Genomic DNA, 131848 nt, shown 5'->3' with positions numbered 1-131848 from the left:
CATATTCTGAAGAAACTTTTTCAACTATAAAGAACCTTTTGTGCAATGGAGTGTAGAGTGTAGCAAAATCTTTAAAGTAGGTGATATCTATAAAGTATATCTATACTGGCGAGATTCTTAAATACACATTCAGTGAACATATTACTATCCCGTTGTAGGTTACGTGACAATGAACATATTCAATTCATACATTATAGAATCTACTTTTTTTTTTTACTGGTTGTGAAGTACTGTACCTACTCCGAAGTATTGTTTTTAGACATAGCCCAACATTTCTCAATCCATTGACTAAGCATTTCCGTTTGAGTACTTGCGGAAAGCATGTTTCTAGCATTTAATTTTAATGCATATTACAGGCATGTAATATGCATTACAATTAAAATTGAATGCAAATGTACATTCATTCATTTAGCTGTTCATTCATTCTATCCAAAATTACTGTTAAAAATATGACAAAACAATTATATATTATTTAAATGGTAGTATTTATACATAATTCATACTGTACATTATTACATGTTTCTTGTACAGTCTTTATGCTAATTTTAGTTTGCAAAATCAGTGTTAATGGGAACCTACTGAGAATGAGAATAATGAGAACTAAAAGACAAACACAACGATAATGAAAATTTGATAGGGAAAAATGTACTTAATTTTCAGGAAAATAATGTTCCTAAAATTAGACCATCTATGCAAACTATATCATATTTTATTTGTTTTATTTAGGGGTTTATTTATGTTATTTTTCCAGTCTAGCAGGTTCACATTAATTTTTCATATATATATATATATATATTTATTTCTCTTTGTCTCTTTGGGACAAATCTGGTCATCCTCACTGGGGCTCTCCTCAAGGTTAGCATCAATGAAAGAAAAAGGCTCTATTTTCTCCTCTTTTAGCTTCCCTCAATCCAATCAAATTTTAACTATCTTAAGCTCTCTGCCTGCAAAGGTCACTCTCCACAGCTGCCGGAGAATAGCGATGAAGAGGAGGTGGCTCTCCGCATGCAGCTCGTTCCAGCCGCACATTTTCTCTCCTGTGTACGAGCAGCACGACTTTTCGACGCAGGCTGATAGCTGGCCAGTCCCTTACACTGATCTCTTATCAGTGGGTGGCAGGAGATTTCTACATTGCTGATGTTCTGAGACCTCTGGCACAGAGGCATCAGGATATTCAGCACGTCTCTTACCTATATCTCTACATCTGAGCCGTGCTTTTATCCTCTGGCCTCTCTGTGATGTGTTGCGATCTGATAGATGCAGATGGAGGGTGAACAGAGATTCCTCTTATACAAGCACAGCTAATGTGCTTCAGCCTCCACAGTCCTTCTGGAGCAGTAATGAGCCTCTCCTCATCCTTTCCTTTGCCGCCAGCTTCTCCTTGCACGCATTCTACATCTTCTCTTGCTTTCTGTTCACTCAATTTCTCAGTCCCCTGCCTCTACCTTTCAGTGTGACATTGATTCTAATAAGGCTGAACGTGTCGTCATTGCACAGAGAAAATTAATGAATTAAACAGACATTCAGATTAATGAGAGAAAAAGAGATGGAGTGAGGGAAGTCCTCTGCATTTTCAGTGAGGATGAAAACAGTGAGGATGGTCAGCGTTTTGGGGTATTAGGTAGGACCATCTCTGATATGTAGGATGTACAAAATGCAACGTTTTAAAAAGATATACACGTATGTAATTAAAAAATAAAGAAAAAAAAACTTTTATAATAATTTTGTTTTTATTAAATTTTTAAGAATAGGCACATGCGCAAGAGCATTTCAGGTTTGTTGGTGGGACGTCACAGGTGTGCAGGATGCCACCGGAATTGTAAGGTTTAACTAATAAAAAAAGTACAGAAATAAAGTTTTTTTAAATAATTTTTTTTAAGAATGGGATGAAGCCTGTATGAGAGAGTTTCAGGTTTGTTGTCAGGATGCTCTCAAAAATGCAACTTTTAATATAAAATATTTTATATATCTAACATATATTCATAATTTTTTCATGAATTGTTAAAAGTGGACTGAAGTCTGTGTTTGAGAGTTTCGGGTTAGTTAGTGGGACATCACTGACTTGCAGGATGTCTTCAAAAATGCATTGTTTTAAAAAAAAAGGTTTGAAACAAAAATGTTTTAATGTATTGTAAATTTTTCCCTTTTTTCATGTAATTTTAAAAATGGGCAAAGGCGTGTGTTAGTTGGCAAGATGACAATGGTGTGCAGTACGTCCCCGAAATGTAACATTTCATATAAGATATGCATATATGTCACTAAAAAATATATATTTTAAAGACATTTTTTAAAGATTTCTTTTTTTCATAAGTTTTTTTAGGCCTGTGTGAGACTTTCAGGTTATTTGGCAAGATGCCACTGGTATGCAGGATGCTCCCGAAAAAATAAACGTTTAATATAAGATACATACATGTCACTAAAAGCAATTCTTTTTCTCATGATTGCATTTTCTTTCTTTTTTAAATCTTAAAATAAAATTGTATTCATTTTTTTTTCCCAAAGGTCAAAATATTGGCAGTTCAAGTACAAATCTCAACTAAAAAAAATTAAAAAATAAATCCTTTTTGTTGAGCCTTGAATTGTGTGTGATCTCAGACACAACATAGAACTTTTTGTCAAACATCACCTCCCAGAACCATAAACTCTGGATTCACCATCAAAAATAGAAGAGCTTTCACTGCTGTTTCACACAGTTGTGTGAGGCCTATATACAGTATATTCCTGACACTGAAGAGCAATGCATATTTATATTCAGAGCTACTATTGCTGCTGTGGAAGGTCTCAACCCACCTGTCAAAATGAAGTAGACGTGCTATTCCACAAGTCATTTCCATTCTTGATTCTCAGTAGTCAAACTGAGCACAAAAACACGTATGTTCGCTCATTTGCGTGCGCAGACTGGTGTTCAACCCGAAGTCTTCTTTATTGTCTATTCCCTTCTCTATGGAGGAGAGAAATTATTTCTCTGACTTCGGGCCATCTGAAGTGATTATCAATAAAGCAAACATTGACTGAGCTGAACAGAGGAAGGAAGATGGAGCTTGAATTAGCAGCGCCGCAGTAAACTCAGTGGACGGGACTCCTGACAGGGACAGTGTCAGATTATTATCTCTGAGACGGAAAGGCCCAGCTGCTTGTCTGACTCGCCCCTCTTCTGTTTGATTTTTCATCGAGTGGCGTCGCTTTGTCATTTTCATTTAATGTAGGCTTCAGCACGAAGGGCACACCACCTTTTCTGAGTGGCAGTATCAAGCCACCCAAGTGTGTTATGCAAATTTCACACAGACCAATTTAAACACATCATATTAGAAAGTTAATTATGACTCTACCATAGTAGCCATAGTTTTTTCTGAATTACCATTGGTATTAAAGGGGTAGTTCACCGAAAAACGAAAATGCTGTCATCATTTAATCATCATGTCGTTCCAAACCCATAAGACGTCAGTTAATCTTTGAAACATAAATTAAGATGTTAAACCTAAAAGAGCTATTTGTCCCTCCATTAAAACTCCAGGTAAGCAAAACTTAAGATCCCAAAATTATAGAGGTGTCATAAATCGAATCCATATAAATTGAGCTGTTTAAGCCAAGGCTTGCAAAGAGATACAAGTGCTTTATTTGATGAACAGATTTAATTTAAGCTTTTATTTACATCTAAACAATCTAAAAAAAAAAAATATTAGTTTCTGTGTTTACCATGTGTATGTAAATGTACATTGTATTTCAAAGACTAAGCAAAGTCTTGTTTGGAACGAGAGTAAATGATGACATAACTTTCATTTTTGGGTGAACTATCCCTTTAATAAAATATATCTATGGTAACTTGATATTAACTTCTAATGGCATAATGTCAGGATCTTGGACCTGTTTTTGTTGTGTTTTGCTCCCCATGTGTTCTGTGACCCAGTTTCTCCCTCATGTTAATTGTTAATTTGATCCCAGGTGTGTCTCCTTAGGTCCCTCGTTATCCTGTGTTTATAAGCCCCAGTCCTTTCAGTTAGTTTTGTCGGTCGTTGAATTGTCTTCCCTGTCCGTGATGTGTTTCCTGTGCCTCCCATGCTCCTAGTTGGATTAAAGATTCTCGTGTTTGTGAATTCCTCGTCTCCTGGTCTCCGTGTCTCCGTGCTCCCGGGCAGAGTTGTAACAGAACGACCGACCAAAAACAGATACCTCTACTTTTACCTTCCGTTTTGTTTTCCGTCTTACCCAGTGTTTTTCTTTCCGTTGTGACCCATGGATCCCTATGTCTGGCCCGAATTCCTCCTCCTCCTGCTGGAGCAGGGGGACCGATCTCTCGAGGACCATACAAGACTGTTCCTCATGTTAGCTAACGCCACCAGCTACCCGGACGACGTGCTCTGCTCTTTCTATTATGGAAGCCTGAACACCGCGTGCAGAGCGCTGTCGTCCGAAGATGGTCCTCGAGAGGATTTCGCCGCTTTTGTGGAGTGGATTCTGGTGAGAAACGGATCGCCTCTCACAGTCTCCTCAGAGGATGATCTCGCCAGAACCACTCCAGACCCAGAGCCCAGCCCACCATCTCCCCACGGTGCGGAGCACCAGCCCGAGCCCACCGATGACGGAGAGCCATTTCCCGCCGCGATCTGCGAGCCAGCACGAAGCCGAGCGACTGAGCGGATGATCGTCCCGGAAGTAGAGCCCAACCCGTCAGACCAGGTGCGAGAGCCGGCGTCAGTGTTCATCACGAGGGAGCAAGCCGTGGACGGTGTGAGCGCGGAGTGGAGCTCCGCCCCCTGCACCGCGGCTGAGGGTGAGCTGAGGAGAAATCTGGGACTGCTGGACAGAGAGGGGGCGTCCGACTTTCCCGTGCCGGCTCCCTCCAGCCCTCCTGAGTTCCCGCTGGTTCCGCCCAGCCGTCCTGAAGTCCCGCTGGTTCCGCCCAGCCGTCCTGAAGTCCCGCTGGTTCCGTCCAGCCCTCCTGAGTTCCCGCTGGTTCCGTCCAGCCCTCCTGAGTTCCCGCTGGTTCCGTCCAGCCCTCCTGAGTTCCCGCTGGTCCCGCCCAGCTCTCCTGAGTTCCCGCTGGTCCCGCCCAGCTCTCCTGCGTCCCCGCTGGTCCCGCCCAGCTCTCCTGCGTCTCCACTGGTCCCGTCCAGCTCAGCTCTTCCCGAGCGCCCCCAAGTGTCCGCGCTTCCAGAGCGCCCTCCAGTGCCGGCTCCACGCACGTGCCCTCCAGTGCCGGCTCCACGCACGTGCCCTCCAGTGCCTGCTCCTCGAAGATCCCCACCCTCCCACCCACTCCTGCCTCCTCCACCGCTGTCGTCTGGCAGCCCCCCCGCTCGCCCTCAGCCCTCTATCGGTACGGTGCGAGCCCCGTGGGTCTGCCATCCTCCAGCGTTGCCGGGGCTGGAGTATCCCTTACCTCCGCCTCCAGCCTCCGAGGCCCGGACTCTGCCTCGGTCCGTAGACCCAGTGGCTCCACCTCGGCTCCTAGCTCCCTCGCCTCCACCGTCACTCCTCGATCCACCAGCTCCACCGGGCTCCCTCGTCCCTCCGGTTCCGCCTTGGTCGGGCGTCGACCCGCCATCGCCTCTGGACTCCTCTCCTCTGGCTGCGCCTCGTCGCTCCGTCCCACCGGCTCCGTTGGGCTCCTTCCTCCCTCCAGCTCCACCTTGGTCCTCAGTCAGATCTCCGGGTCTCCGCCTCCACCTCGGTCACCAGAGCCCTCGGCTCCACCCTGTCCCCCCGGATCCTCGGCATCCCCCTGGCTCGTTGGCTCTCCGTCTCCGCCTCGGGCTCCTCCACCACCTGCTCCGCCGCCGTTGGTCGGCCCCCTGGAGTCGGCGGCCATCCCTCCTCCATGGCTCCTCCCTCCGTCGGCTCCACCTTGGGCCATTTTCACGGCTGTGGCCTGGGTCCAGCTGAGCGCCTCCTGCTCCGGGTCCCTCCTGTCTCTTCCCTGGCTCCTCCCTCCTTCGTCACCGCCTTGGCCTCTGTCTGCCGGCCCCCTCCCGGGTATCCGCCCTCCTCCTGAGCCGCCTCCCAAGTTCCCACCCGCCCCTCCCCTTTGGATGTTTCTATGGTGCGAGGACGCACCTTCCGGGAGGGGGGCGATATGTCAGGATCTTGGACCTGTTTTTGTTGTGTTTTGCTCCCCATGTGTTCTGTGACCCAGTTTCTCCCTCATGTTAATTGTTAATTTGATCCCAGGTGTGTCTCCTTAGGTCCCTCGTTATCCTGTGTTTATAGGCCCCAGTCCTTTCAGTTAGTTTTGTCGGTCGTTGAATTGTCTTCCCTGTCCGTGATGTGTTTCCTGTGCCTCCCATGCTCCTAGTTGGATTAAAGATTCTCGTGTTTGTGAATTCCTCGTCTCCTGGTCTCCGTGTCTCCGTGCTCCCGGGCAGAGTTGTAACACATAATGCAGGTCTGTGGAGGCGAAACATGAGGCAGGGTAAAATAAATGGTGCTTTTGGAAATTTCTTTCTCTTAAATGAGCCTTTTTGTTCTCTGTTGAGATGTTTTCTGAGATAGTAAGTGTCCATTGAATGCACACTTCAGAGACTTGCCAGAACAGAAGTATCTGGGTCTCTTGCTGTATTTCTTTTATTTGACGATGCTGAGTTATTTATTTAGAGAATTTTTGAAACCGTTAATATATATACATATATATATATTTAGAGTCTAGGCTTCCCTTATACCCATAAGCTACAATCAACCATAAATACACATTTTAAAGCATTTTCAGTAACACTTTATTTTAAGGACCACTTCTCACTATTAACAAGTTGCTTATTAGCATGCATATTACTGGAATAATGACTGTTATGAAGCACATGTTAATGCCTTATACTGCATGACCATATTTTATATCCCTTAATCCTACCCAATACCTAAACTTAACAACTACCTTACTAACTATTAATAATAAGATGCAAATTAAGAGTTTATTGAGGTAAAACTCCAAATTAATCATGAATATGTGTTCCCTATTTTAAAGTGTTACCACATTTATTTCTTTATTTTTTTTACATGGACGTGTTGATTTCTGGAATATCCGAAATATTAATGACTAACTGCTTATAGTGCATTTTTACACTGTATAAGTAACTGAAAACCAATAGGTTTTTGCTTGATGCTACATCCACACCACTAGATGTCAACATAAGACGACTGCCATATTATCCAACACAAGAGAAAATATGACTTAAACGCACCTTAAAAAGTTTCAGCCTGGTGATTAAAAAACTGCGTATAGTTTTCATGAGCTTGTGAACAACAAACACAATATCCCAAACAAATTTGTGTAAACAGCTTTTTAACCTATACACAGTATATTAGCAGTCTTTAAAAAAGCTTGAATGCTTGAAGCAGGACTCCACTTTTGATGGTGAGCAGGACTGTGTGTGCAAATCAAGTTGGATGAAAATAAACGCTTCTGACAGGGACAACAATGAAAATATAAACTGACAGCTTTTCTGTCAGCAACTCCAGAATATGTAATGATTACAGCAATTGCAATAATGAACTGTAGCTTTATTCAGCACCTCGTACAGTGCTCTTGCTGTCAGATGATTAGCCGCCTTCAAAGCGGCCTTGGCCTTCAAGCTGACATTTCCCTTCATATATTTAATCAGAAGTGAACGTATATGTCATAGATACACCGAAAAGCCATTTTTTTCAGAGTTCAAAAAAGCTCAGAATATTTCTTTTGCCTCAGAGTACTAGATCCATCCCAATTTACCTCCATCTTGCATCAAACCCAGTAATTTAGCTCAGGATGAATGCTGGCATGATTGGCTCTCTATCAGAAAGAATCAGACACAGTAGCTTTTTAGGAGAGCAGAGACACTCCCTGTAAATCTTTAAAAAGAGAGACTTTGTGGCTTGACTGTCTTAGTGGAGCTGGGCTACCTCTGATCTTGAAAGAAGAATTTAAACTACCCACAGTCCTCTCTTTGATTTTCATTTTACATGCGCTAAGTCTTGTAATCAGAGAGATCTGGGCTATAATCACCAGTACGGCAGAACAAGACGGACAGCATTTGCAGTAAAACAGGCCATAAATCAATCCAAATTTGTGAATTTCTTTCGCTTGTCACGACTCACAGCTCAACAGCATGTTGATGTCACTTCCACTGATCGTGTTAATTGTAACGTCAGCTACAAAAGTGCAACACGTACCGCTAGGCTTTAATAAAAACTACAATTCATAACGTTAACCCTCTACTGCAGATTGTTTCCCTGAGGCAAGAAAATAATTTCTTGACATTCTGGTGTGTTAACAGAGAACTTAAATCTTGCAGAAAGAAGCTCTGTGTTTTAACTATAGAAAAGTGAAGGATTTTTGGCACTAATTACTGCAAATGTAGGGTTCTAAATATTGTGTATGCAACTGAGTGCTGCACCAGCCACTAACTGCTCGAGTAGTACATGATAAAAGAGCAAGCTGAAAATGTAATTTGTAGGATTATTCCTGTGAGGCCCTTAAGAGACACTGGCCTACATGACTACAGTAATGCATCGTTATTACCAGGCAGCAGTGAGCGGTAGATTGAATGAGAAATCTAATTTTACTCAACTTTGTTTGGGAAAAGAGTACATATCTACATGAATTTAGCTGGATTAGTGTGAAATATAGTGGGAAGGGCTCATATTACTGACTGTACTGAACTTATTGTTATTGTTGTTGATATTTATGGCTAGGTATTTGAAATTGCTTCAGCACTTAACCTGTCCATATCATTCATGATCAAAGCACAAATGGAATCTCAAATAATGTGGTGTTCGTTTCTGGACGTAATGTTCACCTGACAATCTAATAAATGGACTTGACCCATCTAGGGGCCAAAACATCACAAGGGCTTTTCACACTGTAATTGTCATCGCTTTTAACACATTTCGCATTTGTAATTTAGAAGTGAAGTTCTCACCTGGGGTTATGAAATGATTTTCAGGTGTTAACCCTGCATTTCAGAGCCAAACCTGTACAGTGTAAAAATATGTGGTGTTAGCATGCCACCGCTAAATGTTTTGCAGCAGACACCCAATCGCATGCCTCATATGGCCATGTTCACACTGGAGCAGAATACTGGTGTCAGTCCTGTATTTGAGTCTTTAATACGAATATGGTCACACACAGTACGGTTATTTACGGGCGTGACAACCGCATTCTCAGAAAACACGCACTGTGTGAACAGAACAGGACTGGATAATTAATGTTAGTCATTTGTCACATCATACAGTGCGACAGAGCTTCTCTGTTGCACAAATGCATGTCTACCGTGCGTTGCGTGTTTTCATGAGTGGTTTCGATAACCATGCAGGAAAAGTGCAATGTGAAGAAAGATCACAAGTTCCCATTCAGTCGGTCACGTTCGACGTACCTTTGTTCCCTTTTCTTTCAACAGCCAGTGGTACCCAAATTTTCAGTAAAAGAGCAGTTTCTATCATCTCCAGGTCCTAAGAGAGCTCGGAGAGTAGTGGGAGGAGCAACACCTCTCCACTCTCTTCCACCTCTTCTATCGCCAGCGGACAGCAGCGCACAGTTCGAGATGGGTACCCAAGCCCCTTCTGCACCCCCTGTCTGATCGTGGAACCAGGTAAGTGTTGCACAGCACACACAGACCCCGCTACGGGCCGCCTCCAAAAGAGAGCCCCCCGAGCCGCGTCCCTGCGTTCCACCTCGCTGCCCCACTGCGGGTACGCCTACGGTCCCCTCGGCCCCGCTTGTGTGGTCTCTGCGAGCCTGGTTAGCGCTCCCCAATCCATCTCGCTGGCTCATTCGGACTATCAGGCTCGGCTATGCGATTCAGTTTGCCCGGCGTCCCCCCAAGTTCAGAGGTGTCCACTTCACTTCAGTGAAAGCTGTCGATTCCCACGTATCGCGTGCGGAGATCGTAGTCCTACTGGCGAAGGACACGATAGAGCCGGTCCCTCCAGCTGATATGAGGTCAGGGTTTTACAGCCCTTACTTCATTGTACCCAAGAATAGCAGTGGGTTGCGACCAATCTTGGACCTGCGAGTTCTGAATTGGAGCCTTCACAAGCTACCGTTCAGAATGCTCACGCAGAAATGCATTTTCGAGTGCATCCGTCCCCGAGATTGGTTCGCAGCGATCGACCTGAAGGACGCGTACTTTCATGTCTCGATTCTTCCTTGACACAGGCCGTTTCTGCGCTTTGCGTTCGAGGGTCGAGCATATAAGCACAAGGTCCTGCCCTTCGGGCTAGCCCTGTCTCCCCGCGTCTTCACGAAAGTCGTGGAGGGAGCCCTTGTTCCCATGAGAGAACAGGGCGTTCGCATCCTCAACTATCTCGACGACCGACTCATTCTTGCTCAGTCTCGGGAGCAATTAAGCAAACACAGGGATTTGGTGCTCAGTCACCTCAGCCAGTTGGGCCTTCAGGTCAACTGGGAAAAGAGCAAACTCGCCCCAGTGCAGAGGATCTCTTTTTTCGGTATGGAGTTGGAATCGGTCGAGCAGTCAGCACGCCTCACAGAGGAACGTGCTCAGTCGGTGTTGAACTGCCTGAATATATTCAGGGGCGGGACAGCTGTCCCACTGAAACTTTTTCAGAGGCTCCTGGGGCATATGGCAGCCGCAGCGGCAGTAACTCCGCTCGGTTTGCTTCATATGAGACCGCTTCAGCACTGGCTTCACAGCCGAGTCCTGAGATGGGCGTGGCAATGCGACACGTACCGAGTGGCAATCACTCCGGAATGCCGCCAAACCTTCAGCCCGTGGTCAGACCCCTTGTTTCTTTGGGCAGGAGTGCCCCTAGAGCCGGTGTCCCGGTATGCGGTGGTCTTCACGGATGCCTCTGCCACCGGCTGGGGTGCCACGTACAACGGGCATGCAGTGTCAGAGGTGTGGAAGGGCCCCCAACTGCATTGGCACGTCAACTGCCTCGAGTGCTAGCAGTACGCCTTGCCCTGGGCCGCCTGAAAGGGCTGTTACGGGACCAAGCATGTACTGGTCCGTACGGACAATACTGCGACCGTGGCGTACATCAACCGTCAAGGGGGTCTGCTCTCCCATCGCATTGTGGCAATTCGCCCGCTATCTCATCCTTTGGAGTCAGAAGCATCTGAGGTCGCTTCGCGCCATTCATGTCCCTGGTGTGCTCAACCGTGTGGCAGACGAGCTCTCACGAGCTGCGCTGCCGGGAGAGTGGCGACTCTATCCCCAGGTGGTCCAGCTGATTTGGGGAGAGTTCGGCGAAGCTCAGGTAGACCTGTTTGCCTCGCCATAAACCTCTCACTGCCAGTTGTTCTACTCCCTGTCCAGGGGAACACTCGGTACAGATGCACTGGTGCACAGCTGGCCCCGGGGCCTTCGCAAATATGCGTTTCCCCCAATGAGCCTACTTGCACAGACCTTGTGCAAAGTCAGGGAGGACGAGGAGCAGGCCCTGCTAGTTGCGCCCTATTTGCCCATACGGACCTGGTTGCCGGAACTCACGCTCCTCGCAGCCCCTCCCTGACGAATTTCTCTGAGGAAGGATCTTCTTTCTCAGAGACAGGGCACCCTTTGGCACCCGCGGAGGTTCTAGGTGACTTACCCCCTGAGGTACTTAACATCATCGCTTCGGCACGTGCACCGTCTACGAGACGTGCTTACGCCTTGAAGTGGAACCTGTTTGTCGAGTGGTGTTCTTCTCGCCAAGAAGACCCCCGAAGATGTTCGATCGGTGTCGTGCTTTCTTTCTTGCAGCAAGGGTTGGAGCGTAGGCTGTCTCCCTCCACCCTCAAAGTTCATGCTGCCGCTATTTCCGCATGCCACGACCACATCGATGGTAAGTCTGTTGGTAAGCACGACCTGGTCGTCAGGTTCCTTAGGGGGGTGAGACGGTTAAATCCTCCTCGACCCCCCCTCCTTACCCTCTTGGGACCTTGCTCTGGTGCTTCGAGCACTCCAGATTGCTCCCTTTGAGCCTTTGCAGTCAGCAGACTTAAAGATTCTGTCTATGAAGACTTTGTTGCTGATTGCATTGGCCTCCATCAAGAGGGTAGGGGACCTGCAGGCATTTTCGGTCGACGAATCGTGCCTAGAGTTCGGGCCGGGTGAGGGCCACATGGTACTGAGACCCCGGCCTGGCTATGTGCCCAAGGTTCCTACCACTTCCTTCAGGGACCAGGTAGTGAGCCTACAATTGCTGCCCCCGGAGGATGCAGACCCAGCCCTGGATTTGCTCTGTCTGTTAGTGCTTTGCGACTGTACATAGACAGAACTCAAAGCCTCAGGACCTCAGACCAGCTCTTTGTCTGTTACAGAGGCCAGCAGAAGGGAAAGGCTGTCTCCAAGCAGAGGATGGCCCACTGGATAGTGGATGCCATCGCCTTGGCTTACCAAGCACAAGGCGTGCCCTGCCCGCTCAGGTTGCATGCCCACTCTACGAGAGGAGTGGCATCCTCCTGGGTGCTGGCTTGTGGCGCCTCGCTGAGAGATATTTGTGGAGCTGCGGGCTGGGCGACACCTAACACGTTCGCTAGATTCTATAGCCTTCGTGTCGAGCCGGTCTCCTCCCATGTTCTCACCTCAGGTCAGAGGCACGGAGAGGTCCCGGCTTAGTGTTGGCTTGCTGCGTTACATGCCCATATTACTCCAGAGAGTCCCTACAAGGCAGACCCTGTTGAGTCCTCCAATCACCCTTCGGCAGCCAGACGTGGCGGAGCATTTGGCGCCAGGCCTTTACTCCATTGTATCCTTGAGAACTAGATTTAGGCTGGGTTCCATATGTATGACCCTACGGGGATCCCATATGTGTTATTCCACAGGTTGCTCCTAAACGAAGCCCGTGTCTTTCCCTCTGGGAGAACCCACCTCTCGTCAGGTTGGAGTCACCCCAGTACTTCCATATGTAGTACAGCCCTACGGGGTTAGTCCATATATACTTCTTCACATAACTCCTTCGGGGAAGGATGTGGCTTCCGCAGCAGTCCTTTCCAGTGAAAGGGTACGCTTTCCCAGTGTTATCCAATAGTCTCACTGAATGGGTTTTGGCGAACAGCAGTGATCGGCACTCTCTGTGTTTGCCCTGTCCCACGTCCTTAAGTAAGGGGGTACAGGAGGCTTGCTACAGAGCGCTGGAAGGGGGCAGCTCCTGTGGCGCTTTGGTAGGGATTCCTATTCGTCGGTCAGTCCGAAGTACGTCGAACGTGACCAACTGAATGGGAACGTCTCGGTTGCCTAGGTAACCCTATTTCCCTGAAGGATGGAACAGAGACATACATCACGTCGCCACAGTCGCTGGCCCCCGCTGATGTTGCCGCCTTACCTGTTCGGCTCCTCAGCGAAAACCTGAAGATGCAGCGCACCTGCTGCTCATTATATATCCGCGCTGCGAGGTGAGCAGCTGCTGCATATAATTGCATGCCAATGTGCATTGGCTCATTTTAGTTACACTCGAAGCAGATTGGCCTCTCTAGCGAGAATCCTATTTATCGGTCAGTCCGACGTACTTCTCCGTTCCCTCCTTCAGGGAACAAGGGTTACCTATGTAACCGAGACGATTCTGTTAGCCTGTGGTTTAGAATGACCTAGGGTTAACTATTTCAAGTGAGAAAAGCCCTATAGACACAGTATGACAGCTTCTTACTTGGGCCAGAACACCATAGAACCGCATAACAACAACACCCTTGCAACCAGCCACAATACCCAAGTACTGCCTCTGCTATTTTTGCACAGGCAAGCAGCTTTCACATTAAGCCCGTTTCCACCGCAGGAACTTTCCCCAGGAACTAGGGACTTTGGGCAGTACTCGGTGTGTTTCCACCACAGGAACCAGGATCTAAATCAGTGGTGTCAAACTCAGTTCTTGGAGGGCCGCAGCCCTGCAGAGTTTTGTTCCAACCCTACTCCCACACACATATATGCACTTTTCAATTAAGCCTGAAGGACTTGATTAGTTGGATCAGGTATGTTTAATTAGGGTTGCATCTAAACTCTGCAGGGCTCTGGCCCTCCAGGAAAAATTTGCTCCTCATAAAGTCCCTGCTCATGAGGTAGTATTTTTTCAAAGGTCAGGAAGTTTCGGCGTGAGACTTGAGCACTGAACATGGCGAAACACGACACATTCGATAGTCCTCGCATATCTAAAACACTGAAAATTTGCAGAAATAAGATGATGCAACCTTATAACATTATTCACAACACTGGCAAGAAATTAATACATCAAAAACAAAACAATCTTCTTCTTTCTGCCCGATGGCACGAGTTCACCATAGCCATCTCACGGTCAATGTTTGCAGTAGTTGGTAACATACGTTGTCTTATATTTTAAACCTAGCATTACGAACTTTCTGAAAACACTCTAGCATCAGTGCTCATCTCTTTTCCACCGTTTTGTCAATTACCTCTTTAGTAAACGAATACATCACAAACAAAAGCACAGCTTGAATTGTAAGCAAGCAATATTTAAAGCATTTATGTGTCTATTCAGTACATTGATTTGAAAGCAAATTATTATAATGGTGACGGTATGCCAAAAGCTGTCAGAAAAAAAGAAACACAGGTAAATTTATTTATCAATATTGCCGTGTTTTGTTCTGCACCATTATGACTGGAAAAATGTTGGAAATAACTTACTAAAGGTAAGAAATAACAATATTTTTTGCAGGCTTTTGTTTTCTATTTTACAGAGCCCCACACATGAAATGAGGGGAAAATACAGCCATGAATTATGAATTTGTTCCTAGAACATATTAATTTGTTTTCCCATTTTAGTCAAAAGTGGCCATGTTGTACTGATTTGTTTCCTTGTTTTAACTTCCTAAACTAAAATGAGAAGAATTTAATAAGTTGTGGAAATTCTTACTTTGCGGCCACTATATCTTGTTAGTTAGTTCCCCTATGGTAAAAAAATAAATAAATACTGTTAGCTTTGAGTAGTTCTGCTAGTTTATTCAATTAAATATACCAAAAATATTGATGACTTATCCTGCACTTCATGGATTTTTGTCCAACCAAATGCTCTCTAGAATAAGAATGTCTCACTGCAAATCATGTGCATGACTGCGACATAACTAAATCATTGTGCTTACTAAAAAAGACACTAATCCTTTGTAATGCCTCACCCAAACATCCTGTTTCAGTAAAAACCTTTTTAAAAACCTTAAAATGCTTTAAAGTAGTTTTTGCAGAATATTTTGATATACACTAAAGATTTTTAGACAAACACAATTAGAGCTGAATATGAGCCTGCATAAATCAGTCTGTCCATAGCAGAGCCTGCACTCAGGCCATTAACACAGCGCACTCATTTCATCTTGCCTCACATCTCTCGCACACACAGACACTGATATACACTGATTGTCCTGTGGGGTGTGATGCAGACATTGCATCTGTCCCCTCATGGACATCAGAAAAAATTGCTTTAGTGAAGTCTCTAGAGCTCGTCTGCTTCTTAAGATGAAAGCTCAGAGCTCCTGAGAGGAATGGCAGACGCAATGTTGGTTTTTATCAACATCAGTGTGTGCAACACTCCCGGCTTGTTGGGTGTCATGTTATTTGAAGGTGATTATCATGCTGACCCAATTATTAAACCATATATCTTCATGAGGTCATCAAAATAAAGTTTGCATACCTGTGTATAAGCCTGTTATGTATAATAACGTGAGTAAAATTGTGTGTTTTGTTTCAAGGTGCGAATGACGAAATAACGATGTAACATACAGTACAAGCTGAAACAAAAGGTCTATAAAAGATTTTGTAAACACTCGCAATACTTGGAATATAATTATAACAGATTTGCATTGTTTGTGGGTGATGCATCCTTTACCTATATAAATTAGATGTTTGTCAAAGCCAAAAAATATGCAAAATAAGATAATTCACACCGGTACCTTGCAAAAGAATGATGTTATCACAGTAAGATTTTGCAGCTGAGCCATTTGCATTTTAATAGTGTTAAAAAACAAACATAATACCTCTGTTTCAAACCCTGCTGTCTACTGCCTACATAGGTACCTGTGGAAGCTCATAAGCGACTGATTCGAAATGCTCTACGTAGGCAGCCACACACAAAGTGCACAGATGACTGATAATTGATTCAGTAGAGTTTGATGTTAGTACAGTATGTTGCTAAGCTAACAACATGATACTCTAATAAGCAATAAAAATGCATAGCACATATAAATATTTCATAAAACCGTTCATTTGAATTCGATGAAACTGTCCATAATTTTCAATAATCAATGACTGAATTTAGAATAGAATACTTCTCTTACTATTTCTGACAGACATGGTAGAAATAGTAAGAGCCCCTGTAAAAAAGAAGTAAACTTTAGCATACTTTTAAAAAAAGAGTAGCCTACTTATTAACATAGTTTAAAAGAGTGTTCTTCAGTGCCAACTTTGTTTTACATTTAGCATGCCTTTAGTTTAATGTTCATTACAATTAAACAAAACATATTATAGCTTATATTAAATGCAATCAGTTTAACCGATACAGTGTTTTTTGACACATCGATTATAGGACTTATGACAGGCATTTATGGTAAACAAAATTATACTTTAATGTAATTTATATTGAAACTTACCATTTATTTAAATATATTTGTAATTACACATTTGTAACAATGAAGCTGAAATTTATAATAACACACTACTTTACGTGTGCTTTAGTATGTTAGTCAATACATCGAAATAAGCGTACCTCTTTAAAACATGACAAATATTATTACAATTATGTGATTTAAAATGTACTTTAAAAGTAGTTCCCTTCCAGGAACTTCGAGCTGCGTCGAAACGCATATGGGAACGCCTTCAGCGTGACCAGGCTCTGAATATGATGTGTAATCAGTCAAACAAGGGCGAGGCGTCACGGGCGGGGTGACGTCACGACCAGGAAGCATATAAGCACGTGCGGCGGAGCCGGCTTCAGCTTTTTGTCATTCAGCGAAGCGCTCTGTGTGTGTCAGTCTTATTTACTGTTGTTTGTCCTAGTTTTAAGTGGAAAGCATTCAGTATCATGCCAAAGCCAAGGGCAAGCTCAGGGGTGAAGCTTTCAGACCATGTTTTGAGTCGTGTTTGCTATATCATGAGCGAGGACACACACGATTTGCGCGTGGTCTGCCTGGGTGCGGAGCACGCAAAATCGGTCTCCGCACCCGGAGGGCTCTCTTCGAGAAGGGAGCCTTCGCGAGCTCCCCACGCGGTGCCGGTCCCGCTGCTGCCGAGGCAGAGCGGCGGCTGCACTCGTGGGGCTCGCAGGCTGATCTGGCTGGCGAGTGTGAGACGGGCATGCCCCTATCTCCTCCCGTATCAGCCAGATCTGGCGCCCCGTCTCTCGGTGTGGAAGCTGTCTCTTCCCCCGAGACGAGGGCTCAATGCTTCGTCTCTCTTCCTCTGAGGAGGTTGATGTGACAAGCGTTCACGAGGTTTCGCCGCCTCTGTCACCCCAATATGATATAACTATGAGCTTTGTAAGCTGCAGTGTTTGCACAAGCATAAAATGAATAAAGCCGGTCCCGCTTCTGCCTTTAAATCAGAAAAAAAGGCAGAGCGGCGGCTGCGCTCGCGGGGCTTGCGGAGAGAAAAAAAAAAAGAGAAAAAGGCTGATCTGGCTGGCGAGAGTCAGACGGGCATGTCCCTATCTCCTCCCGCGCCTGATCTGGCGCCCCGTCTCTCGGTTCGGAAGCGGTCTCTTCCCCCGAGACGAGGGCTTGACGCTGCGTCCTCCGAGGAGGTTGATGTGACGAGCGTTGACGAGGTTTCGCCGCCTCTCTCGCCCCAGAGAGCTACTTCTACACAGGAGCCTTCCGTTTTCCCCGATCTCCTCACAGAGGTGTCGAGATCGCGGGTGAAATCTTTTCGTCCCGGCCAGTCGTTCCCGCGGGAACTGAATGAGCGCGGGTATGCGGCGATGATGCCGCGGGTTGAACAGACGCTTGCGAGCTATCTGTCTCCCTCCACGGCATCGCCTTTGAAGGCTCCTGCTCTGCTTACAACATCTTTGGTGGGCAGAGGGTATGCACGCTCTCTAAACTCAGGTGGCTGCTGGGCGGGCGCAGCCTCCTCCACATACCAGCTCCTCGCGCAAAAGGTCCTGACGGGCGAGCCCCAGGACCGCGGAGGGCGACCCCTACTGGGGTGGAGTGGCTTGCACCGCCGCACTCGGTGACCACTTCACCTCGGTCACTTGTCTGCTGACCCTGCCGCTGTTCCAGGGCACAGCCGGTCCCAGCGAGTATATTTCTCAGGTTTGTCCGCCCGGCAGCGCGGAGCCGAGAAACTCGCCTCAGCCGCCAGATTACGCGTCTCATTCCGGTGCGCCGCATCGAGACAGCGGTCTGGCCGCTTCTCTGAACCCAGAGGTCAGTCTCGAGAGACTGATTCCCTTAGAAGATCATTGGGCAGCGAGCTGCCGAATGTGTGTCTTTGGGTCCTGCCTTGCAGGGTCTGGTTCGTTCAGAGGTCCTGACGGGTGAGCCCCAGGACTACGGAGGACGACCCCTACTGGGGTGGAGCGGCTTACACCGCGGCACACGGTGACCGTCTCCCCTCGGTGCCCTCCAGGGACTTGTCTGCTGACCCTGCCGCTGTTCCAGGGCACAGCCGGTCCCAGCGAGTATATTTCTCAGGTTTGTCCGCCCGGCAGCGCGGAGCCGAGAAACTCGCCTCAGCCGCCAGATTACGCGTCTCCTGCCGGTGCGGCGCTTCAAGACAGCGGTCTGGCTGCGCCAGAGGTCAGTCTTGAGAGACTGATTCCCTTAGTAGAGCATTTGACAGCCTGGCAGCGGCTGCCGAATGTGTCTCCTTGGGTCCTGCAGACCGTAGCGAAAAGCTATTGTATTCAGTTCGGCGGGCACCCCCGCCGTTCTGCGGGGTTGTTATGACTGCGGTCCGCCCCAGGCAGGCTCTGGTTTTGGAACAGGAAGTGGTACTATGCTGAGGAAGGAAGCCATCGAGTTGGTTCCTCCTCACGAGACCCAGTCCGGTTTCTACAGCCGGTACTTCATTGTCGTGGAGGGCTGAGGCCCATACTGGATCTGCGTCTACTGAACCGCTCAGTCAGAACGCTGAAGTTCAGTATGCTTACTATCAAGCAGGTCGTGACTCAAATCAGGTCCGAGGACTGGTTTGTCACGATAGATCTCAAAGATGCATATTTCCATGTTTCCATCCTTCCTTCTCACAGGAAGTTCCTGAGGTTCGCCTTTGGGGGCAAAGCGTACCAATATCGGGTTCTTCCCTTCGGCCTAGCACTTTCACCCCGCACTTTCACTAAGTGTGTGGATGCGGCACTGGCCCCGTTGCGGCTTCAGGGCATCCGCATACTCAATTATATCGACGATTGGTTGATCCTCGCTCAATCAGAGCGGTTGGCGATTCGGCATCGAGATGTCGTTCTCGCCCACATGAAAGAACTGGGGTTGAGACTGAACGCCAAGAAAAGTGTGCTTTCTCCGGTTCTGAGAATCACTTATCTAGGCGTGGTGTGGGATTCGACCACGATGCAGGCACGATTGTCCCCTGCTCGGATCGAGTCGATCCTTACTACAGTCAGGAGAGTGCGAGAAGGAAAGCAGTTTCAGAGACTGCTGGGGCTCATGGCAGCTGCGTCCAGCGTGATACCTTCTGGCCTGCTGTACATGAGACCCCTACAGTGGTGGCTCAAGACCAAGGGGGTCTCCCTGAGGGGAAACTCACTCCGCGCTGTCAAAGTGTCACGCCGTTGTGTCCGTGCCTTCGACATGTGGAGGAATCCTTGGTTCTTGTCCCAGGGCCCGGTGTTGGGAGCTCCATGTCGCCGCGTCTCGCTAGCGACGAACGCTTCCCTCACCGGTTGGGGTGCGGTCATGAGTGGCCACCCTGCCCGCGGTCTGTGGAGAGGTTGCCACCTGACGTGGCATATCAATCGGCTAGAGATGTTAGCGGTGTTCCGTGCACTCAAGCACTTCCTCCCAGACCTGAGAGATCACCACGTGCTGGTGCGCACCGACAGCACGGCAGTGGTCTCTTACATCAACCACCAAGGAGGTCTGCGGTCGTGCCCCTTGTATAAGCTGGCACACCAGATCCTTGTGTGGTCCCAGGGCAAGCTCCTATCACTGAGAGCTGTGCACATTCCTGGGCATCTTTATGTGGGAGCAGGCGTCCTGTCGAGACAGGGGCCGAGGCCCGGGGTATGGATCCTTCACCCTGAGGGGTGAAGCAGATGTGGAAGGTTTTTGGCCAGGCACAGGTGGACCTCTTCGCCACTCGAGAGTCAGCGCAATGTCCCCTCTGGTTCCTCCAGCTCCTCCGGGACTGGACGCTATGGTACAGACGTGGCCGAGGCTCCGTCTGTACGCCTTCCCCCCGATCGCTCTGCTCCCTGGAGTTCTGGCGAGAGTGCGCCGGGACGAGGTCAGTCTACTGTTAGTAGCACCGTTCTGGCCGGGCCGAGTATGGTTCTCGGACCTGATATCTCTCCTCGACGGCACTCCGTGGGAAGTGCCCGTCAGGAGGGACCTCCTCTCACAGGCCGGGGGCACCGAGGTGCACCCTCGCCCGGAGTGATGGAAGCTGTTGGTGTGACCCCTGAGGGGGCACAGCTCATAGCTTCCGGTCTGTCAACCGAGGTTGTCGAGACCATCCTCCAATCCAGAGCTCCCTCTACGAGGAAACTGTACGCCTTGAAGTGGAGGCTCTTCCCTTCTTGGTGCGGGGACCGCCAGCTCGACCCAGTCAACTGCCCCGTTGGTGCAGTACTGGAGTTCCTGCAGGCCCGTTTCTCTGCAGGGGTAACCCATTACACTGTTAAGGTCTACGTGGCAGCTATTTCGTCATACCACGCCCTTACCGGTGGCCAGTCAGTGGGTAGACACCCCCTGGTTACACGTTTCCTCCGCGGTGCGCTGAGGCTGAGGCCTCCGGTACGATCTCGTCCCTACGTGGGATCTGGCTGTGGTTCTGGAGGCTCTGTGCAATGCACCTTTCGAGCCCATTCAGGAGATAACTGAGAGACTCCTCACTATCAAGACCGTTTTCTTATTGGCTATCACCTCTCTGAGGAGGGTGAGTGACCTTCAGGCCATGACTACGGCCTCTATTCACTTTGCGCCCGTTTCGGCGAAAGTATTCCTCTACCCCTGCGTGGGGTATGTGCCGAAGGTCCCATCGGTCGTTCCACAGCCGGTCGTACTGCAGGCCTTCTGTCCTCCTCCCTTCGGGGAGCCAGACCAAGAGAAGCACAACCGTATGTGTCCAGTGCGAGCACTAGACGCATACATCCACAGGTCCTCCCTGTGGAGAAAGTCGGACCAGCTGCCGTGTGCTATGGTCCGCCTAAGAGGGGTCTTCCTGCTACGAAGCCCTCCTCTTAGTAGGTGGATTGTGGGTGCCATGGCTTTGGCATACGAGGCCTCTGAGCTCCCCCCGCCGGTGGGAGTCAGAGCGCACTCAACCCGAGGTGTGGCGGCCTCCAAGGCCTTCTGGGCAGGTGTTCCATGCAGGACATCTGCAACGCAGCTGGGTGGTCCACGCCCCTGACTTTCGTTAGGTTCTATGACCTCGACATCCGAGCCACTCCCGGCTCCTCTGTCCTTTCGTCCTGACACCAGGCAGGGACTTGTCAGTCTGGCGGCGTTGGTATCTCGTTCCCATATGCGTTTCGACGCAGCTCGAAGTTCCTGGAAGGGAACGTCTCAGGTTACGTATGTAACCATGGTTCCCTGAAGGGAACGAGACGCTGCGTCGCGTTGCCACACTTCCGGCATCCCTGCCAGCGCTTGCTTCATGACTTGAAGCTGAAGCCGGCTCCGCCGCACGTGCTTATATGCTTCCTGGTCGTGACGTCACCCCGCCCGTGACGCCTCGCCCTTGTTTGACTGATTACACATCATATTCAGAGCCTGGTCACGCTGAAGGCGTTCCCATATGCGTTTCGACGCAGCGTCTCGTTCCCTTCAGGGAACCATGGTTACATACATAACCTGAGACGTTTTACAAATTGACATTAGGCCTATTGCAAAGTGCACTTGTTAAAAGTGTACTTTCTAAGTACACTTACTGTAAGTGGCCCTTTGTTTACTTAATATCATATTACTGTTTTGTTTTTTTACAAAATATACTTTTTAAGATTTGAAGTACTCTAAAAAGTGCTGATTTACTATAGTTAAATGCACTTGTTTTTTATAAGAGATGAGTACACTATTCCAAACTCAGCTTAATTTGTGGAAATCTGGTCTCGCTGATATGTTTTTGGCCAAAAGAAGCCATCTTAGAAGGCAACATGGTTATGCTTACTTTGTGCTGCTGTGATCTTAAAATGCTGTCACCTCTTTAGGTTTTAAAACAAGAGCTAATACCGTATTTGATATTTGATCTATTCTGATCAGGTAGAAATCTAGATTCTACAGGTAAATAACAGGGTCTTATGAAGGGTTGCAAAAGTGTGAAGCTAATGGGGTTCACACCGCCGTAGAGTAGAGGTGTGTGTGTGTTTGCTGCTGAAGTGCTCCAGTAATAAGAGCCAAGGGGGTTCATGTGTTGCTGCTCTGAGTGAGAGGTGTGACAGCCAGGTCTCATGAATAGTGATGCTAGACAGCTGCTCATTAACAGGAAGCCTGTCAGCCAACAGACTGGAACTGCCAACACACACGCAATACATGAACCTCCACAAACAGCACACACACAATCTGTTGCCAATCCCTTCACCTCCCTAACCTGTGGCACCTCCTGAGATGGATCCAAGCTCCTTGACTCTGAACTGACCCTGGAATGAGACAGACTCAGCCTTTAGCATTGTTCTGCTCCTCAGCGATTGGCATCTACTCACCTCAGTCTAACGCAGTAAACCTCACTCTGGAAAAATGCTCTCTAAGACTCAAGTGTTCGTTTATTCATGCCCAAGCCCACACGTCTCAGAGCGTTCAAGATACCTAAGGCATGAAGAAAGAACCAAAAGGTCCTCACATGAACGGCGCTGACAAAAATGTTCTATTGTTGGTTTATTGACTGAGACATCCACTGCATAATTACAGTTCAATATGATCCCTAGGGCCTGTTTCACACCACACACATAAGTGTGCATATTTATTTTGGTGCCCATACAGTATTAACTGCTTATGTGAGTAGTGTATAAGCATAGGAGTACAATACATAAGCATAAGTATCAATGGTGAGCCTATCGTATGTTTTGTCATATGCAGCACTCTAGCTACACAAGCTGCACAAACTGCAGAAATATGGGCAATATAAAATAATGGAGTGGGACACTGACCTCAAATAATACGCACACAAACAGCACTGTCTATTCAGTAAATCTGATTGTATATATAATTGCAAATTGTATACTGTATACATATATATATATATATATATATTCTCAATAACATGAACAGTTTGATAGTATTACCATTTAAATATTTGTGATTTGTGATCATTGTTGGGAAAACAAATATCGATGTCCCACTTCTATATAACCATTTTGCAATTTTAAGTGTTATTGAAAGGAATTCTCAATATAATAACAAAGAAATCTCTTCAATTTCTGTATAGTTCTGTATTTCATTAGATGAAATCATGATGTGACCCAGCTGTTGCTTTTATGCTGCTTCTCTGTTTACATGCTGCTCATGCATGGTGTGAAACAGCACAACAGAAACAACACAAGATGAGCCACAAAGATTCATAGTGCGTAAAGATGGCTGTTTATTCTGGGGTGCCGCCCAACTCTTTTCCTTCACCCTCCCTTACTTTTTCATTTTGTACTTCTGTTAACGCTCTCTATCTCTCTGTCACACAGAGATGCTCAGAAAATGGACCTTTTCTCAGATTGATTGTAGCAAGAGTGAGCCGAACGGCCCTTTGACTGGACTTGGCCATCAAATAATACAGATATGAACGTCAGCGGAATAATTGAAGAAGGTGTTTTATATGTAGAAGACAGAGAGTGGATGAAGTGGAATTGAATCTCAAAGAAAATGAGAAGGGGGTGTGAATCTCAGGAGACAGGCGCACAAAAGCTCCGCCATGTTTGAAGAAAATAGAGGATAATTAGAGTGGTCAGTACCTTCCCTCGACTGGAACACTTCAGTCTCTCTCTCTCTCTCTCTCTCTCTCTCACACACACACACACACACACACATATGCAATCACACGCAGCAAAAAATAGCAGATTCTACACACACTGACAGGAATAAATCAGTTGGCTTTTGAAGCTCCCATGAGCGGTTTATGAAACTGTCTACAGTGAATACATATCACTCTGAGAAGAGGCAAAAAAATTTAATAAATAACTCTTTAGTGCCTTCACATCTCTCTTTGACTTTCTATTCAAGGGGACCAATTTTAGCCAATTTTGCTAAAACAGGAGAGCTCACTCACTCACATGTCTTCCCTCCCCTAGTTCAGCTGTTGTAAGGGCTAAAATGGTCTCTTCCTAGTTCCTCCATCACAATTGAGGGGTAGAGAGAGCCCCACGCTGGCACGCGGTCTGGAATGAAAGAAAACATTCTGTCTTCAGATCGCCTATTGATCCCAACACCAGTCCGCACCGGCCTGTCCACATGACAGTAACTAGTCTCCATGACAACAGCATTTCAGATGCAGATCCTTGTGGGTCCCACCTGTGAGAATAATAGCCCACCTATTTAGCAAATATGCCCACATGAGGGATTACAATTTCTGGAACAAATAAGCATACATTTTATATTTTATCTCAGAACATTTATAAATGTAAAATATTGTTCAAAATTAGTTTTTTTTTGTTTTTTTAAAGAAATTTATGTTTATGTTGCAAGTGTACAAATTAAATCGATTAAAAACTGAGATTGAAGACATTTATAATGTTATTTATTTCATATGAATGCATTCATCAAAGAATTCTGCATCAGCGTCTACATATATATTAAGCAGCACAACTATTTTCAACATTTACAATAATAAGAAGTGTTTCTTGAGCAGCAAATCAGCATATTCGAATGATTTCTGAAGGATAATGTGACACTAAAGAATGGAGTAATGATACTGAAAATTCAGCTTTGCATTACAGGAATAAATTACATTTTAAAATATTTCACAATATTACCATTCTTACTGCATTTTCCACATAAATGCAGCCTTGCTGAGCGTAAGCGTGAGACATTTATCAAAAACATTAAGAACCTTACCAGCCCCAAACTTTTGAAAGGTTAGTGTATATTTGGGCCATTAAATCAGTCAAGTAAGAAAATACACTGTTCCCAAACAAAGGCTATTTAATGATTCTTTGCAGGAAAGAACCCTTTTCGTACCAAAAAGTTTTTCACTATAGTACTTTGAACCGCTGGAGATTAGAAAACTTCTAGTTTTATATTATACACTAACAGTCAAAATTTACTCTAGGACACACTTAACTGTATGTTCCCCTTCAGGAACTCGAGCTGCGTTCGAAAACGCTTAGGGAACGCCTTCAGCGTGACCGCGCTCTGAATCATCCAATGGAAGGGCGAGGTGTCACGGGCGGGTGACGTCACGATCAGGAAGCTTTAAAAGCAAGTGTGGCGGAGCCGGCTTCAGCTTTCTGTCATTCAGCAAGCGCTCTGTGTGTCTGTCAGTCTGATACTTGTTTTGTGAGTCCTATTTAGTGTTGTTTGTCAAAAATCCTCTAAAAGCACTATGTCTAAGGCCACACGCAAGTCAAAACATAAGGGCGATCTCGGATCATGTTTCAAGCTGTGTGTTCCTCCCTGCTCTCGCTACATCACGAGCGGGGATACACACAGTTTGTGCATGGTCTGCCTGGGTGCAAGGCATGCTACGCACGCTTCGCTCCCGGAGGGCTCTCTTCGAGAAGGGAGCCTTTGCGAGTGTTCCTCACGGTGCTGGCCCCGCTGCTGCCGAGGCAGAGCGGCGGCTGCACTCGGGCTCGCAGGCTGATCTGGCAGAGAGAATGGAGACGGGCAAGTCCCTATGATATTCCTCACCTGCCAGATCTGGTGCCCTCTCCCTGGGTTCGGAAGCCCGTTCCGCGGTTTCTTCCCACCGAGGTGAGGGCTCGATGCTTCATCTCTCTTCCTCCGAGGAGGTTGATGTGTGAGCGTCGATGAGGATTGGCCTCCTCAGCCGCCCCAGTATGAGGAGCTGTTGGAGGTGGTTACTCGAGCGGTTGCCAAGCTAGACATCGACTGGCCCGCCGAGAAAAAATCTGAGCCGCAGAAAAGCAGGTTAGATGAGTGCTTTCTGCGAGCGAGGCCACCACCTCCACACCAGAGCCTACCATTTTCCCCCGATCTCCACACTAAGGTGCCGAGATTGTGGGTTAAACCGTTCTCATCCCGCCTCTTCGTCCTCGCGTCTGATTACTATGGTAATGTGGGGGGACTGAGTGAGCGTGGGTACAGAGCAATGCCACGGGTCGAACAGACGCTCGCGAGCTATCTGTCGCCCGGGGTTGAATCGTCTCTGAAGACTCCGGCTTTGCCCACCAAACCGCTACGTACTACATCTGCGTTGGTGAGCAAAGGGTATGCGGCAGCAGGTCAGGCTGGTGCGTGTCTGCACACAATGTCTGTGTTACAGGCGTACCAAGCCGAACTGCTGAAAGAGTTGGATGAGGGCGAGGAGTTCAAGGCAGATGATATTTCAGAACTCAGGAGGACCGCTGATTTAGCTCTCCGCACCCCCAAGGAGACTGCCCGTGCCATTGGGCGCTCCATGGCAGCTATGGTGGCAGCGGAGAGGCATCTGTGGCTGACACTTTCTTATATGAAAGATAAAGATCGGGTCTGCCTCATGGACGACCCGCTTACGCCTTCTAGCCTGTTCGGCGATGCCGTCAATGCAGTCATCGTGTGTTCCAGGGCGCAGCCGTCCCCAGCGAGCATTATTTTCAGTTCTTTCCTCCCGGAGACGTAGCGGAGCTGAAAAACTCGCCACCTCTTCGGAGGTCTCTGCAGCAGTTAGATCGGTCGCCCCCTGCCGGTGCGCCGCTTCAGGGCACCGATCTAGCCGCTCCTGTTACACCAGAGGTCAGTCTCTAGAGACTGATTCCCTTAGTAGATTACTTGGTAGTGTGGAAGCTACTACCAAATGTATCTCGTTGGGTCCTGCACACGGTAGAGAGAGGCTATCGTATTCAATTCGGCAATGCAGGCTTTGGTGATGGAACAAGAAGTTGAGACTTTGCTGAGGAAGGAGGCCATCGAGGTGGTCCCTCCTCATGAAAGACAGTCCGCATTTTACAGCCGGTACTTCATAGTTCCAAATAAGGATGGAGGGTTGCATTCCATTTTAGATCTGCGTCAGCTGAACCGCTCAGTCATGCGACTGAAGTTCAAGATGCTCACAATCAAACATGTCGTGTCTCAAATCAGGTCCGAGGACTGGTTTGTCACGATAGATCTAAAGGACGTGTACTTCCATGTCTCCATCCTTCCCAGTCACAGGAAGTTCCTGAGGTTCGCTTTCGGGGGCGAAGCTTACCAATATCGAGTTCTTCCCTTTGGCCTAGCACTCTCACCCTGTACTTTCACGAAGTGTGTGGATGTGGCACTGGCCCCGTTGCGGCTTCAGGGCATCCGCATACTGAATTATATCGACGATTGGTTGATCCTAGCTCAATCAGAGCAAACGGCGGCTCGACATCGAGATGCCGTTCTCGCCCATATGAAAGACCTGGGATTGAGACTAAATGCCAAGAAAAGTGTTCTTTCTCCATTACAGAGGACCACTTATCTCGGCGTGGTGTGGGATTCGACCACGATGCAGGCACACCTGTCCCCTGCTCATATAGAGTCGATCCTCACAGCAGTCAAGAGAGTGAAAGAAGGCCAGTCACTCACTGTCAAGCAGTTTCAGAGACTGCTGGGTCTGATGGCAGCTGCGTCCAACGTGATACCTTTTGGCCTGCTGTACATGAGACCCCTACAGTGGTGGCTCAAGACCAAGGGGTTCTCCCCGAGGGGAAACCCACTCCGCACTTTCAAGGTCACGTGACGATGCATACGTGCCTTAGACATGTGGAGGAAACCTTGGTTCTTGTTCCAGGGCCTGGTGTTGGGAGCTCCTAGTCGCCGTGTAACACTAGCGACGGACGCGTCCCTCACTGGTTGGGGAGCGGTCATGAGTGGCCACCCTGCCCGCGGTCTGTGGAGTGGCCGCCATCTGACATGGCATATCAATTGGCTGGAGATGCTGGCCGTGTTTCGAGCACTCAAACACTTCCTCCCAGACCTAAGAGATCACCATGTGTTGGTGCGCACCGACAGCACGGGACGAGGTCAGTCTACTACTGGTAGCGCCGTTCTGGCCGGGCCAAGTATGGTTCTCGGACCTGATTTCTCTCCTCGACGGCACTCCATGGGGGATTCCCTTCAGGGGAGATCTCCTCTCACAGGCGGGGAGCACGATCATCCACCCACGTCCGGAGCTGTGGAAGCTGTGGGTGTGGCCACTGAGGGGGCACAGCTCATAGCTTCCGGTCTCTCAACCGAGGTTGTGGAGACCATCCTCCAATCCAGAGCTCCCTCTACGAGGAAACTGTATGCCCTGAAGTGGACACTCTTCACTTCATGGTGCGGAGACCGCCAGCTCGACCCAGTTAACTGCCCGATTGGTACAGTGTTGGAGTTCCTGCAGGCCCGTTTCTCCGCAGGGTTAACCCACTCCACCATTAAAGTTAATGTGGTGGCTATTACGGCCTACCACGCTCCTGTCGGTGGTCAGTCAGTGGGTAGACACCCCCTCGTTACAAGTTTCTTCCGCGGTGCGCTGAAACTGAGGCCGCCGGTACGTTCCCGTATCCCCAAGTGGGACCGGGCTGTGGTACTAGAGGCTCTTTGCAAGGCTCCCTTCGAGCCCATCAAGGAGATATCTGACAGACTCCTCACTATTAAGACTGCCTTCCTTCTGGCTATTTCCTCTCTAAAGAGAGTTGGTGATCTTCAGGCCCTTTCAGTGGCCCCTGCCTATCTTGACTTTGCGCCCCCGGCATGGCCAAAGTTTTTCTCTACCCTTGAGCGGGGTATGTACCTAAAGTTCCTTCTGTTACACCACAGCCCATCGTACTTCAGGCCTTCTATCCTCCTCCATTCAGGGAGCCAGACCAGCTGAAGCTTAATTGTATGTTTCCAGTGCGAGCACTGGGCACGTACATCCACAGAGCTGCCCTGTGGAGAAAGGTGGACCAACTGCTTGTGTGCTATGGTCCTCCTAAGAGGGGTCTTCCTGCTACAAAGCAGACCCTCAGTAGGTGGATAGTGGATGCGATTAACACTGCCTATGAGTCCTCTCAGCTCCCCTCGCTGATGGGAGTCAGAGCTCACTCAACCCGAGGTGCGGCGGCCTCCAAGGCTTTCCTAGCAGGTGTGTCTATGCAGGACATCTGCAACACTGCTGGGTGGTCCACACCCCTCACTTTCGTGAGGTTCTACGACCTCGACATGCGAGCCGCTCCGGACTCTTCTGTTCTCTCGTCCTAGTACACACTGGGCAGGGACTTGTCAGTCTGGCGGTGTGGGTATCTCGTTCTCTAAGCGTTTTCGGACGCAGCTTGAGTTCCTGAAGGGGAACGTCTCAGGTTACGCATGTAACCATGGTTCCTCGAAGGGAATGAGACGCTGCGTCTCGAGGCCACACCTCCGGCATCCCTGCCAGTGCTTGCTTCATTACTAGAAACCGAAGCTGGTCACGCCGCACGTCACCCGCCCGTGACGCCTCGCCCTTCCATTGGACTGTTTGTACAGATGATTCAGAGCACGGTCACGCTGAAGGCGTTCCCTAAGCATTTTCGGATGCAGCGTCTCGTTCCCTTCGGGGAACCATGGTTACATGCGTAACCTGAGACGTTTCTTATAATCTTAAAAATGATTAATGATTCAATTAAAATTTTTAGTATTTTCATTTTTAGCCATAATAAATTAATTACTAACTTGAAATTCTGGCCAGATTAGAATGGCACACTATTTCTACACACTATGGTAAAGTGTTACAAGAATTTATTTTATAATGGCTGAATTGGACTAAAAGTGAAAGAAAAACATCTGTGTCAAGCATACATGTAAACTATCTTACAACCATACAGTGTAACTTCATAAAGTTTGAAAAAAAGAAATGTACAGTCCTAAAATATGAGATGTTTGGATTTGCTTACATTCATTCATTCATTCATCCACTCATTTATTCATTCATTCATTCATTGGGTCAATCCATGATTCCATCCATTTGTATTATTTTCTGATTACTTTACTATTATAAAATGAGCAAAATAAGAGTGCCAAAGAATGAGTAAATGGTCCAAATCTCTGACTAGTCCTGTATACTGTAAAAAAAAAAAATAATAGAAAAATGAAAAATGTCCTTCACAGACATTTCCTCCGACCCTGAAACACAATGCAATGCAATGCATAATTCAAAATAAGGCTAAAAGACTTGTGAAAAATCAATACGGAAAACTTATTCATATTAACACGGTACATTGGGCTGTATTTTTACAGACTTTTCTTAGAGTGCAGTTTCTACAGATCAGCAGTTCCAGGTATCCTCTTCAGAGGAACAGTGTGAAGCCCTCTTGGGTTCTCTGAAGCATCTGTACATTTTCTACCAGTTAAAACCTAAAACACCTCTCCTTTAGCATCTGGCTACAAAACTACTTTTGCAGCCTCTATTTTTTAGTGTCTGTTTATGCTTTCTCCTGATCTCAATTCAGGCATTTGACAACAGAGGGACAGCGTGTATGGAAATAGTGAAGTGAAGTGACATTCAGCCAAGTATGGTGACCCATACTCGGAATTCGTGCTCTGCATTTAACCCATCCAACGTGCACACACACAGCAGTGAACACACACACACCGTGAACATACACCCGGAGCAGTGGGCAGCCATTTTATGCTGCAGCGCCCGGGGAGCAGTTGGGGGTTCGGTGCCTTGCTCAAGGGCACCTCAGTCGTGGTATTGAGGGTGGAGAGAGCGCTGGACATTCACTCCCCCCACCTACAATTCCTGCCGGCCGGAGACTCGAACCCGCAACCTTTGGATCACGAGCCCAACTCTCTAACCATTAGGCCACGACTTCCCATATAAATAAATAAGTCCCTCTCCTTCTCCTCTAGGCCTAAATCCCTCAGTATCGATTACCCTGCAAGAGTGCAGGTAAGAGAAGATAAATATGAAGTCAGTGGCCATGAACACTCCTCTCACTCACAATCACACGGCCAGCGATATAATCATTTTCCTGCACTTTTAACCTCCCGCTGCTCTGAGCTGAGCTCGAACAACCCAAATCTTAACCTTGATTCAAGGAGAAGCACACAGGACGTCCTCCGGTTATGAGCCCTTCCTTTAACCCTAGAGTGTAAGACCCTGAGCAGAGAGCTGATCAGTAGTCACAGAACCACACAGCGTTTTATACGCAAGGTAAATAATGGCTGATAGCCCGATGCGCTGGGGGCAGTGAACCGATCCACTCACTCTTTCCCTCTTTCTCTTCCTCTCGCTGATTTCTCAAACCCGTATCTGTATCAGGAACAGCAAACTGAAAAGGCAAATTGCTTTGTCACACCCAGACATGCTTGACTACCCTGAATAATTGCACTGCAGCGCTGAAAAAGAGCTGTTTTCCTTTTATCTAATGAAGCCCTTAAAGGGAGGGGAGGTGTGGGTTGTGTACGAATATGTATTGGTGTCTATGTGAGAGCAAACGATGTAATGATTACACCCAGCTTCGTTGATCGTCCGGCTGCAGGCGAAGTTCAATAATTCCAAAGGGGATAACAGACAGCAGTGGTCTTCAGACAGCAAGCCCTAAGATTTGCTGACGCTTCATTCTACACACTGATACCTGCAGGGCTGCTGAGAGAAAGATATAAGACGATCGAGAAAGAGTGAGAGAGTGAGCGATGCCAGAGCCAAGGGTTCAATCACACCACTGTGGCTTCTTGGCCAGAGGTGACTGTTGAGTATTCACTCTTAAACACAGAGAGGAAGAAAAAGAAAAAAACAGGAGTAAGAATGACTGTAAGGGACTGCACGCAGGGCTAATGATTGCGTACAGCAGGATATAGAATTTTTACATATGATTTCCACATAAAGATGACTGTCAGAAGGGATCAAGCTGATACTTGGATGTAGATTTATATATTGTTAATTTAAATTCAAATTTATTCAATTAGTGAACTACAGGGGGAGGTGATTAATCCTTAAAAAAAAGCTGAAGTTGCGTGTGAGCAGATAAAAGGCTGGGCTTGCTCATTATTTAAATGTATGGCAGTGTTCTACAGGGCGTATCCATTCATTTTATGGTTTTGAAGTTCCATCTACTCCTAACCCTCATCTGTTTTATGATATATGGGGCATATTTGCCTTGTCAAATGTGGGACAAGTTAGGTTCACAGCCACATTATAGCCAGTGCTCACTGTGCCAAATCTTTGCCAAAACTGGCCCAAATATGTTTTAGGATAACTGGACTACATTTGTGGTATCATATAAGGGCCACTTTAAGCTCACAGCCACATTAGCCAGTGCTGTGGACTGTTTTGTGTGTGTTTTGCTCCCCATGTGTTCCCGGTGACCCAGTTTTTCCCTTATGTTGATTGTGCTAATTTGCTCCAGGTGTGGCTTGTCGTCTTCCCCAATTACCCTATGTTTAAAAGCCCCAGTCCTTCTGTGTATGCTTGTTGGTTCTAAACGTCATTCCCTTTGTTCCTGTGCCTCCTCTGCTCCATGTTGGACTATTAAAGACTCTCTTTTGAAGTACTCCTCGCTCCCTCGTTCCTTGCTCCGTGCTCCCTGGCAGAGTGTGACAGAAGAACCGACCAAAACAGTTACCTACGTCTACCCTCCGTTTTGTTTTCCGTTTTACCCAGTGTTTTTCTTTCCGTTGTGTTTCCCTTATGGATCCCTTCGTCCGGCCCGAATTCCTCCTCCTCCTGCTGGAGCAGGGGGACAGATCTCTCGAGGGCTATACAAGACTGTTCCTGATGTTAGCTAACGCCACCAGCTACCCGGACGACGTCATCCAAAGTTGGTCCTCGAGAGGATTTCGGCCCACCGATGACGGAGAGCCATTTCCCGCCGCGATCTGTGAGCCAGCGCGAAGCCGAGCGACTGAGCGGATGATCGCCCCGGAAGGTGAGCCCAACCCGTCAGACCAGGTGCGAGAGTCGGCGTCAGTGCCCATAACGAGGGAGCAAGCCGTGGACGGTGTGAGCGTGGAGTGGAGCTCCGCCCCCTGCACCGCGGCTGAGGGTGAGCTGAAGATAGATCTGGGACTGCTGGACAGAGAGGGGGCGTCCGATCCTCCAGTGCCTGCTCAAAAATGACCACCCTCCCACCCTCTCCTGCCTCCTCCACCACTGTCGTCTGGCAGCCCCCCCCGCTTGCCCTCAGTTCCCTATCGGTACGGTGCGAGCCCCGTGGGTCTGCCATCCTCCAGCGTCGCCGGGGCTGGAGTATCCCTCACCTCCGCCTCCAGCCTCCGAGGCCCGGACTCCGCCTCGGCCCGTAGACCCAGTGACTCCACCTCGGCTCCTAGCTCCCTCGCCTCCACCGTCACCCCTCGATCCACCAGCTCCACCGGGCTCCCTCGTCCCTCCGGCTCCGCCTTGGTCGGGCATCGACCCGCCATCGTCTCAGGACTCCTCTCCTCTGGCTGCGCCTCGTCGCTCTGTCCCACCGGCTCCGTTGGGCTCCTTCCTCCCTTCAGCTCCACCTGGGTCCTCAGTCGCTCCGGCTCCGCTGCGGATCTTCGGGTCTCCACCTCGGTCGCCAGAGCCCTCGGCTCCACCCTGGCCCCCCAGATCCTCGGCATCCCCCTGGCTCGAGGGCTCTCCGTCTCCGCCTAGGGCTCCTCCACCACCTGCTCCGCCGCCGTTGCTCGGCCCCCTGGAGTCAGCGGCCATCCCTCCTCCATGGCTCCTCCCTCCATCGGCTCCACCGTGGGCCATCTTCACGGCTGTGGCCTGGGTCCAGCTGTGCGCCTCCTGCTCCGGGTCCCTCCTGGCTCCTTCCTCCTCCGTCTCCTCCCTGGTCTCTGTCTGCCGGCCCCCTCCTGGGTGTCCGTCCTCCTCCTGAGCCTCCTCCTTAGTTCCCGCCCGTCCCTCCCCATTGGATGTTACTACGGTGCGAGGACGCACCTTCCGGGAGGGGGGCGATATGTCAGGCTTGTGGACTGTTTTGTGTGTGTTTTGCTCCCCATGTTTCCTGGTGACCCAGTTTTTCCCTCATGTTGATTGTGTTAATTTGCTCCAGGTGTGTCTCGTCGTCTTCCCCAATTACCCTATGTTTAAAAGCCCCAGTCCTTTTGTGTATGTTTGTCGGGTCTAAATGTCATTCCCTGTGTTCCTGTGCCTCCTCTGCTCCATGTTGGACTATTAAAGACTCTCTTTTGAAGTACTCCTCGTTCCTTGCTCCGTGCTCCCTGGCAGAGTGTGACACTGGCCCAGATACGGTTTTGGATAACCGGCCACATTTGTGGCATCATATGCGGGCCACTTTAGACTCACAGCTACATTAGCCAGTGCTCACTGTGCCATATCTTTGCCAAAACTGGCCCAGTTACAATTTAGGATAACTGGGACACATTTGTGGCATCATGTGCAGGCCACTTTAGGCTCACAACCACATCTGGGATTTAACAAATGAAATCACCCCGTAGCATTGGCTGCTGATTCGAAAAGAAACCAATCAGCTGTGCCATGTGAGTAACGATCTGATTATATCCGATTAAGTTAGAACCTATTGACCTGCACCATTAGAGTTTTATGACAGAACTTAGCATTAAAATAGTTCATCTGTTAAATATTATTAGTTAAATATTATTACAGTTTAAATCAGCTAATTTCTATTTGAATACATTTTAAAAAGTAATTAATTCTTGTGATGTCAAAGCTGAATTTTCAGCAGTCATTACTCCAGTTAAAAATTGCTTACTATTTTTGTAGAAACTGATAAAAAAAAATTCCAAGACTCTCTGATAAATGGAAAGTTCAAAAGAGCAGCATTTACTGTCACTTTTGACCAATTTAATGCATCCTTGCTGAATAAAAGGATCAAAACCTCCAGACTCTAGGCTTTTGAGCAGTACTGTATTCAGCAACTTTAACCTGCCATCTTATAATCAAAGCCATTTGTATTTATGTGCATCATTAGAAGCAAAGGCAGAACTAGAATTTTATACATGGGGTGGCCCGGGGGTGGCCAAGGCTGCTCCAGGGGGTCCAAGGAAAATAAGTGTGTAGGGCAGATTGTGGAGCACAACCTAACACTTTTTAGCTTTCTCTCAATTTTTTTGTGTAAATTCACTTGGGGTTTAGAGTATTTATTTATGTTTTCCACAAACTCTGATACAGCAGTACAGCAGAGGTAGAAGTAACCATGAGTTTATGTGGCAAAAGTGGTCTAATTTTACTCACAATACTGTGACTGCACTTTCTGCAGAGGTGGGTAGTAACGAGTTGCATTTACTTGAGTAATTTTTTTGGGTAATTAATACTTTTAGAGTATATTTAAAAATGGGCACATTTACTCTTACTCAAGTACATTTGTAGTGAAAAAACGGTACTTTTACTTCGTTACTGTGGGAGACGCTCCTCTCGTTACTTTATCTTAATGCAATTCAAGTTAAAAATCCTTCAATTTATTCCAAATGTGCCATCTACTTTTTTTCTAGGCAATGAGCGATGCCCATTCGCGAATGATTCATTCTTTTGAGTCAATTCTGTTCGAAGACTGGATCAAACCAGTTGGCAAACCAGTGAATTCAGTTTGAATGATTCGTTCAGTTCCTTGCCGTACGCGCTGAGATGTCTGAAGCGGTTCTCACTCAGTTATAAAATCAAGAGCGCTGAAGACGTGGCTTTGGATCTACAGTCAATTGAAAGCAAATCTGCAAAGGCTATGGTTTGCTAGCTATGAAGATCTTTATTAGATGTATGCTGTCGGTTCCACAGGTATTGCCTAGATTCGATTGCAGTAGCCTATACGATACCAATATGACATTTCCAGTTTGTTGTAGGCTATATGTACTTACACACAGGGGCGGACTTAGTGATTTTTGGTGGCCCTAAGCAAATTCCATGTATGGGGCCCCCACACAATAAATGTGTCCTTTTTATGCTTAACCCTTATTTTGCTTGCTTGCTCTAGTTTATAGTTTATTTGTACCTTCACAACCAGTAATTAGTCAACCTACTGCTGTTCTACAGCCAAATTAGGCAACCTTTTTTTTCAGATCACAAAATTATTACATTATTTAAAAAAAATGTAAACATTATTTAAAAATAATAATAATAAAATAAAAAATGCGTGCACTTGTCCATTTAATAAATTGTAAAAATGTCCAATCCTTTTACAAACATAAAACTATCCCATACTACTCATTCCATATTCCAAGTGTTTATGCTTAACCCTTATTTTGCTCGCTCGCTCTAGTTTATAGTTTATTTTTACCTTCACAACCAGTAATTAGTCAGCCTGCTGCTCTTCTACAGCCAAATTTGGCTACCTTATTTTTTGAGATCACAAATGAAGACATTATCAAAAAAAAAAAAGCAAAAAAAAAGCTTTTTATCTTTTTACAAACAAAAAATTATCCCAGGCAACTCATTCCATTTTCCAAGTGTTCCGAAGGCATACTGTAGGGTTTGCCGAGAAACAAATAGAAAATAAAACCTATTATTAAGGGAAAATTATTGGCTTGTTTTGATACAGAACCAGCCAAATCAAGCTGCTCTTCAAACTGACTGTTTCGAGGTATCTTGAATAGAGATTACAGTTTAGTATTGACTGTTACAGTATACATATAGTCAGGAACAACTGATCTGATGTTGTCACACTTGCCATACCATTCCATGCTGTAGTGCTAGCAACATTACAATTATGGGTTCAAATCCCAGGGAACGCACGTACTGGCTAAACATATAGTACTTTAAGTATAAATATGACTAATAAGTCAGTGACTTCATATAACATCATCTGACTTATTTCAGCACAGGCTTTGTGTGTGATACAGTCAAATGTTTGTCACAATGCAGATCGGACTAAAACAACCTCAGTGCAAATGATGAACAGTCTGCAGGAAGGAATAAAGCAGTGAGTAGTGAACAGTGTAAGATGTGCTTTTCTGCAGCTGTCAGTCATCACAAACAGTTTTAGTCTGCATGAAATAAACTTTAGTTTCACTAAACACTAAAAAGCAGCATGTTTCAATGTTCCCAAAACAATTGTATAGACAAAATCTGGAACAATATGAGGATAAGTTAATGATCCTTCAATGATCCTAATTATCCCATGAACCGATCAACCTTGTATTGATTAGAAGTTTTAGAATAGTTGAAAACCAATTTCAGTTGACAGCAGACATTTACAACTGCCTTGTAAAAGCCTAAATTAAATCAGTTCATCAAATAAGGCGATCATATCTCTTCACAAGACTCAAATTAAACCGCTCAATTCATATGGATTTGTTTTAAAACATTTTTGGAGCTTTTAAGTTTTTATTACCTGGCCCTTCAATTGAGAACTAGAAAGGTTTCATTAAAAATGTCTCACTTTGTGTTTTGAAGATTAACCAAAGTCTTACGGGTTTGGAACGACATGAGGGTAGGTTTTGGGTGAACTATCCTTTTAAGCGTATTATTTTACCTACTATCTCGTTTCTCGTCGCCTGGAGTAAAAAGTGGCACAGTTTACCCCACTCTCCCCTGCCTTTTGTGCATCCTGGTTATGTAACGCCTTTAAGTGTTCAATTCCTCCTGGACAGAGAACAGCTGACAGTGAGAGCAGAGGAATTCCTCCATCAGAGTGCAGCGCTGTCAGCCAGCAGGGGAAGTGCATCATAGTGACTGTTTAATTACTCTCCGTTTATCTCTGGGGTATAAGAAATGCAGGGAAAGAGAGAAATTCGGCTTCTTTCCGGGCTGATGCTGTGCGTTTCGGGGCAGGTTTGCGGATTGCGCCGACTGATTTTGAAGCGATTGTTCCATAGCAGAGCTGTAATTAAACCATCAGTGACAGTTTGGAGTATTTAATTTCATAATGAGCCCAAGTGCATGGAGTTCAGTGCTCTGCGGCTAAGCTCCTGTAATCGCTACTATCTGCTTAATTATGTAAAACCATTCTATTATCCCCCAGTCCTTTCTCTCTGCGTCTGCTCATATACCCACAGACTCGGTGGGAACAGCCATGGAAAAACATACCCGATTTCGACTAACCTCTAAGGATGAGGCTTCACTTCCAGGCAAAGCTGAGTGAGGAAGCCAGGAAATTTCTGTTGTTTACCCCGTCTTGCGACGCCAGAGAGGGAGTGATGTCATAATCTCGAGAGTCTGTTAATGGCTCTACGGCCCTTGGTTTACAAATGCCGTTGCTATGCCAACTCTAATAGCCCTTTACAGAATCAGTTGTCATATTTGCATAAACAATTCCTTTAAAAAAGAAAGAAATACTTGGAATTTCTCAGCACAATGCCCTTTATGACCATACATCTTCAGATGGCTATTACTGTTACCCCACGTTTGAGAAACAAGGGGCGCAATCACCGCTATCGTAACTTTGACAAGGATGGCGACCATCTAAAGACCTCCAACACCAGCACACATTAAAACGACATTCTCTGGGTTGTTGAAAACACAGGAAGCCCATTCTGAAATTAAAATTAATGGGGAAAAAACATGAAATGTCTTCTGTTTCAATGGAGCAGAAAAAAACAACAGGGAGAATTGCCAACAGCAAATAACTGCAGGTTTCGGCTGGCAGAGAAAACTGGGAGTTATGCATTTTCTCGTATCCCATTATGCTTCTTTCTGCATCCAATTAGACACAAATATGGGCTATCGAGCGCGGCCCAACAATTGTCTCATCTCTAGACTTTTAGTATGGTAGCCCATTTACATCACATAAGCAAAAAATCATGCAGTGGTAATAATCTCATTAATATGAGATTGAAAAGTTAAAATTATGAAATACCAAGTCATAACGATGAGATACATGTCAAAATAATGTAATTATTATAGGAACAATAACTGCTCAATAAAGACTTCTCTGAAGCTTCCTCCTGAATATGTGCAAAATCACACACACACACACACACACACACACACACAAACACACACTTAGCTCTAGATATTGTGTCCTGCAGCCTTCAGTATACAAAAAGACTATCTGCCACAGTTAAGGAGAGAGAGAGAGATAGTGGGGAAAATATAGATGCTTTAGCTCAATGTCCTCTTCATAGTGTGCAGCCAAGTGTGCAAAAACAGAGAGAGAGCGAGAGAGAGAGAACTCCTGATTTGGCTCTGCGCCTCAGAAAAAACTTTTTCTGCCCACTGTGTGTGTGTGTGTGTCTGTAAAATAGTCCCTTTTGTCATGCATATTTAACAATGCAGATAGGTTTAGCAATCTCATTTGTGTTATCTGATGTGCATCAATGAAAACTGACACTGAAAACCAAGAAAGAAATAAGTATTTTCTACAGCTTCTTAAATAACATGCACTTACATCACTACTCAGCAAAAGTTAAGAAACTCCAATCTCTGCATTGCAGTTTCTCCAAACTGGCATTTCCTATTACAACACTTAATATTAAATGTCAAAGATTTATCGTAAAGGCCTGCGACCTTCACATGAACCTTGATTGCTTTTAAACAAGAGAAATCAACAAGTAGGCCTACTATGGCCATTATATATTAGCTTATATTTCTTCATAATTCATAAATAATGCACTGGGAGTGGCAGGCATTTGCACCAGAGTTTGATGCAGGAGTGTGCGTTCTGGCGTCTTTGTTTATTAATGCACATTCTTGGGAGTCGTGGCCTAATTGTTAAGACAGTCGGACTCGTAATCCAAAGGTTGCGGGGTTGAGTCTCGGGCCGGCAAGGATTGTAGGTGGAGGGATTGAATGTCCAGTGCTCTCTCCACCCTCAATACCACGACTGAGGTGCCCTTGAGCAAGGCACCGAACCCCCAACTGCTCCCCGGGTGTCGCAGCATAAATGGCTACCCACTGCTCCGGGGGTGTGTTCACGGTGTGTGTGTGTTCACGGTGTGTGTGTGGTCACGGTGTGTGTGTTCACTGCTGTGTGTGTGCACGTTGGATGGGTTAAATGCAGAGCACAAATTCCGAGTATGGGTCACCATACTTGGCCGTATGTCACTTCACTTTCACTTTATTCATAATGCTTGCAGGCAAAAATATAATCCACCCCATCAAACCCAGGGCGATCAAAGCCCCACCACACACTCCATAAACATCCAGAGGTTCTGCTTCTCCTCCTCCTGTCTCTCAACATTTTTTATTCTTATTTATTTATATATATTTTTCCCACGGAGGGGCGCTTCGTCTTACTGTGAAGAAACAGTAACAGCACTGCAGTGTGTAACATTGATGCAACTGATACAAAAGTATAAATCGTACAGTATGGTAAAGATGCTGTTAATTCGGCACCATATTCAGTACACCCAAACATAAATGCAGTAGTCATGTGTGTGTATATATGTGTGTGTGTGTGTGTATCCTAAAGAAAATTCTGCTTGCATGTGCAAAACTCACCAGTTTTCTCAATATTTAGATTTTTTTTTTTTGCACCCTCAGATTCCAGATTTTCAAATAGTTGTATCTCAGCCAAATATTGTCCGATCCAAAAATGTACCCTTATGACTGGTTTTGTGTTCCAGGGTCACGTATATGAAAACAAATATCTGCCTATATATTATGAAAGAGATCCATTACAATGAGATCATCATATTTGGGGGTCCATGCATGGCATTAAAAACTTTGTGAAATGTTATAGGGTTATAAATGTTATAAATGTAATAATGTTAAATCATCAATGTATCAATACCATTATGATATTTTAGCATGACATACTGGTAAATTGCCTTTAAATTTGTCCAAATGAGGTTCTTGGCAATGCATATTAGTCAAAAATTAATTTTTGATATATATACGGTAGGAAATTTACAAAATATCTTCATGAAGCATGATCTTTATTTAATATCCTGATTATTTTTGGCATAAAAGAAAAATCGATCATTTTGCAGTATATTTTTGGCTATTGCTACAAATATATCCAAGCTACTTATCACTGGTTTTGTGATACAGGGTCACATATAAAGACACATTTGCAAATGAAAATATTTTAAATATTTACAAAAAAAATAATAATAATAATAAAACAAGATTTTAAGATGTTTTTATTATTTTATTATTTTTATTATAACAAATTATATATATATATATATATATATATATATATATATATATATATATATATATATATATATATAATTTGTTAAGGTATTATTGCTGTTGTTATTATTATTTATTTATTCTTATTTGTGTACACTATCTTCTCTGCCATGGCCCCCAGCACTCATGCCTAAACCTTACTTTGAAAACCTTGGCTCTACAAGGCTTCACTGGCCAATCTCATAAACAATCTTAATTGAAAGTGCTTCACATAAAAATGGTCAACTTTTTTTGAACATTGTCCATCTCCCATGGCCGCACTGGATGCTCATCTGGGAAACCTACATTTCCAAAATACTGCAGCAGTCTGTCCATGGCCTCCACAACTAAACAAAACTTCTCTCGAATTAATATTTTATGTCTGTTTATTTATTTATTAAGTAGCCCTAACAACTGGGATAATGTGCAATAAGCTCATTATTATCACAAAATAACCCCCTTCAGGGTGATACAAGACACCCCTTGATCAGCCTGTCGGAGTTCTTTTGCAATAATGACCGGCTGACTACATAGATTATCCCTTACTTAGAGACTCCACTAACTGTCAGCAACTCTCTTTCACATGCAAAGCGCCGCTAATACGCTGCTCAAAGTCTAATCCAATCATCAAACCGCCTGTATCATAATGTCACAGCTCTCTTGAGGATATGCATGCCATTTCATCCCATCTCAAAAATCCATTGTTTGTGCAACAGACTGGTCTGTCAATACAAAGCCTCCTCTTTCACCCTCACACACACACACACACACACACTGAAGCGGCTGGGCTGCATCTCGAGCAGGGCATCTCTTTGATTCCTCTCCCAGAGCGTCAATGTGTGCTGCTCCTAGCGTCGGAGCTTCGCAAGCACATTAGTCACCTTCCAACCTCTGCAACTCGAGCTCAGGCAGTCGATCCCACTTCAAAAAGCCTGCTGAGAAGGGAACTGCTCGACTTCATTTGCCGTGCCCGTTTACAACGCTGACCTCTTTGTGGCGGTCACAAGCGAAAGATAGGAGACTAATCATAAAACACAAGGCGGCTCGTTGTGCCGTGGCACAGTGGGGGTAATCTGCCTCCGTGAGCGGAATAAACCCCAGCGCTTGCCGCCTGTGATGTGGATCGTCGCGCTCGCTCGACAGATCACTGACAGAATCCTGCGCGGAGCTTAAGGAAGGCAGGCGAGCTCTGAAAACGAAAGTGTCCGATTGAGTGGTGGTCGGGAACGCTGTCATTTCGAGAGGAATGCATCTCTTCAGTGCCATGTTCCTGCTGCTGATGTTATCTACTATACCCTGCGAGGTAAGATGCCTTCGTAGCATGCGAAACGCTGCTCTTCATCACAACCTGTGTTGTAAATACGCTTTGTTGCGAGATGCACAGTGGCTTCTTTGATTATCAGTTTCTAAACAAGTGCTGAGCACTCATTAGCTCATCGGAGGTTAATGGCTGAATCACTGTGAGTTGTTTGAATAAATCACAGACGCAGACGCAGGGAAGGTTTTCTAAGAATCTGGGAACGCGATTAAGAGGACGACAGCTGAAAAGTTTCGCGTTGAATCACAGTCCTCAACCCTGAACGTTTCATCACATCCGGACTTGTGTTTGTTGGAGCACTGTTCGTATTGTCACCGAAGCACTTGTAAGAGCTCTTTTTGTTTGTTCGCCTCGAGTGTGAGATTTCCTCGCGCTGGCTGATCAGAGCTGAAGTGACAGATGTGAATTGAAGTGAATGATGGTGCATTACCTGACCTAAACATATTCAGGCAAAATCAGACATGCGAAAATTTCACAGGCTGAAATTGTGTGTGAAATTTTGATAGACTCGCCAAATCTACTCTTCTATTAGTAGTTGTCGTTTAGGTGTCAGCTGTTAATTAACAATTGCCAATTTGAACTCTTAGAATTGTGTAACGTACGTGTTTAACTACGGCTAGATTCAGGACCATGGACAGCGCTCAGCCAATGGCGTTTATGTTGGCTGAAGTCGCCTCGGACATTTCCGCAGCCATACTCTGTTTTGAGGGAATTATTACCTGTGCCAAAACTTTATAAATGCTGGTTCAATTAGCAGTGCAATTAGTCAATATTCAGTTTGCGTGTTTATGCTGCAATAAATAGTAGAAGTGGCTGGATAGTGCTGTAACACGGGGTGAGTTGTAACACCATCAATTTAACCAATTGGGAATGTGCTACAGAGTGACATCACTAACATACTAACATGTTGTAGGCTACATCTACAGTATGTTTTAAAATATAAAGGTTCGGATGTTAGATAACAGGTAAAGTAAGGTTTTTTATTATAATTTTTTGCAGAATGATGCAAATGGCTGCTAAACTGGTGTCATCTGACTGAGCAGATGGGGACGGTTTTACAGTAAAAATGTCCAATGTACTTCTACTGCATTTGCCACACTTGTGAGACAGCTACTACACACGGTCTATTATGTTGTTAGAGACGCAAGCCTTGTTTTGATTTGATTTGCTATTTTGTATTAGACCTTACATGTTTACCATTTTTGAATTAGATTAGGTGGTGAGATGAATGGGTTAGGAGTTAGGAAATAATTATTCTGAACAAGTAAATTCGATTACCGCAATACATTCATGCACCAAATTTATAATGTCCATTTTTTCTGTTGATACATTCAGCTGTTTAGGTGGCATGTAACAGCAGCACTCTTTGACACTAATTTACACAGATTATTCTAGATTTCTCAAATACTTTGATTTGTAGCAGAATGAATATAATTTTGCCAAAGTTATAAAAATTACTGTTACAGACTCTGAAACAATGTGTTACAACACTCCCTGGTCTTCCATAAATTTGTTAACTTCTGCATAATAAATAATTAAGGCAATTTTCTTGAATCTGTGTTAGAACATCTCTGCTGTGTTTTATTTTATTTTATTGTCAGTGGTGTCTAGAACGGAAAATGATATAATTTATCATTTTATACCTCTAGAACTATTTCCATTATATTTTGTTTTTATCACATGCAAGTTTAATATGCTATTAAAAATAAAAATAAAATAATTCAAATAAAATCCAAGAGCATGTGACTTTCCACTATGTGGCATAATTAGAGACTGGAGATGATGCATTTGATTAGAAGTAACCTGTGTGCTCTATAAAGCAGTATGTTAAGCAGTCTGCGACTGATTTTAATATTAGAGGAAAGGAAATGATATGGTACAAGATGTGTGCACAGTTTGCAAATTTGCCAGTGCTGCTGTTCCAGACATACATTAGGATATGTAAATGCGAACGCATCAGTAAAAGATATGAGAGTCCCGTAGGCATGCATAGGAATGTATATTTCTATTTCTTCACCACAAACTTCTCATAATTGGCCCAAGGGGACAATTTGTTGTAAGTGTTTGCATTAAATATTAAATGGAGAAGAGAAAAAATGGCACCACCCATCTCCCTGATGTAGAAATGTAGACATAAAAAATGGATGAATTCTTCTGGTGTTTCTCTATCCTGCTAGGACTACTTCACATGGGATGCAAAGGAAGATGCACATGCATGGACTCACAAACATGTAGCCGTACACACACAAACCTTCAAACTAACACACATGAACACACTCGTGCAAACCATGAAATATGTTTAACTGAGACAGATGCACTTGTTCGCTCATGACTTGTGTTTGTTAAGTACCCATAATGCCCTGGGGCCCTGACAACCAGTGATACAGTTGGGTGCCTGCTCGACCTTGATGAACCCCTTTTATGATGGGGTTGCATCCCATGCTCACTTAGCACACTTCACACGTCTGTGCATGTCCATATGTAAGTGTAAATGCTCTCCGATGTGCATTGTGTTCTTAAATAAGGACAAACAGAGGATCAAATTCTATTTAGGCCATAAAACTGGATGGAACCGGGTTTAATTAGACTCTGGGAAACATAGAGTTTAAAGCAGAATGCAGATTAGCAACAATAACAGTTTAACAAATTAAAAGCTCGTTTTGTTCTCAGCTCTCTGCGATGATTTACTCAATAATCATTAACTTGAATCAGCTCGAACACCTTTATTGCTACACTGGAATAAATGGCATTTTTGCTTTTTTTTTCTCTCCCTCGGTTCATAGCGCATTGTATTATTTATAGGCAACCCTATTCAGTCTGTATCAACAGATGTACGTTTATTAGGGTCTCATCCTCTTAATTAGTTTTGAGTGGCTGCTCGCAGTCGGGATCGGACATCTATTGACTGCTATCATTAGCGATGTTCAAAGCGAGGGCTACCGCTTGGCACTAACACGCAGGCATCTTAAAGAAACTTGAATTAGTTTATTTTAAAACATTATTACACAGATTGACATTTTAAATCCACGCGTTCAAGTGTGAATCACGTACTGTATACGTTGACAGCAACGAGCGCCGATTCCGCAGCCACACAATGACAGACATTAGCCACAAATCTGTGCGCAATCAACATCTTCATCAAATGTAATTAGCTAGTGCGTTAGAGGCAAACACGTTAGCTTAGATATGCAGCTCAAGGGGCCCACTGGATGTGTCTGATCATTCCTTGCTTTAATGGCATCACAGAGCTGTCATGAGAGCATCGGATAGCTCCTTTCAGCTGGAAGGCAGAGTGCTTTCATTTGAAGCCATCCATCAATGAAATGATCATTTTTGATTTAAAAAAAAGGGATGATATGGGAGGCTCAGTGGCCACACTTTGCCAACCCCCAGAGATGTTGAGAGATGCAAAACCATTACTTATAGCTTGTGAAATGAGGGGGTTGTCTGTTTACTCATTATTTAGCCCTGTTATATCAAACTCTCTGTGGGGGAGAGGTGCTAATTGGTTGCGAATGTGAGACAACACCCTCATAAGTTGATCAAAATCTGTTTGCGGCCCATTTTTTACTTTGTTTTGTAAATACCCCGGAGACGTGCATCAAAAGCAAATGGCTACAATTGTTTAATAAGACTGTGTAAACGTGCAGGCCTTTGAGAAATAGAGAAGCCGCTCACAGTGGACAGCCACCCAGCTGGAGAGAAGTGAAATAATGTGCTGTAGACTCGCTGTTCTCTAGAAATTCTCAGTTGTACTTTGGAATTCAGTTAAATGCAGTCGTTTAATAATATGCTAGATAGGAATTGGCTGCCGCAGCCCCAAGATTTTATTAAAAGGGAAATATAAGATAAAATGAATCATTTCAGTTAAACTGCAGTCAGATGTAATTTCTGCTCCCCTTGTAGGTGTTATTAGTCACGCGGGGTCAAGTGAAGCTTCCCCTGGATCATATGAATGGGTGTCATTTTATTTACAGCTGGTAAAAACATGAATTTTGATCTTGGACTATTGTGGGCTTGTGAAATAATGTCCATTTCGAATAAGCAACTGGTGGCAGCATGATCCAGCCAGATTTGGCTAGGATAGAGTGTTTGCATGACACTGGACAAGAGCATGCCAGATACGAGCAGCTGCCCAGAGAGTATCACTACTTTCGGGGGACATATCCAGCCTAAAGAAAGCTGTGCAGTGAAAGCCCATTCTCTGAATTATGATTGGTCCAGTCTAAGTCAGTTCGTCTTGCCCACCAGCTAAAAGGCCTATTAAACACCCATTTGATCAGATGTGAGATAATGTGCGCGAACCTATTAGGCCTCCTTTCTAAAGTTAGCTTGGCAATGAAAATGGCCTCATAGTAGATTTTGGCTGTTGAGAGACTAATAAATATCAGCAGCGGTGATGGTTCTCTTGGATGGCGGTCAAAAAAGGGCAGTGATGCGCAAAAGCTTCAGTTGCCTTTGAGATCAAGGACGTGCGGGCAAGTCGGACAGGATGTGCTCTGCCAGCCATTGGTCCGACTTCCAAACGGGGAATTAGACAAATGAAAAGGCCCAGGACCAGCGGCATAAATCTCTCCTCCAGAACCCAGAGCACGAACAAGAGTGGCCAGCAGACCCCCTGCTGCTCTGCATCCTCACTAACGCCAGCAGCTGTCAACTTGAAACTCTTGCATGGTTTCCCACTGAAGTCAAGTCAAGTCAATATTATTTATATAACGCTTTTAACAATGCAAATTGTGTCAAAACAGCTTTACATCGGCTTGATATAAAGCTGGGTGGCTTTATATCAGCTTTACAGTATTTAGACGGGGAAATAGTTTGTCGAAATAATGTCATTCTCCTCTGGCCAGACAAAATCAGCAGTTTAAATCTAGACTAAAGCAGAATCAGATTGTGCAAAGGACTCATCTGGTTCCTGTGGTCTTGTCCCGATGGCCGTCTTGGAGACAGGGTCTTCACTGGGGATCAGTCTCTGGGGCTCATCTAGGTGTCCTGACTGTAGCGGTCATCTCTAGGTGCTGATCCACCATCTGATCTGGATACAGTCTGGATCTGGGTGGCTACGGTGACCTCGGAATAAGAAAGAAACAGACTAATATTAGCGTAGATGGCATTCAACAAGTACATCAGGTGTTTTGGGAAGTGTTCCCAGTTCGGGTAGACCTAATTAATGCAGCCTAACAATCCTTTAACGGATTTGAATTATAGAAATGCGATAGTGTATTATGTGTAAGCCAGGTTAAAGAGATGGGTCTTTAATCTAGATTTAAACTGATAGAGTGTGTCTGCTTCCCGAACAGCGTTAGGTAGATTGTTCCAGAGTTTGGGCGCTAAATAGGAAAACAATCTCCCGCCCGCAGCTGATTTTGATATTCTAGGTATTATCAAATGGCCAGGGTTTTGAGATCGCAGCGGACGTGAAGGACTATAATGCGATAAGAGCTCACTCAAATACTGAAGCTAAGCAGGGTTGAGCCTGGTCTCTACCTATATGGCAGACCTCTTAAATAAAGACGTGCTCCAAGTGCCCCAAACAACTGGAATAACCTCCAAGTCTGAACGCTGACTTGAAATATCCGGTTTTCATTTCAGAAACTGATCACTTCATTCTGCTGTAGAATATAAATAAAAGAAACAACTAACTGATGCAACATGACCTTCCCTCCATCCTGTGAGTGTGTGCTTTTGCATATGTATGAGGGCACACCTGAGCAATGCAACACTCACAATGGCAGGTGGACACAGAAAATAATGTTAATATTTTCCCATGCGACACATGCGGGGGCGTATGCTCATTATGATACTATAGTTGACATCATAATAATGTCACAGGCAGCATATGAGCCACACTAACAAGCAATGAGAAATGAATAAACCCTCCTCCCTTTGCCCACCTTCAAGTGTTCCAATTATCATTCAATTGTAATGCATTACAATCAGGGAGCGTGCGCGGATGCATGGCTAGATGAGGCGATTGAATAGCACAGCCTACACTGTGAGTGGTGGCTGATTAGGACCCACTGATGAACCTGTATTGTGTGTGGCACAGCGGAGGGGTCGAATGTGGGCAGAATGCATGCATGTGTGTGTGTGCTAGTCCACATGTCAGGTGTGAACAGAGATGCTACTGCTGTGCAACTGTGGTGGTGTTTGTGCTTTCTGCAGGAAAGAGGAACAAGAGAAGTGTGAGATTAGATTCTAGGTTTTGTCCCTCGCATGACAGTTGTGCGAATATCTGCTGCTATCAATATTTATTTATTTATCCACATAAGAGCAGGCTCACAATGTGTGTTGACACTTCTGTGGGTCCTCACAAACACACAGGCCTCGACTACCAGCACAGAGCTGTTTAGATAGTTAGATTGTAGATTGTAGAAAAAAAAACATTGTGGCTTTGGAGTTATGAGTACAATAAGGTCTGTTGTTAATAGTTCCTACTTTAACATTTTGTTATACAACATAAATTACACACAGTACATCAAGTGCGAATATTTAAACCATAGTGTGCTTTAACCCTTGTGCTGTGGATAATTTGGTCAATGTTCATTTAAAAACAGGCGCATAAGCTCAGATCAATAAGGCCAACTACTTGTATCAGTAAGTTAAAAAAAAGAAACATCTGCTAATTAAAAAAATATAAAATAAAAATAAAAAATTTGATAATAAACCTTGAATCTCATATTTGGTAATTATAAAGATTTATGAGCAATTTTTGTAGGCTGGTTAATTTTGACTGTGAATAGCACAAGTGTAACAAGGTAAGGAAAAATCCCTATGTGTGCAAAGTCAGTACGTTTTAGACCAGTGGGATAACATTAAGTAGCATTTTTGTGAAAAAAGAAAATCCTCTCTGGGTCAGAATGACCGAAACACAGCATGAGGTTTAAAAATGGAAGTTGCTACAAATGAACCACAGACATTTTTAAACACATTTAACATTCACAGGGCAGCCTATTGGAAAATAAGCCTTCAGGTTGGCCTACAAACAGTGTTGGGAAGGTTACTTTGGAAATGTAATAGATTACAGATTACAAATTACTTAAAATGTAATAAGTAGTGTAACTTTTCAATTACTTTATTAAAGTATTGTAACTGATTACATTTGATTACTTTTCTAAATTTCTAATGTTTTCAACTGTTAATCATTTTCAAACATGTAAACCAGGCAGGTTTAACCTTACCAGGTTTAACCGGTAGTACTCGACACTGATTACTGTCAGATTTTCGAAATCCTTCATCACTTGAATTAAGATTATATTTCAATTTTAAAGTAGACATTGGATGCAAAATTCACTTTTACATGGTGTTTGAATTTAAATGGATCTTAGTGTGTGGACACAACCACCCTACAATGATAAAAATCAATTCACTCATTTTTGAAATCCCCCAAAATCCTAAACAGTAATTTTACTCCACACTGCTTTCTGAACGAGGGACAATTCAAGGCAGGTTTTGTTAAAAAGTTCAAACTCAAGGATGGTTATAGTTATATTTTTTATGATTATTTGCAAATCGCCTCTTCCACAGAAGAAAGTGGCGGGTGAGCAGAGCTCATTTGCATTTAAAGGGACATGCCCCAAAATGAGTCGCTGTGAACAGAGTAAGGTAAAAAGGGTGTTGTTGTACACGACCGCTGAGTAATTTTAACCAATGTATGTTGCAGACCTTTCATGAAGACCCTAAAGAATCATACCAACTTGTGGAAGATCAATGTCTCCTTTGAAACACAGCCACCGCAGACTAACAGAAAATCAGACTTACTTTGAGATCATTCTGAGGTTAAATGCATATTTAAAATCATAAGAAATATTTTATTAGCTATGACACTGTTTTTGAAATCAAATCTTTGCATAACTATGACACTGGAATTTAACAGTGCCTTGGAAAAAACAGTTAATCTTTAAAAAATGAAGCATAGCTATACATAAACCCATATATGAAATAAAAGAATTTTCGAATAAGCATGTTCTAAACTCCTGAAACATTGGTGTTTCATATTTTAAAGCAGTCACTGCAATTTATGAAAGAAATCAATTAAATCTGTGTGTGGGAGTTTGTGTGAAAAAAATCAGATGTAACCCCCTTTCTAATCCTGGTCACACTTTATATTAGGTGGCCTTAACTACTATGTATTTACATCAAAAATAAGTACAATGAACTTATTGTGGTCATATTGTATTGCAAAACATTTTTGCTGCTATTAAGGTGGGATACGGGTAAGGTTAGGGACAGGTTTGGTGGTATGGGTAGGTTTAAGGGTGGGTTAAGGTGTAAGGGATGGGTCAACAGTGTAATTATAAATGTAATTACAGAAATTAATTACAGATGTAACTACATATAGGTAGTTCCTCCTAATCCATAAGCTCCTCCTTGAACTGCCACCTTAACGTGGTGGAGGGGTTTGAGTACCCGAATGAACCTAGGAGCTATGTTGTCCGGGGCTATATGCCCCTGGTAGGGTCTCCCAAGGCAAACAGGTCCTAGGCGATGGGTCAGACTAAGAGCGGTTCAAAAACTCCTTATGATGGATAATAATCAGAGGACCGTGACGTCGCCCGGTATGGCGCAGCCGGGGCCCCACCCTGGAGCCAGGCCCGGGGTTGGGGCTCGTATGCGAGCGCCTGGTGGCCGGGCCTCCCCCCATGGGGTCCGGCCGGGCTCAGCCCGAAGGAGCGACGTGGGGCCACCTTCCCGTGGGCTCACCACCTACAGGAGGGACCGTAAGTGGCCGGTGCAAAGAGGATCGGGCAGCTGTCGAAGGCGGGGGCCTCGACGACCCGATCCCTGGACACAGAAGCTAGCTCTAGGGACGTGGAATGTCACCTCGCTGGCGGGGAAGGAGCCTGAGATTGGGTCGATGATCGACTTTGTGGTCGTTTCATCTGACCTGCGGCCGTATGTCTTGGACACTCGGGTAAAGAGAGGGGCGGAGCTGTCAACTGATCACCACCTGGTGGTGAGTTGGATCCGATGGCGGGGGAGGAAGCTGGACAGACTCGGCAGACCCAAGCGTACTGTGAGGGTCTGCTGGGAACGTTTGGCCGAGTCTCCTGTCAGAGAGATCTTCAACTCCCACCTCCGGCGGAGCTTCGACCGGATCCCGAGGGAGGCTGGAGATATTGAGTCCGAGTGGACCATGTTCTCCACCTCCATTGTCGAAGCGGCCGCTCGGAGCTGTGGCCGTAAGGTCTCCGGTGCCTGTCGAGGCGGCAATCCCCGAACCAGGTGGTGGACACCGGAAGTAAGGGATGCCGTCAAGCTGAAGAAGGAGTCCTATCGGGCCTGGCTGGCTTGTGGGACTCCTGAGGCAGCTCACGGGTACCGACAGGCCAAGCGAACTGCAGCCCGGGTGGTTGTGGAGGCAAAAACTCGGGCCTGGGAGGAGTTCGGTGAGGCCATGGAGAAGGACTATCGGCTGGCCTCGAAGAGATTCTGGCAAACCGTCCGGCGCCTCAGGAGAGGGAAGCAGTGCCCTACCAACGCTGTTTACAGTAGAGGTGGGGAGCTGCTGACCTCGACTGGGGATATCGTTGGACGGTGGAAGGAATACTTCGAGGATCTCCTCAATCCCAACGTCACGTCTTCCATTGAGGAAGCAGAGGCTGAGGGCTCAGAGGTGGACTCGTCCATCACCCAAGCTGAAGTCACCGAGGTAGTCAAGAAACTCCTCGGTGGCAGGGCACCGGGGGTGGATGAGATCCGCCCTGAGTACCTCAAGTCTCTGGATGTTGTGGGGCTGTCTTGGCTGACACGCCTCTGCAGCATCGCGTGGCGGTCGGGGACAGTGCCTCTGGGGTGGCAGACCGGGGTGGTGGTCCCTCTTTTTAAGAAGGGGGACCGGAGGGTGTTTTCCAACTACAGGGGGATCACACTTCTCAGCCTCCCTGGGAAAGTCTATGCCAGGGTACTGGAGAGGAGAATACGGCCGATAGTAGAACCTCGGATTCAGGAGGAACAGTGTGGTTTTCGTCCGGGCCGTGGAACACTGGACCAGCTCTATACCCTCTACAGGGTGCTGGAGGGTTCATGGGAGTTTGCCCAACCAGTCCACATGTGTTTTGTGGATTTGGAGAAGGCATTCGACTGTGTCCCTCGCGGCGGCCTGTGGAGGGTGCTCCGGGAGTATGGGGTCCGGGGTCCTTTACTAAGGGCTGTCCGGTCCCTGTATGACCGAAGCAGGAGCTTGGTTCGCATTGCCGGCAGTAAGTCAGACTTGTTCCCGGTGCATGTTGGACTCTGGCAGGGCTGCCCTTTGTCGCCGGTTCTGTTCATAAGTTTTATGGACAGAATTTCTAGGCGCAGCCAGGGGCCGGAGGGTGTCAGGTTTGGTGACCACACGATTTCGTCTCTGCTTTTTGCAGATGACGTTATCGTGTTGGCTTCATCAAGCCAGGACCTTCAGCAGGCACTGGGACGGTTTGCAGCCGAGTGTGAAGCGGCTGGGATGAGAATCAGCACCTCCAAATCCGAGGCCATGGTCCTCAGTCGGAAAAGGCTGGTTTGCCCACTTCAGGTTGGTGGAGAGTTCCTGCCTCAAGTGGAGTTGTTTAAGTATCTTGGGGTTTTGTTCACGAGTGAGGGAAGGATGGAACGGGAGATTGACAGACGGATCGGTGCATCTTCTGCAGTAATGCGGTCGATGTACCGGTCTGTCGTGGTGAAGAAAGAGCTGAGCCGCAAGGCGAAGCTCTCGATTTACCGGTCAATCTACGTTCCTACTCTCACCTATGGTCATGAGCTTTGGGTCATGACCGAAAGGACAAGATCCCGGATACAGGCGGCTGAAATGAGCTTTCTCAGCAGGGTGGCTGGGCAATCCCTTAGAGATAGGGTGAGAAGCTCGGTCACTCGGGAGGAGCTCAGAGTAGAGCCGCTGCTCCTTCACATTGAGAGGGGTCAGCTGAGGTGGCTCGGGCATCTGTTCCGGATGCCTCCTGGACGCCTTCCCGGGAAGGTGTTCTGGGCGCGTCCCACTGGGAGAAGACTCCGGGGAAGACCTAGGACACGCTGGAGAGACTATGTCTCCCGGCTGGCCTGGGAACGCCTCGGTGTCCCCCCGGAAGAGCTGGAGGAAGTGTCTAGGGAGAGGGAAGTCTGGGCATCTCTGCTTAGACTGCTGCCCCCGCGACCCGGCCCCGGATAAGCAGAAGAAGATGGATGGATGGATGGAACTACATATAGGTATTTTTTTAAATATAAGTACAATGTAAATACATGTATGTACACAATAAGTACATTGTATCAAATTATTAATTTAAATGTAAGTACGTAGTAGTTAAGGCCACCTAATATAAAGTGGGACCCTAATCCTTAACATTTTCGCACGGACGAAGGCCCTCCCACGGTAGTTTGATTGACAGTAGCATTTTAGCACAGACTGCACTGGTGTCTTACCTCAGACCCGCCCTGAGTGAGCTGTCATTAGTTGTTTACCGCTGGAGCAGATGTATACAAGAATGACTCCTAAGCAACTGAGGTGTTTAGTTGTTAGATGTATGCCGTCTTTGCAAATCGCCTTTCCTAATAATGTGCTAATTAGCAAGTTTCACAATAAAGTAAACAATCCCTCAGAGAGAGGCTCGTAAGAGAGGGGCAGGGTCAGCAGAGCTCAGAAAAATTTAAAGGAGAATGACACAATACGGCTTGCTCTGAAAAGAGCTGTTTTTGACAGGGTAAAAAAGGTGTTTTTAACACTACCAATGAGACATTTTAACCAAACTATGTTACAGACTTTTCATTAACTCTCTAAAGAATAATATCAACTTGTGGAAAATGGGCATTATATAACCCCTTTAAAGAACCAAAAACTTATTCAAGTTCTCTCCTCCCACGCTACAAACATGTTGGAATTTGCAAGGGAGCAACAAACATGGAACATGGAAAGGTGGAGGAAAGTTTTATTCTCAAGAAATATTTTTAACCTGGTCCTCATGGCTTCCAACATTACTGGCATGACAAGGAGATCCCACCGGAGATGTTTTCTACATGGCACAGTGGAGGATGCTCCATCATGATCTAGGGTGCTTTTTCCTTCAGTGGTATAATGGAGCTTCAGGTTTTGCAGGGGCGTCAAACAGCAGCTGGCTATGTGGACATGTTGGAGCGGGCATCCGCCTTGACTGAGGGCCCTCGTCTGTGCGGTAATGACTGGGTCTTTCTACAGAACAATGCTGCAGTTCACAACAACCGCCTGATGAAGGACCTCTTCCAGGAGAATAAGGTCGCTCTTTTGGACCATCCTGTATGTTCCCCTGATCTTTTTGGGTCTACCACTTTACTTTTTTGTCCCATAACTCTCAGGATCTTTTAAGAAATGTAAAATGACTGTCTTACTGCGTCCAACCTCAGCAGCGATGGTGCGTTGCGCGCACTTGCTTGTGCGGCTCAACAATCCTGCCAAGTTCAAAGACAGAAATACTTTTTGCCTTTGCCATCAGGAAGTCATGACAGTGTGACTGCCTGAAGGACAATGACATGAAAGCCATATTTTTGCACAGATTTTAACTTTTTATGGCTGTGGTCTTAAACTTTTGATCAGCTGATGAACAGCCTGTTTGAGTTTAAATGCAGTTTTCAATAAATTGCCTATTCTCTTTGTCTCTTGCTCCTATTTCTTACTTGCAACCTGGTTATGATCCACCAGAGTGAAATGTGAATACTTGTAATGTTTCCTCTGGCCTTAAGATTTTGTTCAGGAGTGTGTGTATGTGTGTGTATATATATATATATATTTTTTTTTTTTTTTTTTGGGGGGGGTTATAGTATTAAAAGGTTCTTTAAACAATGAAAAACTATAACTATATAACTAAAAAAAATCACTGGTTCTTTTATGGCAACACTGCAAAAAAAAAAAACATTTTGGAAAATCTTTAAAGTGTCCCCCAAAAATAAATAAAAATTAATTAAAATGTTTTAATATCAAGATTTAATGCAATGAACATTACATGATACAACACAATTGTACAACACAATTTTGATGCTGGCGAGTAAATAAAAACATCCAGAAAATACATTAAGCCAGCTAATCAGATTAAAACTTCCCCTTTCTGCAAAACAACTCTTATCATCCTGTGCACAATAATCATCAGATGGCCTGTGAACAGTCTGAGGCGACCATTTAACTAATGGATTCAGTATTTCTCTTTTACTAATTATTGGTAATGACTGAGTTTTTCCTCTCAACGTTTGTTTCCATGTGTGTGATTGTACCTTTTGGGGCAGAGAGTGGCAAACCTCAATGAAAAGTGAACTATGAAAGGCACTTTCAGAAGCAGTTAGTGAGGTTTTTATGAACACTTGAACATCTGTTTGATGATTCTTTGACAGGTGTAGCAGCATTGCGGCAGCATGTTTGGGTAAATTTGTGAACTCTCACCTTCTGTGTCCTGATTCAAACCTGGCCCAAGGACCAAACAGGAAAAAATCTTCCTCATTCACTAATGTTTCTACCGGAAAGCATGTTTGTCCTGGTGTGACACCAGACTCCAGCAGGGCTCAGGGGAACAATGGCCTGAGCTGACGCCAGGTGTCTTGACTATGCTTTTATAGGCCTCTAGGTGCCTCTGTGAATGTCGACGATGTGCAGATGTACATGTTCAACTGTCCCGCAACCTAATGGAGCACCTAACCACACGTCCTTAGATGACAGCTTGAGTGAACGGTCTGTTTCCAGCTCGTTCCCCAGGCGAGACCCCCAGGCTCTTCTCTGCCGCAGAAGGCTGTAACATTAAAGCGCTACAACTCAATCCAACCACAAATATCTGTCACTTTCCTTTAACACCTAAAATATAAAGCCACGGGACTCTTCAATATTTCCCCGTTAGAAAAAAACACACAGCGTGGTCTGTTTGACATTATTAAATTACATTTAGTACAACTGGTACATGAAATTCTTCTTTTAGTTCTGCTGAATCTGTTCCATCACCCAAGCGGCAGATTAACAGAGCATCCTGTTCAAGCAGCATGTCATCGTTTTCTGCCTCTCTTTCTCTCTCTTTGTTGTCGGACTACGGCTCTGTCTGCTTGGTGGCATGAATATCAGGCATGCGGTATCAGGTCTGCCGGGCTCCCTTGGCTCTGTGGCCTTGACTCTAAGCGAATGTGACATTTTTCTGACAGCCGCGAGAGCAGCCAGAGAGAGGCCCGTCCTCCCCTGCTCTGGCCTACTAATACTGTACACAGCCGCACACACTAGTGCCACCGCACATCGTGACCTAATAAAACACGTGCACAGATGCACCCTAACTAGACAACACACAGCGAGCGAGGGCAGGGTGATCTGCGGCCAGTCTCCGGGAGGTTATCGTAATAATGGGACGGTGGGGCTGCCAGCCGGTGGGATCTTGCATGGCCGCTTTGCGTTTGCCTGATGTTGGTGTGTTGTAACTACCTTCTGACCGGTTTCCTGTGCGACCTTGATTTCCACCGCTGAATGAATCTTTTATGAGCTCTGCGATGTGGGTTTTCGGTGTGGAAGATTGGAATATAAATATGGAAGTTGCACACAGAGCCTCAAGCCGTGTGATATTAAACTCTTTATGCTGGGAATGTGCTCGATGCATGTCACCTGGCGACATGCTTCACATAGATGTGTTATTTTTATGCATAAGGCCACTTTACTGTGATGGAAAGATTTCACGATTTTCTTTAGTAGTGGTATCTATGCAACAGTCTCGTCTTAAAATAAAGCAATCTGCTTTTCAATTTGGTAACAGAACAATGCGCACTATAATTTGCTCTCAAAACTCTTAGCAACAAGGCTTGACGGTACTAAATATATTGACAACGTGTTTTAAAGCTACTGTCTCTTTGGTGTCTCATTTGTGTCAGTCTGCATTATGTTTCGTACTACAAGTAAATGTGGCCATCTGTTCACAATGAATTAAAATGTAATATATGAAGCCCATCGATGGCAAATGCGAAACGCTGCAAGGGTGCAAAGCTAATCGAGAGTGAACTCTTATGGAAAGGTCACATATACACTGTCAGCCAGTTGCGCTTTTGTTTGTTTTCACTAATATCTGGCACAGATTAGATCTTCTTGAATGTGTGTAAATCTGATTTGGGCCAATTTCAAATCTAATACTTATCTGATTTAATCTGAATCCGCATGTTTATGTGATGCATTAAATCTGGTCTAAAATGCATGAAATTCTGTGTGAACCAAATAAGTTTGGGGTCGGTGAGATGTTTTATTGATTTTAAAAGAAGTCTGTCGTGCTCACCAAGGCTGCATTTATGTGATCAAAAATACAGTAAACTATAAAATATAATACAGTAAAAATCTAGCAATATTGTGAAATATTTTTACAATGTAAAATAACTGGTTTCTATTTGAATATATTTCAAAATGTAATTTATTTCTGTGATGGTAAAGCTGAATTTTCAGCATCATTACTACAATCTTCAGGGTCACATGAGCCTTCATGATGAGAAATCCTTCTAATATGCTGAAAGAAACTCAAAGAAACATTCCTTATTATAAACGTGGAAAAAGTGGTCCTGCTTATGTTTTGTGGAAACTGAAATATTTTTTTTCAAGATTCTTTGATGAATACAAAGTTCAAAAGAACAGCATCTTTTGTAACATAAATGTCTTAACTGTCACATAATACAAATGTGTAATTTCTGATTATTATAGTAATTTCTTTAAAAAAACATTTTTGACTCCAAACTTTCTAGAAATTAAGTGAGTAAATGATGACAGAATGTACATTTCTGAATAAACTATTGCTTTATTGTGGATACCATAGTTAAGATAATTTGGTACAGGAAGAATTTCGGAAAAATATTAGTTTTAACATTGTTGAGATTGCTTCTGAAACTTTAGAAAAGATTCACATGAAATTGCTGGGATCTTTTTTTTTGTATTATTTATTTTTGAATAAAATTGGCTCTCCATTTAATCTCATTGTGATTATTCATGAAACAAGTGAAATTATTTTTAAAGTAAATCATACGTAAAACCATTCATACTTAAATGCATCAGTTTAATGGGAAATTTTTATGTGAGATTGGATTTATACAGAAATGAATTGTGCTTGTGCATCACGAAAAAGGACCTTTGGTGTGTGGGAGAAACAATTGAGATATTACATTGATTTTATTTAGCCATTTTCTTTATAGTAGCAACCCATTACCCTGTCTGTTATTTCTTAATTTCTCTATTTTTTATCTCCCCCTGTCCCCGTTTGTTGTTTTTCAGAGCATATTTTCCCTCTCGACACCCTCAGGTGTGACAATGCAGCATCTCCTGCAGAATGATAACCTGTCAAAGAGAGAGTGAGCGAGATAGAGAGAGATTTAGAGGCAAGAGGGAGAGAAGTAGAGAGAGGAGACTCTTTTTTTATCGACATGTTTGTTCTGCCATAAGACAGACACCCAAAGAGATATGCCGGCCACTCTGGGTGCCAGAGCTGTGGCAAACTCTTAGACAGGGCATTGATGAGCAAATGTTCCTCCCTTTCCCTGTCTCTCTGTGGCGGTGCTTAAAAGCGGACTCAGAAGTGGAATACCAGCAGTGGCTATACCTGAGCCAGGCCCTGTACTGGGGGAATTTCTTTTCAAAAACCAAGAAAGAGAAGAACTGTCAGTCCCCATTTGATATTCTAAAAGATAACAAGCCTCTCCTGTTTGCACACAGCAGCACAACCTGCTCGCTCTGATACTTACTCTTGGGACTGGCGTGGAGCACATGAAGTGTGCTGATGCCAGCACATGTGAGCAGCAGCAGGAAAATAGCTTGACATGTCCATGCTGTAAAACATTTCCACCTGATTCAGCTTTCACCTTAAAAAAAAATTGTGTGGAAACAATTTTCACTCAGAAATTACAAGTAAATTTCACAATAAATTACAATGTGACCGCAAGCAACACACTGAATTAAATGTGAAATTTTGCAGTAGAAAGACTAAAATAGTATGTTGCTGTAAAATATACTCCAATAACCTTTGTTTTATTTACAGTAAAAAAAAAAAAATTAATTCTTGTCTTAATCTGAACTTAAATTGAAATTGGTTAAATTATTTTAATGAGTTAAAGAAATGGAAATATATACAGTATAAATTGGCCATTCTATAGAATTGGTCCAACATCAGAGTTGGAAACGTCTTGAAAAAAATAATTTTTTCAAAAAATATGTATGTATGCAAATTGTATAATATGCAAAGTTACATATTTCTAGTTAACTAGTGCAGTTAATTCTCATATTGTATTTTCAGATAATTTGGGAATATTTTTCCTCAGCAAATTTGTCACTACTGAAACAGTAATAATAATTTAATTAGAAGGGTTATATCTACATTGTAAATATATTTTTTTGCTATTTTATAAAACATTTTGTAGAGGTAAATCAACAACAATTATATTTTTAACAATATTTCAAGTGTAATTTATGAGATTTGTTGTATTTTTAATCCAATTTTTCTTTGTAAAAGGCAAAAAGTTGATCATACTGATTTCAAAGTTAAGGATTCATTAGTTTGAATAAACAATGAACTACCATAGCATCGTAGTTGATAATTCAGTATACTTTATTTTTGAAAAACATCCCATACTTCGGTAGTGACACTTAATGCTTTTATAGTGACCACATCACATCATTTTAATGCGCATACTAAAACACTACTAAACATACTAAAATACTGAAAAAATGTGTTTAAACAATAATTGAACTAAAATTTAGTTTATTTCCCCCAAATATGAGGATTATGTGTTCCCTTTTATCACTACCAAATCAATGATGACATGATTCGGTCGTGACCGTTTTGGGACTACACACAAAAAAAAGATGTCACTACCGTAACTCCACCAAATGTTATGGTAATGCCAATTTTAGATACTTTTGAACCTAGTTCAAAGATGCTAATCCCTTCATAACTGACACAGATTTGCAGAAAATTTACGTCTTTTTTAGTTGCATGCATATTCCCAACAATTTATTATGTAAGCTTTATTTTACACCTCAAATGCCAAGGGAATTTAAAGTAATGTTAATACTAATTAGGCAGTCCGTAAACTCATTCTCTCAAATGGCTTGGGTATGTAGAGAATTTGCAGCATACATTATATGGAATTCATTGCCTCTTAACATGTGGTGGTTTGGTTCAAAGTAAAATATTCTCCATGTTTGAAATGTTCTGACTTCTTAATATTCTTTAGAAATGTTTGTCCTTTAGTCACGAATATATATTAATTTAATGTAAGAGATGATTTCCTTCATTTCATTTAAGAGATTATACTTTCATCAAATTAACTGGACCATTTTTAAAAAGTTGATGTTGCATAACATTCTTTTCAGCTGTGCATCCTAATTTGAATATTTCAGCACCAAAACAACTTCTGCCAGATATACATTTTTAATAAAACAATATCATAAGTAACTTTAAAGACCCTATGAAATGAAAATGCGAGAGGCCATCTAAATGCTAATGTACTGCTTATTGAACCTTCTGATGCATGAATTATTAAAAACATAAAGATTTTTTTTTTTTTTTACATCAAAACTTTGTAAACATTTTTTATTCATTTATTTATTTTTATGAGTAGTACAGTTACATGATTGTGCATTATAGTGGACATCATACATGCAATGTAAGTTTATACAATAACAAAAGAATGAATAGTAGAGTACCTGAAGAACCGTGATCAATAGATATTAATTAAAGATCGAGGTAAATACAGAGTTCTGGCATGAAACTCTAGTTGGCACAGTCCGATAGGTCCAACTCAATCTGACCTAATGTCGTCATTATCACATGGCACAGCTGATTGGTTTTCTCCTGTATCAGTAGCCAATGAGCTCATTGCTCAATATTCAAATACCTGGTTTTGTTTGCTGTAGCAGTTTGGCAGCGCACTTCAGAAACCCTCCACCTTCCACAGCTCCACCTGTATAGATCTGCTATGAGGTGATTCATGTATGCTATATGGGGTTATTCATATGTGTTATATGTGCAGCAGCAGCAGCGTAGCAGATCTAGTCCACCAAGACCAAATACATTAACATTGTCATGTATATTACCATGCCAATCCCTCAAAGTCAGCCATGTCAATTTTTTGATATAAAAAAACCACAATGACAAATAGAGAGGAATTACATTAACTCAGGAAAGAAAACATGGCTCTCCAAACCAATTCTTAGACTGGAAGACTGTAATGGTTTAATGTATGTTAGGCTGTAGTATCTGTGATTACCTGCTGTGCTAGAAGTGAACTGTAGCCACAGAGTCATCACTGTATTAAAGGGGTTACAAAAGCGTGTTTTTTTGTGTTACTTTATTTATGTTCTTAAAAGACACCTTCCTGCCAAAGCTCTTCACAAAGCACTTTTTACAAAATGTGCACGTACAGTAGGTAGAAGAGTAAACCATCATCATACATCGTTCAATGCTAAACTAAGAGATACCAACTAATACATAGCAGCCCAAAATAGCAGCGGCATTCATAATAAGTATTCAGACCAGAACGTCCAGTTTCTTCCTGCAAGCAGTCAGACTTATGAATGGCTGTGTCTAACAGCTGTATAATTTATAGATATATAAATCTGTAACAGAAATTGAACATCTGGGTGAATTTTAATGACTTTGAGTCATTCATTTTCCACAATATCCAGAGTCTGCACCAGCCCATACAAACTGGGGGTTTCTAGAGGGAGCCTCGGTAATGACTGAAACAAGGGTGGGAGATTTGGTCCCCCTCAGTAGAAATCGTTAAGGTGGGGGGGGGGGGGGGGGGGGGGGGGGGGGGGCCTAGTGGTCCTGACACTGCTAATGTCACATTCTATCTGGTTGGTCTTTTGTAATATACCTTTAAATAACAAGACGGTTCTTAATTACATCATCCTCCAGGAAATGACACGACTTTGGTGGGAAAACATCAGTATGAATCTCAGTATTAGCAATGATTCTGTAATGTTCTATGGTATTAGATGTTTTTTCCCGCGTCAGTCCTGTTTGATAAAGTTACAGAATCAGAATAATATAAAACGCTTAATTAGGAAACAAATTTTAATTTGCACCCTTATGTATATTAACTAACTCTCAATCACTGAGCCATGACTAACTTTAGCTCTTGATATCCTGTAGATTTTCTTGCTATGGTGAAAATAATCCAGTTATACTATAAAAAGTTCAAGTCTGTTAAATCACAACACAAGCGCTCATTTCTGCTGCTCCTCTCCTGCACATTTTATATTGTTCTGTTTTACACACAGTGTTGGAATGCAAGACAAATCGGTTAATTTCAGAGCAGAGGAAGAGTGTGTAGACGTGTTGAATCCATAATCCCGCTGAAGGGATTCTCGACAAAATAAATGTGAGTGAAAAGAAAGAGAGAGAGACAGAAAGAAATAATGGCAGAAGTTGGAAAGAATGTGCCTCTGGGGTTATTATCTTAAACATTCTTATAAAGAACAGAGCGATAATTAGACTCCTATCACTCTGTCACTTTGATTTTCTCTTGCTGAATAGCACTGGCACTTCTTACAGTTTGAGTTTAATTAGAATTATATCATTAAATCAATACATGCACCACAATGGCTCAACAAAAGCATGAGAATGTGTCTTTTTACTGTAGGAAATGCTGTACTGGAACTGGGTAGGGCTTAAAGCAGATGTTTGAATCCGATAACCAAAAAAGATTTTTTCAGATTTGTTGACTGACTTTCTGGAGGTGACATTTTTACGTCAGTAGGTGGTGACAAGTCACTTATAGTGTGAATGAGTCATTTGAATCATTCTCAGTTGTTACAGAACAGAACAAGTCTTTATGTGTTCTATTTATGTGTTTGAGTGCGTATACATCGATTAAAAAAAGAGTGTTTAAGCATGCTGCAAAGGACAACAAAGCAGATTTAACTTTTTTTTCTCAGTTTTTATTCACAATTCATATTCACAGTATTTGATTCACAAGTGAAACATCTCTACTGCCTTCAGACTGAGTCTGCTTGAGACTCCGAAATGTGATATAGTATCCATTGTATCTTAATGTTAATTTAATAGTGCCGCAGCCATTTGTAACTCGAATGTGCAAGGCTTCCAGTGTCATTCACTTCCAGCTATTTTTGCTGTACAAAAATAGTCCGTTATGCTGCTTGAAATTACAAAATGGTATATATTATCATATTATTTAAATGTATTATTGTAATCATAAAGACACTCTTTTATAGCACAAATAGTTTTACCATTTACTGCACTTTGTTATTCTTCTAGTTACTCGAACTAGCTAATGAAGGAGGAAAAATTCACAGAACATAGCATATTTTAATCTTGAAAAATAGGGATGTTTTAAAAAAATTAACAGATTTGTTACAAAACAACACAACAACTAAAAAAAGATGATTTATTATCTTAATGCACTCTCAACACATTCCGATTTCTGAGATGTGCACAGTTAAAGAAGACAATTCAGATCACACTTCAGAATTTAATTAATGTTTAATTAACTAAAGTTTAGTCATACTGGTAACACAGACTCACCATTGCTATGTCATTTCAAATATGTTGATTAGAATATCACTTCATTCTTCACTTCATTCTTCATCTAACAGTCGAATCAGTCTAACAAATATTTTTTTCCTATTATAGTAGAATTTCTATGTCATTATTTGTACATTTTTTAATAAGGTATTCAGCTGACACTATCAATCCCAGAATATAATACACTTTTTTTTCTTTACTTTTTACTAGTGCTGTCAAACAATTAAGTGAAGTGGTGTGTGGCCAAGTATGGTGACCCATACACAGAATTTGTGCTCTGTATTTAACCCATCCAAAGTGCACACACACAGTAGTGAACACACACACACTGGGAACACACACCCGGAGCAGTGGGCAGCCAATGCTGCGGCACCTGGGGAGCAGTTGGGGGTTCGGTGCCTTGCTCAAGGGCACCTCAGTCGTGGTATTGAGGGTGGAGAGAGCACTGGTTATTCACTCCCCCCACCTACAATCCCTGCAGGATTGTAAGACTCGAACCCACGACCTTCGGGTTACAACTCCGACTCTCTATCCATTATACCACGACTGCACCAATTAATCATGATTAATCGCATCCGAAATAAAAGTTTTTGTTTACATGATATATGTGTGTGCAGTGTGTATATTTATTACGTATATATAAATACACATACATACAGTATATATTTTGAAAATATTTATATGTATATATTTATATTCATATAATTTATATATATAAATATATTTAATATTCAAACATAACACATTTTTCTGAAATATAAACATGCATGTCTGTATTTATATATAAATAATAAATATACACAATACACACACATATTATGCAAACAAAAACTTTTATTTTGGATGCGATTAATCGTTTGACAGCACTACTTTTTACAGATTATTTTTGTATTGCTATATTAATATACAACCTATTTAGGCCATAGTCAAACTGTTTATGGAATTTTTAATTCTGAATAATTTATTTTAAATAATTAATTACTTATAATTGTCTTCTTCTTCTTACTTATTTTTTATATTCTTCAAAAATTAAAACTACATTTATACAACAGCAAGAATATTTCAGGTATCCTTTTTTAACCTACTGTAACTGTTGATTAGCTAGCTACTATTTTTATTTACTTTACAGTCACCTTCATTTCAGTTAATTAGTCAACAAATCCTCTGTAAACATGCAGGTGTCATGAGCTAAATGCTCACTAACAACCGCCTCACAGATCATCACTTCAAGTTCATTCCAGTTTGAGCAAGAAAACTGCAGAAGTCTGAGTTGGTGAGTTGTTTACTTTGTAATTAATTAATCCATTTTCATTTAAGTTAATTTCTGAGCTAATTGTGGACATTATAGGTGGGCTTTATCCTGTATGTACAGGGTAACGAGCCTATCATCTCATCATGGAGGTTCCCTTTTCACCCATATGGTAATATTTTATATTTTTATATTTATATTTTTATGGTCAGCTATTTTTGCATACAGTATTTCTTCTCTTGCTTCTCAGAGAAAATGCCCATGGAGGAGGGATAGAGAGCGAAATCGAGTATGAAAGGGATCCTCTGATTTGATGAATGGGGCGACTGTGATGCATGTGACATTTCTCTGAGATTGAGCGTCAAGGCTTTGTCTCCCGCTGATTGCCACGTTCTCGGAGCGATATGGCTTCACTGCGATCCAGAGGTGCAAGAAGAGCAGTGGAGGAGAGAAAATACTGACACAGACAGACAAAGGCAGAGATTAGATTTAAGCAATGACAGCATCCAAGCCATTTCGCTACATGATGGACGAGAAAAACCCAGAAGAATTCTTGCAAAACAGCCGCTAGCACATGCAGCGTGCCCGATCAGGGCTATACCGCTCCCTGCCTCGAATGCTGCCATCTTAATTCTGAGCTTGTAGCAAGCAAGGACAGATATGTCAGCACTCTGCCAGACTGGGGGGAGGTGAATATGTCTGCCGCAGGAGGAGGCCCCCCCGGCCACTCAAGACACCCTCAGAATTCTCCTCTCGCTCTCCACACCTCTCTCCCGCAATCTGCCTCATGCAGCCGTGGGAGAGGAGAAGGGAGAAGTGGAGTTTGACAGGAACAGAGACAGAGAGCTCCTCGCAGCCTGACGTACACATTTTTCTCCTTAGGCTTGCCGGGGATCGATGGTTGCAGTTGGGCTGATACCTTTGTTGGTGCTCGAGCTCTCTGGAAAGCTTTATTAAAAATGAGCGACAGAACGGATCCTCTGCCTGTCTTTATTTCTTTAGCACATCTGCCGTAAACCGCGTTAGGAAGATGTAGTCAGACGTACCAGTTTCTATTGCCTTTGTCCTCTTGAAATGCTAGTTTCGCGTGTGGGGACTATAAATGGTTTTTAGTTACGGATAAAGCAACCTGAAGATGTCAATTACACAGCTTCATATCGTTCCAAACCTGTAAGACTTCCTCTCTTCTGAGGAACACACAGAATGTTTGCAGAATGTCTGTAGTGCTCTTTTCCACACAAATAAATGGACACTGGAGCTGTTGAAATGACAAAAACGTATATAATAGCGGTCCATTTCTTCTAAGGCCATATATAATAGCTTTGTGTGGGAAGAATATGTTGATATGGACTGAAAATATTCCTCTCCACATTACATTTATTGTGATGTTTTGTCCTCTTTGGAGCTTAACCATCATTGGTAGTGTTGTTTTAATATTATTTAAAAAAAATATTTTTATTCACATTTTGAACTGACTTTCATTTTTCTATTATCCTTTTTTGCTTTAATTTATATTACATTTTTTAATTTATTTTGATAAAATGTTTATTATTTTTGTAATTTTGTTATGTGCTTTTGTCATTTTATTTCTTTATTTTTATATATTACTATTTAGGTTTTTTTGGTAACACTGTTTTTTTGGTAAAGCCTTTATAATGCAGTGTAAAACTACTTTTATAATGCATTAATTATGTCTTGTAATGCACCTTATAATGCATTGTACAGTCTTATGAATAATTGTAACCACAGTTAATACATTCTACCTTATCAATTCATTGTTACACTATGCATTTTAAATTTGGTTATAATTATACATTTTTTATACAATGCACATTTGAATAATTATAAAGCATTATACCCTTCAATAACACTTTATAATGCATTATAGATAAAGGCTTTAAGTAAAGTGTTACCATTTTTTTCAGTTGTAATTTTAGTCTTTATTTATAGTTAGTATTTTAGTGCTTGGACTTAATTTTTTTCAGTTAGTTGCCAAGGAAACATTTCAAATTTTAGATCATTTTATATTTATATTTTATTTTACATCTGATTTTTAATTAAAAATACATTTTAATAGTTGTAGCTTTAGTTAATTATACAATAACCCTGGTAAAAGGTCACTCTATGCTTTTATTGTTTGGAAAAAAATGCCAAGGTGTTCATCAACAGAAAAGCATTTTAAATAAATAAAAAAAGGGTGAAAAATTATTTTATAACAGACGGTTCATTTTCTGGTGAATATCCCTTTAATTGTGCGTTACAGAAATGTAATTCATGCAGACATATGCATACCATTTTCAGCTTTATTTCATATAAAAGTAGAATAAAATAAACGAAAACTGCACTTCCTAATGCTCTCACATATTCACAGAAACAAACCCCATGCAGGTTTGACCGAGGTTAGTCATTAGACTAACACATTTAGCAAATGTACCACACCAGTGCTTCCAGTTTACTTGATGCTTCAAATTACCTACAGACCCTGAGAGGGTCTGAAAACAGACTTCTTATGAGGAAAAATGACATGAACTCTACATATAAATAAAGGGAAATTTGTTCACATTCACTGTTCAATTCACATTCCCAGCATTATTCTGAATGGCTTAGCAATGTGATAGCATGCTACAGAAGCAAGGCCAGGATCTCATTGTTATGGGCCATGGCTCTTCACCTAAGTGCACTGCTAATACACTGAATAGAATGAAAAGCTACAGGAGTATTTGGCTGGCATTTGAGAAATTTGAAATTGCTGCTTACAACCCTGTAGAAAAGACCAGACTAGCATGAGTTCCTGTGCTGGTTTATGCTGGTGAACCAACATACTGTAGAATAAAACTTTACTGCAGAGTAGTTTTCTAGGAAAACTGGTTGATTAAAGAGGTTTTAGGTCCCAACATCCCATGATCCAATTCCAACATCAATGCAAAACATAAGCTGGTGACCAACCATGCCAGTCTTTCCATAGTTTTAACAGAAACATGAATTCTGTGCAAGAATTTATTCTGCTATTTTTTTAAACACGTGATTTGACTTTTTATGACAAGACAAGGCAAGTTCAGCTTGTAATGTCACATGGCATGACAAAAATCTCAATGGATCATTACACTTAATGGAAAATTAATGTTTGTAAATGTAAACTGGTATTTCCTACTGACACACTACAGCAAAAGATAGAAATAACTGACTTAAAACCATTTTTAGCTGAGGAAAATACTAGTGTTCTAAATAATTTTGGCCATCACTGTATTTAAAAACCTTTTTGAAAATAATGAAAAAAAATATGCATACATGTAAACAAATATGTTAATAATCTTTACTAGGTTACATCACATAGCTTTTTTTAAATGTTTTTTAATCTTAAAAATTGTATGGTAAATTGGTCTTTTTTTTTCAGAAACCAACATAAACACAGAGAGTAATTTTTTCTTCCTTTTTCTTTACTCTAATATGTTACTGGCCTACAAGTAAATATATGAACTGCGCAAAATCACAAGGTCATTGAGCAAGAAGGGACAAAGAAAGTTCCTGCATATCACGTCTTGATGACTATGCGAACTATCCTCTTCATCAGGATACTTTCCCCTTCTTCCTTTTGTTTGTGCAATCACGAAACGGATCAATGAGCTATACACGCAATTACTGAATGACACCGGTGGGGAATGGACCAAAAGAGTCCTACAGTAGCCGTGGGATTAGTAGGACAAGAGGAGTGAATGGAGACACACACTTGACTTAGTACCATCCCTGCCTGCCTGTTTAACTTCATCTTATCTAAATAATCACTTTATCACCTTTTTTTACGCCTACAACTGAAAAACTGGCATGTTAATGCATTTCACTCGTGTTTTCATTAGTCACTGTAATCTTCTGTCCAGCAGAACATGCAAGACTAAATGTAACCAACATTATTTCTCGGAAAGGAAGCCGTGTGTAGCAATAAACACGTTTCTAAATGCCAAACTAAACACACAAATCCTTGTAGAAACCACAGGCTCTGAACACATTATTCATTTTGAAATTATAGAAGTTTACTCTACACTGCATTAAATGTGGAATCCTTTTTTTCTCCTCAAGAACATTTCCCATTAAGGCGCTAGTCTGGGAATGTGTTGTGATTTATACGTCCGTAGCTGTTCAAGTAATTACAGCAGCCTCCTCATTAAATTATACAGTCCACATTCATAACCTGCAGAGAAGCAATCTCTGGAAGAAAGTTCGCTGGTGTTGCACTGGCGTCTCTGAATCTGCACTGACCATCACTTCCAAACACCTTTTGGTCTCTTAAGGGCCATTTGCACTCTCACAGTAGCATCATATAAACAACGATGGTTTAATTGGTGGGATTTATCTATTTCTTTTGCCTTGCCTTAATGAGCACTCAAAGAATGTGCTTTTGTCTGCTAGGGTCCAGTAGGGTCTTTCAGTGCCAGCCTCTCGCCTCCTTTTAGCTCTAAAACAGTGGTAATATAATTAGTAATTAGTGTATTATGAACACTTTTATTATCTTTTACCACAGAAAACTGTAGCAGTTTATGGCAGGTTTCAGACTTGGAGCACTTGAGAGTGAATACATGTACTGTAACCCCGTGGTCTGAGGAAAAAATGGCTCCTGCGAGACAGGGACACACAAGCCTTATGGCCCACTTGATGTCATCATGTTTGATGTCCTGGAGTGAACATTTATTTCCCATCTATAGAGTGCTAGAGGCCACTGACCCATTTTTCACAATCATACACACTTATCCAGACATGTTTTACAAAAATAGAATATATCTTTCTGTGTTTTTTCTACTTTGCCATACTGTAGGCTAGAAAGAATTGAAAACTATGTTTACATGTTACCTGTGACCCTGCAGCTGCTGCTAAAGCTTCAAAACAATCTTGTGGTATTATAAGACAGTATACTGTACATTTACCTTTTTTACAATAAAACATTTAGCAGACGCTAAATGCAAACAATTTGTCATGAGGCCAATTATATTTGTAATATATACCTGCATCTATACATACATGTAAATTAAGTATACATACATGTGTCATACACATGACATTTTAAGCTGAAGGCTTACGACTGATGCCTATACATGAATGTGGAAGTGTAGTCATTGGTAGATCAACTAATGCAGTGTTGGTGCTATGCCAATGGCCATAAAAGGGAAAAAATGTTTCACCATTTGAGTTAAGTCTACCTGAAGGACTCCGAAGCAATTCCACTGGCTGAAAGTACTTTTAATGAATACTGTATTTAGAGACTTCATAACCAGAAATACCTTTTAAACTGTCACATATAATAGTATATAACCATAGTTGTAGACTGTGAAATTAAATACTTCCCAATCTTAGTGTTTTTAAGTTATCTTAGCAAACCGTTGACCATTTTGCCTGTTAGCTTAACCTATCCTCTGTTTTTGTTTTATTTTTCAACCTTTAACTCATGTAATGATGTTCAACTACACATTTAATATGTAATATAAAAGACTATATATCACAACAGTGCACTTATGTCAAATGTTTGGAAACTATGATTTTTAAATGTTTTTAAAGATGTCACTCATGTTCACCAAGGGAACAATTTAAAATAACTGTTTTCTTTTGTAATATATTTTAAAAAGTATTCCTGTGATGGAAAGCTGAATTTTCAGCATCATTACTCCAGTCTTCAGTGTCACATGATCCTTGGCGAGCCTTGGTAAGCATAACAGATTTCATTAAAAACCACAATGTTTCCAAACTTTTGACAAGTACCGAATGAATGGGAAAAACTGCAACACGTAACATGGTGGCTCCAGGGCCGCTCTAGTGATGCAAGTCCCGTCTTATAAATTTAAGAGCCAATTAAAGTTATCACAGAACTGCCGTTAGAAACTGGGACAGTTCATTTCAGACTTATATTAAATATATTATTTAAATGTAATTTTTGCCAGCGGTTTTTGAACTTTCTGCATTTTCCCATTCAAGACTGAGACAACCAATGTAAGCACAAAATGGATTTGAGGTATCAGCCCCAAATATGTTCATCCATGTTGGCCCAATATGAATGGGCCGATATGAATCTCATAAATAATCTGACTGGAGCTAATTCATAGAGAGGCGACATCAAACTTGTGGAGAAACCCATTTGGAGCCCACACCTCAAGCCCATATTGTGCCTACATTGGCCCTACCATGAAATATTAGCTGGGGAGTTGGTCTTGCATTCCCGAAATAGCTGCCTGGAGGCATTGCAAAGTCTGAGGCTGCTCAGTGAACTGACTTTCCTTGACAGGAACTTTTGTATTATACATTTTTCTTTGATCAGGCATTACAAACAGCTGTGTTCCAATAAAGGCAGCACTGTACATAGGTCTAACTCTTTGTGACACTGTAACCAAAAATGCTTGCTCGTAATATGTGAGATGGCTTTAGAAGGGCACAACAGGGATTCTGGTGTATGTGGGGCAGTTGTGTTCACTACCGTGTGTAAACTTGGATGGGTTAAATGCAGAGCACAAATTCCGAGTATGGGACGTCACTTCACTTTCTTGGCAATGGTATTGTTTGGATGCAGTTCTTGGCAGAAGTAGATAGAAACAACATTCAAAGGGAAACAAACAATGCTGCCTCTATGGCAAGTTTTGAGGATGATCTTTGGATATTAAATGAGTGGTTGCCACAAAATACAGTAAGCCTTTAACTCTTCTAGAACCTGATTAGAAAGGTAGGAGCTATAGGTAGTCTTGGGATTGTGAGACATGTCCATGTTTTTAAGAGTGATATAGGAGGTTTTCACAGCAGTGGGACCCTGTGAGTTCAGCAAGTGCAAGTTCAGCAGTTCAGCACAAGGCTTTCTGTTGCGTACACCATCTGATCCTGAGGCTTTGTGGATTTCAGCTGCTTTGTGGATAACACATCTGAAGGTTTAAACAGAGTTTACAAGCTTTGGGTAATTTCAGTTACCTGTCATGCTAATTGTCAATAACGCTACTGGTTCATTTAACTGTGTGCCACTTCAGTAAGGAAAGCATCTGCTGAAACATGCAAATGTAATGGGGGGATGCCAGTTTAATTTTATTTACCCAGTAGGATGTGTCAACATGTTTGCTGTTTTTGGATCAACATTCCCATAAAAACCAGATTTTATGGTTAGGCATAGGATTGCATTTAGGAGCTTTAGTATTCATCTAGTTCATTCACTTAATATTCTTTCCCTTTTATTTCAGGTGTAGGTTAGGGTTAGAGATAAGGTTAGGACTATGATTGGTTGCTAGTAATGTTGGTCCATGGCAAAAAAAAAAGAAAAAAAAAAGGATGTTGATTCAGGAACACATTCTGCTTGGGTAAATCAAGTGTGATTGGGCGTAAGAGACTGAATGTTGCCATGTCAGAAGGTGGGTCAGGCCACCATAGCAGGTGTAAAGATTTCAGTTCACTGGTCAGAAAGGCCATCTTTTGTTCTGCTTGTTCAAGGCAGCCATTTTTAAAGTCTGATCTGTTCTTGTCTCTTTCTGGGTCCCATGTGAACAATAACCCAGGGTTTATTATTGAGGGAGTATTATCTTTTTTAATCAAATTTGACTCATAGAAACATTCCAAAAATAATTCAAGTAAATAAATATGGTTTACTCTTGGTATGTAAACACTTACCACGAGGATAGTACTTTATTATCTACTGAATCAAGGACGACAGATCCACATCTTTAAGTTTTAACCATGTTTTCATTTGTTTTATCAATAAGTGTGCTTATTTCAGTAGATTAGATGCATAATTACATAATGAAGTTCAGTTTGAATAAATTCTCATATTTTTACACAACCATATATTGGTATCTTCTCTGTTGTCACCAGCTGTTTTTACATTGACAGCTTTTGTTTTATTTTGAATATTTCCCAATTTATCATTCTGAATGTAAAGTAATTATATTTTTGTTCGTGTTATTTGTGACCCTGGACCACAAAACCAGTCTTAAGTGTCAATTTCATCATCTGAAAGTTGAATAAATACGCTTTCCATTGATGTATGGTTTGTTAGGATCGGACAATCTTTGGTCGAGATACAACTATTTGAAAATCTGGAATCTGAGGGTGCAAAAAAATCTAAATATTAAGAAAATCACCTTTAAAATTGTCCAAATGAAGTCCTTAGCAATGCATATTACTAATCAAAAATGAAGTTTTGATATAGGAAAGTCACTAAATATCTTAATGGAACATGATCTTTACTTAATATCCTAATGATTTTTGGCTATTTCTACAAATATACCCGTGCTGTTTATGACTGATTTTGGGTCACATTTGTTGTATACATTTATATCAAATATCCATTTTAGTTTTTATCATAGTCAACCTATCCTGTTTTTAATTTAGTTAAGTTGTCCAAAAGTCTGGAAATTGTAGTCTTGTGCATATTTTAGTCATACTGCATAATGATTCAACTAATAATTACAATTATTTGTTCATCAAATAAATGTTTGTTGATATTTTCAGGTCATCAGCACTTATTCCACAGTGTCGAGAGAGTGTGTGTGCATGGTTGCCAGGTTGCATACATAAAGTAAATCTCTGGGTAGAGAATGTGTCATTTGATAGGGGGATTTAAACCCTTAACATTTGGTAAAACCCATCAAGGTCTGCTGTTTTTTATGAAGAAAATTTAAAGAGATTTTGGATAGAGAGTTTTTCATTTTAAACAGCATTGGCCATTCATTTACACAACATCAGTGTTTAGAGGGCCTGAAATGCTAAATTTTATACTACAAAAATGGAAATCGTGTGAATGGGAATTATTTTGACAATATTGACGTAAGTACTTGAACCTTCCCTAGTGAAAAATAAATATACTAAAATGTATTTGAAATGCATTTATTCCTTGCGAAGTATACTACAATACATTTGCATATTTACTTAATAAAAATACCCTGCAATTGTACTAATGGTATACTAAACTGTAGTCTGCAAGATTAGTCTTGTCTTTTTTATAGTTAAGAGTGCTTAATGTTGTTGGTGTCGTCTCGTTTTAGTCAGGGAAAAAAGGTTGTCAACAAATATTTTTCATCATCACATTTTGTAAAAAAAAAAAAAAATGGTATACATGCATTTCCACGATATATGCTAGCCATTGTCTTACTTGCTACAACATTATGGATGAAACAATGGGAGGAAGACCACTGCAGGCAAACACTGCAGGTCACTCACGTGACAACTTACTACATACATTTTCCTTTGTAACGCTAAAAGCACTCCCATCAAGCGAGTTATTGTCCTAGAAGCCATTCACAATTGACGTGTTTTTTTATTCAAACTGCGCTAATAATCTGATTATTAGGCTCCATGTAAGCACAGCTACTGAAAAGGACCTTTTAAGTCCCATTAGCAACAAATCCTTGGCTAATGCTGCACGTGTGCCTGGTTCGACCGATTAATTGAAAAATTTGAGCATGAACATTGACTTAAAAGCCCCACTGGGTCATAATACTTTCCTAGAATCTTATTAGTACAGGTGCCACCTGTTACATATGGTAATAGCTTTCCAGTGCTTTCTCCTTGGTCTAATGGTTTATAGACACACAGATTGAATACAGAGGAATAGTGCATATAGTGTTTAGTTTGCAACGAGCATTTAGTAAGATCTCGGTTCCCTTATCACAAGGGTGTACATTAGTGCGCAGTTTGTGAATTATGAGATACTGGAACATAAATGTTAAAAGGTTAGTTTGCTAGTTTGGAATATTTTCTCCCCCCTGAATTTATAAATCACTAGTGAGAAGAACTTTTAAGAGAAACTCAGCAAACAGTTTGCGTTAATGTGAACATATGAGCCATAACAAGTTACAAAGCCTACACATATTGTTAACAAAAAATGGCATTGCTGCTTATGGCTGTACAGTTTCTAGAGGGATATAACACCATTATTGTTTATTTTAGCTTTAGCATATAAGGGGATCCACTTAATATGTGTCAGATCTGGCACAAACAAACCCCAAAGAACAGTTTGAGAAGTAATATTATACCAGTTCTTATTTACAGAGACATTAATTTTTTTACTTTTGAGTTGGAGTGCCAAGAGTACCAACCTGCTATCAGTGCAATACAATCCTTGCATGTTTCAGTGAGCTCCAAGCTAGCTTGGAAAGTCTCAACATGCAGTGGTGTTAACTTTCAACCGTTTACAGGTTAAAGGTTTACTTCCATTTTAAAATATAGCACCATTTAAAGAGTAAATGTGGAGTATAGCTTTCATTCAGCTTCAAACTGAAAAGCCAATTATTTCCAAAGACAGCGTCAAGGCTAAACCCAGAAGCGGGCAGACAGGCATTTAGACGACACGCATAACCGTGTGGGGTAACCTCAATTAACAGGCCTTCTCGTGGCCTTGGCTTCCTCTTGCTCAGGTTTAAGACACCCAATTTTCTGTCAGTAATTAGTCAAATTACAAGAACGGAGAGGATTTTTTTTTTTTTTTTTAATTTCCCACCACAGAACGAATGTTTGATTAGTTCAGATCAGCGGGAAGGGTCAGCGTGTCGAGTCAGTGTTCACTGGGAATGTTATTCAGAGAATTAATCTCCGTGGCTATGGGTGTAATTGGGTCATTGAGGCGCAGAAAATGCGAACGGTGATCATTGTAATAGGTTGTGAGATGAATGTGCACAGCATCATTAACTCAATGGGGAGGCAAAGCAGTCTTATTCTCACCTAGAGAGACAGCGCGGCATTCGGCTAGTATGCCACTGCTCCGGTTTAAAGATCTCTTTCTCTTCGTGCCTATTGACTCATCGTGGCATACAGAGGGGCCGGTCATAAATAGAACAGGCCAGGATGCTATTGCTATGGCTCCGTGTCCCCTCACAACAGTAGCGTTGAGCCATATTGGCAAAGGATGTGAGGAGAGGAGACTGCTTGGCTCTATCTGCAGTCATGCTCTGCCCAAACCGCTGTGTGCATGTGTGAGCTGCTGCATGCATGTGTGCAAGGTTAGAAACACACCTTAGATAAATAACAGTGGCGTTTTTATACTCCTTAAAGGTTAAATAATATCTCGTGGCAACAAGGGAACTTGTAGAAATAATGACTGGCTATATTTGGAACAACACGCTACCATGCTAATCATATTATTTACTGTATGTATAATGTGCAAAATATGCAGATTTTCTGTTTGCATAGTATTTTGCAGTATCCCACAGAGCACACTGCGGGAGTGCTGTATCCCACAATGCAATGCATTCAACTTGACCATGCATTTCCAGTAGACAAATGGAACAAAATTAATTTTAGATGTTTTTTTAAATTAAGATTAATATTAAAAACTTAGCTATGGATGCACTACGTATCAGTACCATATCTGTTTTCAATATTGTACATTATTGTTATTTATTTATTGAATAGATTTGATTGATGACTGACATATCAGCAGACATTTGATATTCAGTTGTTCATATGCAATTCACTGTTTCTACATTTTTAGATTATCTTTGCTGTCATCGAAAGCTTGTTTAAAGTTTAAGAAAAGACAGTTAAAATAATTGGAAATTTTATTGAATATCTATTTGCATTCTGCACATTACAATTTTAGTTTTTAGTATATTATTTTTATCTAGACAAAATACAGAATATAAAGAAGTTTTAGTGGTATAGAATTTGTATTCGATGAAAATAATTAATATATCTCCTTATACGGTGCTGTCCAGAATTTTAAATATTTATGCATTAATAAGGAAAGTCATCTTTATTTATTTTTGCATAATGTGTATGCTTTCACCTTCATTTTCCTTTTTAAAATTGAAATCTGGAATCAGGGAAATCAACCTACAAGTTTTTACTTATAGTTCATTTCACAGTAAAAGCTAAATAATTTAGACTCTTAACAACTAAGTTCAAAACTTTCCATTGTGGTACTTTAAATGAACACAGTGACAATGAAAACTATTTGACAAAGATAATGACAGAATCTAGCTATTATGTACTTCACACACATATATCAAGCAAATACGATCAATGCATTAGGGGAAAAAACAAGCTGAATCTGAAATACATTTTGTTGACTCTGCACATTAACCTGGGAAAGGAGAAAGTATTTTACCATGAAAAAAATTATTCACTTTAGCTTTAAGCTTCTACTCACACCCATCACTCATAAGAGGAAATTACACACCGGCATCCCTACAGCATCAGCACTCAAAACCTCTTCTGCAAACAAAAGTGCTTCATCCCACAGAACATCCTGTTCCCTGCTGAGCACCAGCTCAATAATGCTGCCATTTTAGACATATTTATCATGAGAAAGGTAACGTTGGCATAAAATAGGAATACAAGTTTAACCAGACAGTGGCCTCAGTCATCCCTCATTCGGCACTGTCACTGTCTGTTTGTAGCACATGGATAAATGCGTAACAGGCCTACAGCAGTCGTGGCCTAATGGATAGAGAGTTGGACTTGTAACCTGAAGGTCTTGGGTTCGAGTCTCAGGTCCGGCAGGGATTGTAGGTGGGGGAGTGAATAACCAACACTCTCTCCACCCTCAATACCACAACTGAGGTGAGACCCTTGAGCAAGGCACCGAACCCCCAACTGCTCCCCGGGTGCCGCAGCATTGGCTGCCCACTGCTCTGGGTGTGTGTTCACTACTGTGTGTACACTTGGATGCACAAATTCCGAGTATAGGTCCCCATACTTGGCCACACACCCCTTCCCTTTCCCTAATATTTCTCAGAACACATAATGGTAGTTGATGTGTTTGGGGTGCTGTGACACTGCAGGATCCAGGGCTGGCGGTGATGGGCTGCATTATTTAGCGAGATTTGGGCAGGAGTTAAGTGCTGGCAGAGGGAAAGCGAGATGGACGTTGCATGTTACGTGCACAGTGGTCTCTCAAGCAACCGCTGTACAGCACACGCTCTCGGGAATCTCTGTTGTAAAATCCCACACATGCAAAGCATTTACTATCCATATACTGATCGGTATGCAACAGCTGCGGCACAAACTTGAGCTGCATATAGATGCATTATGATTGTGATTGTGTGAAGAGAAATCTACTGTGATTAGGTTAAATTCACTCCAAAATAAAAATTCTATTTTAGTATTCATTCAGACTGGTTGTGGGTGACTCAATGATGATGAATATTAATTTTTTGTTGATCTATTCCTTTAAAAATGGTTCTACACTTGATGATGTAGAAAGCAATGCCTCGTGTAGTCTTTGGTGTTTGCAAACTGAGAGTGGTGAATATTTGATATGTTGTTGGCTGAATTCTTTATGTGCAGGTGTAGGAAAGCATTTACAAGACAGTGACTGTGGTCTTGGACATGCCGGGAAGACACATTTATTATGGTACAGGTTCTTGAATAGTAAATCGGTGTCCTTGGAGAGGTTCTGAGGCCATTTGGTAAACTCTAGATCTTTACTGCCACCTGCAGGCAGCCAGCAGCACTGCACACTGCAGCTCAAGTTAATTTAAATTTTGTGAAGTGATTAAAAATGCCCTTTAAACCAGAAGCCCTGAAGGCAAGCACCACAATCAAATTTTAAATGAATGCTTAGCATTGAGTGCTCGATAAACACGACAGCCTGAGTTTGAACAGGTATGTGCGCTGCGAGTGTTTGCCTGTGTGAATGCATTCTTAAGATGCGGGTGTGTATGCGAGACCGCATTAGTGTGTGAGAATATGAGTAAGATCATTAATGAGGATGAGGTAGCGCTGTGGACAGAAATAGCAGAGGTCTGCATGGCAGGATGGGAAGAAACTCAACAGCAGCTCGTGACTGCAGCACAAAATGCACGGCTGTACGGTTCACATAGTGAGAGCTTGGGATTGTAAACTGTATTTACAGGTGTGATTCTCAAATTGTCATGTAGCCTACACACAACAGCAAACAGGAGCTTATTGAATGATGTCTGCATAAACCAAGAGGATAAAGTTTGGCTGGTTAGCATGGCCCTATTAGTACATTCACTTGGTTAAAGGTGGGGTAAGTGATTTCTGGTGGCCAGTGTTGATATTTCAAATCACCAAAACAAACGCGCCCCTACCCCAAAAGGGTCTCGCCCCTATTTTGATAGCTCCGCCCCACACATACGTACACAACCCAGGTAACGATTAGTTCTGTGAAACAAAGCAAAACCAATGTTACTCACCTATCGAGAAGAAACAAAGCAACCTCGGCATCCCATCGCAGGCCTTCCTGCTCCTTGAGTTCTCTCCAGCACTGGAAAGCTGATCCAATATTTACACAGGTCCTACTTCTTGCCTTAACGTAACACTGTGTCTACACTAGACGCGAGTGGCGTGGCGCGAAACGACAAATCCCTGACAGTAAACTGCTGCCGCTTTCTATTTATGAGGTATTGACACAAATGTCTAATGATTTTCAACGGTCGCTTTGTCGCGTCCAGTGTAGACAGACTTTAGCTGTGTACACACGGTGTAAGCCTTCTTTTGTTCCACAGATGTTTTCCTCTTTTGTTTTTTATCCACCATCTCTTTCTTTCTGTCGTTGCTCGGCTCAGCTAATGTCCGTCATGTGCACTGAGTGCTCTCTCTCCTCTGCATCATGAGTAGACACGCCCCTTACTGCTGATTGACTACAAGTTTGTTTTGGTACTCGGCCCGACCCAGTTTTCTGAAGCGTTTTAAAAAAAATACATACCCCACCTTTAGTGAAAGATTTTGCCACTGACAGCCATTTAAAAGTAGCGGTGTATTTTGACGCAAACGTTCCATAGCTAAATTCTGTTTTAGGGGATTATTAAAGGAATAATTTACCCAAAAGTGAAAATTTACTCTCACATTTCATCGCTTTTAGCATTTAGAAATGTCTTTAGCAGTCCAAACAACTGATGATGTTATTCTGCTGCTGTGTGAACATAACCATGTTGAGTCTCACTCTGATCTCATGTACTGTCAGAAATAAAAGCATGTTGTCTCCTTGCTGATTCTACCTGTTCATTTACAGGAGAGACAGGGTCTTACCTGGAGTGACCATCTGTTGAACAACAGCATCCTCTAGTGGACATTAGCACAGAACAAGCTACTTTATCATGTAAAACCTCATTACCACAGACTGTCTCATAAAATGTACTCAATACTGAGAAGGACAATTTTGTGTTTACTTTAATGATTAGAAGAATGAGAAGGTTGTTTGTTCTGTCTTTCCAAAATCAATTCCCACTCAGATACATTTTATGAGGCTATCAAACGCAGGCCCAGAGTAATATACTGTGGCACTGGAGAATACAGCAAGTGCTAAGTACATCTGACAGTATTTACATACTCAGTGTATTTCCATATCTAAATAACCTCAGATGAACTGTAAGCATCTCATCTTAAATGTGTTCAAAGTGTTTTTCGCTTTGTAGCTTTGGTGAAAACCTTCAGTTTGTGAGGTTAGTGTACTCGGGTGGGTGAAAATGATTCGTCCTACTTAAAAAATACCTACACAGAGAAATATTGTTTTTGGGGTCATTTAAATGAAACAGTGTTGCTTGCGCTCTCTTTGCATGAGCTAAGCTTGTGAAAGCTGTGGGTGAGATTAATTTTACAGATTTTTACACGCATGCATTTGATGCTTCTATAAAACAACTTTGTGCATTTAGGCTCTACATTTTATCAGTATGTGTTTTCTGTTTGTATGAAACCCATGACCTGGGTATCGCTAGCACCATGCTCTGTCATATTTATACATATGCTGTATATGCTAGTGTATGGTAAAGATGAAAATTCTATGCTTATTCAAATGTCTCTAAACCTGATGTTTATGTAAGAGCACATGAGATTTGACAGTTACTGTGAAATGGCAACTGTTAATTGTAGCATAAATGTACAAAAATGTACATTTCAGCCTTTTCTAATAGAAGGCTATTGTAGGGGCTACATGCACAGTGCCTTCTGCTAACTTTTAAAAATTTGAGAGCCCCATTCATTTTCATAATATGGTCATTCTGCAAAACAACTTATTTTGTGTTCAACAGAAGATAGTTAGTTTTACAGAAAAGGAACAACATTGTGATTAAATGATGGCAATTTTTATTTTTGGGTACATGTTTATAAATGGCTTGTTGCTAGGGAAAAAATGAGTTTTATTATCTCTCATTGAAAATCCATTTTAGTGTGGTTTATTTTACTGAGAAATCAGGTCATGCTGTTCAGTGTAACCTTTGGATTCCTATTGATGTGACACAAAAACAAACAAAACAAATTGCTCTGGAAGCCTAGCAGCCAACAAGCTGTAACTAGTTATTACTGTATAATCCACAGAGGGCGTTAGATCCATGTGTATCTATGTTAGGCTGTATTGCACCTGCTCATGCAAACTTTCAAGGTTTGGTGTATAATTAATGTTCCAAACAGAATAGCAAAACTAAAAAAGTCAGGTTTGCCAAAAACTCCTGTCTGCCAGGTAGTCTCATGCCAAACTCAAAAAGGAGTATTTTAACACTGAAAAACACATAGCACCTTCAATAGGCTTCAAAATAGTCCCTTAAAAATGTCAGTAGTTGCAGTACTCATATACAAACACATGGTGGCAGTGTTGAGCTGTTTCAACGCATCCATCAGGTGAGTTGAGACCACACAGGGTCTCAGGCAGCTGTCACTTTTCATTGATTGTTGTTATTATGCTGCAAAACTCAAAGTCACTCTTAACATATCTGTGAGAACACCTGAGGTAAATAACAAGTGAAGATAAAACAAGCTATTTGGGTATTATAATGGAACAGGTTGTTTTGAAAGTAAAGAGTGAAGAACTGTAACATTGTGCACTTGGTACTACTTAAGGCTTGAACGACACATTTCTCCAACAGTCCAACGCTCAAGGTTAAATAGCCTCCACGTGGCTCATCTGTTTAATTATGTGACTTATATGGCTTCAGGCTGGAGATGATGGGAGAGAGTGAGAGTGGCCTGCATGGCTGGGCTGCTGATGGACTGCACGAGCACCAGCTCCGTGCCCATCCGCATTCAGATTTCCCATTATTCTTTGATTAAGGGAGTGTCAGATGCACATGTAATTGATGAGCTGTCTGGGGACATCTTCCTCATTAAACATTCCAGGAGTACAGCTCCTCTTCTTCACGCACATACAAATAATACACTCGTGGAGAGAGATCCTAATTTAGCTCGAGCTGTGAGCCGCCTTTGTGCAGTTGTGAGGGAAGACAAACCCTTCAAATAGCGACGGCTTCAAACAGCTGATTGTTGTACAAAGATCTGGGGGTGTGCATCTCCCCTGCCTCTGTGATTTTTTGTGCTCACAAAGGAGAGGGATCAAGAGGCGCAGAGGAGCCAGAAGAGAGGAAGAAGACAGAGGGATGGATGTGGAACAAGGCTGGAGAGAGGCAGGGGAGGGGAGGGAAGAGGAAGGGAAAGAAAGAGAGAGATAGATGCAGCCAATGCGCAGCGCGGCATCTTGAAAGAGCGAGAGAGGGGAGAGAGAGAAGAAGGGAGGGAGAGGGAGCGGAGGAGTGCGAGTCAGGCACTGGCAGTCGCTCTTTGGCTGAAGAATAACGTGTGCTGTGCATCGCTGTGATGCCGTCGGATCTGAGCGGCTGGTACGTGTGAGCTGGTTTTGAGACTCTTGTACACGTGCAGCCGATTGTCCCTTGACTGGAGAAAGAGGGAGGAGGAGGAGGGCGCATCAGGTTCGTGTTCATTCTTCGCTGCATCTGGACCCCGGCACCAGGGAGTGTGGGGGGGCACTAGGGCCAGACGGCCAGCCGGGGGACGACATGAGCGTTCCGCTCCTAAAGATTGGCGCGGTGCTCAGCACCATGGCCATGGTAACCAACTGGATGTCCCAGACGCTGCCCTCGCTGGTGGGGCTCAACGGAACCACCATCTCCCGTGCAGGCACCTCGGAAAGGATCGTCAGTGTGCGTAACCCTCAACTTTTCCTCTTCCTCTCTGTTTATTTCTCAGTGTGTCTGTTTGCTCATCCGAATAAGCCAATAAGTCAGGACCTTTTGTGTTAAAGAGTAGTTACACTCCTCTATGGTTGCAATCCTCAGAGATTTGCTAGACAGGCTTTTAGAGGGATTTTCAGGGTGAGAGGCAGGTAAATTGAATGCGTGTCTGGCTTTGGGGGTTGGTTACAGAGGAATTGATGGCTGCTGTGGGTGAATGATTCTCAGTGGGAGATGATAGACGAGGAAGTTATACCCAGTGAGATTCATGACTCCTGCGAGGATATCCTCACTTGGCAGGGGGAGAGGAGTTAAAGTGCCTCATGACTGATGTTCAGGTCAAATAGAGACAGGGATGCAGTGTTTCGTCTGCTGGAGATGATGGTCCTGAGACATAAAGTTAGACTTGAATAGCATTTGAGCCAACTCTTTTCTTCCAGAGAGGAACCATTTCTCTTTTTCCCTCCCCCTCATGCGCTCTTTTTTAATCAAATCCACTGTACTTTTTCGTGAGAACTGTGCGCTTCTGTCTATAACAGAATTAAGTGCCTTGTGGGAGAGAGGCCGAGCCTTTGGCACTGTCACATTTAAAGTAAAAACACAGAAATAGAAGAACAAAATCAAAGTATGACTCTAGAGCTAAGCACCTTGTTATATCTTAAAAGGTTAAGTAAGCAATGGCTGAAATTGAAACCTTCAAAATTCTGCCAGCATGTGAGTACTTATATTGCATGTTTGAGTGTGTATGCTTTTGTTGGGTATTGAAAAATGGGACCAGGTGTGAGTAGGTGGAAGAGGGTGGATGGAGAGTGAGATGTGATCCCTGTAACGTTTTCTGGATCATTAATGTCGAGAGACCGCCTGGGGTATCTGCTGTGTAGTATCTGAGCATCTGCCCCTCAATAAAAGCTTTGCCCGGCGTAGCTTATGGCCAGGGACGACGCTCCATCTGGATGAGAGAGGAGACGCTGTAGGGGTCGTTTGGGTCGGTCAAGATGCCTATGCTGATTTCCATCTGTCTTAGAAGAGGATTCTGCAGAAACGGTCTATCACAGCTTCGTCTAACACGTTCACACTCGCTTTGGAAGACTGTTACTGCTCACCATAAGCTAAAAGCTGCAGGCATGGAGGTTCCTTTTCTGTAGAGCTGTGTGGAATTCTATAGAAACTCTACAGTCAACGCCAACACTGCTTCATATCAAGCCAGATTATTCATCTAGTCATGTGCCATAAAATGGTCCACTTTGAGTACTATACATCCAAATGTAGTCACCAGGAGTTAAGCTTGGTATGTGGGTAAATGAGAGGAAGCCAAGCAGGAAATTCAGAATTGGCTCCCTTTCAATTAATGAATGTAAATTTAAATTGAATCAGAATAACACGATGAGGAATTTACTGAACTGCAGTTCTGTGAAGTCTTTCATTCTGATCTATCTATCATTCTACCTTTAAAAACTTCAATGATTTTTTTAAACTTGTTTTCAAAATATACCAACATTGCTCTGTCAAGCCAACTTTCAAAGTTTATCTTGACAAACTGTGCCTAATAAGTTAAAAAAATTATAGTCTAGGAATTTCAATTCATTTTAATTTACACTGGTTTACAATCAAATTTGAACTGCAATTCTGCATCCTGCTTGCTACTTTGATTCAAATTTAATTCCAATTTGCACCAATTGGCATTTAAAAGGCATTCTCAATCAGGGCTAAATGCTACACAAATCTACAGCTCAGGTTAGGTAGAAGCTCCAGAAATTTGATAATGCATATATTAAATAGTTGCAAAGTGGAAACTACTGGAAAATGAGCCAAAATTGTTCAGGACATTTATTTATTTAGCTAAAGTGGCACCCATTGAAGCTCCGCTATCGGTAGTCATCATTACCCAAAACACATTAGCATTTGTGAATTCCCCCGTATTTCATTTCAAGCAATCACTTTAAAACATTGCCTCACTTCACCTCAAGGAAAAACCAAGGGGAAATTAGCATACGTAAAAAAAACAATCTTCCCCAATCTTCCCTGAAGCGAAGGCCTTCGTTTTTAGATTTGAGGCATTAGACAGATGTTACTCTCATGCCGGGGACTAATTTATTCTCTGTGATAAGTGTGAACCCATCCAAAGAGATCTGGCTTTGTAAAGACTCAAAATCTAATCTCAAAAGCAGCTTGCTCTCAGTCAGAAAGAGAGATGCATCCCTCTGTTCTTGAGATGAGGTGATGATCATGTGAAATGAGCTGCAGAACGGAGGTGTGGTCCGTGAAGCAGAGTGACTGATGGACTCGTAGCAGGCTGCAGGGAAATCCTTTCTTCTCTTCAAAGTAACTTGTCTTCCATGCTACTATGATGATCTAGGACCCACATGACTGTCCGGTCTAACGTCATGTCAGTGCCGCACGTTAAAAGTGCCGTATTCCATCAGCTCTGAGCAACAATCACATTGCGCTTCACTTGCTCTTTTTTGCCCTTCTTAGCTCAGCTGCTAATTCATGTGAACTTGTCACGTGTAAAGATCATCACTACACTTAGAGGTGAAGTGTGCAGTTTCTCCGCTACTAGTGCTACCAAACAGAATTTTAAAAATGCTTTCTCACTTTTCCCACTGCCTATCCTGCCCTACCCTAATTTTATCCCAATATTCAAAAGTCTCACCCCAAATTCATGGAGTTGTTTAAACTGGAAGCTGACGTTAAAGGGATAGTTCACCCTAAAATTAAAATTACCCCATAATTTACTCATTCTAGGTGTATATGACTTTCTTTTTTTTCCAAAAAACACTTTCTTTTTTTCACACTGCTCCAGGGGGTTAATAAAGGCCTTCTGAAGTGAAGCGATGTGTTCGTGTAAGAAAAATATCCATATTTAAAACTTTCTAAACTGTAATCTCTAGCTTCCACAAACTGTCTTATGCACTTTCATGGATATTTTTCTTACACAAACACATTGCTTCACTTCAGAAGGCCTTTATTCACCCCCCAGAGCCGTGCGTAGTACTTTTATGATGGATGGATGAACTTTTTTATGTTTCAAAATCTTGATCCCTCGACCTTGGATGGCTTAAAAATGAGATACTCAATAATGCAATAAAGCATGACAAAGTCACATTTTTTTAGTTAATTTACAAATTACTTGTAATTTAAGCTACACTTCACCTGTAAGGAGGAAAAAAACTCATGTAGGTAAGGAAACTACCTTTACATATGCACAGCAAGAGCAGCAGAGCTGCACAGAAGCAAGTATACAGGAATTTCTTAATACCACAATGATTGCTGGATAAAGATTTTGTTCCATGTGTGTGTGTGTGTAGGCGAATGTTTGTGGCAAATACCGCTGGTTCAGGGGTGAATCTGACACTAACTGTCTCCTCGATTATGAGAAATAAATGAGAGGCGAGTGAGAAGACGTAGGACAATTTGCAACAAACGTGTAATGAACACAAACGCTTAACAAAGCCACATGCCCATGTGGTTGATATCAGCCACTGTTTCTCATTTTCATGGGACCAAAATATTAAAGGAACGTCATGGAAACCGATATGCATAAATAAGCAGAAACAACATTCTGCTAAACTCTACTGACTCTTTGGGAATTGGAAACATGGAGCTTTGGATTTTTCAGATTTTTTTTCAGAGGAGTTGCTCAGATCTGTCTGTTATGAAAGCACCATAACACAGCTCTGCTCAGCTGTTGATGCCCACCAGGGATCTCTAAACGAGAAAGTGAGGTTGAACCACTTTGGCTGCTGTCACCACCACACACACCCACAGATGACAACGTTGAGATTTACAGCCTTAGAAAGAACATCTAATCAGACTCACCTTAGTCTTCTCGTTTATTTACTCTTTCCGGACTGATACAAAAGGTCAAAGTCTCGTTAGCCCATGTTGGTAGATCCTGTTACCATCTGACTGTGAAAAGCGCATTTCTCCATTTGCGGTCCTTCAAAATTAGCCATGTATTTTGACTACCCTTATATTTACAAGCATATATATTCATTTTAATAAAGCCAGTGTTTGGCCAGTGCACAATTTTGATTTGGAGTGCTCTTAAAAGCATATAGTGGATCTTAAAATGCTTAAGATGTTGTTGTTTTTCCATTCTGCTGCCTTTGAGTCACAGCTCAGGATATTTTAGTGAATGTTTTGAGACTGTGTTTGTTACTGTGGCGAATCAGCCAATCAGCGCTGGCATGACATCATTTTGCTGCAGCCCTAGTCACTATGTACAGATCAGGTGATTAGCTTAAAAAGTTAAGGCAGCCTAGCAACTGCCATTTGGATGAATGTAAATGCTAATGTCTAATAGGTTTCACTATGTAATATAAAACTTATGGTTCCACCTCAGAAAGGTGCTGATTAACTCTTGATGTATTTGATGACAAGCTAAAAGACTGTGAGCAACCTTCACATAACTATTAATATTCCTGTAGTTAAGAAACTGTAAATCATGTTGATACAAGACCCCATCAGTCCCTTGACTGGCACCTTTGCAGATATGAGGAAGCAGGACCTTATTGGAGTGGAAGCTCTTCCAACATTTCAGTCACATTATCACTACCATGCTCAAAATTGCTGGCTGAATCCTTTATTTTCAGAGGCAGAAGCAGGGCAATCTTTAAGAGCGCCTGTAGGAAATTGAGCATCTAAATGCACTCAGAGGGCAAACAGAGTAATATCTCGTTCACCGGTTTTATGCTGCTCTATTTTTGTGTCTTAAAGCTTAAAGGGAACACTAGCAACTGTGTGTATGCAGGACATTTATGTTCATTTGCATCAGCATCTGTGCTTTACAAGAGTACTGGATATTTAAAGTTGTTCATGAGTATTATGGAAGTCTGTTATGATAGAAGAAGCGCTCTGAGCCATGGCAGAAGCTCACATCCATGTTTTAGAGTGGAGACAGATGCCAATGTTGGGCTTCAGGGTAATATGTAATCACAAAGCACCACTCCAAAGCCTTATGTTGATTAAAAAAAAAAAAGATAGAGAGAGACAGAGAGAGAGAATGGTAAAAAAAAAAAAGGTCAGAAAAACGAAAACACACTAAAGGACATCTAAGGAGAAAAATAAGGCAATTTTCTCTCCTTGTTACTGTGGAAACCCGGGTTCACAGAGCACCAATAAAGGTCTTTCTGTAGAAAACAACTCGTGGCCATCTCCCACACGCTTCTTATGAAAGTTGTAATAGACTTCCTGTCACTTTCATGAAATGGTGCCTACAGATTTACGATCTCATTTATGCCCAGACTACAGCGCCGAGCTCAGAGCTTGGCTTAATGAAAACCGCCCTAGGTTCAAACCCACAGACGTCTCGGGGGCCAAGTGTGCCTCTGTAATTGGTTAATCTTTTCCGTAATGTGTTAATAGCGACCTCAAAGTAAAGGCCAGCTGGAGATCATGAGCAGAAGTGGTGACGGTGAGTGAGAGGAAGCCCAGAGAGTGCAGGTGACCATCCTGCTCTCAGTGCCTATTGATCACCTTCCGTTTTCGCAATTGGATGTCGATACCTGGGTGGCTTCTCCTCAGTAGGGAGCGTGTGGGATGTGTGTGATGGTTTCCAACCGAGACAAGGCTGAAGATCAGACTGCGGGATCGAGGCTGGTAAAGGTTGAGCAGTGTGTGGGGCTCACAATGAGGGCTGGGCTCGTAATGGAGCTGGTGTCAGCCTTTGGCAGCGGTTCAGCTGAGTAAGAAACTGCCACTCTAGGTCTGAAATTAGACCTCGGCATCTTCCCCCTCAGCAGCTCTCTGCTTTCACTCGGTGCTGTCACTCTCTCTCTCATTCTGTTTTTTTTTTTTTTTGGGTGTTTCTGTCCCTCCTGCTCACACACTAGCTGCGGCATCTTGTTATCTATTGCCCTCACACCAGGTTCTTTTCTCCTTTGGTCTGTTGTTCTGGATTTCTCGGTGAAGCTATCAGTGTGCTCTTCTCCATGCCTTTCATTTGACATTTTTGTGTTTGAGTACAAAGGAGGTGTTGGCTAAGTGAGCTTGGGCCTGTGGGAGATCAATTTAGGCTCTCAACTTGCCGATTATTCCTCTGTGGTGCCTAGGACACCATTCAGCCATAATGTCATCCCTATTGAGTGAAATGTGCCAAATTGATTTCTGATCTCCCATCAGACCTTGCTCTCAATGCTGCTCCTATCCTTGTAATGGCTCGGACCTCAAAACAAATTTAAGCTCTCACATAGTCTTCTGACCAGGTACAACAAAACAGCTTTCCAAAGAAAATAAATCTTTCTGTCCACTAAAAATTAGCCTCAAATAATGGTTAGTTTATAATTGGTTATTTATTAATCTGTTGAATATTTATTTGATTAATCGATTAATCAGAAAAATCCAAACATTGTTAGAATTTTTACATTCTAAATCTAAAATTCTAAATTTACCATTCTAAAGCTAAATCACTAAATTAAAAATGGACAGTTAGTTTGAGGAACTCCATCTCCATCCTCACCTGTCGGATCCCATGACCGCTCCCCGAGATCGGAAGCCTGCCTTGCGGATACTTCCCCTGGGGCAGCGGCCTTCTCTTGTCTTCCTCCGAGGAGGTTGACACGGGAAACGCCAAGCATGTTGCACCCCCTCTTTCACCCCAATATGAGGAGCTTGTGGAGTGTCATGTCGAACCGCAGAGAGGGTTATACGAGTGTTTTCTGCGGTTTCAGACTCACCTCCACATCGGAGCCTGCCTTTTTTCCCTGACCTCCACACTGAGGTGTCGAGGTCGTGGGGAAAACCTTTCCCAGCCCGCCTCTTCATCCCCTCATCTGATTACTACGGTAGTGTGATGGGGACGAGTGAGCGCGGTTACAGAGCGATGCCGCGTGTGGAACAGACGCTTGCGAGCTATCTGTCCCTTGACGCTGCGTCGTCTCTGAAGGCTCCGACCCTGCCCACCAAGCCCCCAGCTTATGTCTGCACACCATGGTGGTGTTGCGGGCATGCCAGGCTGGGGGGCACGGCTCATAGCTTCTGGTCTCTCAACCGAGGTTGTTGAGACCATGCTCCTATCCAGAGCTCCCTCAACGAGGAGACTGTACGCCCTGAAGTGGAGACTCTTCACTTCATGGTGCGGAGATCGCCAGCTCGACCCAGTTAACTGCCCAGTTGGTACAGTGCTGGACTTCCTGCAGGCTCGACTCTCTGCAGGGTTAACCCACTCCACTTTGAAGGTTTATGTGGCCGCGATTTTGGCCTACCACGCCTCTCTTGGTGGACAGTCAGTGGGCAGAAACCCCCTAGTACACGTTTCCTAAGGCCTCCAGTACGGTCCCGGGTCCCCCCTTGGGACTTGGCTGTGGTATTGAATGCTCTCTGTAGGCCTCCATTCGAGCCTATTGAGGAGATCTCAGATTGCCCTGAAGACCGTGCTTCTTCTGGCGATTTCATCTCTGAAGAGAGTTGGGGATTTGCGGCCCTGTCAGTGGCACCTTCTCACTTGGATTTTGCGAAGTTCCTTCGGTCACGCCACAGCCTGTCGTACTGCAGGCCTTTAGTCCTCCTCCCTTTCGGGAGCCTGACCAGCAAAAGCTTAACCGTATGTGTCCACAGAGCTGCCATGTGGAGAGCGGCGGACCAATTACTGATTTGCTATGGTCCCCCTAAGACAGAGAGTTCTTCCTGCTTCAAAGCAGACCCTCAGTTGGTGATTTGTTGATGCTATTCACATTGCCTATGAGTCCTCTGACCTCCACTCGCCGATGGGAGTCAAGGCTCATTCCACTGCCAGTGTGGCGGCCTCCAAGGCCTTTCTCGCAGGTGTCCCAATTCAGGACATCTGCAACGCTGCGGGATGGTCTACGCCCCTGACATTTGTCAGGTTCTATGGCCTGGACATGCGAGCCACTCCAGGTTCTTCCATCCTCTCGCCCTAGATGTGCTCCACACGGATACACACAGGGCAGGGATTAGGAAGTCTGGTGCCGTGGGTATCTCGTTCCCCAAAGCATCTCTGGACGCAGCTCGAGTTCCTGAAGAGGAACGTCTTAGGTTACGTATGTAACCCCAGTTCCTCGAAGGAACGAGACGCTGCGTCGTGAAGCCACACTTCCGGCATCCCTGCCAGCGCTTGCTTCAATTTAGAAGCTGACGCCGGTTTCACCACACGTGCTTTTATGCCAGCTGGTCATTACGTCACCTCGGCCGTGACGTATTCAGAGCCGGTCACGCTGAAGGCGTTCCCCAAAGCGTCTCTGGATGCAGCGTCTCGTTCCTTCGAGGAACTGGGGTTACATACGTAACCTAAGACGTTTTCATTCGCTCCACCACCGCTCCATCCCAAGTACAATTCATGCCAACAGCCCGTAATATAACTGCATATTTATTCAAGAATTCACATGTTAAACATATTTAGCTAGCTTGATAGAGAAGGATCACTCAAATCAGAAAGAACATGAAGGCAGTTCTCAAGGAATTAGTTTTTTCCTATACTGAATATTTTCAGCTGAAGGCATGATTTAAACAAGTAGGCAACTACAAAACTTATTCACACTCAATCGCTCTCTCAATGATGCATTCAAACAAATGTAATATTACAGTGCTACTTCATCTGTATCCGATTTAGAATGAGCAGAAATCTGTAAGAAATGCATCGATCCGTATAGGTCAAATAACTTACGAAAACGTACTGTTATTTTCGTCACAAACAAAATTTGCATGGAAAAAAGCAGCAATTATACCTTTTATTGCTGATAACCATGTTATTAGCTCATGTGGTAGGAAAAAAAGGTTTGTACACTTGTGTTCCAATAAGCCACGTTGAAACTCTCCTTTTATTAAATTTTTTTATATATGTTATGAACAGAACTGTGATATTTCAAACCTACTGAAATACTTTTCATGAGATAACGAAGGCAGAGCGGTGTTTCTGATATCAGTGGAGCAGGAGCGGGAAATGGTGAACCTGGAGCAGAGCTGGAGCGGAGTGATTATTAAATGCTCGGAGCACAGAGAGAAAATTGTTGGCGCTCCACTCCGCTCACATACTCTGCCGGACATAGCCACACAAATGTGGCTTTTTGTTAATGACTGTCCTACTACAGGATTTAACACAGCTCAGCTAAAATCAGCTCACTACCAGTTACAAAATACACTGTAACAGTCTGTCAGGCAATTGTAGTTGTATTTTTTATCAATTAATTTCTTAAATTATCCTTTGACTATGTTCTGGCCTGCCATCTAGTGGCAAATTTTATTTTTTGTCCCGATGGTGTAGATTATTACACAGAATGCATGAAATAGCATTAGACCCCCTCCTCCCTCTGTAATATAAAGCACTCTCATGTTTTGGGCAGCTTAGATTGTGCAGTTTTCCCGTAGCAGCTCGGACTGTGTCCTCTACTATTTTCCAGATGCATTTTGTCCATAGAAATGCATTTTTCATTTATATAGCTGTATAGTGACATGACTGATGTATGTTTTCCTTGCATATTATGCAGACACAATTTGATTTGTTTGCAATTACTTTTATTTTCAGCTGATAATTACAAATGATTATTGATTTTATCAATGCACCCCTAATTACAAAATCCCCCAAAATAACCATAGAGTGCCATTGTAGAAATGTTCTAATGTTGCCTTCAAGTGCACCTGAGAAACTCGCAAAGTTGGTCATTGGTTATTGTGACACGTCACATATTCAAGTCAGAAATAGAAATATATTTTTTTGAAGCCGCTGCCATCGATCTGGACGAGCTCACAGAGACTGTAACATCTTATATCAGTTATATCTGTATCTGTGAGGATATAACTCAGACAGCTCTGTCAGGCCAAAGAAGATGCTTACAGAAAGGGGAATACAATCTTGTATAAACAGGCCAAATACACACTGGAAAAGGAGATCAGAGTGGCAAAGAGGAATTATTCTGACAAGCTAAGGACAAAATTATCTTCCAGTGATCCTGCTTCAGTGTGGAAAGGAATGAAGGATATCACCAGTTACAAGACACCATCCCCCAGCATTCTGGAGAATCAACACCTGGCAGACGACTTAAACGAGTTTTATTGTCGTTTTGAAAAATCACTGAACACCTCTCCACACAACCATTAACACCTCCAGCAACCCTCCTCTCCCCCACACCTACAATTCAAATCAGCTAAGAAGATGTGTGCCAGGTCTTCAGGAAGAACAAAAGAAGGAAAGCACCAGGCTCAGACGGTGTGTCACCAGCCTCCCTAAAAATCTGTGCTGTCTAGCTGGCCCCCATCTTCACACAGATCTTCAACAGATCACTGGAGCTGTGCAAAGTCCCCTCATGCTTCAAACGCTCCACCATCATCCCCGCCCCAAAGAAACCCAAAATTACTGGACTTAATGACTACAGACCTGTGGCCCTAACGTCTGTAGCCATGAAATCATTTGAAAGACTGGCTTTGGCTTATCTGAAGGACATCACCGGACCCTTGCTGGACCCCCTGCAGTTTGCCTACAGAGCAAACAGGTCTGTGGATGATACACCAACGACTTACAATGAGGCTCTTCTGACCGGGAATATGAGCGAGTACAAAGCATCGTGCTATGCTCTCCGACGCGCTGTAAGAGCCGCTAAATACAGATACAGAGAGAGAATTGAGTCTCATTTCCAGCTCAATGACTCTCGACGGATGTGGCAGGGACTGAGGACCATCTGTGCCTTTGGAAATAAATCCTCCACAGAGGTGAGAGCAGATCCGTTGCTGGCCGACGAGTTAAACACCTTCTTCGGCCGCTTCGATTGCAGCGGCGCGTCTCTGCCGACCAGCGCGTCAGGAAGCAGCAGGCAGAGCAGCAATGATCCTGTAATCACCGTGTCGGAGGATGTGGTTCGGAGGGCGCTAAAGAAAGTGAACGTCAGGAAAGCAGCCGGACCTGATGGGATAACCGGCCGTATTCTGAGGTCCAGCGCCGATCAGCTTGCTGGTTTGTTCACGTCTATCTTTAATGAGTCCCTTGCTACCTCCGTGGTTCCCACCGCATTTTAAAAATCTGTCATTATCCCTGTGCCAAAGAACAATAAACCCTCTTGCCTGAATGACTATCGCTAGGTTGCCCTCACATCTATAGTCATGAAGGTTTTTGAGAGACTTGTAAAGAGCCACATCTGCTCCTCCATACCTGATAATTTGGACCCTCTCCAGTTTGCCTATCGCCCAAGAAAAAAGAAAGCCAGGCAAAGACTGTACCATCTGCGACAGCTGAGTAAATTCAGGGTCTCACCAGCAATCCTGAAAACTTTCTATTCCGGGACCATAGAAAGTGTATTGACTCAGTGCATCTCAGTGTGGTATGGAAACAGCTCCAATCAGGACTGCAAAGCACTACAGAGAGTTGTGCGCTTAGCTGTGCGCATCTCAGGGTCTGCACTCCCCTCTCTGCAGGACACCTCAAACGCTGCAAAAGTAGAGCTATTAAAATCATCAAGGACTCTAATCACCCTGGTAACCATCTATTCACTTTGCTTCCATCTGGTAAGCGCTTCCGTAGCCTGATGGCAAACATTGAGAGACTTAGAAGGAGCTTCTTCCCCCAGGCCATCAGGCTCCTAAACTTTAACTCTGTGTCATAACATCACATGACTCCATGTAAATATCACTATATCAATAAGTTTCAGAATTTTTTCTACCTCATATTGCTGCTATTTACATACCCTGTACAACTTTTTGCACAAACAAACAATTAACCCAACTATTTGAATTCAAAATTATGAAGATTACTCGTTTCTATTACTTATGCATGCATGTGATGTATTACATGATGCATTATGTAAATTATCGATTAGTATAGACATTATGTATATAATAGATTAGTGTTTCCATCATGTTTCAAATTGAAATGCAACCCTCTATGTCACAACCCAGCCACTCGTGGATCATCTGGAATTCCGAGTTTCCCACCCGTAAATGGGACTTGCACGTTCATTCATATGCACGAAACTTGTAATTACGATATTTAAGACTACACTTGAAGAGCTGCCAGCCGCATAATTGCTGTCAGCCATGATCAATTCATTCCACAAGTGACTGCATCCAATAATAGAGGTGTGAGTCATGTGATTCAACATGGCTGCCCCTTGAGGTGACCCTCTTAATGTAGAATAAAACTGCTTTTATTTGGCATTATCTCAAGTAAGTGTATATGATTTTTAACTAGCTACTATTAATTTCCATGTGTACTTAGTATCCAGTGATGTAAAGAGGGATTTTGGACCAATGTTATTTGACTGCAGCCAGGGTCTTACCTGCTCAATGCGACAGAAATAGAAAAGCAGTTGACAAAATGTCTTGCTCATCACTTACCATGAACACTGAAGGCGTACCATATATTGCTTTCTGCTTTATTGTGTCTCACCTGGATAGGATATTCAACATTTGATCAGCAACTCCATTCACTCGCTCGTCTTCTTAAATGCCAGCAAACAGACTGCGCACTACTGACAGAGTAATTTGATCATTTGCAGGCTGTTAAATGCAAATGAGAAGTAAAAAACAGACGCATGCGGATACACCCTGCAGTTTACGGATGACAGCTCAACCATTACTAATTAAACCGTGGCTCATTTCATCTGACCTGTTTGTTCATAAATAACTGGCCTATTCCGTAACATGCACCCTCTTACAGTACAGATGCTGGATAGGATAGGAAGATCTGAATAAGGATGAGATGCTACACCCATCTGTGAGTGATTTAGGGTGTGTGTGTTTGTTTGTGTGCCCCCTGTTCTCTACTCTGCCATTAGCAGTAGATGAGAGGAAATTACACCAGAATGAATTGGTGGGTGGTAATGAGTCCAGGGGTGATTCTAATCAGTTCTTAAATTAAAACTCAACATTTATGCAACATTAATGAACAGAAAGCATATTTATGCGAAAGCGCAGTTCCCCATTGGCCTCCCGGCTCATATCTTCCACCCGTCGGATGGGCACACGTGCTGTGCCAATGTTTAACATGTGAGGTGCATGTACCGCACCGATGATTGATGCGACAGTTTTATCTGCTCGAGGGGCTGCGGGCGGCAGATTGGCGTATAGATTGAGCCGGAGCTCGACGCTAACCGTATCTGACGTGCTCAGACACTAAGCCGCAGGTCCGTCGGGACGGGAATGAGACTGATTATGAAATGTTAGGGTGGTAATACACTCGAAGAGTGCATTCTTTCAGGCCAGGGCGAGACACGCTTGGGCTAGTCTCACATTGGCTACGAGTGGTCAACCAAGCTGGCCGTGTCTCAGAGACGAACCGGCAGACCTGTCTGTGTTCATCACGCTTAGAAGGCTGGATTACTGTATCAGCTCACCTGGGAAAATTCCATCCAGGATGGCAGTGCAGTCTCAGCGTGTGTTTGATGATAGTGACACGAAGCACAGAAAATCACTGCTAATGGAAGTGAGGACCATGCTAGATTTGACAGCCGCTAAATGCCAGACTGGACAGGAAAATGGCCATTTATAACCGTATGTGGCATTCTTATGCAAATCAACATGTACTGTACAAGCAAGAGGTTAGATGAACATAATGAACAAGACTAATGACTTTGAGCTATACTAACCTTTATCATATCTGAGTGTGAATCGGAATTTCTGGGAACCGTGCGTGCGTGTGTGTGTGTGTGTGCGTCAGCAATTGTATGTGTGTCTGTCTCTCATGCCTTCAGGCTTTGCAAGCACCTTCACTGGAATGAGATGGGAGACTTCATGCGTGTCAATCTACTGGGTCAAAAAAAACAGTTGGGTGTATTTTTAGACCTTTAATCTTTAATGTCATTTCATTGTGTTTTTGTGTTTTGTTTTGTTTCTTTTGTTTTGTTTCTTTTAAGAGAGAGAGAAAGCTAGGTTGTTACTGAAAATAGGGAGCCAATGCTACCTAAACGAAAATGTGCTCAAGGGGAGAGACAGAGATGGAGAATAAATTGGGGAAACTGATACCGAGAGAGACATGTTTAAAGCCAGAATTAATCAAAACAACAATCAATTTTTTGCCTGCATCTCTAGATTCAACAAACTGATCAAATTGAAAAGACAAGTGCTATTAGATGGTTCAAATGAATTGCAGCTCAACAACGAATGAATACAGACCTTCAAAGGGATCAAAACTTTGCACGTTACTTGACTAGTAAAGAATTCATGTCAAACGAAACACAACTGACAGTCAAATGCAAAATTCGAAAAGGCTTGATGGAATCAGAGTTGTTTTTTTTTAAGGGAGCATAGCGCTTCCATTAGAGACAGGCAGAGGATGAAACATGGCTTTGCTGTTTCCCAAAATAAAAATCACTTAAAGTTGTTTTTCCTCAAAGAATATCTCTGTGATGCTTACAGAGAAACTCGTCAGAGAAACTCAAATGATAAAACTGCACTACAGCATAAATGTCAGCAAAATATGTGAATTATCAAGTAGAAAATTATGTTTTTAGCATAATAATTGTTACAGTTTTTGTTTTCTTTCACATTTTCACATTTATAAAGCCATAAATTGTTCCATCAAAATGAAAACAATGCAACAAAGACTGCAAGTCACTGTAGACATAACAGTATGATTTTCTATAAAGCTGGTTTGAAACAATGTGTATTGTAAAAAGAGGTATACATATAAATTTGACTTGAATAACAATCGTTGTGATCATTTGTATTTGTGAAACCTGTATTTTTTATTGCCTCTGCACCTAAATTTACAAATCAATTCCTTTTGATTTTGTGAAATTACATTTGCCTGGCAGGCAAATAAAGCATTATTGAGTTGAATTGCCGTAATTTGAATTAAATTGAGTGAGCGAGAGAGTGAGAGCTTGCTCAGGGCCACAGGAAAAAGGGACAAATGAGCACGATAGGAAGGTGAGAAGAGGACAGACTGTGGAGGAAAAGGAGCGATGTAGAGGGAGTGAAAAAGGGAAGGAGACAGAAAGAGAGCAGAGAACGGCTGGGATTGACAGGAATGACAGGATGTGACAGTGAGCTCATGGGGCGGCTGCTGCTTTACTCTCCAATCACATAGTCTCTCTGTCCACTCGGTCATTTAATCTGATCAGGGAAGTGTGGGGAGAGAGAGGGTGAAGCATGAGAGTGAAAAACACAGAAGAGGGTAAGAGAGAATGAAAACGGGAAGGTTAGAGCAGAAGGAGACATTTTATTGCTGCTCCTTTTTCTTGTAAATGCAATTTATCTTTAATGACATCCTCTATTGTTCCTTTCCAATCTGGCTTAATTCTTCATTTAGTCTTAAAGGGTAGACTTTAAAACATAGAGTTGCTCAATAATGGCTAAACAGTTAATCACAATTAAATATAATTATTAATCATGATTTTTGTCTTTTGTTTTTTTTTTGTTTTTTTTTTACATTTGATCAGATTTATTGCACTTTCACATATGCACAAATCAAGAGAATTTCAACTTGCATGTTTTGCGCACCAGTTTATTCACAGCAAACCATGTTAAAGAAAACAGACTGACTGTATTACACATTTATTTGAGCAGAATATCTCAATAAAGATTACTAAACTCCAAATTGTTTGCCAGTGACTTTAGCTCATCTGGGCTTTTTCTGTAAAGTAGAGTGAGCATGTGCACATGGTTGCCAGGTTGGGAAGATTAAGTAAACAGAGCATAAAATTAATAAAAAATACAGCGATTTATGGAAAAACCTTGATTGGGGGTAAACTCTTGAAATCTGGCAACCACAACCATGAAAGCCTGTGGAGGCTTGTTACCAATGCAAGATAACACAAATGCCAAATTAAAATACAATTCTCAGGATAAACAGCCAGTGGGCAAATATTGCAGATGATTATGCTTAATAAATCGAGAGAAGCAGAAATCGTGAATCGTGATCACGATTGAAATTCATTGTGCAGCAACAGTAAAACCTGAAATCACCAGCTTCATACCTAATTGTGTTCACTACAAGTTAAGCTCAATCAAAGGCATTTGTGTCTATGTTGATTACCACAATCATTAATTTCCACTTGTCCTTCCTGGGCTACAGTGAGGCACTTAGTGTAAAATGGAAGTGTAAAATGGGGCCAGTCAGCATACAATAAAATATTCAATAATATAGCCGCAGGAGATATACAATGATTTAAGTTTAAAAATTGCTTTCTAATTGTGTATTTCCAATTTTACAACTTTGTTGCCAAGCCAACACCCTAAACCCAACTGTAAAAATGATTTAAACAGCTTTATAGCTCCATTAATACACATTCTTAACAGAATAATTAATGTAAGTGCCTTTATAAAAATATAAGCTTCATATTTCTGTTGTTTGCCAAAATTGTCCCCATTTACTTTAAATAAATACCTCACTATCACCTCTTTTAAAGGAAAGTATGAAAGGTTAATATTCATTATTACTCCACAAATGTTGAGTTTAAATTGTTGCTATTCTATTAATGAAAAAGCAGAAAGGTTTGTGTGAGCTTTAGTTATTTTATATGGATAGAAACCACTACAGAAGTCAATGGAAAGTCCCCACTATGATAAAACCAAACATCTCTGTGTGTTTTTGTGCTTGTGAGCATGTGTGTGTTTGTGTGTGTGTGTGTGTGCATTTGAGCCTGTAACATTGTTTCAAGACATCCATCTCCTGACTCCACCCCCAATGAAAAAGCAGCTTTATCGATCCAAAGCAGCTCTATTTCCTCTAAGTGTCTAAGCTGATCAAAACGTCCTCCTCTCACAGATGCCACATTCTATTCTGCTCTTGCATTTTGCTCTGTCTCTCCATGCATCTTTCGCTATCTCTCTTTTTTCATCTCTTCATGTCTTTCTCTATGCAGGCCCTGTATCCGAGCCCGGAGGAGGGCTGGCAGATCTACAGCTCGGCACAGGACGCAGATGGGAAATGTATCTGCACAGTTGTGGCTCCAGCACAGAACATGTGTAATCGAGACCCACGCAGCAGACAGCTCCGTCAGCTTATGGAGAAGGTGACATTCGTCTCTTACATGCACAATAACCTAAATGACACACGCTTGTCAAGAGCAAATCCTAGTTGAGTAATATTTTTTACATATTACACAGTCATTAAACATGGATCTTAAACATTGCATAATACTGTTCCCCATTAGAGAAAGTTTGTGAAAGTACATGATGCAAACAACCGCCTAAAAGAGGACGTGTCCTAAATACTGCTGTGAAATTGGATTCATTCTGCTGAGCCGTTAGGATGTTGGTTTTTTTAACTAATCGTGCTCATTAGACTAAGACCAGGCAAAGAACAACTGAAAAAAGTGTAAAGTACTTCCTAAATCAGGAAATGGAGCACTCAATGCACAGGGCTTTACTAAAAGCCTCAGATTCACATAAAGAGCCTGTTTGAAAGAGCAGAAAAATGAAAATTTAGCCTCCACATGACAGAATGTATTTCAAAGTCTGTGTCATACATTTCTTTCACCTGTGGATCACAAAAGACTCTATTAAACCCTACTGACCACATACTGACTTGATGTGAAGCAAAATGGAAAGAGATAAGGAAATGGAAAGCCCTGCTAAAAAGGCAATCTTAGATCAGCATGAATTTCCAATGCTGGTTCAGACTGGAATATGCTGGCTAGTGATGGTTTTGTGCTGGTCTGTTTGGTGAAACTCGTCCTTGTTGACATAGCTGATGAAGCTGGTCAAACAGTTGCAATATCCAAAATGCAATATAACCTCGTTCTTTTCCATGTGAGGGAGAGAATTTTAAATGAAAAAATAAATCAAGGAGTGAGAGAGAGAGATGTTTTGATACAGAGAAGCGGCTGGATATTGAGTCTGCTGATATGCACAGTTCAATCGATTGGCAGTTAAATGCAGAGTGTCGGCATAAATAGAGAGTTAGACTCTCAGCCAGTTGACTGGCCCCCATTTCTTCCTTCCTCACCAAGCCCTCAGTGGTTTCCAGCCTCATCTGTGAACAGCAGCCCATTAAGAACCACACGTCCCCATCAACATCACGCTCACTGAATCAGAGAACGCTTTGGAATCACACTACAATGGGAAGCAGCTGTTTCACTAGCTAATGAGCACAGCTGATGGAGGCAAAGATGAAGAGAGAAGCAGAGAAATTAAAGCAGTTTGGAGAGGGATTCCTGAGAAGACAAATTTGGGACTCCAGACAGAGTGAGTCAATAAGGCACATGACTCACAGTCATGCCAATCTACCACAATATAACTCTGCCTCAAATTCTGCCACAATAATAACTCTAATAATAATATAACTCTGACTGCCACAAGCTCTGCCTTACAGGAATGGTTCACCCAAAAATGAAAATTCTGCCATCATTTAATTAGCCCTAATGTCCTTTGAAACTGTATATTAAGACTGTTTTTGTCTGTATTATTAAAGTCATTGGGGTCCAAAACTTTTAGGCTCCAAAAAGGACACAAAGGTAACAAAATTCTGGTCCTCTGCAATACAATCCCTTAATATAATCAAAAGATTAAAATGTAAGGCTTTATTCACTCTCAAATCAAATCAAAACAATGATTAACACAAGCGTACATGAACTAAATCAAATAGGAACCTTAAACTTCAACTAACATCAACTTGGTTAAGTCACTTGTCCAGATGCCATTGATGTTTGAAATTTGTCACCATATTTGTTGTGAGAGGGAATAAAGGATCAATCTGTTTATCATACAAAGTGATAGTAATACTTTTTAGCGCTTGAAGGTTTTGTGCCCCACTGACCTCTGTAATACCGTATAGACAGAAACAGCTGAAATATCATCAAAATATCATAAATTACATAAGGGTAAGTAATTTTGAGAATTACATTTTTTAGGTGAACTATCCATTTATATCCTGCACAAACAAGTTGACTCACCACTATGTTGCTCCAAACTCTTTCTTATGAAAGACAGGAAAGAAGGAATAAAAAAAAATAGTTCAGCTGTTTGTCCATATTATGAAAATCACTGGAGTCCAAAGCTTTCAAGCTCCCAAAAGGATTAATAATTAATACATTAATATTATAATTAATACATTTGACTCAACTGTTATATTGTCTTCTGAAGTGATACAATCTCTTATGATAAACAGATTGAAATTTAAGCTTTATTCACTCTCAAAACAAATCAAAGCATTGATTAACATAAGCGTACACAAACTAAAGCGTAACCTCAACTAACATCAAGCTTTATTGGTTCTTAATGTCATGTGACCATGATATTTGAGGTTTGCATTGCCATATTTGATGTCATCTGCATATATGTACTGCACATTGACCAATGTTTTGATTTTATTTGAGTGAATAAAGAATCAGTCTGTTTATCACAATGACTGTGATCCATTTGAGAGCTTGAAAGTTTTCAACCCCACGACTTTCACTATTCTGTATGGACAGAAACAGCTGAGACTTCAAAATATCTTCTTTTGTGTTCTGCAGAAGTATTAAAGTCATAAAAATTGGAACAGCATGAGGGACAGTAAATTATGACAGAATTTTCATTTTTGAGTGAACTATACCTTTAAATCCTGCCACAAATGCTATCTTAAATCCTGCCTTGCCCCTCTGTCAGGGTCTAAACACGTTATCTACAATTGTACGGCAACATAACTCCCACTCGGACAATAAAATGTGTGTGTGGCTATGCCAGCAGCTGTGAGGCACTAATGCTCCTGCCTAATAAAACGCAGACTAATGAGGACACCTGGGTCAGTCCTTCTCTGAGAGAGATGTGTTCAGAATTAAACTACCACCACCCAGTCTCTTGTGTGTGTGTGCGAGAGCGTGTATATGCTCAGTCCTCCTGAGCAGTCAGCGACATGCATGACAAACAATACCTGAATGTAGAGTGAATATGTGATCCCACCTAACCCTTGCCCAAGTCCAAACATCCACAATCCTCAGCGCTAAGTGTGACCATTAGGTCTGACAGCTATGCAGATCAGCTAATTAGACAAGAGCCCTCATGCACATCAGTGTGGACATGAGGAGAATACCAGCATGCAATCCATGTCCTTTCTGATTCTCTTAAGAGCAGCCAGGAGGAGGGTGTGTGAATGTCTATGTGTGTGTATGTGGCCTCTGGGAGTATGTGGGAGTATGTAGGAGCTAGTAAAGTGTGTGTGCTGATCAGCAATCATGCTCCCATCGCTTGTGTGTTGATGTGGGCAAGATGCTCAGTGGGCGGTCTGAATCTGTAGGATGGCTGATTTGAACTACAACAAATTGAAGGTGTCACACTGTTGTGTCCTCAAAAAATATGCCCTGATGCATCACACTGTTTTGACTTTGTGTTTTGTGGTATTTAACAGGTTCAGAATATCACTCAATCCATGGAGGTGCTAGATCTGAGGACGTACAGAGACCTGCAGTACGTAAGAGACACAGAGAACCTCATGAAAACAGTGGACGGCAAACTGAAGACTGCCTCTGAAAATCCGCGCAGCCTCAACCCCAAGAGTTTTCAGGTACTGAAGCACAGAGGTGGAAAGAGTACGAAAATATTTTACTCAAGTAAAAGTACCATTACATTAATTACATTTTTCTTAAGTACAAGTAAAAGTACCAGTCTAAAAATCTACTCAAGTAAGAGTAAAAAGTAGCTAATTTAAAATTTACTCAGAGTAAAAATGACTTTTTAACAGTGGGAGGGGCACAAAACTTGGATAGGCCAAGGGTGTCAAACTCAATTCCTCAGTAATTAAAGACTTCTGACCCAGCTAATCTAATCTTTTAGGTTTATTTGAAAACTACATGGTATGTGTGTTGGAGCAGGGTTGGAACTGAACTCTGCAGGGCTGCGGCTCTCCAGGAACTGAGTTTGTCACCACTGGGATAGGCCTATACATCTCAAACTAGTTGTTTTTTAAGGAATCGGTTATTTAGAATAATAAGACATTTGGGCTGTTACCTGGCAAATTAAATCAATATCAACAAAATGAATCTTTGCAATGCAGAGGAAACACAGAAGCTTCATCTGAAGTGGAATTTAGACGTATTTACACACTGTTTAAGGCAGGACATGAATGCATTTAACCTGCAGTTACAAATGCAGAAATAATGTTTGATATATATAAGACATTAAATGTTGAATACTCATTTGAAATTGTAAAAAATAAATAAATCAAAAGATACTTTAAATGTGAAATTAAAACCGCCAGTAGGTGTCACCAAGTCAAACAGTTGATTCATTCAGGAACGAAACACAGTCATGTTGCTCAGAGACGCAAAACAGTGCTGTGGTTGTGTTTGGGATTATTTTTGCTGTCGAAATAGAGCAAAAACTGGCATTATGGTGTCTAAAATGCAAGTTTCTTAATTAACTTCTTGTTTATTGAACTGTTGTAAAAAAAATCTATATGTAATCATGCTGATTTTTGGAGAAAAACGGCACTCTTCGTGTGATATTGATTTACTATATGAAATTATATAAATATACATTTTCTGCCCCTATATCTTCAATTTTGTGATCATTTTAAATGCATTTTAACATTTACATTTATTCATTCTCTCACACCAAAGGCATGTGTCTTATCCACTGCGCCATCACCACCCCGTTAACAGACTGAATCCCGCAGTGAAAGAACGCACTCTGAATGCGCGCACACTAGTCTAATCTACTAGACTTCACGGCACTCTGTAGGAGTGTTTTGTTTGGCTTTTGGCTAAATGCTGATAATGTCAAATCGTACATCATTAAAACAACAATTACGATATTATCGCAGATGATATAAATCGCACACCCTGCACCACTGTCTTTTTTGGCTAATTTGTGCAAAACCATTTGCTAAACTGTCAAATCTTCATTTTAACCACCAATGCAGTGATGCAAATATTTACCTTACCTCTACATGCTTGAGAAGGGGTGATGTCGAGATCTTATAAGATGCTAGTTTGGTCTCCCAAGGCAAACACAGCTTACACTGCATAATAGAGCATAAACATGGCCAGGGGTTCACTTCATTTCCTTCGAGTTCAACTTCAGCAGAATACGACGGGGTTTTGTTTTCAGCTGGGTCTGCACCAATAACGCCTGTCTTGTCCGTCTGCGTCCTTCTTGTGATTTTAGCGCCAGTTTGTTCTCCTGCCCATTATTTACTGCAGTAGTTTCCAGGGAGCGATTTTTTATTTTTTTTTTACTCAGTAATTAATGTGTTTTAAAATGTAGCGAAGTACAATACTTCAAACAAAATATACTTAAGAAAAAGTAAAATTACAGATTTTAAAAATTATTTTAAAAAGTAGAAGTACACAAAAAATTTACTCAATTACAGTAACGCGAGTAAATGTAATTTGTTACTTTCCACCTCTGCTGAAGCTTATCCAGCCTAAAAATCCAGCCATGTTTACTACAGACCCCTGTCATTGTTATTAAAATATGTTTTAGACTGAGTAGAACAAGGAGAACTTGCAGATATTTCATATTGTTATATTTATGTATAGGGAAGGAGTCAATCAGTCAATCAGAAAAGGTCAAAACTAAAAGGATTTTTAAATTTTTAAAATGAAGCTAAAATCTCTCAATGTCAAAACTACCTGAAACATCTATAAGGCTATGCAAATCAAGGAGATCTGAATACACAATCAATTCATAAATAGTACCAAAGTGAAGGTTATTGCAACAGTGCTTCTCATCCTGCAAACCAGCGACAGCCAGCGTGGGAGGTGGGTGTGATAACAAGGAAAAACCTTTAACGTCAGTCACAAATGTGCCTCTTGTGGTTAGGGGAGTAAGTTTACTCCATAGCCTTTACCAGCTGGACTCCATTAGATTCACCCCCTATCCGGGTCATGCACCAGTGCAAACAGTTCTGCTTGGTCTGTTCTGAGCAAGGCGGTGACAGACAGCATGGGAGGTGAGCTCGCTAAAAAGTACATTAAAGACTGCAGCCTCTAGCTCCTGTCACTAGTGTGCCTCTTGAGGTTAGGGGAGTGAGGTTGCCCACCTCCAGACGCTCTACTATAAAACTCTTTCCGGCACCTCTGCCCCTACATGAAATAGACACTGACACTAACCTTCAATACCTCTGATTTTTGTGCTTAATTGAGACATACCAAAAGGTCCTCTGAGAGAATTCAAATGCACCTCAATAATTTATACCTAGAACTTGGAGCTTGTTTCTGTAATGAGTATGTGCATGCATACAAAAGGTTACTCTTTTTTTTCTTTTTAGCTAGCAGCTGCTTTCCCAAAGGCAAAGATTCAGACCCGTTTATTATTAAAGCTTTTTATCCCTTGAATACGAGAGTGTGCTTGTAGCCCTGCACGATCTCAGAATAGTAGTAGGACTCGCTACCAATATACAGAGGACTAAATGGAAGAGCACGCTTTAAGATGAGTAACATATAGCCATCTGCTAAAGAGAGTGGAATGGAAGCCAAAGACACTCCTCCCAGGGGTATCACTATCATTCAGAACGCACCACCACCACTTACCCATCCACCCCACTCTGCTGCGGTGTGAGTCATCTCACCAAACGCTGTATAGAAAATTATTCCAAAATGTTCCAGAAATAATTTCTCATCTATCGGAACATGTTCAGAGCACCATAATCCTTTTTTCCCCCCTTTCTCTCTGCTGGAGCTGTGAACAATTTGCAAGATGTGCCAGTGTTAAAAGCACTATTTCAAAGAGTAGGAGTCTCAAAGCCTGGCTTTATTTCGGCGAGGCTGCTGATGAATGTGGAGAGCTCAAAGTCGCCTATGGCAGGGCAGGAGATTAACGAGACTAAATTTTTGTGTCTCGGAACAGGAAAATTAGATTTATGATGTGGCACCGCAGGGCTGAGAGCAGCTCCATCACCAGATTTACGATAAACTTTAACAAGGAGGAAACAGCCCCTCCTATGGTGAGCATGCTTTATTGATACACCTGCTGTTCAGACCCCCTTTATTGATATACCTCAGCCTATGCCAGACCCGCCAGTCCGCACGGCTGCGGTAACTGATTGCCCACACTGAGCTGAGATCAGCACACAAGTTTTAGCTCTTTCGTATACGCTTGGTCACGCCGAGGTGGAGAGCTGACAGCACTCTGATGAGTGGGCCTGTGTCACCACGTCGGACGAGCAGTAGATTGTGAGATTGCAAATGCATGAAATCAATATTTGGTTCTCATGTGAGGATGCATTCGGATCCGGGGCAGGAGACCGGTCATGTGAGATGAAATATTGGAGATGAACATGGTGAATAGTTAATGAGAGCCCATGCAAATTCCCAAACCTCTGTGAGAGGGAGATTAACGTTTCTCATCTTTCCTAACCACCATTTCACACCTTCCTTCTTCCGTTTACCTCAGGAGTTAAAGGACAAGGTTACTCAGCTGCTTCCTCTGCTGCCAGTGCTGGAACAGTACAAGGCAGATGCAAGAATGATCCTTCGGCTGAGGGAGGAGGTGAGGAATCTGTCCCTGGTACTAATGTCAATTCAAGAGGAGATGGGAGCCTATGACTACGAGGAGCTCAGGCAGCGAGTACTACTGCTGGAAACTCGCCTGCACTCCTGCATGCAGAAACTTGGTAAGACATCTAGCAGCAGTGGGTTTGAGTTGATTTTAATAATCAAGAAAAGGCAGCAACCAATCTATTGACTGTGGACACACAGTATGTGACCTATTACAGTGAGAAAATAGAAAGAATTTTTACTTGTTGGATTCTCAGTGCAGGACTCGTTTTACATGATTATTTGTGGAGTTATTATAGAGCAGCTGCAGTAATTTACTTTTAAATGGAAAAGCAAAAGTAAAGTAGACATGTCTGATGGTCGGGGAGACCACATTAGACCCAATTAAGTCAAAATGTGCTTGCTGTCCAATTAGATAAGCAATTTAACGTTAGAACGTTAAAAACAGCCGGCTAGCAGGCCTCAAACCGAAAAGTCCAAAGTTCATTTGGCTGAAAGAGTAATTGGCTTTCAGATACATGATGAGACAAGCTCATGTTCTATTTAGGGTGAAACTGATGACTTCACAAGAAAATCCAAAATGATGATATAACGGATATTCGTTCTGCTCCATAAATGTCACTTTTGGCAGTTTAATGCTGACTGGTTCATTGGAGTTCCACTGAAGCCGTTGTTCATAGTGCCCCCTGTGTTCTATCACCAGGTTGCGGGAAGCTAACTGGCGTCAGTAACCCCATCACAGTCCGCGCCTCTGGGTCAAGGTTCGGCTCCTGGATGACTGACACAATGATCCCCAGCTCAGATAATAGGGTAAGAATGAGAGTGCTGCAACACTCACTCCATCAATGCCACTGCTATGATGAGCCGCCTCTCCCTGGAGAGAGACACACACACACACACACACACGCATTGTGACTGAGTCAGTGTTTTGGTACTGTGAAGCTGCTCCTCAGCGATGAGAGCTGAGTCACTGATGGATGGTTCTTCCACCATTTTTCTCCCTCCCACCCTATCTTTCCTTCTCTGTCATGCTCATACTCTCTCTCCCATACTTCATTCTTCTCTCAATCCTTACGTCTCATGTCAAAGCCACAGTTATCATATTAATTACTCCATCAGGGGGTTGGTATTAACAACTTGTTTAAGTAAAAGCTTCACCAATCATAGCCAGGTATTACTAGCAGCCAGGCCCATCGTCAGGGGGAGACAACTGGGAATGCATCCTGGGCCCAGTGATGAAAAGCTGTGTTTCCCAACCCTGTTCCTGGAGGCACACCAAAACTACACATTTTAAAACTTATCCTAATCAAGCACACCTGATTCAACTGATTGCCTCATCCATTTCTGGACTTACTAATATGTCACAATAGGGTTGGGCGATATACGGGTAGACACAGTTAACCGGTAGAAATTTGTTAAAAGGTAGAGCTTTTGGACTATGGTCTCTATCGCGGTTGCTCACATGACATTGCTGTACTGTGTGGTCATGAAAACGTAATACGCTATATGCGCGCACTGTTTCTGAGTGCTGTCAAAAAGGCGCGCACAAGTGAAGACGGTGCTCATAAGCATGGGAGAGTTGACCTGAGTTGTTTTGTCACTTTATAGGCTTTGAACTGTTAAATACACACACTTTTAAGTGTCAAAATGCCTGTCTTTGCAAGTATCCTCAAACACAGTAGGTCTTAAGTGAAAGCAAACAGCTGAGAAAGAAACAACTTGTGTAATAATATATTGGATCCGGGCAGCTCTTAAAGTGACAGCAGTCTTAATATTCCTTCCTGGTGTCTGTCATTCATGTTAATCAAACAATAAATGAGAGAATAGCTCTCACTGCTATTGACTAAATCACTTTTGAAACTATATTGTGATATATATTGTTACTGTGAAATAAAATTACTCATATCGTGATATTGTATAAGTGATAAGCGAGATATCCAAAATGTGAACTGTCGGTGTGCCTACAGGAATCGGGTTGGAAAACACTTTATAGGGGTCATATGATGCTATTTTAAAGATTATTATTTTGCGTATTTGGTGTAACAGAATATGTTGACATGTTTTAATGTTCAAAAAACACATTATTTTTCAAATACTGTACATTATTGTGGTTCCTCTATGCCCCGCCTCTCTCAAACGCGTAGTTTTTTACAAAGCTGCTTCTGACAAGTGCAGTCTGCTCTGATTGGCCAACTGACCCAGTGCATTGTGACTGGCCGAACACCACAAGCACGCGTCGTAACGCCCCTTCGTGAGCTTCAGCTTTCAAGTTAGTTTTATCAGTTCAAGCATGAGAGGGGAACAGAGTCGTGTGACAGACACAGTGATGATGCTCATATGCATTTGCAGTACACAAGCCGCGGTTAAGACGATTTCTGACAGGCAGTACACTCCGCTGTTATGTGACCCTGTTCCCCTCACACACACACACACACACACACACACACAGACGACGCATTACGTGCAAAACTCCGGATTTGAACAGTCAATAGCAAATACTTGCAGTATCTCACAGAAGTGAGTACACCCCTCATATTTTTGTAAATATTTTATTATATCTTTTCATGTGACAACACTGAAGAAATGACACTTTGCTACAGTGTAAAGTAGTGAGTGAACAGTGTAAATTTGCTGTCCCCTCAAAATAACTCAACACACAGCCATTAATGTCTAAACCGCTGGCCACAAAAGTGAGTACACCCCTAAGTGAAAATGTCCAAATTGGGCCCAAAGTGTCAATATTTTGTGTGGCCACCATTATTTTCCAGCACTGCCTTAACCCTCTTGGGCATGGAGTTCACCAAAGCTTCACAGGTTGCCACTGGAGTCCTCTTCCACTCCTCCATGACGACATCACGGAGCTGGTGGATGTTAGAGACCTCTTGTGCTCCTCCACCTTTCGTTTGAGGATGCCCCACAGATGCTCAATAGGGTTTAGCTCTGGAGACATGCTTGGCTAGTCCATCACCTTTACCCTCAGCTTCTTTAGCAAGGCAGTGGTCATCTTGGAGGTGTGTTTAGGGTCGTTATCAGTTTGGAATACTGCCCTGCGGCCCAGTCTCTGCTTCAGCATGTCACAGTACATGTTGGCATTCATGGTTCCCTCAATGAACTGTAGCTCCCCAGTGCCGGCAGCACTCATGCAGCCCCAGACCATGACACTCCCACCACCATGCTTGACAGTAGGCAAGACACACTTGTTTTTGTACTCCTCGCCTGGTTGCCACCACACACGCTAACACCAAATTTAACACACCTGCTCCCTATTCACACCTGAGACATTGTAACACTAATGAGTCACATGACACCGGTGAGAGAAAATGGCTAATTGGGCCTAATTTGTACATTTTGACTTAGGGGTGTACTCACTTTTTTGGCCAGCGGTTTAGACATTAATGGCTGTGTGTTGAGTTATTTTGAGGGGACAGCAAATTTACACTATTATACAAGCCGTACACTCACTACTTTACATTGTAGCAAAGTGTAATTTCTTCGGTGTTGTCACATGAAAAGATATAATAAAATATTTACAAAAATGTGAGGGGTGTACTCACTTCTGTGAGATACTATACTTACAGTCGTGATTCAGAAGTGCCAGATTGTCATAGCAAAGTCTGAATTTACCCTTTTTTTTTTAGAAATAGCCTTCGTGCATAGCCAGCCTTGTACTCTACTAGGTTCACAAAACTATCGTCCATAAAATGCATTGCACAAATTCGAACATTTAGGTTTTTCTGTTGTGTTGTAAGCAAATCTTAACCAATGATTCCTAATTGCATCTACTTTCAGAAGGCCACACAGTGTCTCCCTGACATGGCTGCATCAACACTACTGCGGTTACTGAAACCATGCCTTCTTTCCTAGCATGAATATTTGGGCAGCATTTCGCAAATATTTCCACATCGTGACGTAGACATTTAGGGGGGGCGTGGACGAGTCTTAACTTTTATAAAGAATATCTCTTTGGGTTTGAGACTTTAGTCTTTGCAACTTTAGGGATCTCATCTATGCATGAACAGCTTGTAACACTCCAAAGAGAAAGGAAAACTTCAAATCGCATCATACGACCCCTTTAAATTGTAATCTACTCATTGGGTCTATTTGCGAGAGGGCCTACCGAAATTTGTCCATGGGCTACATTAGTTTTAGCAACAGCCCTGTAAATCTCAGTAGAGAACAGGCTTGAAGAATTAAATAATTTGGCTCTTATTAAATTCATGAGTGTGAAGCTGAAATGGAACTGGAATGGCAGGTAGAGGAATTTAATTAAAACAACACAGGTAATCTATCTACTGTTCTCTCTGTCCAGTCTTAAAATTTCCACTATAAAAGGACTGACATGAAGAGGACATGCAATGATCATCAATTATTCTGTTTCATGGGGCAACTCGAAAGCTCATCTTAAATGATAAAGTCCTTTATCTGTATCTTCTTTAATGATCACATCACTCACCAATATCAATCACAGATCACGTAAAGTGACAAATAAATCCCCGCAATCAAGATAATGGTCATATCAATGCGGCAGGCATCTGAGCATTCATTGTCCCTATAGATTTACAATGTCACACACACATTGCACTTAATATAGTAAAGATCTGGACTCCAACATCCAAAGCACAACATATGCCATTTTTCTCAGAAGGGAACACAGAGACGGAGATGGGCATACCGCAGTGTGACCACAGCTCCACTCGCCGATCTACAGGGACTCGTTTAGCCCACAAAGGAAATGCTATACTTAATGTTCCAATTATCCTGCCTGTCCATAAGTCACCTGCTCTCCTCCTCTCCAGTCACCACACAGCCCCACAGTAGCCTAAAAATAAAAATGCACCGCATCTCTCTGTGGAATGAGAAATGGGGGAAGAGGCAGGGAGGGAGACTGTAGGACGGTCGGGGGGAGGAGGAGAGGAGGCAAAAGATAGCAGGGGAGCGTTAAATCCTCAGAGGGGCTTCATTATGCAGGAGAAAGAAAATAATAACCATCCTAAATAAGCTGACTGTCTGAAGTTTCATTACGATGTGTTAATAAAGAGTGCACAGTGCATGGCTTGGTAAAGATGGGGGCACAGCATGGCTGTTGTGTGCCTGATAGATACTTCAGCCTCATACAGTGAGGGCGAGTAAAGAGAAGAGAGGCAGAGAGAGATGGAGAACCGCTAACAGGATTGATTTCCTGTGAATGTGGATTGGAAAAGGGCAGGGAACAACTGCTGCAGCCAAGTGCAGAGCACATACAGCATCTCCACTCCCACACAGGGAGCAGATCAATAGATTTGACAACACACACACACACACCTAGACTGTGCACAGTGAGAGTCACCACTGGTTACACAGGAAGAAAGGCTCTGCTGTCACTCTCTCAAAAGTAAGTCAGGAGATGGCATCTCTTTTGATGTACTGTACTTTCATCCAGGTATATGTTCTATCTACTCCATTCTCAGCACAGAAATCTCAGCTTTCATTTCTAACCTGATTCCGCTTTCTACTTACAAAGAAATCAAAAAGTTCACTAGTGAAAATGCTTCTATTTTGCATTCTTGTTCAATTTGATTGTTTATTTGTAATTCAAATATCTTAATATGTGGTATGTGCCCATTTAGCTTTAATGTCACCAGCACTCAAGCTGCATGAATGCCACAAGTTATGTAAAAATTGATGATCCTCCAGCATGATTTGAAAATAATCCCAAAAAAACATCTTTGAAGGAAATAGAAACATGATGAGTGATGAGTTCACACGGTCATGAAGCATGGATTAGTGACTAAGAAAATCTTTTTTTCACATTTGGCTAGACACTTTCATCCGAATTAAAAGTTTGAGTAAACATTTGCTCATTTGTATTTATCTTTTATTTCTATTTAGTTACCATTATTTTTTATTAGTTTTTTTTAACTCAATTTATTTTTAGTTTTCAGAGATTACTAATTTCAGTTTTTTTTAAGAAACAGCTTAGAGAGGAGCAATCAATCTACATATACAATTTTGGTCACAAATTATTTGTCACTTTCTAAATAATAAAAGATAGAATTGCATCGCGATACAAATGCCAACTTATAACTAATGCATAATACTTTTTTAAAAATTGATGCATTGCATCATTAAATTTTATGCCAATGTACCGATGTGAATCGGTGAACTTTACCATCCCTAATACATATACATTTTAACTGTTTGATGCATTCCCTGGGAATCAAACCTATTACCAGAACCATGCTTCTACACTTTGGACTGTGCTGTATGTTTGTTTTTTTCTTTGTTTGTATCTATCATGCATTTGACATTTGTATCTATCATGCATTTGACATTTGTATATCTTATTCTGTCTCAGGTGTGGTCAATGGATGGTTACTTTAAGGGACGTCGCGTGCTGGAGTACCGCACAATGAACGACTTCATGAAAGGCCAAAACTTTGTGCAGCATCTCCTGCCCCACCCTTGGGCTGGTACGGGTCACGTGGTCTACAACGGCTCCCTCTACTACAACAAATACCAGAGTAACATCCTCATCAAGTACCACTTCCGATCCCGAAGCATCCTGGTGCAGCGCAGCCTTAGCGGCGCAGGCTACAACAACACCTTTCCCTACTCCTGGGGTGGATCGTCCGACATCGACCTCATGGCTGATGAGAATGGGCTATGGGCCGTCTACACCACCATTCCCAACGCTGGAAACATCGTCATTAGCCGTCTGGAGCCACAAAGCCTGGAAGTGCTTCAGACGTGGGACACAGGCTTCCCTAAACGAAGCGCCGGTGAGTCTTTCATGATCTGCGGCACGCTCTACGTCACCAACTCCCACCTGGCCGGTGCTAAGATCTACTTCGCATATTACACCAACACCTCAACCTATGAGTACACAGACATCCCCTTCCATAACCAATACTCCCACATTTCCATGATGGACTACAACCCCCGAGAAAGAGTGCTCTACACTTGGAACAACGGACATCAAGTCCTCTACAACGTCACATTGTTCCAGGTCATCAAAACAGCTGAGGACTAGGTCATGCAGACCTTACAAACACATTTGCTTACACACAAATGTACACACACTGATATGCCCACACACATATATACACACATTTATGTGGAGGAGGACATGACTAAAGCTTAGACTTTTTTACTGCATTCCAAACTTCATAGAGTGCTATTATTCATCTAATGTTCTGAGGAGAGCAAGATTGGTACTGGTACATAAACTGAGCCTTTACTTTCTTTCCTGTGATGATTCAGCATGAGTACTTTCGTTTTATTTGTGGACAAAGAATAAATAAACATCAGACTTTACCATTTTCAAGTTTCACCTTTTTCTTTTTCCACCCAGATTCCATTGGTTAATAATGGACGCATTCTGTAGTGAAAAGTTTGAGTAAATGCTTGTTCGCTGTGTATTCTTTGTGAAATCTTTCACAAAGCCTTTTTCTAAACTCCAGCTGTAATATAACTAGAGATGTGCCGCAGCAGGACGAGCCAAGCTCCTCTTGACTGCCTCAGGAAGTGAATCCAGCTCCTGTTTGGTGTCAGCCATCCTGAGGAGAGACGCCAGTCAGGCGGAGCTCCGTGACATGAAGGGCTGAAAGGTGATGTGGCAGAGGAGAAGAAATAAGAGACAGCGGAAGAATGAGGAAAAAAAAGCAAAGTATTCAGTCGGACAGATGAGGCCTCGGGCTACAGTGATGCCTGCTGCTGCTGCTGCTGTTGTTGTTGTTTGTGCCTGTCAAGTTGCAATCTGTTTCCATGTTTCTTTCGAGGCACGCCTCCTCAGCAGGCTGTGTAAAAATATCAAATTAGAAACTGTGGGCTTGTCCAACTACCTGTTAGATGTGTTCTTTATTTAATTTGAGTTAAGACCAAAGTATACTTCCCTTGTCCGGCTTGCAGACAGTCCATGTGACGTAATTTTGTGACGCAGACAATGCAAGGGCAAGCGTTTTGAGTACTTGAAAAGAAAGATCCACTGTACACACCGAACCCATCCATCACCGTTCAGGATAAATAGAGCATCCGTGCTGTTATTTTATTTAACCAAAACTTTATTTTGTATTTTCAAAAATACAAAATGTAGTCTAAACTGCTAAATCAACTTTCTGATGTGAGAGACTATTAAAAGACATTAACATATAACCATCCTCAATTCCACAATAATTTTAGTTTGAAAACTTAGCCTGCCAAGCCACAATGATACAAGTATGCAGTAGGATTAGTCTCACGTATCCAGACTTTCAGACTGATGGCTGAAGGTCTGGAATCTATGGTAGCTTTGATTGGCAAAGGCCTGCCCATGAGGCCGTTTGACTGACATGTCAAACAACCAATCACAGTTCATTTCGTTAAGCATCACGTTTCGGGGTGTGGAAATGTCGCCACAACAACAGACTCTCGGAGGTATTTTAAAGGTTCTATGTCGCAAACTTTAAATATTTCACATACTTTTGAAAATCCAGCATTTAGTTGATCCTGATAAGCGCTCGTCGTCACAGTAGTAAACACTACGGCTTTCTTCTTTCGTGAGTGGGTTTGGCATCACAACATCTTTGTTTCCAGGTGGAACGTTAAAGAATGCGACACACACGTCTCCCAGAAATCCTGTGTAATCTAACCAGTCCAAAGTCTCTTTAAGACAAGTCATGTCACTCGGCGGCCATCTTTGAAACACCTTTTGGGCATCCAAGTGCAGCTCCTATCTCTTTGTATGGGGAAACATAACATTTTCCAATACTGTTCACTAAGCTTATGTTACACACCCCGCACAAAAGGCCGTGTTGACAGATCAGAAAGTCCTGTAGAAACAGGAAAAATTGAGGCGACAGGAGCAAGTGTGTCTGTGTCCTACATCATTTCCAGCAATTGTGAGAGCGCCAGCGCAAGCACAACACTACTGCCCTGTATGAGTCCTCAGCTCATTTTCAAAATAAGAGTCCCGATCTCCAGGGACGGATTAACGCACGTGCCCAGGGCACTGGACCAGAGGGGGGCCCAGCCGAAATACTGCTACTCCCCCTCAGATTTTTGAGGCAAGTGGATTTTGAATGCAGCTTCCAAAAGACAAAAAATAGCCGACTAATATTTTTTATATTTAATAAACAATCACACCGGTGTGATTAGATCATTCAGTGCGGCACATCATCAGCTGCTAAATTGTTCGCTCATCTTAGCTGGCTGGCACGGACCCAGAGACAGCCCGTTTTTCTACAGCATTATGCATTATAACCAATCACACATGATTCTGTTGAGTTTATGAGTACAATGGCCAATAAGAGGCGTCCAGATGAGTCATCGCTGAAACAGCTGTTTTGTTCAGTGCGCGGTGCCTGAATGAATTCTGCTCTCTGCCGATTTCTCTCATCAGAAACAACAAAGTGCAGAAGTGCGTACGATGTAAGCAAGATATTCATTTCACAATGTAAGCAACTTCAGTGATTAATGGGAGTTTTTGAGATTGCTTTAATTCCGTCAATGATAATGTTCTTTGATAATGCAGGGGTAGACAATAAGGGAAATTTGTCTTTTGAAGTTCACTGGCCCAGGTCAACGCGTCGGGTATTGATCCCAATAATCACGAAAAAGAACAGTTTGCTTGAACAACATGAATAACATACATTTTTTTAAAGGTAGGTTTAGTGCAAAGTGCAGCAAAACTGTGCAAAAACATGAAACAAGTGCAAATAAACCTATTGCATAGGATTCATTCTCCGTAGTCACACAGCAATTCATTATATTATGTTCATACCATAGGTTTCATACACGTTAACTTTTCTCTAACTTACTTGTCTGCATATGTGGGCATTGATCTGCAGAGCTCACAGTAAACCTCTTTTTTTTCTTGATCGTAGCCCAGCTAGGGGTGGGCGATATGGGAAAAATATCATATCACGATTTTTTTTAGAAATATCACGATTCACGATTTTATCACGATTCTTTGTCATGTTGGTTTTACAAGTTGTCTGAGCATTACAGCCAAACTAGAAAGACAAAGCCTTTCAAGGTAACAAAAACAAAAAAAAAGACATGGCAGATATTTAGGCCAAAGTGGGCGAAGATAAAAATCTTTGTCATCATTCTATCTTTCTTATTAAAAAATAAGAACAAAGATACACATTACAAATACACATAATATACAAATAAAACAAACAGTGCTTTATTTTCAGGTACAATAGGTGTATTTAGCAGAGCATTCAATGAAATTGAATGAACAAATATAAAAATAAAACACTAGATAGACTGATTCCTAAAGCAACTGTATTAAAGTTTTTCAGTCAAGAATAGTGAGTGATTTTTCTCTTTGCGTTTTGTTGTTTTGTTAACGTTAAATGAATATTTCCCCCAAAAATAAATATTCTGTCATCTGTCTGTCAATTCTGTCATAATGTTTTATTTTTATACCATCATTTACTCAAAAGTTGTTTTAAACCTGAATGAGTTTCTTTCTTCTGCTGAACATAAATGCTATTTTGAAGAAGGTGGAAAACCAAACAGTTGCTGGTCCACAGTGACTTCCACAGGATTTTTCTTTCCTGCTATCAAAGTCAATGTAGACCAGCAACTGTTTGGTTACCCTCATTCTTCAAAATATCTTCTTTTGTGTTCAGCACAAGAAATTAATAGAGGTTTGGGACAACATGTGAGTGAGTAAATAATGGGAGAAATTAAATTTTAGGGTGAACTATCCCTTTAATGACAGTCGACAGCACGTTTAGTGTCCTGTCCCTTTAAGAGCTGCACGCATCTAATATACAGGCAGGCATCTGTTTCTCTCTTAACTATTTACTTTCATTTTAGAGATAACCAACTGAGTCTGTATGTAAACCTTGTGTGTTTTGACAGTATTAGCGCAAAAAATAAGTTAGTTGAGTAATCGGGCGCTGTTAGACAGGCTTTTTAGTGCGCGTGCTTCAGGTGTATGCGCTCAGAAAAAGCGCACCTCAGACCAGCGCGCGAATGAAACATTTAACCAGCAAGGCTTGTGTGCAAATAATGTACTTTTGCGATCGCGAATAAGTGCAGTGTCCTGTAAGAGTAACTCTACTGCTGTATGTCGTGTTGTACAGTATATAGAGACGGAGGCACCAGAACTGTATTTGATATAATGTGTGCTGTAGCAGGATACTACGATATTTCTTCAAAAGCAGATCGTGCAGACATTTTTATCGTCCACGATCAAAAATCGTCATATCGCACACCCCTAAGCCCAGCCAATTCCAGCGGTCTCGCCACTGGGGCTGAAACTTTCTCTGCCTTTTCTTTTCGTATTCCCTTTCGCTTTCCCTCAATTCCTCTGGTGATTTTCTCTTCCTTGCCTTCTCTTTTTTACCCGGCGTTTGGCCGGGTGATGGGGGTTTCAGAAACATGTAGCCTAGCTTAATAGCTATAGGTAGGTGCTGAGCAGCAGTGTGCAGTTTGCGCGCGTAACCGCGGGAGCGAGCAAGGTGGTGCAGACGGAGCGCATAAACCCGCTGCATCTGTAAGGCTGGCGGGATCACGTAACGTGTTAGCGGTGGTTACCGAGACGATTTAACAGAAATCAAAACACAGAACCACAGGTAATTAATGTGAAATTAGACTTTTTTTAATCGAGGCATTATTTTTACTGGCCCCACCGGGCTAGTGGTTGAAGCGATCTGGTGGCCCTGACGGTTTTAAAAGTACGTCCGGGCCACCTGGCCATTTATATTGTCGACCCCAGTAATGTAAATGAAGTCTATTTACACTTAGTGCAAATAGCCCACCTTTTGGCAGAGACTATTTACACTCCACCCACCAACGTGTGATAGGGACTGTCAAGATTATATATAAAAAAAACGGCTTTGAATCGTAATCTCCAGTGGTAAAGCGCATGCTTTTTGACGCGATTGACAAGGTTTCGAACCCGCCTTTTTCCAAACTTTTTTCTCCCTTTTCAAATCTCAAATCACATCGTAAAAGCATTTATTGTCAATAAAAATTTAAGAAATAACCAAAAAGTTGAAAATAAAGTATCCGGTAGGGTTAGGGTAGGTGTCGGGAGGGCTTAATTGTACCAATAAGGTGACATCCATTTAATAATTTGAATTAAAATTATTAAAAATTTACACTCAATACGTTATTATTGCATACTGTTTTATAATGTAATACAATACTGAAGTGCAGATAATTGCCACTATTTTGCGAGTAGTATAAAGTATAAACTAGTATAAATAGCAGAAAATCTTGCTATTTTAACATAGTGTAATGTAATCTATAGCTATTTGCACTTAGTGTAAATAACATCGCTAAAAATACTGCTATTTTCACTTAGTGTAGATAAAATCCATTACTATTTGAATTTAAGAAAAAATTAGCGCAATTTCAACTGAGGGGGGCCTTTAATCAGTCCGTGCCCCGGGCACCGGTGCGTCATAATCCGTCCCTGCCGATCTCACTCAACAATAGACAATGATTTTCACTTGACATTTTTCAGCTTCCCAATACATTTGACATAAAATATATGTAAGATACAACACAGTATATGGAAAATAAACCTTTTCTTCCAAAATCACAATACCCAAAATGTGCACATACTTTAGGGTGTCACACTTACGATAAATTTCGTATTTGAAATCACCAAAGAAATCTGATAACAACTGTATGATAAATAGTTTCTTTTGCTCAAATAGCGTTATAAAAAGCGTATTTTTCAGGCTAGATCAGCCAGTGCGCATGCTGAACGCTGAATGTTTCTATAGCAACCGGGACTTCTAACGGCAGCTGCAGTGACTAGCTGACTTTACTGATTAGCGGTTGGCTCTTTCATTCAGAAGGTGGGGCTTCCTGCGATTGAGCGGCCATATTGAGCGTTGCATTTCTCCCCATTCAAAACAATACAATGATCTGTCTTGGGTATTCTATAGTCTTTGACCAGTCCAACAACGAAGTGTTTCCACTTTTGTGTGCCATATGCATCAGACGTTCAGCCAACGTTCCGTGGGCGTGACGTCCGAGGCTGAGACTTAAGTAGGATAGACACAGAATACTCTGTGCTATTCCTGGCTGTGTGTAACACCTACTGCTCTGCATGTTTGTCTGAAAGATCAAAATGTTGGAAATGTGTAGGTAAAGTTCATTTTGAACATTAAATCTTAACAGGTTATGTGACACATTTCAAAGCAGGCTGTTTTGTGAATCTCATTTTACACAGAAATCTTAAATCACAGTAGAAAAAAAGCAGTTGCTTCAAAGGGACATAAACAAAATGGTCAAACTAAATGGCAAAACAATAAACCTTGACTAATGGTATAATATGACACCTTTAGCAGTATAAAGGTACTACTTGAATAAGACATGGAAGTCAGACAAGTGAAGGAGAAAATAATAAAATGAAATGAAAGATAATAGGGAGAAAAAGTTATGAAAAGTAGGGAAATTCTCCACAAAAATACACAGAGAAAATGTGAGTGAGACAGTCAGTGCAATAATTCATGAGGTATTGATTATTAAATCAAGTGAGCAGATCACAAGAGAACTGTGTGTGTTATCTTTCTTAGACCAGAATAAAAAGAAACTGCCACAACCCCACAAAATAACGCCTTACCGTTTCAGTATGTCAAAGTGGCATACTGTATGCGATGCTATATTTTCAGCGTAACCTCTTACAAAGCCGAATGTGCAACAAAAACACATTTGCATTTACATCTTCATTAAATGTGGTTACAATCTTTCTCAAACCCTCTCCAAATGTAATTTCTAATGCATCTCGGGTGCATTTACTGTATACTGGGCTTTTAAAGGGGTCCTATTATGCCCTTTTACAAAGTCTTGATTTTGTTTTGGGGGTGTACTAGAACATGCTCTCATACTTGGTGGTTTGAAAATCGCATTATTTTTCAAATAATTTACATTATTACAATACATTTCTCCCCAGTCTGACACAAACGACTCCATTAGTTCCGGTTTGATGAAGGCCCGCCTTCCAAAAAGTGAAATGTGTTGTGATTGGTTAGCTGTCCCAGTGCGTTGTGATTGGCGAACAGCTTAGACGGTGTTTCAGTACTGTCCCTCCCCTTGCCAAAGCAGCAAGTTCGTCAATATTGCTATATCAATTCAGACCTCGAGAATATTGAACAAGAGGATCGCGCAGAACCTTTGCACGCACGGATATTGCAAGACATATAGAGTGGGGGAACTATGATGTCACTTTGTAGGCGGATCGGCTGTTAGCATGAAACTGGTTCCTCGACAAAAAGCCAATAGGATTTTTCCATAGGCTTTTGGATTATCGCAAAAAAAATAAGCTCTGTGTTCAATCATAGTTCATGAAACTTACACGTTTTGTCCATCAAAATAATCTTCACAAAATAATATAACTTTGACGAATTTTGAAGCCTAAATAAAAGCGCCAGAACTAAAAAGCTAAACCTTCAACGTCATCAGCACCATACTCCCAACAACTTTCTCAAACTTATTTTCAACGTTCAATGAAAAGGTTTTATTCTTTATATGAATTTTAATCCACGCTACATGAACCGTTTCAAATACACTGGATTAAATACAAAACTAGTGCCAAACTAAAACTGAAATGAGACACATTATAATAGTATAGTGAATAAATGAAATAATCTTAACTAAAGGACATCTGAAAGCACGTATTTCTGTACATTTCGAAATAAGGTGCATTAAAAGTCAATAAATCCTTGATTAATATGAATATGTTCATTAAAAACGTATCCCCACGAATTTAATCTATTAAATAACAGCAGAGTGAGCAGGTTTTTGGATATGGTAAGATTAAACTTATTTTAGTGAATAAAGTACCACATTTCAGCTATCGTTTTGTTAGGGTGGGTACACAAATTTTATTTTATCCTTGCTTCTAGGAAATCCTCAGTCTATATGCTTTCTAACAGATTCATTTGGCCGTAAACATTTCATTTTAACGTGGCTTTAAGCACTATGCATCATTAAAGTTTCACTTTCACCACGTAAAGCCAGCAAATGTGGTGTTTACATGTAATAATCATACGAGTTTACCTTATGGTACGAAGCCAGAGTCTCCGCATCAGTAACGTTAAGGTTAAGCGATAAAACGAGCGTCTTCCATCCAAAGACTTGTGTCGCATTTCGGGGCAAAGCAAAAAAACCTTGTCGAACAACAATATAAAATGCGGGAAACTATTCATTGGTTTTTCTAAAATTAATTGTATTACAAATTATACTACAACTGGAAAATACCGTAAATTGATCAACTTTTCGGCATGATGACATTTAATGTCTCTGACAGCGCCTGTAGTCCCTTTTAGCAACTTGTTAGCAACCCTCTTTTTTAAGAAACATAACAGTTTTAAAAAAAATCACGAGTGGGGTGTTACTGGTGTGTTTTATGTCGTAGAATAAAACGTGAAAGTATCTTGAACCTGTGTGAACCACAGACCTTATTTAAGGGATTTAAACAAAATCCCATTCAAAAAACCCATTGACTCTGGGACGATGGAACCGGAAGTGCTAAAATGCTAACTCGCTTCCAGGTTTTCGCCTACATAGTGACATCATAGTTCCACCACTCTATTGAAGTGGTAACGTTATTGTTTTGCTTTTTTGTTTTTTTTTGCTAAATCACGTTTTAGATAGGATGTCAACAACAGCTTAAAAATAACTGCATTTACTATATACAGATAAGTGCAATGGTAATATGTATTAAGTTAATTGTTCTTTAATTCTAACATTATCACATGAGTTGCAGTGAAACTATTTGTGGCGGCATATATATGCAAATTGATTCTCTGCCATCAGGAGGCGCTGTTGGAGAGGGAGAGAGCGAGGTTTCCCCGGTAACGCTGTACACAAAGCAGAGCTCCACTCACAAATGCTGCTTTATCAGACATTACATGCAAGATGAAATGAAAATGACATCCAAAATTTTCTGAAAACAGTCGGTTTCCATCAGAAATACAGTGATATAAAAACACCAGAACGGGTTTCTATTTTGAAACGTGCAGTGCTCAACCAAACGTTCTCCCCAACCATTCAAATTTATGTAAGCGGGATTTATTTTTGTAATATCACAAATACAGGAGAACAACTTTGTAGTCCAAACGAGCCGTTTGTTGTAGTTTTTGAAAAGGGATTTTTTAAACAAAATATCTCCCTTTGGAGTGGAGATTTGTAACTTAGTAGATCTTTTTATGCCCAAACATACACACTACACAATGACTAAAATTCAAAAAGTGAAAAAGCATAATAGGACCCCTTTAATGTTAAGTGCCGATCGATCATGATCTGATCACCAAAAATACAGAGGGCCTGTTCATCATGCCTTAAAGTGAGTAGTTCACTGTTATTTTATATTATTTAAAAAAACGACTTCATAAAACCCCATATTGCTTACAATTGTGCTGATAAATAGGTTCATAGCATTTTCAACATATTTTCTTCTGAGATCACCATGCTATACAGGGCACAAAATCACTCCCTATCAAAACTCCACTTGAAGTGCTGCTTAAGCGTACAGTTTGAGTGCTGCAACCTGTTCATAAGACCGATTTTCATATGGTGTAAAACAGGCTTTATGCAATTTACAAGGTAAATAATGGGAAAATTATCTGATGTGTGTCACACTGCGGCATCTAAGCCTGGTGAAGAGTTCTAAATAATTGTTTCATTTGTATACGTACAGGGAATTAAAGCTTTGATGCAGTGAGGCCGCTAAAAATAGAAATCGTGCTGAGAATGCAGCAATGCTTTGAAGCCGAGCTAAAGAAATCTAAAGAAAGCTGTACCCTCTCCCTTTCTTCTCCTTTCTCTTTCAGGCACAAACATGTACCTAGGCCTCATGAATCTTGATTGTGGTGGAACAACATTAGCACAGTCACATCTCTTATTTGAGTGCCTCAAATCACCAGGCATCCCTGCTGAATAAAAGATTAGCCTTTAACAGCCTCCATTGCATCTACACTGCGTCCTTCTCTTAACACTGCTCAAGCAGACTAGTGCGTTGGGAGTCGGGACTACAGTAAACTTTCAATGGCATAAGCAAAGCTGTCTGTTAGCATCCTGCTGCATGTCAGTTTAAGTGATGGACTTGCTGTGATGGAGAAAGATGGACTCATGGATACACCACCCTTGTGATCGTATGCGTATACTTGTGTGTTTGTGCGAGTGAGATATCGGTGTAATTCACACAAAATCTTCTCAGGGAGGCTACAGCCGGCCCAGCATGCACTTCTGTTTAATTAAGACTTACAGCCCAAACGGTGGGCATGACAGCTGTTTCATACGCACCCAATTAAAAAAGCTGCAGCACCCTCCCTTCCACTGCAGTGTAAAAACACTTGGTTACTGTAAAATGGCATACTCTCCCATACACCCTTTCTTCTTCACATCCTAGAACAAATGATCATGCAGGGTCCGCTCACTTTGCAGAAATTTGAGTAAAAATTTCATGTTTCTGGCAAATTTCATTAGCATGTTGCTAAGATAACAAAAATACAGCACAAGCAAATATTGAGCAAGATAGATTTTAATTCAACTGAATTTCATTTGGTTGTTTACAAATATTTATTACTTTTTGGTAGTGAATTAAATATATTTTTACTTGTCGCAATGCATTCTGAGATTGATTACCCTGTTGATAAAAACAGCATATGCTGGTTAGATGTGTTTTAAAGCATGGCAGCTAGTTTGAGCTGGTCCTTAGTTGGTCATGAGCTGGGTTAAGCTGGTTATGAGCTACAGTAGCCATGAGCAGGAGCTAGCTCATGACCAACTAAGGTCCAGATTAAACCAGCTCAAACCAGCTGCCATTCTTCAAACCATACTTAACCAGCATATGCTGTTTTTTTCAACAGCGTTAACAGTTAAATTCTGTAAATGGTTAAATATTTTTACAGCAGATTTGGCTTATATGCTTGGATTGAAGCTATACATTTCAGCACTGTATGTACTTGGAACATAGGAACAAAGTGAGCTACAGTATTCTTAATGAATGCAAAATATAGTTTTATGGTGGCTAATAGAGTGTTTATGGCCAGTAAAGTTAGGAATATAAGGGGCCATTCACACAGAATATGTTTTTGCATGGGCAATAGAATGGGGGAAAACACGAGGCACTGCCTTTGAGGAGGTTTTGCCTCCCTTGCAGGAAACGCCCATGCCCCATAATGTCTATTAATGTTACAACCCATCACCTACTGTTAAAACTCCACCTGGCATTGGTTTATGTTGTAGTGACAGCACTTTATCATCCAGCATCACTAGGTTTCTGCACTGAAATACTAAAAATAAAGTAAAAAATAAAGTTGCATAACTGTTTGCCCTTCAATCTTTCTGCGAATGAAATTAATTCTGGTGATCTCAAAAGTTTGCACAGCTGTTTTCCCCCCCTTGAGAAAGAGCTGTAAAAGAGGACAGATGAGAGGAAAGCAGGTTGTAATACGTTTTCAATCTCTTCCTTATCTCCCACGAGACACCCCTTCGTAATTGCCCTCGTAATTGCATTTTTTTTACTCACATTGACTGGTACACCCAGCTCTAATTTCATTACATGCTGATTTGTGAAAGACAATAAAGCAGAAATATATTGCAGCGAAACCACAGGTCATTTGTCTTTATAACCCTTCTGCTCGGACATGCCACACTCCACTAAAGCAATAAAACCATTACAGCTGGTTTAATATTAAGGTTATAGTGAAATCCGGTTTGACGTCATAGAGGGGATGCTGCAGGTGTGTGGGTCAGAGAGGTGGGTGTGGTGTCTGGGTCAACTCAGAATGGTTTCAATAAGAAGAGAACAAGATGAAGACAAGTTCATAGTGAGATCAGGTGGAATAAAGATGCACTCAGCCCCATGGCGGAAAAAAAAACCTTGCCGGTACGGATGCTGATCGTTATCGGGTAAGAATAGAGTAAGCTAGCCAAGCAGCCGTAATAGGAATCCAGCTGCTCAGCCAAGCCGTGCAGTCGGTGTGATTAAACCAGTAGCAGGACCGGAGCTTCACAAATAGAACATTCATAATCCGCCCGTGTCCATCTCAGACAGTATTACATCTATTTCGCTTTCTCACAAACTCAAATTCTGCTCAGACCAACAGCATTAACTTTGTGAACAGACTCCATACTGTCAACTATTGAATTTCCCATACTCTCCTCTCTAATACACCTCTCTCTCTGTGGGAAATCTGTTTTCTGATGGACTGCCTGTTTTCTCCCAGAACCCCTTGAATGTGCCATCTGTGCTCGTGTTGTTGTGGGAGTCTGCGTAGGTGTGCGGGGGCTGGATAGACGGGCACAAACTAACCTACATCAACAACAGGGCAAAGCACTGTTTTCAACAGATTAACCAACACTTTCGCTAGGGAAAACTGTCTCTGTTAGCTAGGACCAGACATTATCTGAAGACTTGTTTTTTTTTTTTTTTTTTGAGCTGACTTTATCAACATGAACTCAAAATCAACTCAATTTACTATCTTTATTCCTGGTCTTATTGTGAAATATTCATCCACACAAGTTGTTCTGGTTAGACTTTATTTTGGTAGTCAGCCTTAGACATTCTATTAACTATAAGTAACTTTGCAAATGCATGACAACTAACTCATTAATTTGCAACTACATGTCAAATAACTCTCATTAAAGTATTAGTAGATTGCTAGGGTTAATGAATTGTAGCTGACATGTAGCTGCAAAGTTACTTACAGTCAGCAGAATGTCTAAAAATTAACTATCGCTATAAAGTGTTACTGTTATTCCAAAGACAATTATATTTGTCATCATATTTCATCATAGAATTTAATAACTTTTTCCACTTGGGAAACAACTTTTCAGCTGATCCAATCAGTTTCTGATGGACGAAGTTCCATCCTATATTTCTTTTCTCAATGTATTTCTAGTTTCACTCAGTAATATGTAAAATACAGGAGTAAAATGCAAATGCTGTGTAATGTTCAATGTGTTTAAAGGAGTTAAAGGTACTCCAATCTTATTGGTAGCTGTAACCAGGATCAATTTATTCAAAAATATGTAACGGACACACAAGAGGCAGGGAATTTTTTTGATTGACAGGTTTTCAAATTCTCTAAAAATGTAGGTAGATTTATGTTTCTGCGGCTGCAGACTCCATGTGGACCTGCATATTGCTGCTATTTTCTATGAATACAAAAGCCTTTTAAAAGCCTTTGAGGCAAAAATCCTATGTTTTTTTCTGTGAGAACTATTACATATGCTGGATAAAACTAATACTGTATGTAACAAACAAACAAAAAGCCCAGTATAATGTAGGACATTTTAAAAACATTAAATCAGCATGCACCTGCTGGCAAGGGTGCCGTAATGGGGAATTCTAAAAACTATTTAACCCCGTTCCCCAAGTTATTGTAAGTGAAATTATTTTAAAAAAGTCCAACATATTTATTGAAAGAGGACTGAAAACTTTAAATATACACATTTTGTAAATTGAAATATGTTCACATATGCGGTCACACTATATTTTAAGGTCCAATTCTTGCTATTAATTAACCATTAACTATGACTTTTGCCTCAATAAACTCCCAATTTGATGCCTATTAATAGTTTGTAAGGTAGTTGTTAAATTTAGGTATTGGGTAGGATTAGGGATGTAGAATATGGTCATGCAGAATATGTGCTCTATAAGTACTAATAAACAGCTAATATATTAATAATAAGTATGCTAAGCAACCAGTTAATAGTGAGAATTGGTCCCTATGCTAAAGTGTTATCTTCACTGCTAGAAAATTACAAAATCATACACTGTTTTTCACTGTATTTACACATATCCAAAATTAGGAGGTATGAAAATATTGCAAACCTTTTGTGGTGAAGCTAGAAAGTCAAACCAAAACAAACGAGCCTTTATGGATGCCACAAACTAATAGAAACAGGAACGTAATCTGGAATGAAGTCAGGTCACTTTCTTGAGCTGCAATTATAGAAAAACTAAACTAAACAAAGTTTAATTTGGCCATCCAAGGCTGACGATCATCATTTTGATGGCTGAACACCTCTTTTAACTGACTATTTATGGGAAAAAGTTTAAGTTTTTAAGAGTTTGAGTTGCAGTACACTTCAGTACACACTTGATGTGTAGAAAACGAGGAAGCGTGAAGCTCGCCTAACTTTGGCACCTGTAACATTACTTAAAATTAAGTTGTATCCCATCAGTTTTAGTGTCTGCAGAAAAAGTCTGGAGCTCTGAAACAAATGACCAGCCTTTGTGAGAGCTCTCAGTGTTTCAGTGTGATTGAGTTGTTCTCTCTGCTGGAGGATTTGGAGCAGTCACAGTTCAGCAGAAAGAGAGTCTTTCCTCTCACACCAGCCCTGAGATAAATGAGAGACCTGTTGGAGAGCAAATTAGAAAAAAAAGACAGTCTGGATAGTGCAGCCAAAGGCAGAGATAAGCAGAGTAGAACTCGAAGAGACAGAGAATAAGATAATGTCTAAAAACAACACAACTAATTTGCCTTTGCAGAGAAATACGAATTCATAGAGGCCAATCTCAGGGGCATCTCTTTAGATGTACATGCACTGAATTTATACCGCATTTCTGCTGTATAATGCAGGCACAGCGAATGCAGCTGTCCCCCAAGCCGTCACATAAATCTTTATTATGTCTTTGGACTCAAAGTGTCAATTCACCACACACCCCATACATAATACATCAAAATATACATTAAAAGACAAGTGTCTGCAAGTTTATAAGCTCTGCTGGAATTTTAAACTATATAACATCTATATTACCAAGAAGCTACAAGATTATGCTTACATGGCAGATATCTGACACTTGATTCCCAGAGTGAAGAGTGTGTTTCCCACCATTATTCCTTCAATGTATCAAGGGAAAGCCTGTTTCCGAGCTGAACAAACAAAACATAGCTCAAGGGGCAAGGGAAGGTAATAGGTGACGACTGCTTGCCCAGAAATGCCTCACGCGCACAAATTCATTAATATGGAAATTGGGGCGAGGCCACAATCACGACGCCTTACTGGTCTTGTTATTAAATTAATTTCCTCCAAACAAGCTGCTGGCGCTGCTGAACTAGTCAATGGAGATTCCTCTTGTCTGTGAATTTCAATGAGCCCTATCAATTTTGCATTCATCACAGCTAGCCAGTGTCACCAGGAGAATGGCACTGCGGTCTCCAGCCTGTCACCACATCCCAACCTCCACACTGCAGTCATCAGTCCAGCGCTCACACATCGTTCGTCACCGCCGCGTGCTGACGACGGGCAACGCAAAACCCCCCGGAGGCCCTGTTCCCCATCTTTCTGAGTCAGCTAAAGATTCCACTCACGTCTCAGTCTCACCCACTCTCAGACAGTTGGTTATTTTCCTGACTTCGCTGAGGGATGCCGCAGTTCTGTCTCAGAGAGCCCATTTCCCAGGCTCTTTAACGCCAATAGAGTGATAAAATGGTGTCAGAAAGGATTCTATGCCATGTTGAGAAAGATCAAATACTATTTAGTGCAACAGGTCTGCTGGTAGAACTGGACGCAGACATACTTTCTAATTAGTCTGCCTGCTGAAAATTCCTGCATGGCTGGTTAGCAGCATATGTTGGGTTATGGATGCTGGAAGTCTCCAAGGCACACCCACAGACCAGTCTGTTCAGTGACCGCCTGATGCATACTGCACATAAAAAATTGCCAACATTTTCTTGATCTGCCAAGCTCAAATAAGACTGGCTTACATGCAACTATACTAGGAGTTATAGCCCAGTCCACTTGGAAGCAAATGTAGCAGGTCGCAACATTTATAAAAAGTTTCAACTTACAAAAAGTAAGTGTTTATTCTGCCTCGAAGTTTAGTCAACTCAAATACCCAAGTTGTCAAAGTTGTCACTTACAGTAGTACAAATATACATTTCTAGTTGACAGTGTACAATAAGGTAGGCTCTTGAGAAAGAACTAAATTACAGAGCCCCGCACATGACATGCAGGAAAAATAAGTAAACCATCCACACAATTTAATAATTTGTTCCTTCTTGCTAAGTAAATTATGCACTCGATATAATAATTTGTTCCCTCTGTTAAATTGTGCGCACAATTTACTACTTCGTTCCCTTGTGCTAAGTAAATCATGCACTTAATAATTGGTAAAACTTTTTTTAAGGTGTCTTTGTTACACATTACATGTACTTACTATTGTAATAACAATACTTGATGCATAACTGCATTCAAGTAACCCTAAGCCTAACCATATAGTAAGAACATGTATATTACTCAGTACTTAAATGTATAATTACACTGTAACAAGTACACCTTAAAATAAAGTGTAACCTAATAATTAATTTTCTCGTTAAGTAAATCATGAGCACAAAATAATTCATTCTACTTCCTGTCTGCATTCTAGTAGAAGCCTCTCACTTAAAATGACTCATTCCCAATTCAAAATAAAAGCCAATTAAAGTGTCTCTGTCCATAACATGTAACATAACAGCAGCAAAAGGTTTATGAGAATGCACAAATTAATATTTCGAGCACACGATTTCCTTAAAACAAGGGAATGAATTAGAAAATTGTGAGCATAATTTAGTAAACCGAGGGAACGAATTAGTAAATCGTGGGCACAATTTACTTTTTTTCTCCTTCAAGACACTTTGTAGCAAGTAAACTAGAACTGTATGTTCCAGTTATTACTAAATATATTATTCTAAAGATATGATTCTTACTTAGATAAAAAAAATAATAATCATTTTGGCCGCAGGCCGAGTGCCATAGGTAATCACAGCCGTGATGATATACAGCCATATATCACGTCTACGAGTGTGATATTGCATTTATACAACAGTTCAACGGCACGAGTGTGTAAATAATTTAGAAACAACAACGGAGTATCTTTAAAAGCCCTCTTTTGTGCAGAACTACTTTCTTCTGCCACGGATTTAAATCTAAAGTTGACAGTTGAACAGCTCAGCCCAAGCCTCTGTTGCTAATTCCAAAACGTTAGAACTAGTAGCGAAGGAACTTTGAGTTGCTTCATTGAAAACTTATTGTATTACTGTAGTAAAAGCTTGCTGTATTATGCAAAATAAGCATATGAGAGAGAGATGGACTGAGCGACTGTGATTGAAGTAAAATCGAGCTGTTGTTGTAAGTAAAAATAACTTCAGTTTAGAAAAGCATTTATTTTTCAAAGTAAAAGTCTTTACTGCAGTGCTGACTTATAAAAACAGTCTGTTGTCACCATTTAAAGGCGGAACAATGTAACTAAAATCACAACACACGCACCATGTCTCAGTACTAAACATTATTGAATACTATTATTATTTATATAAAATACTAATAATTGAATAATCATTTAATAAACAACAACAGCAGCCATCATAAAAGTTGCTAGGCAATTCAGTCAATCGTAAGCAAAGGCACCGCGATATACAGCATTGAATTTACATAAACATGATAAACTTTTGGCAAAACTATTTGTTCTGGAACAAATAATAATTTAATGAGACCAAAGACTGGCCGTTAGATTTACCCAACATGAATTATATCTTGTGTTTAACCAGTATATAGACATTAGAGCCAGTGGTAAATTCCAGAAGATCTGGCCGCGGTGAGGTGCTCTCTGTGGGTGTAATG

At 42.0% G+C, this 131848-nt stretch overlaps 1 protein-coding gene across 2 annotated transcripts; it reads left to right on the top strand.

Annotated features, from left to right (window-relative positions):
- Nucleotides 1–41843: 41843 nt before the first annotated feature.
- Nucleotides 41844–114603, top strand: LOC306865645 (noelin-2-like). 2 transcript variants are annotated; one of them, XM_079410374.1, is made up of 6 exons: nt 41844–42393; nt 99752–99901; nt 103216–103371; nt 107202–107421; nt 108009–108115; nt 113640–114603. In XM_079410374.1, exons 1-6 carry the CDS (start codon nt 42337–42339, stop codon nt 114312–114314), a joined length of 1365 nt encoding a protein of 454 aa, XP_079266500.1. In that variant the 5' UTR covers nt 41844–42336; the 3' UTR covers nt 114315–114603. The 2 variants fall into 2 exon arrangements, with proteins under 2 accessions (XP_079266500.1, XP_079266499.1); XM_079410373.1 differs by lacking the exon at nt 41844–42393 and adding an exon at nt 82534–82973.
- Nucleotides 114604–131848: the final 17245 nt, after the last annotated feature.

This window comes from Barbus barbus (genome assembly GCF_936440315.1).
Source record: "Barbus barbus genome assembly, chromosome: 4".
NCBI lineage: Eukaryota > Metazoa > Chordata > Actinopteri > Cypriniformes > Cyprinidae > Barbus > Barbus barbus.
The sequence above is the reverse complement of the archived record's forward strand: the minus strand, read 5'-3'. Positions and strand labels throughout refer to the sequence as shown.

Coding starts and splice junctions, on each gene's coding strand:
- LOC306865645 (XM_079410373.1), top strand. CDS start 82,830: ATGAGCGTTCCGCTCCTAAAGATTGGCGCGGTGCTCAGCACCATGGCC. Junction 99,902..103,215: donor TCCGTCAGCTTATGGAGAAG/GTGACATTCGTC, acceptor GGTATTTAACAG/GTTCAGAATATCACTCAATC. Junction 108,116..113,639: donor TCCCCAGCTCAGATAATAGG/GTAAGAATGAGA, acceptor ATTCTGTCTCAG/GTGTGGTCAATGGATGGTTA.